The sequence below is a fragment of the Ictalurus punctatus genome, chromosome 2, assembly GCF_001660625.3.
Source record: "Ictalurus punctatus breed USDA103 chromosome 2, Coco_2.0, whole genome shotgun sequence".
Taxonomy (NCBI): domain Eukaryota; kingdom Metazoa; phylum Chordata; class Actinopteri; order Siluriformes; family Ictaluridae; genus Ictalurus; species Ictalurus punctatus.
In genome coordinates this window covers 9407931-9543684 of record NC_030417.2, presented here as the reverse complement: position 1 = coordinate 9543684, position 135754 = coordinate 9407931, and the positions used below count along the sequence as shown (strand labels likewise).

General features: G+C 38.6%; 3 protein-coding genes and 1 long non-coding RNA gene across 11 annotated transcripts; 2 read left to right on the top strand and 2 right to left on the bottom strand.

The window, feature by feature from the left end:
- Window positions 1-17109: 17109 nt before the first annotated feature.
- LOC108256302 (rho-associated protein kinase 2) lies at window positions 17110-74171 on the bottom strand. Of its 6 annotated transcripts, none has more exons than XR_008398260.1 (35): window positions 73657-74170; window positions 67927-68008; window positions 67094-67194; window positions 63682-63819; window positions 60417-60677; window positions 52583-52727; window positions 52351-52489; window positions 50943-51034; window positions 48996-49155; window positions 47716-47806; window positions 44344-44432; window positions 44171-44219; window positions 43004-43139; window positions 42593-42684; window positions 41077-41323; window positions 39470-39576; window positions 38972-39131; window positions 35721-35881; window positions 34752-34936; window positions 34201-34270; window positions 33281-33384; window positions 31918-32104; window positions 30580-30673; window positions 29778-29872; window positions 28423-28611; window positions 28050-28221; window positions 27557-27757; window positions 26207-26274; window positions 26029-26117; window positions 25425-25503; window positions 24564-24825; window positions 22016-22265; window positions 19617-19699; window positions 19012-19130; window positions 17110-18101 (listed from the first exon to the last, which is right to left on the bottom strand). XR_008398260.1 is itself a non-coding variant. In XM_047159462.2 (35 exons), exons 2-34 carry the CDS (start codon window positions 68295-68297, stop codon window positions 19031-19033), a joined length of 4419 nt encoding a protein of 1472 aa, XP_047015418.2. In that variant the 5' UTR covers window positions 68298-68314; window positions 73657-74171; the 3' UTR covers window positions 17110-18101; window positions 19012-19030. The 6 variants fall into 6 exon arrangements, 5 of the variants coding, with proteins under 5 accessions (XP_047015418.2, XP_047015413.2, XP_047015414.2 ...); XM_047159462.2 differs by lacking the exon at window positions 19617-19699 and adding an exon at window positions 68274-68314 and having other exon boundaries at window positions 73657-74171; XM_047159457.2 differs by lacking the exon at window positions 19617-19699 and having other exon boundaries at window positions 73657-74171.
- A 10704-nt stretch (window positions 74172-84875) lies between these two features.
- On the top strand, window positions 84876-104835 carry naprt (nicotinate phosphoribosyltransferase). 2 transcript variants are annotated; one of them, XM_017457893.3, is made up of 13 exons: window positions 84876-85211; window positions 86047-86174; window positions 86263-86345; window positions 86528-86658; window positions 89082-89197; window positions 102062-102255; window positions 102349-102486; window positions 102563-102647; window positions 102740-102820; window positions 102909-103011; window positions 103382-103539; window positions 104298-104405; window positions 104478-104835. In XM_017457893.3, the coding sequence occupies exons 1-13, from the start codon at window positions 84965-84967 to the stop codon at window positions 104535-104537; spliced, it is 1632 nt and encodes a 543-aa protein (XP_017313382.1). In that variant the 5' UTR covers window positions 84876-84964; the 3' UTR covers window positions 104538-104835. The 2 variants fall into 2 exon arrangements, with proteins under 2 accessions (XP_017313382.1, XP_017313374.1); XM_017457885.3 differs by having other exon boundaries at window positions 84878-85211; window positions 102346-102486.
- On the bottom strand, window positions 94973-110255 carry LOC128635317 (uncharacterized). The gene is made up of 3 exons (XR_008398258.1): window positions 109936-110255; window positions 105554-106180; window positions 94973-95167 (listed from the first exon to the last, which is right to left on the bottom strand). It is a non-coding gene; the product is annotated as an uncharacterized LOC128635317 (long non-coding RNA).
- Window positions 110256-124570: 14315 nt separating this feature from the next.
- hlx1 (H2.0-like homeo box 1 (Drosophila)) lies at window positions 124571-127606 on the top strand. 2 transcript variants are annotated; one of them, XM_017483471.3, is made up of 4 exons: window positions 124572-125274; window positions 125622-125777; window positions 126055-126239; window positions 126905-127606. In XM_017483471.3, exons 1-4 carry the CDS (start codon window positions 124839-124841, stop codon window positions 127220-127222), a joined length of 1095 nt encoding a protein of 364 aa, XP_017338960.1. In that variant the 5' UTR covers window positions 124572-124838; the 3' UTR covers window positions 127223-127606. The 2 variants fall into 2 exon arrangements, with proteins under 2 accessions (XP_017338969.1, XP_017338960.1); XM_017483480.3 differs by lacking the exon at window positions 125622-125777 and having other exon boundaries at window positions 124571-125274.
- Window positions 127607-135754: the final 8148 nt, after the last annotated feature.

Genomic DNA, 135754 nt, shown 5'->3' with positions numbered 1-135754 from the left:
ATTCTAGATTCACGAAACACCAGGGCCTTAACCTGTAGCCTAGTGGTCCATCTCAAGTGGTACAATACAGGTTGCTCAACCATTTTTAATTTTCCTAACTTTTTGTTTGAGTGATTAACCATATATTGGCATTTCCATCACCAGCTTGTTTTATTTTATTTTATTTCACTTGGTTTAACCATAATGGCCATCTTTGTGTCATGGCACACTACAAATTTTGGTTATACGGAAAAAATTAAACACTGTTTTACTGTAAACAGTAAAATTTGGCTGAAAGTTATGCATCTTTGACATCAGTGTTTTTGAGTCATTAAGATTCCCCTTCACAATCCTCATGGCTGTCCTTGACTGGCCAGCACTGGCACACTTGGCCAAGACACATTAACGTTTATATATCTGTCTCATTTATCCATTGTCAACTTGCACACCTTTATATGTAAGTCTTAGGCTTATAAATTATAGAGCAATCTATAACAATGTTATTACAGAATGACCTCTGGGCTGTAGTGACTCAACAATATGCTTTTCAATGCATGTTATTAATATCAACAAAATTTATGCAGACTGTTATCTTTTATTTTAAATCCATGAAACAAGGGTGTTAACATGTTAAATTTGTCCTCTGTTGTAGTGTGCTGTAATCTAGGCAAAAGTATTCACCTCTTAAGAGTGATATACAGTGGGGGAAATAAGTATTGAACATGTCAACATTTTTTAAGTAAATATATTTCCAATGAGGCTATTCACATGAAATTTTCACCAGACATCAGTATTAACTCAAGAAATGTACAAATATAAAGAAATCCAATCATTAAAGTCCAGAAATGAAATTATGCTTAATAAAGAGGAATGACATAGGAAAAAAAGTATTGAACATGCTAACTGAAATTTATTTAATACTTAGTGGAGAAGGCTTTGTTTGTAATGACAGCTTCAAGATGATTCCTGTATGAAGAAATTAATTGGCTGCAGTATTCAAGTGTGATTTTGGCCCATGGTATAGTGTTTTTAGGGTGATGTGCCGTGCCATTTCTTCTCCAAACATGGTGTATAATATAACAACCAAAAAGTTAAATTTTGCTCTTGTCTGACCAGACTACACTCTTCCAGTATTTCATAGGGTTGTCTAAATGAATTATAGCAAACTTTAAATGAGCTTTGACATGCCTTTTCTTTAGTAATGGAGTCTTGTGGGGTGAGCGTGAGCAGTGGAGTGCATTGCCTATTGTTTTCTCTGTGACGATGGCGCCTGCTGGATGGAAATCTTTCCGAGTGGTCCTTGGCTCTTGGGCTACTCTTCTGACTATTCTTCTGACTCTCTGGTCAGAAATCTTGTGAGGAGCTCCTGCTGTGCGTAGCTGGTTGATGACGGAGTGATGTTGCTTCCACTTGTGGATAATGGCCCCAATGGTGCTTACTGGAGGATTCAGAAGTTTTGAAATACGTCTGTATCCTATTCCATCAATATGTTTTGCAAGAATAAGGTTGCAAGGGTCTTGAGAGAACTCTTTGCTTTTACCCATCATGAGAGGTTTTTTGTGTGACACCTTGGTAACAAAAAGCCTTTTTATAGATCATCAATTTACTAACCCAGCTAATATTAATTTGCACTGATAGGACATATAAATACTTAAGGATTTCAGCTGGTTCCTTGCCTTACCTTGCTTTGGAGAACTGCTTTATCTTAGCATGTTCAATACTTCTTTCATGTGTCATTCCACTTTATTACACATAACTTTATTTATGGACTTCAATGTTGTGAATTCTTTATATTTGTGGAATTAATCTATAAAGGCCAAAATCACACCTGAATACTGCGGCTGATTAATTCCCCCACTGTACATATACATGGGAGTGAGGATGGCCCTCATTTTTAGAACTGCAGCATTCATAAACTATAGATTTATCTTCTCTTTTTGGTACCATTTCCTCCTGCCTTGCATTGTCACTCCTTGGTAATTTTTTGCACTTGGCCAAGCAGCTTTCAGTCTCTTAATTAATGATAGCATGTTTGGCTGTTCATGTGTGTGTTTGTTCTGTTGATCTTTGGTCATATTATAATGCTCGAATGAGCCATTCTGTTCTAACACAGACATTTATGTTGTAATAATAAAAGCTATTACTGGGGACAGTTAACACAACAAACATCAAGCTTGCTAATTGTTATGCTACTTATTTGCCAACCAGCCAATTAGTAAGCTGTCTGATTAACTGCCTAGCCAGCATGCTTGTTCTGTACATAGGGTGAATTATATAAACCAGACAAATCACCAAGGAAATCAAGGACATTGTTCTTGCTATCTAGTAAAGCTGTGCTGCAGGTGACCTCTGGTTTTCTTAGTCTGGAAGGGAAGGGTTTACTTACTTTAGGGTTTTAAAAAAATGGAGCTATGAGGAGTGAGACTGGCAACCAAGAATGATTTAAGGATGACTAGAAGTGAAGCCATTATTTCAACCAGTGTATTTCAGTTGTGTAGGGAGTAATAAACCATTCCACAAGGTCATTTCGAAGTATGCTCAGAACCATTAAAGTGTGTAAATGATACTCTTTAATCTTGAGATCATTTTGTCTGACACCTGTTTCCAGTGTCCGATGTGCTCTTCATGCAATGCTTCACTCGTGCCTCGGTTTGCGTGTAGTTTATTGTGGCCACATTTTACATTCCTTGCTGCTTAGTAATGCTTCTCCATGCACACCTGATAAATCAGGAAATGTTTAATTAACAAAATTGGCCATGCATGACAGAATACTTGGAGGAGGGGCCATAAGAGGAGCAGGTGCTCGGCTTTGAGTAATAAATTACTGGCCTTTCCCATTTCTTCATCCATGGCTAAGTGTAATTGGGTACTTGCATGCTGTTGTGACATGCCGATAGGTGGAACATGAATTTGTTAGTAATGTGAAGGGATTTTTTAAGGTACATTGTTCACCTCATTCACAGTGTCATTTGTGAAGATCACTGATGTTTAATTCACAAGTATAGTAGTTATTAAGCTTATTTACATTTATGCATTTTTTCCCAGTTTTTTTCAGAAGGAAAATCCCCCCCTTTGGATAACCCTAAAATCATCCATTAAAGCAAGTTTAAACATTTTATACTATTCTACATTATAAATCAACTGGCCAGGTGATTATCCATCTACATTTCCTCAAAGAAGGATAAGTCACACCCATTAACCATGTAACAAAAATGTTAGATTAAACATAAAATCATATTAAATGTAGACATTATCCACTGGAGTTAGGAAAACTGTGGTTTCTGCTACTTATGCCTGGGCCATGCTCTTAGAGACACACAGGAAGCAACAGCGAAACATGACATAAATTAACAGGAGGGTGACAAATAACATCAGGAAACCCAGTAAAATTTCCCGGCCATATCGCCGCCAGGAGCCTAGCCAGGCACCTAAACAATCACTGTTAACTGGATCAATAGCATTAACAAGATCGTGTTACTCACCTAGGTCATTAATGTATCGAGTCAAATTTAGAGTAGGGTCCAACACATCCGTACAGCACTCAGGACCTACCACTGCACAGGTAACTCCTTGTTATTTAAGATATACTTTAAGTATACTACTTTAAGATATAATCTAAAGCGACCCGTTTCTGCAAAATCATCATCCGATGTGATTGCAGTGTGTTGGATATGTTGACTAAGGATTGTGCAGTATCATTAGCCAATTTCTCGACTTCATGAGATAACATACAAATTTGATCAAGGCTAATCATAACACCATAATTAGGAAAAAGAGCACCCAGAACTCTGCTCCAAAAAGTTTGACTACAGGTAAGATACTCAACATAAGGACTTGGATCAGTTAGTGATGACAGCGAGATACTAAGGGGATGTTTCTTGTTGTAATGACGGGTATGGATTTGACAATCCACTGAACACATTACTCCATTAACACTGAAGGTAACACTGTGGCATCAGTATCTGCAAAAAATTTGATGTCTTGAAATCTCTGAGGTGTTATGCTATGATTAAGTCTCTTTGCGGAAGCAATGAAAGATTGATATCCCCTATTAGTGGGTATGAGATCTGTGCCAGTTGGCCTGTAGGTGCTGGGGTGTGAGCTGCAGGTGTTGGCACATCAGCTGTATTGTTGTTAGCCTGGCACAGAACACACCGTCGCATAATGTCAAATGCATGTGCAGGGAACTTAGGGTTCCACCATGTAGAAGAAAATCAGTGAACCATACTCTGGACACCCATGTGTCCTAGACTGTGAATTTGTTGAACTGGGTAGGGCAGCAATGCCACCCTTTTGTTCATACACCAGGCTTCATAAATCTAGGCTTGCACCCTTGTCCATCCATGACCTCTAATGCAGGAGTATTAGCATACATGTCCATTAGGGAGGAGAGTATCTGCTCTGTGACAGGCTTAACCTCATCTGAGTTTGTAAAGTTTGAGGTTGTGGCAGCTGAAATTGAGACAGAGGGAAGACTGCACACTGCAGCATCAGCCATAGCATTACCTCAAGCTAAAATATTGCCGCGAGAACAATGTACATTAACCTTGACCACAGCCAAGCATGTTGGACGTTCACACACTGACAAAAGATCAGACATAAGCAAGGCATGTTTGATGGGCATGCCTGCAGCTGTTAAAAAGGCATGTCGCCACCAGATACTACCAAAATCATGTATAACACCAAAGGCATATTGTGAATCTGTGTAGATGGTAGCAGTACAACCAGCAACTAGAACACAGGCATTAGTCAAGGCCACAAGTTCAGCAACTTACCCTGAGAGTTGATCAGGGAGGCGACCCTGAGCTATCATTCTGTGTGATGAGCAAACAGCAAACAGCATGCCTGCATCCCTGAAGGACTTGAGCTGAACCATCTGTAAAAAAAATCATGTCTGGATTTTCCAGAGGAATTTCAGAAACGCTTGAAGGCGGTGAGTGTGAAAGCATCACACAGTCATCATCGTGATAACCCAATACCCGTTCATCTTGTGTATCAGACATTGTAGTCATCATTAACAATGAGGGATTAGAGCTCTTAGCCCTTTGCAGGGTAATTTTAGGTGCTGTGAAAACATTGAGCCAATTGCCCCATCTCTGGGCAGTCACTGTGATCACACAAGCTAAGGAAAACAAAAAAAGAACGCATGAGGACAACATACAGTCAGAAGATGTGTCAACACTATTGCAGTACAAGCAGTAACAGCTAAATATCTGGCTTGAACAGCACGTAAGGCACTAGCCGTGACGTCCATCTTAGCTGAATAGTAGTGGACCGGATGTAATCGGCCACCTTGATCTTGCATTAGGCATGCTGTCATGAACCCCTCATGCTCTTGCACATACAGGGTGAAAGGCAGCTCTGGTTGCACAAAACATAAAGCAGGAGCAGATGAAAGAGTAGCTTTAAGTTTTTAAATTTTTAAATGCAGTTTTGGCCAATTCAGAAACTGAATACTGTCTGTCTCCTTTAGAGATCCTTTTAACACGTCATATAGCGGCTGAGCTATTCGGGCATAATCTTCAATCCATGGGTGGCAGTAGGTACACTTGCCCAAGAATGAGCGAAGCCCTCTGACTGTTGATAGTGCAGTTAGAGTAATTAATGTTGCCGCACGATCCGGAAGAATGGATCTCTGTCCAGCTGTTATTGATTCTCCTAAAAATTGAAGTGAAGTGGCAGCTAGTTGAGCTTTGGAAATATTAGCTTTTTTGACCATGGGCACTGAGATGTGTAAGCAATGCTAACAACTCTCTTTTATGCACTTCCATATCAGGTGAGGCTAATAGAATATCATCGAAATATTGAAGGACCACTGAATCTTTGACTGGATACTCTGGCTCTGACAAATAGCACCTTAACAGCTGATGATGTACAGCCCTACAATGTAGAGCTGTTGTGGAGGTGCTGTGGAAGTTGTGTCCACTGATACTGATCACCATCAAAAAGAAAGGTAACCATGGCTGGCTATCTGCATATAAAGTCACAGACCAAAAACCATTAGGCATATCAATGACTGAAAACGTTGTGAATGAATTTGGAATGCCATCAAAAACGATGCTTGGGTCAGCTACACGTGGTGGAATACGATCAATACAGGTGTTAGTGACACAATAAACGGTCAATCGCCAGAGGGATTTTGGTGCACTTGCTGCTGTCTCCACCTTAGGATACAGGCCAGAGAGGAAAAGAGGAGGAACTGCATGCTTTGACAAGAATGCCTCGGTTTACCAAATCAGCAATTATAGGCCAAACTCCATCAATAGCTTCCCTTGAAATGGGGTACTGTTTTGTCACGAAAGGAGATGTACCTGTAAGACATATTGGTTCTATGTCTAGTAGCCTGCAGTCTGAATGGGAATCTGTATTATAAGTGTCCCTGCTCATGACAGTGATGGCACAGATCTCGCTGAACAGATTGAACATTCACAGCATTCACATTTTGCATCTTAGCGGTCACATGAGCTTTTACATTTGAATCTATTTCTTTGGCCAAAAGAGTATCAGCAAGATCACTGAGGTGTAAGGTATGCCAGGTCGGTTTCAAAATCAGCAGCACGTTGCGTAAGTCAGATTTCAAACCATCAGCCCACTGACTAAGGGGAGCACGGCTTCCAGGAACATCAGAAATGCAAGTCATCTCATATCCCCCATACAGCATGAATGTCTGCGCATTACAGACTCGGTTTTATCTTGTTGACACTCAACAATTTTACGCCAACACTCGGACTACTGTGGACAGTAGTCCACAAAAACACAAATGCGCTCAAGGATACCCTCCATCCATTTCTGAACCCCTCTGACCAATGCGAGTGACTGTTTTCATTCACAGTCGTTGTAAAAATTGGTCAATTTATCCACTTCAGTAGACAGAAATATTTGATAGCATATAGCAATAACATCAAGAGGATGCAGGTTGTACAACTTGATTTTACATGACATCAAAGTTAGAAATCGACTTATGTCCAGTTCTCTAGGATGTTTAAAATCCCTTGCCATTTTTTCTACTTGCTCAGGACTTAGCAGACATCACTGTCAACTGACATGTACCCTATAAAAAAAATCTCTGGTGGGATTTGGAGAAGGTGGTTGCAGCACACAAACCCAAGTATATTACTGACCTGGAGGCCATTGCTCAAGAGGAATCGGTTAAGATTCCTCAGGCATGCTGCTGGAAGCTGGTGTGTGTCTATGCATCTCATTTGCAGCAGGTCGTAACATCAAAAGGGTGTTCTACTAAGTACTAAATATGCTTGCCATGAAGGGGTTGAATAATTTTGAGACTGGAGAAATCAGTCAGAAAGTTGCATTTTCAGTTGAATTTGGGGAAACTAATTGAAGCATTTGTTGTGTTGAACTATTTCAAATGCTTTTGTTAGATTTGTTCATTGCAAACAGCTGAAAGTCTGATAATAAACCTGATTTACAATGGGGGTTGAATAATTTTGATTGCAACTGTACAAAGTGGTGATGTCAAAGTCTGGCCTTAATCCAATAGAAATATTGTGGAAGGATCTGAAGCAAGCAGTTCATGTGAGGAAACCCACCAACATCCCAGAGACGAAGCTGTTTTGTACTGAGGAATGGGGTAAAATTCCTCCAAGGAATTGACCAGGACTGATCAACAGTTACAGGAAACGTTTAGCTGCAGTTATTGCTGCATAAGGGGGTCACACCAGATACTGAAAACAGAGGTTCAACTACTTTTTCTACTTACAGATATGTAATATTGGATAATTTTTTGCATTAAATAAATGACCAAGTATGATATTTTTGTCTCGTTTGTTTAATTGGGTTCTCTTTATCTACTTTTTGACTTGAAAATCTGATGATGTTTTATGTCATGTTTATGCAGAAATATAGAAATTTCTAGAATTGTAGAAGTAGTAGTAGTTGTGTCACGTAATCCTTGTAATGAAGGTGAGGATGGATGCAAGTGCAGTTAAAGACATTTATTACAGAGAGAGGCAGGCAGACAAATCCAAAACGGTAATCAAAAGCGTGGTCTAATAACAGGCAAACGGCCAGGCGATTGGCAGACGGGCATAAACAGGGCAAGGCAAAACACAAAAGGAGAAACGAGAACAAGGTCAGTGAACATGAATCAAAATGAGAAACAAGGAACAACCGCTTGGTAAGGAGATAAACTCAATACTATGTGATGTGCTAAGAGACACGAGGGGTTTAAATGACAAATGTAATCATGGGTTAAACACAGGACAGCTGAAAAACAATGATGTACACATTTGGGAAACAACCAATGACAAAACAGGGGTGGAGACAGAACATAACCATAACAAAAGCATGTGTCCAAAGTAAACAAAGTCAATGTCATTGAAGACCGAAAAGCGTGCGTTCGCTAAGGGCTCGTGCCCTGGGCTCATGCTTCAAGCTTGCGCAATGAGCTCGCGCATCAAGTTTGTGCTTCAGATTTCCGAGCTCGAGGGGAAATCGTGACATGTCGTGACATGTTGTTATTGTTGTAGTAGAAGTCATTGTCATCTCTGGTCTGATGAGTTGCCTTCAGCTAAATAACTAATATAAATGTATTTGATATGATAAGCCACAACAGAGGATCTGGTACAGGTTCACGATTAGAAAATTAGAGCTGAACTACAGCTAGTATTTTTTCATACATTTATAATTATAATTTAATTACTCCACTGTATTTTTTCAAGTGCTCTGTATGGTCCATTGAAATACTCTGCTGTGACCACATAATCAAAAGCAAGTGAAAGATAGTTTCAAGAAATACAGTCACAACTAAACACAATGGATGGAGTAAGCGCTAGTACATATCAGTGCTACAAATATTAGTCACACTGTGCAACTGAGTTGTGAGGGAATCTGTAGAACAACCAAAGCACACCAAACAAATATGAACACAGGGAGAACAGGAACCTAGAGACGTCAAAGTTTTTAGACAACCTTATCTAATGGGTCATTTACTACTAATGATGTAACTCTACAGAGTAGTAATTGAATTAAAAATGTGACAGTGGAATATAATTGCACAGAGAAAAGAGTGGAGCAATAGGATCTCCTGAAAATATCTTCATTCATTTCTGCAGCATATATATAAAAAAAAAATATCAGAATGTCCTCCTGAATTGTAATTTAATTTAGTTGGAAATGTACTTAATGCACCTCTGTTCATTAATGTAAATGAGCAAATTATGTTTGTGAGCTTGTTTTTCTCTTTCCCTCTGTAGCTCTCTGCCTCCCCTCGTGTGTGTGTGTGTGTGTGTGTGTGTGTAACAGATCATCTCAGATAATAGCTATGAATTCAGTAACTGTCGTGTTCTTTTAGTCATGTTTTAGTGTTAATTGCATTGCAGATCTGGATCACTGCATCATTAACTACACACTATGAACTCCAAATCTTCATTATTGTTTATAACTGAGCAGAATATTCATTCTCCTTCTAGATTTGTGACTATGGATTGACTAAAGGCCTGAGAAATAATTTAGTAAGAATTACCATTTTGTTGTAGTCTGTGGGCATATAATTAAACTTGTGCTGTAATCACTGTTGAGTTATTTTCAATCCAGATATACTTGAAACCTAAAATAAGAAAAATAATGTAAGAGAATGCACAAAAGGTTTTTCTGTGTGGGGCTCTCCTTCAGTCTGTCAATCAATCCAATAATTCAATGCAACGTGATGTTGATTTCTCAGTCCTACTGGCTAGAGTCACTCTGATTTACAGAGATCAGGGCCAGTTTTGCTCTCCTACTGTGTAATCTGTTAATAATCTATTATTTGCTAGAATATAATCATATACAGTACTGTGCTATAGTTTTAGGCACATGAAAAGAAATGCTGTAGAACAAAGATGCCTTCAAAAATAATGAAATTAAATGTTTCTACATTAAAAGAAAACTATAAAGAGCAGTAAACAGTAATAAATGAAACAAAGCCAATATTTGTTACACTGAGCATCCTGCAGAACCAGCTACAGTTCTTCTGGAGACTTTGACTTTCACACGTTCTTATTATTTTTTGCAGCAAACCCCAGCAGTCTTCATTATGTTTTTTGTCTGAAAAGTGTCTCTTACATAATATACTGCTTTCTTTACTGACACAATTTTCTGTAACATTATATTTTTGCTGGAAAACTAATGTTTGGAAATCTAAAATGTTTATTTTTTTAACTGAATTGATAATGTAGAAGTCATAAAATAAAAATTTATAACAAAGTTTGCACACACAAAAAAATAGGGTGCATAAGACTTTTGCACAGTACTGTACGTGTTTGTTTCCCTTAGACTGTATTAATCAATTGAAGAATAAAAATCCATCACAAATGATATGCAGTACATCTTTCTAATTAACATTGTCTTCAGTGGCTTTTATTTCGTAATAAAACTCCAATTTGACTTCTGACAGTGGTGCCAGTGGGATTTAGTCCTCACTGCTAGCTTTTCACAGTAATAATGAACCAACCAACAAATGAAACCAGAATCACCAGAATTGTAAAGTGCATCACCAATATTTAAATTCAAACATATTTAAAGTATTTCATTGTGGAGTTTTCCTTTAACCAGCTAGACTAGCTCCCCATACATTATTATATTATTTTACCAACCACTTTTTAGCCTCTTACGTAACTAAATCCCTGAACCTTGTGGTTGGCAACGGCAATAAACCTCAACATCATGGTGCACTGTGTGTTGTATGGAAGGTGTGAGAGTAGGCATTTACTTTTTCATGAGAAATTCACAAAGTATAAATGTCGACTGACTCCCTACTGGGCATACTGCGTACCAGACAGAGATTGGAAGCCATTATTTCATACCTGCTTCTATAAACAGTGCAAACAGTGCATTTGGGATTCAGTCAAATGTCTGAATCACAGAGTACTTTAGAGAATGAATAGTAAAAACATGATGGCTTATGATGCTGGCTGCATTTGCCCTTATCGATCATTTATTCAGTGGCTGGCTTATGTGGCCTTTATTTGTCACATTTTATAAGGAGGTTTAAGAGACTAGGTTTTGATTTTAATTTAGATTAGATTTAAGAGTGTTTGTCAGTGAAAGATGATGTAATGCGCATTTAAATAAGCAGCCCAAGCAAGTAAGCTACTTTCTAGCCTTCTGTGGAGTAACCAATTAAGATAACTCCTGCACAAATACTTTGAACGGCTCAACATTCACCATACAGTGCACTGTGAATGCCATATATATTGTAGAACATTTACAGTATATAGGACGTCTGTGCACTTAAACAGGGAGTCATTTGTGGCTTAGTCACTCGATTACAAATTCAGTTCAATTCAATTCAGTTTTATTTGTGTAGTGTTTTTAACAATGGACATTGTCTTAAAGCAGCTTTACAAAAATATATAAATACAGGATACAGATTTTAAGTGCGTGAATTTATCCCTCTTGAGCAAGCAAGTGGCAGGGAGGAAAAACTCCCTAAGATGAAATGAGGAAGAAACCTTCAGAGGAACCAGACTCAGAAGGTAACCCATCCTCATCTGGGTAAAAACAGATAGTGTGAAGGTAAAAAAAAGTTAATTATGGTTTTAACATGAAGTTTGTTTGTTGAACTAGTCCACTGTTTACCAAAGGAGACCTGAGTGCAAAACTGCATGTGGTAATTGCAGTCCAAGCGGTACCATCCTAAGCAATCTCTAGGCTGTAGTATTTTATAATCAATGCAAAATTCTACTGGGAGCCAATGCAGTGTGGATAAGATCGGGGTGATGTGGTCATATTTTCTGATTCTAGTAAGGGCAGCTGCATTGCAGCTGCATTCTGGACTAACTGGAGCTTGTTTATCTCCCACTGGAACAACCAGACAGTAAGGCATTACAGTAATCCAGCCTAGAGGTGACGAAAGCATGAACTAATATTTCCACATCTTAGCAATATTTCTGAGATGAAAGAAGGCTATCCTACTAATATTATCTACATGACCATCAAATGAAAGACTGGGGTCAATAATCACACCAAGGTCTTTTACTGTTGCACATGATGAAACAGAAAGACCATCCAGAGTTACTGTGTAATCAGAAAGTTTACTTCTAGCTACATGTGGTTCTGTAAAAGTACTTCTGTCTTGTCAGAATTAAGTAAAAGGAAATTAATAAGTATTCGTTAAACAGTATTCATTAAATACAGTTACATTTAAAAAGGCCAGTGTTGAGGTAGTGCACACACAAAAGAATAATGCTTCAGTGACTTATGCAATGCTCAGGTGAGTTCTTTGAGGCTGTTTGCGCTAGGTAATTATTATACACACAATAAAGTGACAGTGTGTTATTTAAGTGATAAAATATTCATAGTAGCGGTAAGTGGATTGGGGCTGAAAGCTTCAGGAGGCTTAAAAGAGAAGGGAGTCAAAACTAAATACGAAAGGATTAATATGAGTGAAAGTATTACGGAAAGTTTTGGACATCTCTGGGTAATTATGGTCTCATTTTATGCATAAAGTCAGAAAAATAATAGAAAACTAAAGTGACATTTATTATTGGGATGTATATCACAGCATTATTGAATTCTATAAGAAATTTAAAAAAAAAAAAGTGTATTTGCTGATATAGTGACCTCTGTAGTTATTTATTTATTGAAATCTCCAATGTCAGCGCTTTTTAACAGTCAGAGGTAAATCTGTATCTTTAATATCTCTGACTTAAAAAAGTCTTCAAGATGGAGGATTTTGTGGTTTCTCTGTAACGTGACAAGCTGCATTTTTGTCTTACTAACTTCAAAAGTGAGAAAAAAAGCCAGACAACAAAATTGTTGATAATGGTAAGAGCAACCTAGATGTGAAGCGATTAGTATTTGTCTTTATTTAATGTTAATCATGTTTATTGATGTAAACACCAACACATTAAATATTAATCATTGAACTGCACAATGATTTTTGCCTCCACATTGAATTTTTTATTTTCCTGGTATACCAAATAACGCCACTGACCCCATACAGGATTATCACACTAGAAATCAAGTGTCTGTTTAATCACAGGCCATCCTTCTGCTTTAATATTAAATCCACAAGCATGATACAGAAAGCTGTTTTGTTTCATTTAACCCAGATCACAGTTTGTCTGTGAAAAAAATCAGTGCTGCCTCGGCATCACATAAAGGCTATTGATGTGCCCATAAAGCACATAGTTGGACTGGACACAAAGCAGAAGAAGATAAAGAGGTGGTCTGAATGCCACGCAATACAACTACGACTTCTCACGTGATGCAAATACATGCATTATACTTCCATGTCCATAGATTATAAGAATATCCCTTGCTGTCATTTGATGTTCCATCAGATGATTGTTTTGGCACAAGTAAGCGCCAAAGCATGGACATTGGACATTGACACACACACACAAACAGACACACACACACATGCCTCCTCTTCCACACACACCATTCAGTGACTCTGTAATACAATATTCTGTTAACAATAGGGACTGACATTTTCCAAAATCAGTTTGGGAGCCTTGGAATTGTCAAGGTCACAAAGTGTGTGTCCGTGTGTGTGTGTGTGGGGGAGAGAGAAAGAGACAGAAAGAGTGAGGGAGTGAGTGAGTGAGTGAGAGAGAGAGAGTTATTTCCATAGCAAAATGGCCAAGATTTGTGACGTGAATGGCTGTCATTGTTGATCGGGGTTGAGTATAGAGGTTTGACGAAGCTTGTATAGCCGACTATGTGAGTGAGCCTAAAATTCTCATAAAGCATCCAAGAAAGTGGAAGACACTTACACCCTGCAGACACCCAATTTGGACTTTCAACTAAACACTATATTTATTGTATAGTATTTGAATAATATAAGCATATTACAGAAGCATGTAGGTTTGTGAAATCTGAGCTCAGGAGGTGTCGTGCTCGTAGTAATGAAGTCTCATTAGTAAGTGATGGTGTGTGTTTGTAAGCGAAGCACTAAACCATGCTGCCATTACAGCTTTGTTTAACTCCCATCAGTCATCTCTGTGTGTTTGTGTGTGTGTGTGTGTGTGTGTGTGTGTGTGTGTGTGTGTGACAGAGAGAGAGAGAGAGAGAGAGAGAGAGAGAGAGAGAGAGAGAGAGAGAGAGAGATGATGCACACTGCCAAAGTAAAACTGTGCTCAAGTCCAGTACACAATGGCAGGAAAGGTATTAGACTACCAAAGAAGGGAAAACATGATGGAATAAGAGATGAAAGAGTTTGAAGGAGCAGAATTACAGGGCAAATCAGTTAAAGTCATGAGAGTGTTTTCTGCCCATTCCTCTGACAGGACTCAGGGCATGGTTTCATTTTCATAAGTAACCTCCCCACGGGACTGGCTAGCTTTAATAGAGTTGCTGTAAATCTCTCACACACTCATATTCTCTCTCTCTCTCTTTCTCTCTCTCTCTCTCTCTCTCTCTCTCTCTCTCTCTCTCTCACTCATTTTTAAAACACTAAAATATACATATGAACATGTAAAGGTCTTTCTTGACCTTCTGCAGGTTAAAATGCAACCTTAAAATGTTTATAGTGAAATAATTGGTGTGTATTTTGTGGCGATAATTTGTTGGATGGTGCTGTATTTTCATGATGGAAGTATTAGTGGGAAAGTTGAAGCTTTGGAAGCAAATGAGGAGGTGATACAGCTGGACAGAATGAAGCACTAAAGCACCACTGCATCTCTCTGTTTAGGTTAAGAGGTAGCACTAAATCCCTCTGCACCACTATCAGCAATGCGTTGAAATCATTTTGGGTAATGTAGGAAAATAATAACCAAAGTGAAAATGGTCCAACATTTCAATGAATGACGTTTAAAGCAAAAAAAAAAAGTCAACTTAAAATTTCATTACAAAATAAATATGTATAAATGAAGAGTACATAGGAATTATAAATATTGATATGGAAGTCATTCAGGCTGGATTTTTCCTTTATTAACAACTAGTGACATTTTTATGACATTTTTCTGTGCTGTGGGACATGCTGTAGTCTTTGAATGAAAATCTGGCACCACCAACTGGTAAAAACCAGCTTCTGAACTCTCAAATCCATGCAAACCTTCACCTCAGTATGCTGTAGAAATGGTGCACTGTTCAGAACTGTGCAAAAATCCTTGAATTGTTCAACGGCTTGGGGTTGAGCCTGAGGGCTGTCAGGACTAGATGTTGTTTAATTTATACATTAATATATGTCATTTATTATCCATTGTCAATCCATCCATTTTCTGTACTGCTTATCCTACCTACACAGGGTCACGGGCAGCCTGGAGTCCATCCCAGGGAACTCGGGCACAAGGCGGGGGACACCCTGGACGGGGTGCCAAACCATCGCAGGTCATTAATTATGACGATGATGATGTTGATTATTATTATTATAACTTTTAATTAAAATGACTAAAAACCTGGACAGATGTCCCTCAATGTTGCAAGAAAAAGTGCCACTGAAGCTGTAACACGTGAAGTCGGCTAGTTTGATACTGATTTTTCCCTGATTGTGATTTTCCATTGTAAACTATCAAGATAGATGATTTAATCATTCAGAACTTTTAGCCTAAAACAGACAGGAAAACAAACGTTTGATTATTTTGTAACTATTTGAACCTATTTGATCTCAAAAATATGTATAGTAGTTCCTTATAGTATAGACTTTGCATCTTATTAAAACCCACTTTGCTTGTCTTGACTCATAACATATAAAGAGCAGCTACAGTTTCATAATAAGATTACCATTCTTTCTCCGTCTCTCTCTCTGAGCGAGGCAGAAGTAATGTTCCGAAGTCTCAGTATAGAACTGCACCTGTTTGAACTCATAGCATGAAAAGGTCAGGTGGAAATGGTGCTATTTTGGAATTTAGGGAGGGGAGGGGGGGAAGAGATTTGGTGCTTGGGTTTTGTTAATAACTGTAAATGTTTTTTGTTGATGAGTGGGATAAATGGCACTGATACTTGCACATTTTCACACCATGTATTTATTAGTGCTTTTCTCTCTGCAATTTGCATTTGCAGGTTTTGAAACTTTGCAAGGAAAGAATTCAAGTAACTTTGTCCTTCTGTAGCTATGTAGTATTTGTTACATGTGAGAAACCTAAGTCCAAATTTAACTTGGATTTAGCAGTTCTGAAATCTTAAAAATACTCCACTGTGTGGCCCAATCTGATGTGTTGATTGTCCTGAATCATGACTGACTAGGCTAGGCTGTTAAATGCTATTTATACCATGACACTTAATTTCTCGAATGTTGATTCCTATAACAGCACAGCTTATCGTTTCTGTACTAAGAACTCATACACAAGGACTTGTGTGGGTCATGTTCCATATAATCTAAGGCTCATTAAGAAACATAAGAAACAGATGTTTAAAAAAAAAAAACTGTTGTTATTTAGCCAAGAAAACCATATTATTGTTGATATGAATTGTTTTTTTGTGAGGATATATTTATATAACATTTCTGGAAATATTCATGGGTGTCAGTCACAGGATTCATAGTTCCTCTTGTAATGACAAGATGGGTTTTTTTTGTATTATAATACTGTATAAGTGATAACAGGAACTAACTTGGATCACAGATGTTCCACAGTATGAAATGTAACTATAAATGGTTAAAATGATAACATGTCATTTATTTATAAGCTAACTTAATATTGATAATATTAATAAGCTTAATATGCTGTAATTGGTGGAAAATTGCTGTGGTATTATAGGGGAAAAAAATCCTTTTGGGACATAAGAAAATAATCTACTTCAGGGTGGTAACAATAACCCTGCTTTATGTCGGGCCACTTCACACCACTCCAGCATGGCTTGTTTACCTGTTTCAATTCAATTCAATTATAACAGATCTAGAAGCAGTTACAAACAGTGCTTTTTAAAATTCCTCATATTAAACTATTTTTGAGCGGAATTTAATTAATTTAATGGTAGTCACATTTACCATACAGTTGACAATATACAATTTACACCTACAGTTTTAAAATCAGGGTCTGTTTTAAAACTGGCGGACTGTAGTTCGTAAGTCGATCTAGAAAAGTGTTTTAGCAGACCTAAGTGAAAAAATACAGTGTATGTTAAAAAAACAAAAACAAAAACAAAAAAACTTCCGAACAACTCCAGTTTTCTAATCCTGAACCAGTTCGGCTTCTGTAGCAGATCCTCCGTTGCAGTTTATCCAATCACATGTGTCTATTATTGATGATGGAAAGTCAACAGAGTCATCTTTTATTTATCCAATTTAGTCTGATAAGTGAAATGGAAAAAAAAAACAACCCAGATTATTTAAGGACAATTTAAAGACAAAGTCCAAAAGAGATGTGAATGTATTAATGTGATGCACCGGTGCAAAACAAAACACAACCACATTTGTATGGTGAAACTGGATTAACTTAATTCCTGTGATCTATACTAATGTAGTTCTTATGCATTTGTTCTAAACATGCATAGTGTGTGTGTGTGTGTGTGTGTGTGTGTGTGTGTGTGTGTGTGTGTGTGTGTGTGTATGCATGCATGCATGTATGTATGTATGTAATTAATTAATGTCACCCTTTTTTTTCTATTCAATTCTGTCTTCTGATAAAGTATTTAGTCAGTGGCCTCTTCGTTCTACTGCACACATCATGGTTAAAGAAAATCATTTAGACCAGCACTGCATATTCTGCTTTGTACTGTAGGTAGTTCCAGAGTTATGAACTGACAAGGCTTGCAACGCTTGAAGTAAACCTGTGCAGTGGAGTGCATCTTTAAAACAAAACTCAAAATGTTTTGCCTATTTTTTCTTTCTTTCAAATATATACCACAGTCCAGCTCTTTCTGAAGCATTAAATAATCTTTAACAGTAAAAATGTAGTGTTTGCAATGCACTGCATGAGTGTTTCCCTTACAGAAATAGATCATATTTGAATATACAAATCCATTCTGTCATATTTCTAATTATCCATACACAGACATAAGCAGCCATACTGTATAACCAAACATAACATTTTCATACTTTCATGCATTTTCACACTGTAATATTATTGCTGTAAAATGTTTAGTATAAGGCACATCTTCAGGTCTGCTAATTTACAGAGTGTTGATTGGCAGTGTGTCTACAATACGTCATTGTTTTCACGTCCTTTGTTTTCTGTATTGTCTGTTGTGCTGCAGCATCTGCTACATGACGCTGAGTGCAATCCAGTATCCATTAAGGTTAGCTGTGGAAGCAGAAGCAGAAGGAATTTGTTTAGCATGTGGTTTATGAATAGTAATAACCAGAGCATGCTGTATGAAAACAGTGCAGCCTGGAAATTAATGTACCAGAGTCATGCATCAAATGCAGTCACACACACACACACACATACACAAACACACACAAAACGAGGCGTCACATTTGCTCTGCTACAACCAAACTTCCACAAAGGTAACATTAAAACACATTAAAGGAATATTCCAGATCTCTATAAACCATATATATAGCATATACTGTATGTAACAGAATTTCCATATATTTCACTGTACTCAGTTAAGCAGCCCAAAGTCTGTTTAATTGAAATTCAGCTATAATGCAAGTCTAAGGGCAGTTGTGGAAGTAAGTCCATAATGTTTTACATGTCATACACACCTATGTACTGCAAATTGGAAGTACAAATGTAAAGCTGTACGTGTGACATTTTAGCCAACTTTTCATTACTGGCGCAACAAGGTAAAATGTAAGTCTATAATTATTCACATTTTTCTTAACATTTTGTAATATTCATGTCCATTTCTGAAAGAATGAATTATACAAATTTACAACCTTATGCCACACAAATGATCAGTGACACCCCAATGACTGCCCCTGGAGTTCCATTGTGACTTTTGAGTAAAAAGTTTTTCATTCTTCTCATCCTTACTTTTCTCATGGTACATGGCCATCGAGAAATAGATAGACATTATGTTACAATGCACTGGTTTATCCCTTTAATATGTCCTCTATATGAACCATGCCATTAATTAAGACCCATTTAAGTTTTACAGTAAAGTTTTACATGTTTGAATGCACCACAGGAAAACTTTTTGAACAAACACACCAAGCTTTAAGCTACAATATATGGCAACACATTGTTAACAACACACAGTGGTTACCCTGCAGTCTCCCACATCTTCAGAAGTCAAACACATCATCATCATCATCATCATCATCATCATCATCATCATCATCACGAAGAGCCCAACCCCAGGCCTCCAGGTCAAACTCTACCATGCTGGAACAGGAGTGCACTTGGGTTATGGAAAGGCTCCATCATGTATCTTGCATTATATAACTTGCAATGTGCTGCTGAACTGTGTTGCATTAAACAATTTTTTGTAATTTTATTTCCTCATTGACTTCAGCAGTTTTAGCTGAAAGCCTTTTTCAAGATATCTAATACTCTAATGTTTTTGCTGTATTGGTGGGTTTTTCAATGAAGGTCATTTTATTTTAATGAAATGGGAAAAAAAAACCCAACTTTTGTGTAGTCTAGTACCTCTAAATGTGTTTGCAGAAATCAGCGTTGTCCTTGATAGAATAAATTAAGACCTAAGGTTGTTAGGACTGGTGTTTAGTTTGAATAAATACAGATGTGATTAAGACTGGTCAGCCCAGTTCTGGCAGGTGATGTTAGTGAATTAAGTTCTTCCACTGCATCTGTTAAGGCAATGTAGACAAACAAACAGCCAGGTGGCGCTGCAGTGCACGGCATACTTACTGTCCACGCACATACACAGCACCACAGGGTGAAGGTGAAAGGTCAGGGGTCAGTGGAGAATGATTCGGAGCATGGGGCCAGAGCTATAAGGAGGTGTGTGGCACAAACAGTGATTCATTTGGCACTTAAATTTTGCCAAAATTGTTTACAATAGTTTAGATTGTTTGCTGAAATTTGCTGTGTTAGTAGTTTGTATGAATGTGTCCAATTTGAATGTATACACACATTTTGGTGATTGAATATCAAGGCAAAACATCAAAAATAGATTTTTCTGTCTAAATGTAGATAAATAACTAACTCACATCAGATCACAATAACTTATGGATCACTGACATCTGTAAGTCTGAAATGGTCTTGTACATGTAGTTTTTTTTTTTTTTTTTATTTTTTTTTTTTTACAAATGCTCAGTTTAAGTGTAAAAAAAAAAAAAAAACAATTCTACAAAATTGTCTCCAGCTTTAACAATTTAGTTCTAATAACACAAACTTTCATAAAAACAACTTTGTGCCTCCATGATCAGTGCTCTAAATACCAACACCCCATAGTGAGCATTAACTGAATCGATTGTAATTAGTCCTAGTTCTTTCTCTACCTGCAAACCTGCTAGATGTCTCAGATTCCCTTTTGTAGATCTTGTTACTTGACATTTGGAATTTAGAGAAAATATCACTCTATATTAGAAGGTAAATATTGGATGCTAAATTTAATAAGGTGAGCTGAAGAAGATCTGCCACATTTTGTGTGTCTCTCTCTGTGTGTGTGTGTGTGTGTGTGTGTGTGTGTGTGTGTGTGTGTGTGTGTGTGTGTGTGTGTGTGAGAGAGAAAGTGAAGCATCCAGTCAAGCGTTATTAAGCAGATGCATGAAATTAGGAACTAATATTCGGTCATAATGTTACATGACTGCTGTTTGTTACACATCAAATAACACCAAGTGACTGCTGCTAGGCATTATGAACCATGAAGATTATGTGTACAAATAATTATTCCTTTAAAAAAAAAATCTATTTATTCATATACTTATTTATATACAGTTAAAATAAAAAAATGCTTGTGAGCCTTTGGAATTGCCTGGATTTCTGCATTAATTACTTATAAAATGTGGTCTTCATCCAAGCCATAGACACACACAACTCTATGTTTGGAGGAAAAAAAGGCACTGCATATCTTTGGAGCATCAAAGAGCATCAACGATTGGGGCAGATTTTACAGCCTCGGGATCTAGACGATTGGACGATGCAACAAGACGTGCACAACGTAAATACTGACAAAATGGACAAATGGTCTAAAATTCCAGCTCTGGGAAGCATTTCTATGAAATATGATTTTTCCTTCTCTCCATTTACTTCTTTACTTAAATCTGGTAGGTTACCTGAATTCTTTCAGTTTATTGGCTTACTGTCGCATCACCTGCATAAATTAAGGCACGTTTTATGCAAATTAGATGACTATAAGTGTAAACTTGGGCATGTTGTGTGCTTCTGACATAAATCATGGATTAGCGGAAAGATTTTACATCCATGCAACTACAGCTGATTCATATTATTCATTATTCATTATCAAATCAGCAATGGTGTTGGTGTCGCAGGACAGTTTTGTGAATCAAATTCCTTTGTACATCATTCTGTATGCTTTATAAATATGGGCCAACTTGTCTATAATTATGAATGATTATGAAATGAAGATCAGACACAATTTAATGGGTAATTAATGGAAAAATTCAGGTAATTACAAAAGGATTTCTTACTACTATATGCAGGCATGATCACCAAGGACAGTGAACACTGATCCCTATGCTCCTGGGTGTTATGTTGGCCTGTTGCTTGTGGAAAAATTAAAAAATTTCCTAAATTATTATGCTGTTAAGGAAAAAAAAAATACCCTGCAGGATTGTTCATAAACATGAAACTGGTCGTGTGAACATAAAATAATTCAAGAAAACATCACAGCTACAAAAAATGGCAAGAGTACCACACAATTAAGGGAAGAACAAGTGACTTCATAGTTTCAAATTCTTGATCAATTACTATAATTATCATTTAATGTTATTATTTCTATGAGTAAAACCTGCTCTTTGACAATCAACAGAGTGCAACAGAGTGGCTTTGAGCTAATACTTCAACAGCACAAACAATACAGATTTATGGAGGTCCAATAATAATTACAGTAATAAATAAATAACTTAATATAGGCAAACAAATAATAAATGTACACATGTACACAGAAATACAAAAGAAAATATGTGTTTTAAAATCTTTGTAAATATGAACCGTTTATTATTGCTAATAACGTAGATGAAGTTTAGCTATATTGGGTATTTTAATACAGGTTTTACAAGTGTGATGCCACACACAAGACAGACTTGGCACAATGGGACATCTAATGTAGACAGAAGACTCACCTGGGCTTGCTAGAGGGTGGTGGGCCTCTGCTGTGCACTCTGATGGCTCCTTTGGGGGTGAGTTTGGGCGAGTTTCTTGGAGAGAGACGGGGCGAGGGCAGCGGTGACACCACTGGAGGCTCATGAGGGGCTGCCACAGTCTGAGTATAGGGTTTGCGTGGAATTTTCTTCAGAAGACGATTGATCCATTTCTGCTGCTCAGTTGAGGAACTGGCCAGCAGCAGCAGCTCTTTAGCTGTATCATAGTTCACTGCAAATGACAAATAACAGGAGTTACACATCCTTTCAAATCACTGTTTCTTGCCAACGTCAATTCCTTGGGCAATAAATGGATCTACTTAGACGGAGACTAATCTCATAAAAAGAGTTGAAGGACTGTTGCATTCTGACCTTCACAAAAGTCGTGTCTAAATAACGACATGCCCAACTTAGCTCGATGGCATGACAGAAACTCAGTCAGGGAAAACCAAAGGATGTTGACAAACTCTTATTTGTTGAACAGTCACTGTTTTGATCAAACACTTAAGTATAAAAAGACACCCATGTTATTTACACAGAGACATCACTGTGCAATTCATCACTGCTGTTTTCACCTCTCCTCCCCTGGAAGAGATTTCATACATGCTAAATTGCAAGCTACTCTGTCAAAATTGTAACAGCATGTCTCCGTTTCTTTTCCCTAAGAGAAACAAAGACACTGCACTATGTCTACTCAAACAGCTGTGAAACATTCAAGCCACTCCCTGTTCCCACCTCAGACATTATGATAATAATTCAATACTTCATGCTAGGTCCATCATACAGACCTAGTTCCATGCTAGTTCCATCATAAAATGTCTCAACTGGTTAACATGATAGTATGGCCTAGTGAGGCTGTCCCTATGCTCCAGGACCGCTTGCACATGGCTGCTTGTTAGGAAGCTGCCATGCACAGACACCATGTTGACCTGGAGGAGTATATCTTTTACATGCATGTGTGAGCGATGTTGTCTACACTAAACCCATCAACATGTGTGCCAACGAGAAACCCTCATGAATGCAGAAGTGCACTTTCTGATAAAGGCCTGAAGCATTTCATGATATAATAGCCCTCAGAGCAGCCAGATGTGGCCTTATCTATGGGATCAAGTTTGCAAAAGTCACCTATGCACAGAAGAACAGAAGTGAACAGTCACTATCTGTTGACAGCAGGAGATGTAATGAGAACTCTGCAGAGGGTCAAACCATGTAAGGCTGCTGGCCCAGACAACATACCAGGCCACATACTCAGAGAACGTGCATACCAGCTCAGACATCCTGATGGATATCTTTAACCCCTCACTTGCCCAAGCCAAAGTAGCTTCATGTTTCAAATCAACAAACCATCATAATCCCCGTTCCAAAGTCCTCTACAGTTTACAGTAATAATACTTTGAAAAGCTTTTCATGGCACACATAAATAACTCTACATCAGCCAAACTGGATATTCATCACATGCATCCAGACCAAACCATACAACCTCAGATGCCATTGCAGCAGTTATGCAGACAGTCCTCACCCCTGGAAATGTCCCACCTGACCACAGGAGCCTCCCAAGGTTCTAACTGCTTTAACGAGCTGCTGCTGACACATGACTGCATGGCCAAACACCCAAACAACCGGATTTGTCAGCTGTGCTGATGACCCCCAGTGGTGGTTCTAATCACCAAAAGTGAAGAGATGGCGTACAAAGAGGAGGTGAGACAGCCAGAGGACAGGAGCAAAGTAAATGACCTCTTCAGCAACATCAGCGAGATGAAGTGGATGGTGGTAAACTTCAGTAAATCATGCACCACATACTCAATGTCAGCAGCAAAGAAGTTGAAATGATCAGCAGCTTCAAATTCCTGGTGGTACACATTTCACACAACCTTTCTTGGTCCCAGAACATATTCCACATCACTAAAAAGGCCCACCTCTTTTCCCTGAGGCTGAAGAGTATAGAGAAGAGTGGAACAAGCGAAATCCTGACATGCTGCATCATAGTGTGCTGAGTGTGCATTGTCACAGACAGGATAGCTCTTCAACAGATGTGAAAAGTGTCCAGAACGCCAACCTTCCCACCATGGAGGACACTGACAACAAAAGATGTCAGAAGGCCAGGAGCATCATGAAGGACTCCCACCCAACCTACTCATGAACTATTCACCCTGCTCTCTTTGGGAATGAGGCTTGACAGTATCAAAGCTGGACCACCAGATTCAGGAACCCACAAGCCTCACCAGCAACTTACCTGGCCAACATAACACCCACATATGTATGGTCTGTAATGCAACTGGCCAGAAATTTCTGAACACATACATGCACTAACAATGTTTATCAATCTACTCAATCTTTTACTGCTCACGTCACTGTGTAACAAGCTACCTTAATATAATTCTGCATTATGTATTTGTATACTCTCTGCACTTTCTGCACTACCTGATCAAACAATTTGCAGATTTTTTTTCACACTATGTACATCCATGTATGTAGTTTGACTGATTCAATCTTTCTAAATGACAGTGTACAGCCAGCACGACCTCCTGACCTTTGCAGGGTGCAAGCACTTCCTCCTTGAGGTCTAGGTGGTCTTTGTGGCATTTGACATGGCAGCGACGGCACTCCACAGCTGGAGGGGGCTTGAAGACATTCCAGAGGGGTCGAGCACACGCCTCACAGTTGGAGGGGAAGTGGTAGAGTGTGGGCACAAGCTCATGGCCTTTGTGAGGGATGTACGCTGATCTCTCGGTCACTGAAAGCTCCACGGCTGCTTCCTGATTCTTACTCTCACCCTCGTTGGCATAGAGGATCTAAGCAGAAAGGGACAAGAGATGAGAGAGAGAGAGAGACAGACAAGGATGTCAATCAAATATATACATACATACATGCATACAGGCATACATACTGTAGAAACTTTAAATACATGCACTTAACAACCGATTTATCAGGAACACTAGTACTCCTGCTCATTCATGCAATTATTCAGTCAGCCAATCATGTGGCAGCAGAGCGATATATAAAATCATGCAGATACAGGTCAAGAGCTTCAGTTAATGTTCACATCAAACATCAGAATTGAGGGGTGGGGGTTGGGGGGTGTCTGATCTTTGACTTTGCTATGGTTATTGGGTTATTGGGCCAGAATATTTCAGAAACTGATCTCCTGGGATTTTCACACACAACAGTTCTGCGGCCAAAATCTGGTTCGAGCTGACAGTAAAAGCTATGGTTGTTACAATGTATGATTCCCATTGACACACTGAACAAAAAAGGTTGTACCACAAATGCAACAAATCCAGTAAAACCTAAATGGTCATCAGCAAGTAACAGGTCATTGTTCACTTTTAAATCGAAGATGTATTACTGAAAAACAATACAAACAAGTAGAACATAAAATGTCACAAAATACCTGGAAAATGCGAGGGATCTCTCTAATATCTGCACGGTATACATCTGTTTGAGTCACAGGTCGTACATGAAAGAGTTTACTGAAAGAAGACATGGGGGAAAAGATTAAATAAACCAATATTTTGTACTCACATCAATATAAAACAACATGTGAGTCACAGAACGTCAGATTTGGGTCATAGTAAACAAAATCAGTGTGAGTGAGATGCAAGTTCACATTAAACACATTAAGAGGGGTGAAGAAACTACTGGAATTGACAGTTTTGTTAAAAAAAAATTAATTAAAGGGGGAAAAAAAATTGTCTTTAAAAAGTAAACTACCCTAAATGAAAAATCAAAGATGCATAAGAGGTTATCAACATTCAGTCAGACTATTCACATACGTAGCTATTGACCATACCCGAAATACTCACTTTATCGATAAAATCACATTATGATTCATATGATTGTGTTTTTATTTGGTATAGATCTTGTGTACATTACATTTTACTATTACCATAACTCACTGCACTAATAAAGAAATGAATAATATTTATATAAACATATTGATCATGGATATGGTATTTATTTTCAATTTCATGTGAAGCAGATGTGTGTAGACTCACTTGATGTCCAGTATCATAAATGGTTTGGCCTGATCACGGTCTTCCTCTGAGTCATAGAACAGGATCTTCTTGCTGCTCATCACCACGTACTACAGAACACAGATGACATAACACATACTCAGAGACATAGAGAGGATATAAATAAGGGTATAGTTAAGATGTTTATGACTTGTTTTACCTTCTTATCCCATCCAAACCTCTTGGTGTTCTTGCTTGGAAGTGACAGCCAGCCCTCCAGACTAGCATCTGTGATACACAGGAAAAATGATGTGTTTATGAATCATAACAGGAAGCAGTGACAAAGAGTTTGAACTCACACTCAATCACAAATTGAGTTAGAAACACACGTGAAGGTTTTCAGTCAGCTAGGACATTTTGAATCTCCAGTTTATGGGATAAGATTTGTCCCAAATGTCATGATTGCTAGTCATGATATTAGATGAGAGGGTTAAAATCTTATCTATCTCATAGCTCAATAATAAAACTATTAAACAATGCACTATCTCACAAGATTTCAATCATGGCATAAAAAAATGATGTGGAGCGAAGTATTTCAAGATAGTAATGTCCTGCTAGGTTGATGCTCTCCAAATACCTAACATGGTAAACAGAGTCTTCTGGCATATTAAGCATATTGTACAGACACATTGTACTAGAACAATGTGTCTGTATTCTATATACTTTTTGTTTCTCCTCCAAACACATGATTAAAAAAGTATTTTGTCCTCCGGAAGACATGTAAATACCTTATTTAGCTTCTGAAGGGCAGTACTAAATGAAAAAAAATAAGATCTTTAAACAAATTAATAACAATTTACACGGATCATCCTGTTCAAAAGTTTACATATCCCTGGCTCTTAATACATCGTGTTGCCTTCTTGAGCATCAGTGAATGTTTGCACTTTATGTAATACTTGTGTACGAGTGCCTCAGTTGTCCTCAGTGTGAAAAGATGGATCTCAACATCATATAGGCGCTGCTGGAAAGGGCTCATATATGCACAAGATGCTGGAAAAGCAAATAATGTGCAGGACCTGGAGGATTTTTCTTAAGAACAGTGAGCAGTTTAACTGCTCAGGACAAAAGGGACTCATGAACAACTATCACAAAAAATAAAAACAGTAATGGATCACAGTATTAAGAATCAAGGGTATGTACACTGTTGAATGGGGTAATTTTTAAAAATTCTGCTTTTATCTTGTCTTGTGGACTATATGTAAATATCTGTTATGTGAAATAGCTTATTCAGGACAGTACTAAATAAAAAATAACATGGAATTTTTATGATCCCTCTTATTTTGTAAAAAGTATTAAGATTTTGCAGATTCTGCAAGGGGTATGCAAACTTCCGACTGCAACTGTATATATATATATACAATAGTTTGACACATATATACAATAGTTTGACACAAATCTGTTCCCATACTCCCATAGTAGTGGTTGTTAGTCAAGGTGACTGGACTTGCAATGCAATCTTAAAAACATTTGGTGTGTGTAAGCACACGTGCACATCTCCATGCAGGATCACCTGCAGGCTCAACATTTGCTGGCCTCTCACAAACCAAAGCCAGTCGAGGCTGACCCCTCTCTTCCTCATCGTTCTCTTCCTCAGGCTCAGAAGGGAAGAGGGGGCACATGAGGCTTGGCCGGGTGTCAATACACACCCGCTTGGAGCTTCGCTGGTATGTGAACGACATGGACTCTGAGGTTTGTGTTTGTGTGATGCGCACTGCCGTGCGACCATGGAGACAAAGGAAGGGATAGAGAAGGTGTCAGTTTTAAAAAAAGGAAGAAACAGGAAACACATCATAATCAGAGACTCAGTGTGGCAAGGCAGAAAATTTATGATGGAAAGTCACAGAAAAAAGCTAGAGGACCATGGAGGTGAGAGAAAAGGGGGGAGGGAATTGTGAATCATGAGCCTTTAATATGTATGTTTGTGTGTGTGTGTGTGTGTGTGTGTGTGTGTGTGTGTGTGTGTGTGTGTGTGTGTGTGTGTGTGTGTGTTTGTTTGTTGGTACCTGGGTAAGGCTCATCAGTGTCCTGCTCATTGCCCATACTGCTGATGCTAGTTGTGTCTAAGGAATGGATGCTAAGTGAAGTTAGCTGACAGCGCAGACGCTCGATATCACTGTCCTTACTGTCCAAAGCCATCTGCAGCTCCACACGCATCTGCGACTCATCCGTTATCATCTATAACAAGAACAGACACACAAAACCACCAGTATTTAAATGGATTCAAAATTCAACTGGACACACTGTAGCACAGGAAATGGAGCCTTGATTAATATTTAATAATGCTAGTTTATGTTAGTGCAGGTTGTTTCAGTTATTGTGAAGGTTTGCATATACATATACATATATGTATTTGGGTTCAGAGGCATTTTTACTTACAGCCTGCATGTCACTGATCTCTTTCTGGTATTTGATGATGGTACTGTTGAGCTTCTCTCGCTCGGAGCGCAGCTCCAGCTGCAACTTCCTGTTTTCCTTCTCCTTCCTTCTCAGAGTGCCATCATCTGGACGGTGAACGCTGCGCACCGCATCCTTCTTGTTCATTATCTCGGCTAGCTTGTTAACAGCCTAAATATGAGGGGGGATGGTGGAGTATAGCAATAAGCATACCAGCATTACACATCACAATTCTTGAGCAACATTCCACAGGAAAACACAAAAATTCAAGCAAAGTAGGAATGTATCCAGGTGATCCCAAGTGTCACTACTGAGGACACAAGTGGAGTTCTAGCATTTTAAAATCCTATTCCCCTTAAAAGTAAAAAGGGAGAAAACAGCACAGGACAGTAGGTATCTGATTACAAACTGAATTGATTAGATTTACGTCCATTTCACAATGGCACATAACTATCCAAAAACATGATATTCACTCTGTGAGGAAATCACATTTAGCTAGCAAGGTTTTCGGTCATCTACATGCAGACTGACTATTTTTAACATCCCTTTCTAAACATGATCTTTGCAGGAATATAACCTAAGGAAGAGTAAAACATAAATAAAAAACATTCCCACATTGTTCCTGCGAAATATATGTATGTTTCTTAAAACAGAGGTGTCAAAGTACCGTATGTTAACATCTGAAACGTTTTTTTTTTTTTTTTTGCTGAATTTTTCATCTTTTTTTCCTTTTTTCTGGAGAAATCCAGCCTCTGAATCAGTTTTTCAGAACCTGATGTATTTTACGCTTTGAGTGTATTAGGTTTTGCGGAACTTGGCCACAGAAGCACACAGAAATCAGCGCTGCTGTGAGGAAGTCATTATATGATCAGTATAAAGTCTTCAGCTTTGATATTCCAATTATCAAATTATAATCAAACACCTGCTGTGTGTGTTTGAAATACACCTTTGCACTTGTATCACATTTTCACAAACTTGTGTGACAAAGTGATCAAATGTCTGCTACACCATATACAATAAATCAGAGGTTCTCAAGGTGCTTCCAGGGGACTGTGAATTCATCATTTAGTTGCAGTGGTGGAAATCACAATCCACCATTATCAAGGATATTGTTTGGTTGTTTTTTTTTTTTAGATGATTGAGTTGGTGTAGTTATTAGACAGTTTGACTGGTCACTTCAATTGAATGGGTTTAATCCAAACCTCAAGTCTGAGTTACTGTTGATTCAGAAATCAAAAGCTCTATGGCTCCAATAAACAGATACACTTTTAATGTGCACCTTTAAATAAGGTTTATTAAGTAAATCTGTACTGAGGAAGTAAGGGGATCACACCTACCTGGATCTTGAGTGTTCGCTCAGACTGAAGTTGCCTCTCAAATGACAGTTTCATGGCGCTAACCTGCTTCTCTTCCTCTTTGGCTTTTTGCAGTTCTGTGTTTGCCAAAGAAGCACTAACATTAGCCATTAGCATTAATTTAATCATCCTTTAATGCCTTTAATCAACCTTTCTAGAAGGAACCACCAGCTACTACCTTGTTAAAATTGTTATTTTGGGATAGATTATATTATGTAAGGAAAAAAAAAAAACACTTCTGTTGTGTGTATTTTATTCCTGCTATACCACACACTCAGAAAAAAAGGTACTAAACTGTACTTGTCACTGGGGTGGTGCAATAAAGGGTACATCTTTTGTATTTTGTACCTGGGAAGGTACATCTGGTGTACTTTAGAGTAATGCTCTGGTCCTTAAGGTTCAATTATGTTCCTTAAAGTATTTTTTTAAAAAGGCATATATATATATATATATATATATATATATATATATATATATATATATATATATATATATAAAGAACATGATCGCAAACTGTATTTAACTATTTGGAGCACACATCTATAGAAATAAATACAAAAAGTTCCACTCCATTTTCCATACCACTTGTACTACACAGAGTCGTGGGGGAAGATGAAGCCCATATCAGTGGATGCACAATGCAGGGGACACCCTGGACGGGGTGCTAAACCATCGCAGGGCACATGTAAAACTCTGTGCACACAGGGCGGATATGAACCCCAAACCCACACAAAAAGTTGAAAACAAAAATAAGAGAAAATATTGGAAAGACTGATGCACTCACGCTGTTGAAGGTCTTTTAGTTGGTTATTCAGCTCCTCTTTCTCACTGGCCAGGTTGGCTACATCCACAGTCAGAGTGCGGTTAGACTCCTCTAGCTACACACACGCACGCACGCACACACACACACACACACACACACACACACACACACACACACACACACAACTGAGAAAGATGTAAAAGACATGTCCTGATCTCTTCCTCCTCTGGAAGGATCTGGTAATCCTCTACATCTGTACTTTGGTGATGACCTATAGTGCACTAGTGTTTGAGTCTTTCATGGTAAATGGGCCACGAACCTGCTGCGTCATTACTCACTTAACGGCTTATGCTGATGCAAGTTCAATTTAAAGATGTATGGAGATCAGAGTCATGTCATGAATCCCAAAAGCAAACAAAAATTGCACAAAATCAGAGCAACATAGCAGCATATAGATGTTGTGCCATTACAAAATCAAATACTTATAAGGTACACAGTAGGTCCATATGAAATGCTCAAAGGTAATGTACTAAGTTTAATTGCTATTTTTGTGGTTTCCAATACGGTTCGGGAGGAACTCAAGGCTATCCTTGACATGGGAGTAATCGCGGAATTCCACAGTGACTGGAGCGGGCTGGTGGTCTTGGTGCCCAAGGCTGATGGGTCTATCCGTTTTCGTGTGAACTTTAAAAAGTCAACACAGTGTCGCACACACACCCGTACATGTGTGGAGTTTGATCATGAACCTTAAACTTGAATGGGGCAAAAGACGGGAGCTAGTGACAACCCCCTTTTATTGTTGGTTTGTCATTTTTTTGGATTGAGTTTTGGAAAGTGTGCTGAAAAGCGCAGTGAAAATAAATGCGAGTGCCGAGCTTAGCTGACATTCTGCCTGCCTCCTGAGTCTTCCTCTGCATACATCCACACCAGGGTTCTACAGTATTACATATAATCCTTAATGTATTAGAACAAGTGCATTAAGATAAACCTGTGATTTGTCTTGCAGCTAGAACTAATGTCAGAGCTGCAGATATAGAAATTACATGCTCTGTCCAATCAGGTCAAAAAATGTATCATTTATCATTACATTTATCTAGTCTCTCTTTATGAGAATATCACAAAACAAATAAAAGATTAATAAACTTATTTCTTGAGCTTATTTAAATTTTATGCTTGTGATTGTCTTGTTTCATTTACAGATAATTTAGCATATTTAAATCATTTATTTATTTAAATGAATGAATGAATCTTATAATGAGGTTTGATAAATTCATATTTTCACTTGGTAGGATTTCATGCGCAAATGAGAACTGCAAAACCTTGCCACTTTGAGACAGCGTGTATCTGTCTTTGTCTCACCGAGCTGATAGTGTTGTCCTTGTCATTGAGCTCCTGCTGGTGTCTGGCCATCATGTCTTTGACCTCCAGCTCTTTCAAAATCTTCTCTTTCTCCAGGTCTGAATACTGCTCCTCAGCAATGGAGCGTGCCAAGTGCTCTGAGTCGGCCTTTGTCAGGCTCTCCTCCAGCTGTGTGGCCAGAGAGTCCCTGCACAAATACACATGCACATGCACACACTTCATTATGGCTGATTACTACCCAGTGGATTAGATTCATTAGTACGCTGTAAATCTCCCGATTAATGAACAGTGAGTGCCACTAGATGGAGTATAGATGCTAGATGCTACACAACCTCAGTATATGAACAGTGCAACCTAACTAATACCAAAACTAAAGTGGAATTTTACTGGATGAAGCTAATAACACAGTTGGTGACAAGTACAGATAGGATTAAGCCATAGTGCAAGTATTAACATATTTTCATATTATTTCTACTCAGGGGTGGTAAATACATATATTTTTTACTCAAATAAAAGTTCAATTACTCATCTGAATAAATATTCAGATGAGTAATATTTAAAGTTTAAGTCACAATACAAACTACTTTGATAAATACAAAGTGTACATAGCAACAGATTAAATGATGGTAGTTAAACCATTTCATTCATACAGTTATCCAGTCTGTCAATCATGTGGCAGCAGCACAATCTATAAAATCATGTAGATGCAGGTCAAGAGCTTAAGTTAATGGTCACATTAAGCATCAGAATGAGAACAAACTGTGATCTTAGTGACTTGTTGGTGTCAAGAATATCCAGACTGCTTCAAGCTGACATGAAAGCTATGGTAGCTCAAATAATCACTCTTTACAAGTGTGGTGAGCAGAAAAGCATCTCAGGATGCACAACAGATGGTCGAATTTAGAATTCGGAGTCAACAGTATAAATCCATGGGTTCAGGCTGCTGGTGGTGGTGATGTAATGGTGTGGGGAATAATTTCTTGGCACACATTGCGATTGTTAATATCAATTAAGCATCATTTGAATGCCTATCTGAGCCTATCTGAGGATTATCACTGAGTATGTGCTTCTCTTTATGGCCACAATTCACCCATTTTTAATGGCTAGTCCCAACAGGATAAAGGGCCATATCAGAGATTATCAAAGGTATTGGAAGTTAAATGAGTGGATAGACAACAACTGAAGATGATTCTGTAATCTTGAGCTCCAAGTTTATTGAAAATGATCCAACATATTTACCTACAGACATGATACTCCTGATACTTCATGGCCATTTGGAGTAATTTGAGTATTAGAGTCAGATGTAGTGTATCAAATTGTTAGGGCATATTTCAGGAAGTATAATAAATACACATAAACATACCTCTCCTCCTGAAGGTCCTCCAGTCTCCGCTGTGCGTCCTGGTAGAGTTTAGTCTTTTCATCACAGTCTTCCTTCAGCTCTCGAATCTGAGTCTTATATAGTTTCTGCAAGCACAAAAAGAGATTTTATAGACTGCTGTACTGTAACAGTCCAATTATTTGCTATTCTTTTAAATATGCCTCCCTGAATAACAGGTGTATTTGTGTGTTATATGTTATGTCTGGACTGCAGTAGTTGAGTTAACCTGGTTTACCACAGCTTTCTTGAATTCTGGATTCTGACTGGTGACAAGGTGTTGATTCATTCTCTATAATAACATCTCTGACAGTAGTTCTAGCTTTAAATCAAATAGCAGCTTTATATTAATGTGCTCGTTCTAATAAGTTATCATTTCTAGAGTAACAACTCACACAGGGACTTGTATGCAGGACACGCCATATAAGGAGATGTTTATTTAGCATTTATGGAAGGAGTCTCCAGCGTCAGTGTTTTGTAACAGTTGTAAAGCTGTAACTTTAAGCTTTCTGACATGGGGCAGTCTTCAGGACAGAGCACTTAATGGTCTCTCTGTAACATGACAAGGTCCCCAAAACACACAGCATGTTTGGTTCACTTCCTCTATTTGGGTTGATGCAGAATCAAATCGCTTTCTCACTGCAGTCAAACTGCACTAGAGTTTGACTAGTAAAGGATAGAGACCACTTTGCTCAGCTCTTGGTCATTTTGGTCTGCAACTGAGTGTGATTGCTGTGTACCGCATCAAAGAGGAAAACACACCAGAGTTCCATTCAAACAGACTAAACACTGCATATGTAAATGCACCCTTAAAATACTAAAATACTATCAGCACTTTGTCATTCAGGATAATTCTAAATAAAAGCATTAGAACATAGAGAGGACACAAAATATGCCAAACATACTGTGAAATATTGTTCTGCCTCCAGCTGATCCTTTAACTCCTTCAGATGTGTATCGGCAACTTCTCTCTCCCTGATTAGACAAGGACAAAAACTTTAAATTCCTGCTAGGAGCCTAATAAAAGCCTAATAATAAAACACACACATTAAAATTGAAACTATATTATCATTTAATCACTTGAAACAATTCTGCCTTCAGACCTGTCTATTACTGATTGTTGCATGGAGTGATGATGAACGTGGTGCTGAATAAAAAAGTGATTCTGTGTCCAAGATGGCAACTACAATTGGTTTTAGCATTATGGTGTCCTTTTGCCTATTTTTTATAGAATGTCATACAGTGTCAGAAACCACACTGGCAAGTCTACTGGAGATTACTTTTCATTTCTCTGTTTGGTTTGAGGTGATCAAGTGATGGTTTATGATCATAATAGAAGCAAACTCTAGACATGTCGACATGACAAAATCTGAGGTAAGTTAAAAAATTTTTTGGTTTGGCAAAAAATATTATTACACACACACACACACACACACACACACACACACACACACACCTGCGTAGCTCCTGGTTTTGTTTCTGCATGCTGAGTTTGAGCTCCAGCAGGTGGTTGAGTTCTTGTTTGAGTTGTTTCTCAGAAGAGCGCAGCGTGCTGACTTCGTTCCTCTGAGCCTTCAGATCAGCTTGGGACAGATTCCGACGCTGCGTTTCCTGCTCCACTCTCACAGTCAGCAAATCCAGCTGCATTCACACACACACACACACACACACACACACACACACACACACACACACACACACAAACAAACATACATATTAAAGGCTCATGTGCTCTATTTGACAAGATACTATACTGTATATCAACGGACACTGATTCTTCTGTCACCTTGCAAAAACATTACAATACCAACTCTTCTAACCAAGTAATAGCAAACATATAAGTAAGATAAAATGACAATAAAATATAAAGTTTCATTCTTGGTATCCATATCAGATTATTTGCTGTTAACAAATGTCTTAAGAGGGATTATTTGGGATTTTTGTGGAACCAAGCACATCAGGACCACTGATTGTTGTACAAAATATATGCAGAATGGTATGACTGTAGAATCATGTAGCCTATCAGTGACAGTCATGTCAGGTGGTTATACACTGAAATACCTCCTAGATTTGATCTCCATCTGAGCTGATTTTTCAGACTGCTTCACTGAAACTGGCACATACAGTCTCTGGGTGTAATGAATGCGTACAATGTGGGTTATCATAATTTTTTCCCCCACAAAATACAAAGTAATAGACTAAGCACACATCGTCCAAACAAAAAACAAATTACACAAAAGGACTGATGACATAACTGTAAGATTTGTGGGGTTTTTTTTAGTTTTGTAACTTATAATGCATTGTTCAACCCTAATAGTTTAATTGTCAAGCTATTGATAGATATTAGTTTTATCCCTTACATCTGTCATATCTGATTACAGTCAACATATTACAGTCAGTGAGACAGACAGGCAGACAGACAGACCTCCTCTGTGAGCTTGTTCTTGTGTGAGCGAAGCTCTTGGAGCTCATTCTGTGCTTGTTTATAATCACAGTCCAGGACTGAGTTATGTTTCTCCAGCTGCATCAGCTTACTCTCCAGCTGCTGCTTAGCGGAGCGCTCGTCCTGTAGCTTACGCTCCATGTCTGTAACACACACACACACACACACACACACACACACACACACACACACGCACACACACACACACTATTTTACCATTCAAAAGCACCAATAGCCATCACACTGTACACTTACTGCTCTACTGAAGCATTTATTCAAGGATTTCTGTCATGTGGATCCACATATAGTGGTGCTTAAAAGTTTGTGAACCCTTTAGAATTTTCTATCTTTCTGCATAAAATTTTCATACAAGTCGTAAAAGTAGATAAAGAGAACCCAATTATACAAATGAGACAAGAATATTATACATGGTCATTTATTTGTTGCGGAAAATGATCCAATGTTACATATCGGTGATTGGCAAAAGTAGTTGAACCCCTGTTTTCAGTATCTGGTGTGACCCGCTTGTGCAGCAATAACTGCAACTAAACGTTTCCGGTACATGTTGATCAGTCCTGCACTTTGGCTTGGAGGAATTTAATCCATTCCTCAGTACAGAACAGCTTCAACTCTGGGATGTTGGGGGATTTTCTCACATGAACTGCTTGCTTCAGGTCCTTCCACAACATTTCTATTGGACTAAGGTCAGGACTTTGACTTGGCCATTCCAAAACATTAGTTTTATTCTTCTTTAACCACTCTTTGGTAGAATGACTTGGGTGCTTAGGGTTGTTGTCATGATGCATGACTCACTTTCTCTTGAGATTCAGTTCATGAACAGATGTCTTGACATTTTCCTTTAGAATTTGCTGGTATAATTCAGAATTCATTATTCCATCAATGATGGTAAGCCGTCCAGGCCCAGATCCAGCAAAACAGGAACAATCCATGATACTACCCGCACCGTGTTTCACAAATGGGATAAGGTTCTTATGCTGGAATCCAGTGTTTTCCTTTCACCAAACATAACACTTTTCATTTAAACCTAAATTTCTCTTTTGGTCTCATCCATCCACAAAACATTCTTCCAGTAGCCTTCTGGATCTAGCCACATGATCTTTAGCAAACTGCAGACAGGCAGCAGTGTTCTTTTTGGAGAGTAGTGGCTTTCTCCTTGCAACCTTGTCATGCACAACATTGTTGTTCAGTGTTCTCCTGATGGTGGATTCATGAACACTAGCCAATGTGAGAGAGGCCTTTAGTTGCTTAGAAGTTACCCTGGGTTCCTTTGTGACCTCGCAGACTACAAGTCTTGCTCTTGGAGTGATCTTTGTTGGACAACCACTCCTGGGGAGGGTAACAACGGTTTTGATTTTCCTGCATTTGCACACAGTCTATATGACTGTGGATTAGTGGAGTCCAAACACTTTAGAGATGGTTTTGTAACCTTTTCCATCCTGATAAGCTTCAACAACTCTTTTTCTAAGGGCCTCAGAAATCTCCTTTGTTCATGCCATGATACACTTCCACAAAAATGTGTTGTGAAGATCAGACTTTGATAGATCTCTGTTCTTTAAATAAAACAGGATGCTCACTCACACCTGATTGTCATCCCATTGATTGAAAACATCTGACTCTAATTTCACCTTCAAATTATCTGCTAATCCTAGAGGTCCACATACTGATATTTAATGTTCCTCAATAAATAAATGACCGAGTACAGTTTTTGTCTCATTTGTTTAACTGGGTTCTCTTTGTCTACTTTTAGGACTTCTGTGAAAATCTGATGTTTTGGGTTATATTTATTCAAATATATAGAAACATTTAAAGGGTTCAAACTTCCAAGCACCACTTTGCACATGATTTTTAACTAATGAATTTTTAAAATTATTTTTATTTTCTGTTTAACCTTTCTGAGGTAAAATACTTTGAAATGTGACACCAGCTACATCTTCACACCATATATGAAATATGAGCTAGACTGTGTATTATAGAGAGAAATGGTGTTTGTTTTTTTTTAATTCAACTGTATTGTATCTTTGAGGATCCACAGTTGCAACTTCTATTGGAAGTTCATAGAAATGAGCACACCTGTATGTATTGCAATTTGTAAATGCTTTTGTGTTCTGTATTTTCAAAATACAGATAATAGTTTGTGTGATGTCAAACTATAAGCTGATGCTCATGTGATTTATGGATTTTAATGAGTATACTTACCGGTTGTTTAACAAGTTTTTTTTTTCTTCTAGTTTTTAGTTTTAAGTTTTATTATAGTTTGTAGTTTTATTTATTTATTTATTTATTTATTACCAGGGTTGAAATGTAACGAACTACAGTTATATGTGAAAGTTTGGCCAAATCACATATTTTGTTCATTTTTTAAAACAAGTAAACACAACCTCTGCAGCAAACTATCAAAAAAAAGAATATTTCTGCAAATATTAATGCACAGTTACTTTATATTTGATTAAAATTTTTTTTTAAAAAAGTTAATAATTTAAATAGTAATTTTGACATGTGCGAAGTCAGTACCTAGTAACACCCTTTTTGGCAGATATCACAGGTATATCACAGGTTGCAAATACTTTTTGTAGCCAACTGGGAATCTTTCTATTCTTGTTTTAGGAATTTTCACCCACTGTTCCTTGTAGAATGCTTCTAGTTCTGAGATATCCTTGGGCCATCTAGCATGCACAGCATGTTTAAAATTTCCCATATATATTTCATGATGTTCAAGGCCCAATGAAAATAAAGGAATCAGTGTGATAATGATCTGCAAATTATGCAGGCCAAAACCTGTGGAGATATTTGTGATTCACATCTCAGCATCCAAGTCATCGGTTAGCTGACTAAGCTAGACTAGCTAGCCTTTTACAGTTTTAGAGTACGAAAGCGCTGTATTAAACTTAAGATGTCACTTTAGTGTTCAGTAGTGATTGCCTGTTGTGTTATGTAAGTGCTGCTACAGTAATGCTCATGGCATCGTATTTAGATAGCTAATGATGTAGCTTGAAACCTGTAAGCTAGCCAGTTAACGTTATCTTTCTTTATATATACAGTTCATAATTGAGGTGGTATTCACTTCAGCATGAGTTCCTCAGACATGGAACATTTTTAAGGTTTTCACCTTATTTACTCTTACTTGAGGAATTTTTTTGACTGTTACTTTCACACAAGTGAATTATTACAACTGTACATTTATTCAAGTCATGTCAGATTGTTTGGATTTTTACCCCTTAGCACTTCAGACTTGGCCTCCTCAATGGACTGGTTGAGCTTGCTGTGGTCAGCGAGTCGGGTTTTTGCAGCGTTGTGCTCCTCTTCCTCTTGCTCTAATCGTTGCTGAACAGATTTTAGCTTGAAGCTAAAGTCGATCTCTTGCTGACTCCTTAACTGTACACAGAGAACAACACAGGTTACACACACACGCACACACACACGCACACACACACGCACACACACGCACGCACGCGCACGCACGCGCACACACACACGCGCGCACACACACGCGCGCACACACGCGCGCGCACACGCACACACACACGCGCACGCACACGCACGCACACGCACGCACACGCACGCACACACACGCACGCACGCACGCACGCACGCACGCACGCACGCACACACGCACACACACACGCACACTCACACGCACGCACACACGCACGCACACACGCACGCACACACGCACGCACGCACACGCACACACAAAAAAAACACACACACACCTTCTCCAAGTTAGTCAGTTCCTCCTGTAGCTGTCTCTTCTCACCCTCAGCCTTAGAGAGCAAGTTCTTTGTTTGCTTCAGTTCTTCCTCCAGACCTGAGACACACACTAAAAGAGACAGAAAGAGAAAGACATTTAATGAAGAAATACCCTGGCCTTTGAGACGTAACGCCAGCTAACTGCCAGTGGACCCAGCACCCAAAATAGCAGTGTTTACTCTCCACATGATATACTCCACCCAAACACAACAGCACTATACAGCATGAAGAAACAAGGGCCCAGTGTGCGTGTCGCAGAGAGAGGGTGGAAAGAGGGGGAACATATTACACACTCATTTCAACACACCAAACCAAGCACACTTTCACACTTACAGCCGAGTGGGTTATTCTCTTCCAACCTCCTCTGACTTAATACCCACATATCGCTTTATTTTATCATTCTGTCTCACTGACCAACTCATTCCATTCCTCCTTCTCCCAATCTCAATCTTTCTCACATATTCCCTTATTTTATTACTCTATCTTACTCTAACTTGTCCACTTCCTCGCTCTTAAATTTCCTTTCCCATGCTTGTCTGCACATTCATGCATGTCTGCACATTCATTCCCTCACTCACCAACAAACAACCTCACCCTCCCTCCATTACTTCCTCCGTTAGTCGTTCACTTTCCATCACTCCATCAGTCTCAAATCACTCCTCTCTCATTCTTTCTTTCACTCAGATCCTTAGTCACTCCCCGATACTGTCTCCTTCACTCAAGACATCATTCACTTTCTTTCTTCCTCCATTTCTCACTTACTTCCTCAGAGCCTATCTTACTTTATCAATTCCACCCTTTCTCCTCCAATGTCACTGATTTTCTCACTCTGCAACTTCCTCCCCACTACCTACCTCACTTACTTAATCCCTTCCTCACTCACTCATCTTTTCTCCTTTTTCACTTTATCTTAAATGTTTCCTTGCCATACTCAAACATTCTTTACACCCTTTACCCTTACTATTTTGCTTATTCACAGCTTCAGTCCTATTCTTCCTGTAGTACCTATAATCTATACCCCATCCTCACTCACTTAATTAAACTCACTTAATTCCTACCCTCCCTCCCTCACTCCAGCCCAAACTCTGTCACTCACTCAATTCTTTCATCCTTCAACCCTCCCACATTTTTCCTCCCTCAGTCCCTCAGTTCATTTGCTCACCCTCCCTCATTCCAAACTCAATCCTCAATCCTTCAGTTTATCCTTCTTGACTTAAACAAAATTTGTCTTTATCCCTGAGCCTATCCTTATACACTCCCTCACAGTGTCAGCGCATATCCTCCTTATCTACCGCACCTACACCTCATCCTCACTGACTCTTTTACTGAATACTCTAGGTGCTCAACTACTCAGTCACTCCTTAGCCTACTCCCTCCTGTACTCCCTCAATACCTAATTTTTCTCCCGTTCTCACACCCCTTAATCATTTCTTCCTTAATGCACATGAACTTAAGTGTAGAACCTGCAAACAGCCCAGGATTACGCGTTCTTCACTACTTTATTTCCACAATCCCTAAATGTTTCCTCATCCACTCCCTCACTGTCGCCCTAATACTTATTCTCCTTCACCTTGCAGCTCAGTGATGTTCTCAGAGCTGAGACTGCGCTCCCTCTTCTCAGTCTCTAGGGCACTCTGCAGGCTGAGGTTGTCCTGCTCCAGGCCAAGTCGGCTGCTCTCCAGCTGGACCAGTCTCTCCTGCAGCTCCCTTAGTAAAAGCTCCAGCTGCTGTGCCTGTCTCGCTGCCTCGGCCTGAGCTTTCTTCACTCGGCCTGACTCCTCCACCTCTGCCTGCAGCTTAGCACTCACCTCCTCCAGCTACAGAGGGAGAGAAAAAAAGAAAGAAAAAGTGAAGGAGAGAAGGGAGGTGGGCAGAGAATGCATGTAGTTCACCCAGTATTTTATCAGATACCATCATGTACCAAATCGTTTCATGCAAGTCGATAAGTTTATTTGTTAAGTACATTTAAAAACAGCAAATGTTGACTGAAATGCTGAACAAAAGCTCAGATAAAATCACTCAAGCTAATAAAATAAAGATGATAAAAAAAAGAAGTTCATTACATTTTTAAAAAATAAAAATAGTACTGAACTTGGTCAATAACAATAATTAAAAGACAGAAAAAAATTAAATATTAACTAAATAAATAAAAAAGACAATAGAAAATGCACACCATTGCATCACCACACATCTCACAGCTGGGCAAAGGGAAAAGATGGGTATTTAATATCCAGACATTTGGGGACGACCTGATTAAGGGGCCAGACTATTCCATGAAAAAGGACGGTCACCCTTCACCCTTAACTGGGATCGTAGGACATTTAGAAAAGCTTGATTAGTCAATCTAATAGAGCTTGAGGTAGTGCATGGGGCATTCATTCTGAAATGTAATGGAGTACTAATCCATATAATGCCTTAAAAACAAACAAAAAAAACTTTAAATTGGTGATGGTATGGGCATGTGTGTGGGGAGGGTTAGAATGCATATATTATCCAGATGAAGCATCTAATCAAATCAGCTCATTCCCTTTAAAATCCGTGTGTGTACATTTCAGTGCAGTGACATTTTTAAAATAATGACATACAATTACACTTTTAGTAGTTTGATAGAAATAACTGACTGGCTGATATACAACAAATGTGTTTTCTAGCTTATTTGTGGATGTTCAGTTATGTATGAGCCTCTAGGGCATACTGTTTATAGCAATTAATTCCTCATCTCCATCATGACAGATTTGTCAGTTGTTGTATTTAGTTTTGCTAGAAATTATATTGACTATGTTAAATTGCCTATGGGTGCAAAAAAAAAAAAATGCAATGAATATGAATGAATGAACACAGTGGTATCTATGGACCAAAGTTGATTATTAGAGTAAGTGCATTAACACTTAACACCACAATTAACAATTAACACCACAGACAGCTCATTTTGGACCACGAAGACTTTCAGACTTCCAACCAAACAAATGAGCAATGCATTGATGTTATACCAGCAAGTTACACTTGCTCCTACACAATCACAGAGTCCTATGTGTGCTAATAATAGATGATGTTTGTTCCTGTGAAATCCTTCAACACACACTGACCTGTCTCTCTAGATGGATATTTTTCTCAGTGGAGATCTGTGAGTTATGGCTCTTCTTCTTCAGCTCAGTCAGCTGATCTTTCAAGCTGCTCACTGCAAAACACAGAGTGTTAGCTGAACTAATTCTTCATAGGTGTGTCAAAACATGAGGCAAATGGATATGACCGCTAGAAAGTGGACGTCAGCTAATATAATTCTCACCATGACTTGGAGCAAGTAAGAGGTTCAATGGTCAGATCAGTCTGTAAACAGTTGGGTCAGTGTTCAGAGACGGAAATGTTTAGCTTACCAGCAGCCGTGTTTGGTGATTAGTATTTAATCCTCAAGTGATAGTAAAATTTAATTATAGTCAGATGTTGAATAGAGAATGGGCAGTGTTAATGTCCTTAAATGCTTTCTGAAGTGGACTCACCTTCGTTTTCTAAGCTGCGTTTTCTCTCTGTCTCGAGTTCAGCCTTTCTCAGGCTCTCTGTGCTCTGGAGCTGCAGCAGGGCTTTCTCTCGCTCCAGTTTCCTTAGGGAATCCTCTGCTCTGTTCCTTGCACTCATCTATACAAACAGTGAAAAGCAGGAAAAAAGAAAATCACTATTCAGTAGAAATCCAATACATATGACAACGCAGATTTAATTACTTTAGATTGCCAAAAATCTTCCAAAAGTACGGAACCGGTAATTTAGAAGCTTACAGTCAGGATCAGTTGACGCAAACAAAAATCAGCTGTGTCTACCACCGGTGGATAAAACACCTCAGTTGAGAACAAATACAATCCAGTTTCACTTATGCTTGCATTTATAGCATTCAGAATATAGCTATAAACTAAAAGCTTTCCTTGGCTGACACTTCCTGGTCATGAGACAGCACTAAAAGCCAGAACACCAAACACCACGACACAGATTTGGCCTCATTTTATACACGCTGTTATGTGTTAAGGAAGGTATTCCGAAAATATTAAATACACACTTACTGCCTGTCAAACTAACATTTGGGTCCAATTGTGCCTTACATTTAATTATTACAATCCATATGTCAAATAAACATCTCACAGAAAACGTCACCATATGCTTGCTTGTGCTGTATGTTCGTTTAAGAAATGGGAAAATTACAGTTAGATATTTAGATCAATCTCTCACATTACATAAAAGTCAGTCATTCCAAAAGGCAGTACAAATAGGGAGCATGTTTATAACCACTGAACTGAAGAAATAGCTTTAGTTACAGATTTCACATTTGTTTTTGTGATTGTTGTGGTTAAAAATGCTTGAATTTGCTGCGGCTTTTTAAAAATTTGCGATGCAATTTGCAGTTGTTTTTTTTTATGGAAAACTACTTGAACTGGTTAAATCACAATTGCAGTAAATTGTTTTGCACACTCACTTTCATAGTGATGTTTGTTGGCAAATGAGTCCGTTTAGCTGTACTCATTCATGTTTAACGCTCGTAAACAGAAGAGGACAATTTTGAAAAATTGCAAGCTCCTCCATCCTTCATACTGCCAGAACAAATTAAGGGTAGTAGTATGAGTGAGTCATGGTTATGTTTACTCTTCTTTTTCTGAATAATGGTTTGAGCACCTTCTTACCTCCTCTTCAAGCTCCTTGGACAGTTTATCTAGTCGCTCGTTTGCACTTCTGTTGAGGTAAAATTGTAAAAATGAAAAACACATCAGCAGATAATTTTATGATTTCATTCACAGTTTAAATTTGTGTGTGTGTGTGTGTGTGTGTGTGTGTGTGTGTATTTAATGAGCTGTACCTGCATTTGTTTTCCAGTTCATTCTTAGCTTGCATCTCATGTTTAAACTTCTCTTCTATCTTAATCAGCTTCTTTTGCACATCTTCAGTCTAAAGAGCAACAGAAAGTTGGTTGAGACAAACAGATGGGATCGAATGCGTTAAACAAAAGTATTCGTCATACGGCAGACACGCACGCGGATGCAGGTACCCAATAGTGGTGACATGACAGAAATATGGTTAGCTTTTATGATTAACAATCCCTTCATCAAAGACCAGAAACCATCTATCAAATTTTATAATCCGGTTAAAAAAAGAACAGGTCGTACAGTGAGGGAAAGAAGTATTTGATCCCCTGCTGATTTTGTACATTTGCCCACTGACAAAGAAATGATCAGTCTATAATTTTAATGGTAGATTTATTTGAACAGTGAGAGGCAGAATAACAACAAGAAAATCCAGAAAAACGCATGTCAAAAATGTTATAAATTGATTTGCATTTTAATGAGGGAAATAAGTATTTGACCCCCTCTTAATCAGAAAGATTTCTGGCTCCCAGGTGTCTTTTATACAGGTAACGAGCTGAGATTAGGAACACACTGTTAAAGGGAGTGCTCCTAATCTCAGCTTGTTACCTGTATAAAAGACACCTGTCCACAGAAGCAATTAATCAATGAGATTCCAAACGCTCCACCATGGCCAAGACCAAAGAGCTCACCAAGGATGTCAGGGACAAGACTGTAGACCTACACAAGTCTGGAATGGGCTACAAGACCATTGCCATTGACAACAGTTGGTGCGATTATTCGCAAATGGAAGAAACACAAAAGAACTGTCAATGTCCGTCAGCCTGGGGCTCCATGCAAGATCTCACCTCGTGGAGTTGCAATGATCATGGGAACAGTGAGGAATCAGCCCAGAACTACACGGGAGGATCTTGTCAATGATCTCAAGGCAGCTGGGACCATAGTCACCAAGAAAACAATTTGTAACACACTACGCCGTGAAGGACTGAAATCCTGCAGCGCCCGCAAGGTCCGCTGCTCAAGAAAGCACATATACATGCCCGTCTGAAGTTTGCCAATGAACATCTGAATGATTCAGAGGACAACTGGGTGAAAGTGTCGTGGTCAGATGAGACCAAAATGGAGCTCTTTGGCATCAACTCAACTCGCCGTGTTTGGAGGAGGAGGAATGCTGCCGATGACCCCAAGAACACCATCCCCACCGTCAAACATGGAGGTGGAAACATTATGCTTTGGGGGTGTTTTTCTGCTAAGGGGACAGGAAAACTTCACCGCATCAAAGGGACGATGGACGGGGCCATGTACCGTCAAATCTTGGGTGAGAACCTCCTTCCCTCAGCCAGGGCATTGAAAATGGGTTGTGGATGGGTATTCCAGCATGACAATGACCCAAAACACACGGCCAATGCAACAAAGGAGTGGCTCAAGAAGAAGCACATTAAGGTCCTGGAGTGGCCTAGCCAATCTCCAGACCTTAATCCCATAGAAAATCTGTGGAGGGAGCTGAAGGTTCGAGTTGCCAAACATCAGCCTCGAAACCTTTATGACTTGGAGAAGATCTGCAAAGAGGAGTGGGACAAAATCCCTCCTGAGATGTGTGCAAACCTGGTGGCCAACTACAAGAAACGTCTGACCTCTGTGATTGCCAACAAGGGTTTTGCCACCAAGTACTAAGTCATGTTTTGCAGAGGGGTCAAATACTTATTTCCCTATTAAAATGCAAATCAATTTATAACATTTTTGACATGCGTTTTTCTGGATATTTTTGTTGTTATTCTGTCTCTCACTGTTCAAATAAATCTACCATTAAAATTATAGACTGATCATTTCTTTGTCAGTGGGCAAACGTACAAAATCAGCAGGGGATCAAATACTTTTTTCCCTCACTGTACATGTCAGTACACTGTATGGCCAAATGTTTGTGGACCATCACATCCAAATGTGCTTGTTGAACATCCCATTTCAGATTTATTCCCCCTTTGTTAATATAATAAGCTCCCCTCTTCTGGTAAGGCTTTCCACTAGATTTTGGAGTGTAGCTGTGGGGATTTGTGTTCATTCAATTACAAGAGCATTAGTGATGTCGGGATGTTGAGGAGGCTCCAGTTCCAGTTCATCCCAAAGGTATTCAGTGGGGTCTGTGCAGGACACTCTAGTTCTTCCACTCCAACCATAACCATGTCTTCATGGAGCTCGCTTTGAGCACATGGGCATTGTCATGCTGGAACAGGTTTGAGCCTCTTAGTTCCAGTGGAGGCAAATTGTAATGCTACAGTGTACAAAGACATTCAATACAACTGTGTGCTTCCAACTTTGTGGCAACAGTTTGGGGAAGAACCACATATAGGTGTGATGGTCAGGTGTCCACCAACAACTGGCCATATAGTGTATCTGTGCATACACGTAAAGTTACTGTCCGACAAAAAGGTTCACATAGAAAAAAATAGTGGTGAATAAGAGTATACTGTAATTACAAATTTTGAGGTAAAGATTTTATGCATCTGTCATGTTCCTATCCTGGCATAAACATTTGGAACAACTTTGTTTAAAATCACATAATCTAATCCCTTTGAATGATACTAATAATAATAATAATAATAATAATAATAATAAGAAGAAGAAGAAGAAGAAGAAGAAGAAGAAGAAGAAGAAGAAATAGAAGAAGAAGAAGAAGAAGAAGAAGAAGAAGAAGAAGAAGAAAAAAAAATCTTCTTGATGATTGCTTCTATAAGGTGCCCAGACTGGAGTTCAAAGGTTTAAAATTCAGGAGTTGGGGAAACCCTCACAGAAGACTGTAGTGTTTAAAAAATGCCCTTGGCATATTATCTAACGATAAATGCATGCTATCTTTTGGTTCTGGATTTAGTTCACTAGCTGGTTAGGTTACATTACCCAGCATTTCTTGGTTAACCTAGCTACTCCACAAAATGTAAAAGAATGTAAGAACGTATCCACAGGGAAACATGTTAACATCTAAGTCATTGCAAAACTCAAATTAATTAATAAACTATAAATTAAACAAGCACAAGACTAATGTCTCTGTCTGAGACAGGGTTTCTTAATAGTTCCTAGACCACTGCTTTTAAACACAAGCACTTTAAACAAAAAAAAATGAAGGATAAAAAAATGCAGAAATGTCAAATACTCACACATCATATCTATAAACAAAACTTTTAAATAAATGTAAAAATAAATAAAAAATAAAATAATAAAAAGTACAGTCTGCTAGGATTCCAGATGAGTTTGCTGAAGCTGTTGTGTCCCACAGTCAAAGAACCATCAACTTTTTTAAACATCCACACATACAGCATGTAAGTACTATCATTAGTTATATGCAGGTACATATGCACATACACAGAGACACACACCTCAGATCTCTCTGACTGGTCCTCCTTTTCTACTAAACCATCAATACAGAGTTCATACTCATCTTCATATTTTTGTTTTTTGCTCATCAACCTGAGAAAAATCAGAAATAGTGAGTGAGTTACTGTAAGAAAACAGAACAGGAAAGGAGAGTGGGAATTGTATATGAATGAATGCAGTAGTCAGTGTTAGCTAACATAACCACATCCTTTAAAAACAAACAGTGCCCTTCCTGTCTCCTGCCTCTATCACTTTTCTAATACAAGTGCTCAATGGTCCTGCTGTGTGTGTATGTAGATATTTGAGACACAGAAATTTCAGGAGCACATGCTCAATCCAATTTCATGCCAGTCAGAGAAAAGTGGATTTTTATTAAACTAACATTTGTATTTTATGGACTCTGGACATAGTACAGTAGTGCATCTATGTCAGCATCTCAAATCTGAATGGACCATGTTGACAGCCACTGAAAACTGTTTTTTTGTTTGTTTGTTTGTTTGTTTTTTTGTCTGTGTCCACTGTGGTTGCTGTGTGTTGTGCTTGTGCGGCTTCGGCGTCCAAGATGAATTTCCTTGCACAATATATATATATATATATATATATATATATATATATATATATATATATATATATATATATATATAAGTATAAACTAAACTAAACAAAAAAGTAAATACAGCAAGTAGATAATAAAAAAAGCAGACATGATAAAATTGATTAACAAATTAAGTTAAAGGACAAACAACCTTGCTTAACAAATGTCAAGCTGATTAACTATAGCAACTATGTCAACAAGGAAAACATCTGCTTTGCCAAAGCAAAAAGTGCCAAAGTGTTAACGAATCAGGTGAGACCATTGTGTTTGTTTTGCTATTTCCAACTCTTAGCAACAAGAAAGCACATGTTTTAATGTATGTTCAGTTCCGTTCAGCAACAAGTTATTTGGTCATTCCTAAATTTTCATTTACCATAAATGTTTGTTTTTTAAAAAGTAAAATCCACAAAAATCTGTCTGATTTTTCCGAGCATAATGCCCAATATTTTCAAAATATGCTGGGATCATAAAGGTTGCGTAATGCACCCAAGACTTAAGAGAAGAAGAATAACAAATACATGATAATCAGTGATAAAGTGTGTTGAAGTATTCTTTTTGCTTTCACTTTTAGAACATCGTAGTGTAAAATGTAATGTATTTTAGTTTCTACACATATGAATATACATATATACAGAGAGAGAGAGAGAGAGAGAGAGACAGTGAAGACAGTGAGAGAGAGAGACTTACTGGTCCTCCCTGAAGTATGTAAATCCAACAAAAGGTAGCTGGTTGCCTACAAATGCACGAGGAGGTGGGAACGTCTCAACATCCCCTTTCTCATCCTCAATATCATCAAAGTTGCTTGTGTCAATGTCATTTCTCAACTCAGGCACCACAGGAGCCATGGCTAAGAGAGAGAGAGAGAGAGAGAGAGAGAGAGAGAGAGAGAGAGAGAGAGAGAGAGAGAGAGAGAGAGAGAGAGAAATAATGTCAAAATGCAAAGACCTCCTTTTTCGTAGGTGTGTGTGTGTGTGTGTGTGTGTGTGTGTGTGTGTGTGTGTGTGTGTGTGTGTGTGTGTGTGTGTGTGAAAGGCTCAGTGTGTGTACAACACAAAGCAGACACTGTAGTTTGCAGGAAGGAGTGGTGTCTGCTGCTGGCCAAGCCGGTCCCTGCTCCCTGTCCACCTCTCTACAGTAGCAGACAACTTGGCTCACACACTCACACACCTTCTCACTCTTTCTCCTACATACACACAGTGTGCATTTTACAAGAGGGCACACAAACCCAAAACCAAATGCCATAGCTCTAAGCTCACTCTCTTTACACAGCTATATTAAGGAAAATAGCAGCAAAGTGGATTTTAAAAATGTATTCAAAGAAAAGGTTTACCATAAAAAAATCTATTTCCCTTTACCCCAGCCAATTTAGAGTTGGTGTTGACGTTCTTCACTGGAGCTACGAGACTAACATAAAAGGTATGTTAAAGGTAATGGAAATCTATCTCACATGAAATTCTTTTCCATAAACACATGCACTAATCTTCTTATATTCATTTCAAATGACAGCATTACATTACATAATCTCAGTTCTGTCCCGGCTTCAGTACAGTTCTGTAACAGACCTATACAGTGTGTCTGTATTGTAAATTTTAATAACTCGTGTCACCAAGATGGCAGCCTTGATATGGTTACAGTGTGCAGCTACACAGTAAGGTTTTTATCCATTTTTATAGATGATATTAATTCACACACTAGGAAATCTAATTAAAGAAAACATTACTGAGACAGACTTCCATCACTCCATAGCTATATTTTTTAGTCTACATTGCAAAACTAGCAAACTAAACTGAAGTTGTATGCCAAACATTTGGGTTTTTTTGCCAAACCTTTCCTGTAATAAGAAGCCATTGCAGCTTGACTGGCTGAGACTGAAAACAGATGATCCAGAGGGAAATAAGAAACAGAATAAGCTAAGGAGCAGTGTAAAGAGGGTTAAGAGGAAGCACTCTCAATATCCAGCATGTGTTCATACATGTGTTCATGTGAGAGTGAAATGAGGAGAGAGAGAGAGAGAGAGAGAGAGAGAGAGAGAGAGAGAGAGAGTAAAGAAGAGAGAGGCCCCACAGTGGTGGTTTTGCATCACTCCTCTCATTAGAAGCTCCACATTGGCCACAAGTTCCACCCAGAAAACGCATCCAAAAATGAACACAACACAAACCAGCAACACAACAAGCAACGACACACTACACAGGGCATACTACAAGAAAGCGTCAAACAATATAACACAAAAAACCTCCAATATGCAGAAATTATTATTATTAGCCCAAATTATTATGCAAATCAAAGTTACACACATGACCGACATCACCACTTCTGCAAATTATGAATAATAATCCAAATTAATATCCTAGGTTCTATCAACAAAAGGTACACATAGTTAACAAAAAAATTATTAGCCAATGGTCCATGAACACTCGATTACGGTGAACTGAAAGAAAAAATTTCTTACAGCCAACTGACATGTAAATTAAATTAATGAGACTTTTATCAGCATTACTTTAAGTTATTAAAGCAATGTACTTCTTACAAACTACATGATTAACAAGGAAGGATGTGATCTCATTCGAGAAATGAAGTTAAACTAGTTGTACATTTTTATAAAACATACTGTGAGTGAACAAACACATTGCTTACTGTCTCGTATGGTGTCGAAGGTCCATTGGTCATTCTTGAAGAAGGGGTGACGTTTGATTTCCTCCACTCCTGTCCGCCCAAGCCTCACATCCCTGAACATACCAAAGCACAGATTAATACACATGTGCATAGAGCAAAACCAAACAATACAACCCCCACACTCCCACCCCCAATACACACACACACACACACACACACACACACACACTCCTACATCAACTGGTCTGTAGATCTGATTGTGTGTTTGTGACTAATATCCAGCTGCTAGAGAAAGTGATAGTCAAGCAATGCAGTGAGACACAAGCCTGACACAAGCACACACACATACACACACACACCTCCCCTCCCTTGCTCACTAGCACATGCTGAGGGGTACAGTGGACCAAGCTGCCACGTGTGGTTCATTCCAGCTGAAGCCAAAAACCAAAGGGAGGGCTGTGGCACATATGTGTGTATATGTGTGCAAGTGTGCGTATATGCGTGTATACGTGTGTATGTGTGTATATGTGTGTATGTGTGTATATGTGTGTATGTTTAAAAGTGTGACTAGGACATTTTACGAATTGCTAATAATGGCAGTCGCACATCTTGCTCCATGGGTTTAGCCTATGGAATTTATTTACTGGAGTCAATTAATTTATACTAATATTCCATAACTTATAGGTACGTATACAGGATCTAAGCAGGAACTAATGAGTAGTTATTCATTAGTACTTAGGTTACAACTATTACCTACTATAGAATACTAGTTAATTACTCAGTAGGTATGTTTAATAGGGAACTAAGGTGGAGTAATTTAGAATTAAGTTAAGAAGTAATTGCTGACCAATTGACTAACTATTGAGTGATTACTGATCCCAATGACATCAATTCCCAATTGTTAAGACCTACACTCTGTGAAAAAAGGGGTACCCTTCCTTGTTGCACTTCAGGTGGTTAAACTTAGGAATGAAAGTTCACCTGCTTCCTTAAAAAATATGAGTAAACTCAACCTGAAAATAGCCATTGTTTCAACATTGTTTCAACTTGTTACAACCTCATACTTTTGTTGGTTACTGCTATCCATATCTCTCTTTAGACCTTGACTGGAGAAATGTAAGACTCAGTCATTATTACTTAACAGTGAACTCCTCCAAAGTACTCAATTAATTACTGAGTAATTAACTAGCATTCCATTGTAGTTAATAATAGTAACCTACATGTTAATGAAAAAACTCATTTGTTCCTGCAAAGTTGCCTATGAGGTTTGGAACCATATTTTAAAGTGTTATCCTATTTTGCATGAAATTGGACATTTTCAAATGTCAATTATGTCAGTGGAATCATTTACTTTTTGACTTTTGATTTGTAGCTTGCTGATGTAAGTGCAGAATGGGGGGGGGGGGGGGGGATTCTCACTCTCTCCCACCTGTCAGTCAAAAAGGCACAGATAAGGTTTTTGGCCTCTTTAGACATTTCCATATCATCTGGGAAGTTCAGACTCTTTTTGTAATCCATGATCTTGCCATAAGTTCCCACTAGTGACTCAGCATAAAATGGAGTTTCACCTGCAGCAGAACAAAACTACATTTATTAAGAAAAGAGAAGACAAGACAAGAGAAGACAAGACAAGAGAAGACAAGGGATGAGGAGCTTCTCACCAATCAGCAGCTCATAGATAACCACTCCCACAGACCACCAGTCACACTCGCGTCCATAATGACCGGTTCCACCCTGTGACATCAGCACCTCTGGAGAAATGTAATCTGGTGTTCCCACAGCTGTGTCACAGCGAACCATCCCAGACTGGACACAAACACCCACAACCACACACACACAGACACAATTCAGCATAGTACTATTACATACACTATACACATACATGTATACAGTATATTGGATGATTCATATGTTGATTGGCTTATCTCCCAATTTATTGTGGAAAAAAAAGAGAAAAATAACTCATACTAGTGAAAATTTATGTTAAATGATGCTGTTCCTATGCAAAATGCATAAAGGTTGGCTGGTCTGGTTCCATAATATACAGTAATTGGAGTAAACTTCACTGGATATTGTTAGTGGATATTTCAATGTAATGAATGAATCATTATATGACGGTAAGCCGAGCTCAGGATTGAAGAGCTGTGAGGCAGTGATGTTACCTGGTGAGCAAACCAACTACTTCTCACACTTGCTGTCCACTTCAATAGGAACATATGTACACCTGCACGTTTATGCAACTATCAAAACAGCCAATCATGTGGCAGCAGTACAATGCAAAAATCATGCAGATACAGGTCAAGCGCTTAAGGTAATGTTCAAATCAAACATCAGAATGGGGAATAAGTGTGATCTCTGTGACTTTAACCTTGGCATGGTTGTTGGTACCAGATGGGCTGGTTTGGGTATTTCTCCTGGGATTTTACAAACACAACAGTCTCTAGTGTTTACGTAGAATGGTGCAAAAAACAAAAAACACTGAGTGAGTGACAGTTCTGTGGGTGGAAAAGGCTTGTTGATGAGCAAGGTCAGATGGCCTGATTGGTTTGAGCTGCCAGAAGAGATATAATTGGTATCGGCCGATATATCGGTGCATCTGTAGTTACTATATCTCTTCTGGCAGCTCAAACCAATCAGGCCATCTGACCTTGCTCATCAACAAGCCTTTTCCACCCACAGAACTGTCACTATATAGGTGCAAAGGCTATAAAGGATATAAAGGCTATTTTTCCCGCTATCGACCATCGGCCGATAGTTTAAAAACATCTGATGATCAGGGCTGATTATATCCCGTCAATCAAAAGAGGGCAGGAAAACACAATGATTTCATGCTGTGTGTAAAGATCATGTCTCTTGTGTGGAATGATGACAAAACTGCAATTCTACAACTTGATTGGAGTCCACCTGTGGTAAATTCATCTTGATTGAACATGATTTGGAAAGGCACACCCCTATCTATATAAGGTCCCACAGTTAACAATGCATGTCAGAGCACAAACCAAGCCATGAAGTCCAAGGAATTGTCTGTAGACCTTCGAGACAGGATTGTATCCAGGCACAGATCTGGGGAAGGTTACACAGTAAAATCTCTAGTGTTGAATTAACACCCAGAGTGTTCATTTGAGTCCAATGGACTTATATAAACTGTAGGGTGTAAATTCAACACTGAGGGTGTTAAATTAACACTGGCAATTTTGTTGTGTACAGAAACATTTCTGCAGCATTGAAGGTCCCATTGAGCACAGTGGCCACCATCATCCGTAAATGGAAGAAGTTTGGAACCACCAAGACTCTTCCTAGGGAGGTGACCAAAAACCCGATGGTCACTCTGACAGAGCTCCAGTGTGTCTCTGTGGAGTGAGGAGAACCTTACAGAAGAACAACCATCTCTGCAGCACTCCACCAATCAGGCCTGTATGGTAAAGTGGCCAGATGGAAGCCACTCCTCAGTAAAAGGCACATGACAGCCCACTTGGAGTTTGCCAAAAGGCACCTGAAGGACTCTCAGACCAAGAGCAAGACAAAGATTGAACTCTTTGGCCTAAATGGCAAGTGTCATGTCTGGAGGAAACCAGGCACCAGTCATCACCTGGCCAATACCATCCCTACAGTGAAGCATGGTGGTGGCAGCATCATGCTGTGGGGATGTTTTTCAGCTACAGGAACTGGGAGACTAGTCAGGATCGAGGGAAAGATGAATGCAGCAATGTACAGAGACATCCTTGATGAAAACCTGCTCCAGAGTGCTCTGGACCTCAGAATGGGGCGAAGGTTCATCTTCCAACAGGACAACGACCCTAAGCACGCAGACAAGATAACAAAGGAGTGGCTACAGGACAACTCTGTGAATGTCCTTGAGTGGCCCAGCCAGAGCCCAGATTTGAACCCTATTGAACATCTCTGGAGAGATCTGAAAAATGGCTGTGCACCGACACTCCCCATCCAACCTGATGGAGCTTGAGAGGTCCTGCAAAGAAGAATAGAAGAAACTGCCCAAAAATAGGTGTGCCAAGCTTGTAGCATCATACTCAAAAAGACTTGAGGATGTAGTTGGTGCCAAAGGTGCTTCAACAAAGTATTGAGCAAAGGCTGTGAATACTTATGTACATATGCTTTTTTTGTTTTTTATTTTTAATAAATTTGCAAAGATTTCAAACAAATTTCTTTCTCGTTGTCATTATGGGGTATTGTTTTTAGAATTTTGAGGAAAATAATGAATTTAATCCATATTGGAATAAGGCTGTAACATAACAAAATGTGGAAAAAGTGAAGCGCTGTGAATACTTTCCAGATGCACTGTATTACCAGTTTGATGTTCAGTGATGAAGTAGAAATGCTTTTGTTTGTGGAGAGTGAATGTGAAGCCTAACAAAAGGTTTTTTAGAATTCAGTCAATGTTAATATGAATTAATAACATTGAATAAGTTAAGAAATCGTACTTTAAACTTCAGAATTTAGTTAATGTTAATTTGAGTAATGTGTTTTCTGTTTATGAGACCAGTTACTGTGAAACAAATTGTTGAAATTGAGAAAAGTTTTTATTTGCATTTCTTTCAGAATTCTTTTAATTTAATCATTATAATTTAAAAGAAGGCATAAAAGTCAGAACTATCGGTGTCGGTCTATATATATATATATATATATATATATATATATATATATATATATATATATATATATATATATATATATATATATTTACAGACAATAGAAGAAGAAGAAGAATTTAGTGTTTGTAAACAAAAGAGACTTGTGCAACCTGGTTCCAAGAGACCCAATTAGCCTAACAAGTTGCATTTCTCCAGAGGTCTTTTGGAACTAGGTTGCACAACACTAAAGGGGTCTAAACGCCACTGTAAAATTGTGGATATTTCCGAGTGTGCAGCCATTGTGCACTTCAGAGTGTGCACTTCAAACCAGCAGATTATAAAATAGATCTGAAAGCAGAGTTACTGGGTCTTCTTCCAAATAAGATGCTAAAGGAAACAGAGATTCTGTCTATATTTTGTACAAAACAGAGACCCGTGAAGGTGCATGCCCAAAACAAAAGGAGCTGAACTGAATTAGGAGAACTAGTTCAGGTCCTCACCTATATAACTACTAGCAAGAAGGCTAGTAAGATCGCAAACACAAAGGACGATTGCAATACAGTTGCAATCAAAATTATTTAACCCCATTGCAAATCAGGTTTATTGTCAAAATGTACAGACTTTCAGCTGTTTGCAGTGACCAAAAGCCAAAAGCAATTGAAATAGTTCAACACAATGAATGCTTCAAGTGGTTTCCCCAAATTCAACTGAAAATGCAACTTATAATGATTTCTCCAGTCTCAAAATTATTCATCCCCCTGAATAGAATCCCTCACAACAGCACAAATATGCAAAACAGGGGTTGTCTCAAGAACACCTGATGCAACTATACAAGGGCTTCATGAGTTGCACCAGGTGTGCTTGAGCTGAAACACATGAAATACCTGAACTGGCTAGGGGCAGAAAATTCATGAAATACCTGGACAGGGCAGGAAAAGGAAGCTATCAATGGCTACAACCAGATTTCTGAGAAGGTAGGTTGTGGCAATAAACCTGATTTGCAATTGGGGTTCAATAATTTTGATTGCTGTAGCTGATTATTATGGTAGCTACTCATGTCTATTATGGTAGCTACTTCAGTTATTTGGCTAAGTGTAATTTTGAAAGGCCTACCACTTTTCTCTGCTTGCCTCCTGTTGTTCTATATATTCTGTATATTCTGGCTCGACCATGTGTGGTTGGTAACTGTGTGACAGTAACTCAAGAAAAAAAATCATCATCCACTGAGTCATTTCTGTCGCTTGATTAATGCACTCACTACATCGCAATAATTTACTTACAAAGCAATATGATTGTTTACTAACAGATCACAGGTGGCTATCGCACTTCCCTGAACATACCATTACTCAGTGAGCACCAACCCCCTTCTCATCCCATTCCTCCTCTCATCAAAATATTAGTCGTAGTCTTTCAAATTTTGCATCACCTCCAAGATACGTAATCAGTTTGGGGTTTCCCTAGTGTTCAAACTGGGAAATCTCACTACAGAGCCTGCTGAATCATCACTGTAAGGCATGTTTACAACAGTTGTGTCATTGGTCCTTTTTTTTTTGTCCAGACTGACCCTTTAAGACCCTGAAATTAATTTCTAGCTGTTCCACTGTGTTTGTGCACGATGTCCTGTAATGGACTGGAGTCCCATATGGGGTGAATTCTCCAGCCTTGTATCCAGTGTTCATATGAAAATCAACAATTCAGGGTGCATTTAATCTGCTTCCCACAAGATGGCAGAAATGGAAAGCCAAACCATTTAAATTTTATTTTAGTTTTTTCAGTATTCAGAGTTTAACATTATGAAATTCAGATTTTCTGAAAATAAAGTATCTATATTAAAAAAAAATCGTGCATCTGTGCTCACAAATGCAGGTTCAATTATTCACTCTCCAAATTTTCATTTAGCTAATTTCAGTACATAAATTCAGTCAGTCAAATTCAGGTTGACAAATTCAGTATGAAAAGTTTAACATTCGGGCTACTCAGAGGTAGGCAACGACAATCAGGCCTGGAGTGTGTTGAGGCATTTTGCATCTCCTGCCATCAAATACCAAACTACACTGAAAGAATGACTCAGTAGTTCAGTTAATATGACAGTGCTGCACAAGTTAACATCTTTCTATTCCCTTTATATAAGTTTAGCAGCAAAGTTGGGTTCCTGGCTTTTTGTACTCGATTTGCGTATGTGTCATGTCACGGCAAACTAGCAACTCCATTTCCCAGAAAGCATCGCAAACTACAAACATGGCTGATAACTACAACTCCCAATGGAACACACAGACACGTCACCGTCTCCTGAGAATTAATCACACACACCTATTCCTAATCACACTGACAATCTCACCACACTACTTAAGAGAATCTCAAACACAATGCCTTTGTGAAGTATATGCGCAGTTGTATTTTGTCTCTGTTGTTACCAAGCCTTGATACTGTGTTTGTTTATTCTGGTTTTGACTTTGTTTATTCCCTCGACCTTGATTCTCTGCCTTGCCTGTTCTAGATTGTTTGCCTGATCGCATGAACTTTGCCTGTTTATGTACTTTATGTAAACCTGTCAGGCCTTTCACCTACTACTACCAAGCAACCTCATCCCCAGAGCTCCAGCCTGAGACCCACGTGGTGATATCATTTGCAGAGTTCCAGCCAGAGGTCCATGCGGTGACCTCATCTCCAGAGCTACAGCCAGAGACCTACGAGGCGGTCTCACGTGCCGAGCTCCAGTCGGAGATCAACGTGGGGACCTCCTCCCCAGAGTTCCAGCATGAGAACTAAGAGGTGGTCTCACCTGCTGAACTCCCGTCAGAAGTCAACGTGGCAACCTCAGTTCCAGAGCCCCAGTCAGAGGTCAACATAGTGACCGCCTCCCCACGAGGTGGTCTCATCTCGAGAGTTCCAGCATGAGTCAAGTTCCTTCGACGAGACGGCCTCCCTGGCCACATTTCTGTCTGAGCCCGACAAGACGGCTTCCCAAGCCACATTCCTGTCTGAGCCCGACAAGACGGCCTCCCTGGCCACGTTTCTGTCTGAGCCCGACAAGACGGCTTCCCAAGCCACATTCCTGTCTGAGCCTGACAAGACGGCCTCCCTGGCCACGTTTCTGTCTGAGCCCAACGAGATGGCCTCCCAAGCCATGTTCCTGTCTGAGCCCAACGAGACGGCATCCCAAGTCACGTTCCCGTCTGAGCCTGATGAGACAGCCTCCCAAGCCACGTTCCTGTCTGAGCCTGACATCAAGACCAACCGAGTTAGGCTCACGCCTGAGGCCTACGACAAGGCCAACCAAGTTAGGCTCATGCCTGAGGACGACGACAAGGCCAACCAAGTTAGGCTCATGCCTGAGGACGACAACAAGGCCAACCAAGTTAGGCTCAAGCCTGAGGCCGTCGACACGGCCAACCAAGTTAGGCTCACGCCTGAGGCCGTCGACACGGCCAACCAAGTTAGGCTCACGCCTGAGGCCGTCGACACGGCCAACCAAGTTAGGCTCACACCTGAGGCCGTCGACACGGCCAACCAAGTTAGGCTCACGCCTGAGGCCGTCGACACGGCCAACCAAGTTAGGCTCACGCCTGAGGCTGACGACACGACCAACCAAGTTAGGCTCATGCCTGAGGCTGCTGACCTGACCAAACAAGTTCGGCCTGCAGAGTTGACGAAGAATGATGCTCAGCCTCTGACATCGTTCAGCATCCCTTTCTAGCTGAGGATGCCGCTCAGCCTCCCTGTTCAGCTGAGGATGTGTCTCATTGCAGCCAAGAGCAAACTGGCGACTCCATTTCCCAGAAAGCACTGTAAACTACAAACATAGCCGATGACTACAACTCCCAATAGAACACAAAGACAGGTCACCTTCTCCTGAGAACTAATCACACACACCTTAAATTGTACGGGCAAGATATTGAAAAGGTCAAAGTTGTCAGATTTTTAGGAGTGCTCTTTGATGAGAAGATGACCTAGTGTCAGCATACTGATAAAGTTAGGAATACATGTAAAAAGATTAATAATGTGAGACTGGAGAGCAAGCAGGGCATTGCTCATAATCATCTATCAGGCTCTTATAAGAGCTGCCATTGATTATGGTTGCTAGCATATAAGTCAGCGTCAGAATCAAACCTTAAAAAGCTTGTTGTGGAACAGGCTCAAGCAGTCCAGATTTGTACTAAAGCATTTACGTCATCAGATAGGCATCAGTTGTGCCATGTTATAATTGGCTCATTCCCCTACACTACAGGTAAAGAACACAATAGTTTAAAGACAGATTTCTTTTATTAATCTTATTCAATCCATGATTGCCTTTGCAGTGTTTTCTTGATATACAGATATAGGCATGCACTTTAAAGAGACAAAGGGATTTGACAGAAGGAAATGAAAAATGGCTCCAAGCTCAATTGTCTTTACCTGCCCTGAGTGACCTGAATTGTAAAATTTTTCCATACTGAAATCCGCAACCTGATTTAAAAAAAAATACTGAATGTGAATTTGTGAATACTGAAAAAAAAATTTTTTTAACTTATTTATGTAAAAAAAAAAAAAAAAAACTTCCGAAGAGTTAAGCATGAGAGGTGTTCACAAGACTATTTTTAATCACCCTCCCTCCCAGTCTCGAAGGTATTTTGACCAATCCTGCCTGCTCCCACAGTTTAAATTTTTATTTGTACAATGGCACTAACCAGGATAAACCAGTTACTAAGGATGAATGAATGAATGAATGAATGAATGATGTATACACATCACACAGTGTCACATGAGCACTCAATAAGGTCCCATGTTAATGAATGTGGCCATTCACATCTGAATGTCTGGTACTATTAACAAAAAAGTAAAAAACCTCCTGCTCCCGTATCTATTTTATTTCCAATCACGACGCTCTTCATGGACACCCAAAACACAGTTTAATGATCACACTCACCTTGTCCATCTTCATGCATGTGCCGAAGTCGGCGAGTTTGAGGTGGCCACTGCAGTCCAGCAACATGTTTTCAGGTTTGATGTCTCTGTGGATGAAGCCCATGGAGTGGATGGCATCCAGTGCCAGCACCACTTCAGCTGTGTAGAAGCGTGCCCATTCCTCAGGCATGTCGTAATTCATGGTGAGGGTTACCAGATCTCCACCTGCCATGAACTCCATCACCAAGTAGAGATGGCGCTCATCTTGAAATGCACAGCACAGCTACGTAAACACAGGGAAACCAAAGATAATTACTATACAGATACTGTAAATATATAACTAATACATTTATTCATCACTGAAAATCTGTTCAATACTTAGAAATGTGTCTCAATTTAGTAGCAAAGCAGTTGCAAAAAACATTATAAAGTACTGTCCTCTATGTCTCATCTTCATTTCCATTGTTGGCAATATGAAAATTGGCACACAGAAAGGCACCTTCAAAGACATGGAGATTATATTGATAACACATGTACTTCAAAATAATTATTGCTGTTTCCTCTTCTAGTTATATAAATGGGTACCGGCATGGTGTATCACAGTTCCCTCCAATATGATGACATAAAAAACCTATCTATATAAAACCTAGCATGCAGAGGTAAAACTGGATGAGGTGGAAACTGGGGGGTGAGTGATTAAGATCCAGCTGACTTAGACTTAGACGATATCTTTATTACAGCAAATAAAGTGTAACATTTTGGCAAGATATCACTGCGCTCTTAAGTTGAACTGTTTATTCTGCCTTTATAAATAGTTAAACATGTCTGTAATGTTACAAAGTCAGTGGCCACTTTGCCTCTAAAACTAAAGTCTGGCTTCAATAGGATCCTGTGGCATTCTGAACACAGACATTTATTTGAAGCTTTTAAAGCAACACTTTATGTGCCATGATATGACCACGGATGCTTCTGAACTGACAGCATTTCAATTCTAATACTTATGGGCAACAATGGTGCCTTGTCAGAGTAGTTCTATTGAAAACTAATGTAAACAAAGACATTTTACACATAATTCAGTGATTAGTATGTGGCCTTTTGCTTTTTTTCCAATTATAGTCTACATATTGTGAATAAACTTCATAAGTTAACTGTGAACAGTAATTTGTTAGGTAGCTGGCCTTTTGTGAAGATTGAAGTTAACAGCTAGCTTATTTCGAAAGATATGTTGCAAAAACGGAGAGCCAAAAAAATCTCAGAACAGCAAGGTTGCTATGTCTGCTTGACAAATCCAGCCCAATGGACAAAACTATAAACCATGCTAAATAGCAATGAAACCATCCCAATACAAAATTGGACAATTCTAAAGTGTATTAATTTATGGCAACACCACTGTCAAATATATTGTAATATTTTGAAACTTCATATGGCACATTTTAATCAAGTGTTATTAAAACAATGTAGCTATTGTTTCTGATATAATTACTGGAATGTATCCAAAATATCAAACCATTAACCCACTGGGGGAAAAAAAACAACTCATGAGAACAAGTTAAACGAATCACCATATGACCAAAGGTTTGTAGACACCTGACCATTATACCTATATGTGATTTTTCCCCAAACTGTTGCCACAAAGTTGTAAGGACACAATTGTAAAGAATGTCTTTGTATGCTGTGGAATTACAATTTCCCTTCACAGGAACTAAGAGGCCCAAACCGGCTCCACCATGACAATGCCCCTGTGCACAAAGTGAGATCCATAGAGACATAGTGTGCTAAGGTTGGAGTGGAAGAACTCGAGTGGCCTGCACAAAGCCCTGACCTCAACCCACTGAACACCTTTGGGATTAACTGGAACACTGACTACACCTCACGTGTCCTCGCCGAACATCAGGCAAGCCTTCCCAGAAGAGTGGAGCTTATTATAACAGCAAAGATGGATTAAATCTGTAATGGGATGTTCAACAAGCACAAATAGGTGTGATGGGCAGGCATCCACATACTTTTGGCCATAAAGTATAGCTCAATTCTGTGGGGAAATATGTGAACTGGCATCACTGAAGAGCAGAATAAATGTTGGTCTGTTACTGTAGCTCTCGTTGTCCAGCAAAATCTTGTTGTTAAAGCTGGTCTTGCTCGGTTCCTGTTTGACACTAGTATGCATTATGTTAAGCTATTTTTGTCATAACCATTACTGGTCCTGGTTCACCAGTTAATAACTTAAATTATTTCATGTTTAAGTTTTATATACTTCCATCTAATACAAATTAACAGTATTAGAAACAAACACTTTGTGCATTGGATATATCTATAATTTCCAAATGAGGGATGTGTTTGAATAAAGCAGACGTTATTTAGATCTGGTGGTCTACAAATTATATGCAAAAAACGCTTCCAGGAAACACTGAGGTCAATGACTTTGAGCCATTTGATTCAGCAGAGCTCTGCACACAGTGTATCTACAAAATACAGCTTCAGAGTGCAGGGCTTGAAATGAAACTTGTAGCTTATTACACATTGGTTTTCCAAGCATACCAAATTTAGGAGCCAATCAGCATGTTTTACCAAAATAATGCCGCCTCAAATGTAACTTTATACTAGTGAAATAAAATTAATAGATTAATTAATCAATTATTGATGTATTCTGTTTGGATGAAACCTACAACAATTGATTACTGCAAGGACTCAGTTTATGACTTTCGACTGACTGATTTTGTCATTCACTGTAGCAATGACTTTTATCATTTCTTTTTTGTAGCTTTTATTTTAATTATTTCATAGCTAACAATCAAGATTTTTGTGAAGGCATTTTTTCCCATTTTCTCCCAAATTTAGTCTTGGCCAATTCCAACCCAGCAGTTAGGTCTCCCCTATCATACGACAGCTACCAGCCAGGGAGGGTGAAGACTAACACATGCTTCCTCCAAGACACTCAGGCTGCATCACAGGACAGCATCCACCCCCTTCCTCATGCACATGCCATCCCTCCCACCCAGCATTTCATGGCCGTGGACGGCTGTGGCATCTCTGAATAATAAGGAGAACATTTTTCTGTTGCACCACTCTGGAGCCCCCAACCAAAATAAATAATAAATAAAAGGTTTTTTTTTTTAAAAACCATTTATTTCTTAATGGTGGATGGGTGCAAGTACATTTCAAGTGTGTGTGTGTGTGTGTGTGTGTGTGTGTGTGTGTGTGTGTGTGTGTGTGTGTGTGTGTGTGCGTGCTTGCGTGTGTGTGTGTGTGTGTGAAACATAGTGTGTAGATGGTGTATATTTCCATTCTACCTGCACTATCCAGGGACTGTTTGAGAAGGCCATGATGTCCCGCTCCTCAAAGAAGAAGGCAGAGTCTGAGCGCTTGAGCATCTCAAACTTGCTGAGCTTCTTCATAGCGTATACTTTCTTAGAGACCTTATGCCGCACCTAAACGCAGATATACATGCACAGTTAGTTCAATGTACAGGTACAAATTAGTCAATATGCCATCGTTAGGCCAACAGTAATATGAACAGAATGTAGTGCAGATACATTTTTATTTTTTTAAATGTGGTTTTGTATTATAAATCCATCCATCCATCCATTTTCTGTATCGCTTATCCTACACAGGGTCACATGGAGGCTGGAGCCTATCTCAGGGCACAAGGTGGGAGACACCCTGGACAAGGTACCAAGCCATCACAGGGCACAATCACACACACATTGTATTATAAATCAAGAAAGAATATAATTAATTAACTTAAAGTGCTTTTTCCCCATTAAAGGAAATCAATGGCATTTAAAGGTTCAAAGAGCTATAAAACACAGCTATATGGAGCAATCATAGCAAATCAGTGCTGACCTCTGTAGACAGTTTAAACTCTGACTATAATCAATATACATCTGTAACCCGACTATAATCTCATTAATCAGACCATTATGGTGTGCTTCTGTCCTGCAGGGCTCTGATAATCAGTAATCCTGAGATTATGAATGCTTTGATCAATTACAGCAACTGTAGTGGGTTTTAAATCCAGGACTGCCAGAAAGACATGTTTCAAGGCACAATACCCTTATCTATCTTAAATGAACTCTACAGTATTACACCAATATAAGTATTAGACGAGGAAAATTTTAAAAGGACACAAATTATCTTTTATAAGTGTGTGCTGATTTAGACCATGCAGTTTACACAATGCCAAACTGGTAGATATATGCTTCCCTTACTCGTCAGCTTTGTAGTTGCTGTACAACCGGATGAAGATGCAAATTTCTAACATGTCTAGCTACATTTTGGATAAAGGGGAAATTGTGTAAATTTAAATTTTTGGTCAAATTATTAATTTGAACACATTATGATTTATTACAGTTTACCCACTATTGGTAATTAAATTAGGAGCTCAATAATCATCAAATACCTATATCTTTGTGTTTAAGGACAGACTTATTGTCCACTCTCAGATTTTAATGGCACTCTAAATTCCTGTGTAAACCAGTTACTGTAGGACTTTAAGGTATTGTAAGCTTATTTTTTTGTTGTTGTTTTTTTCACTCTCATCGTTCATATTAAACATTATTAGTGTCAACTGTAACACCAACATATGTTGTGAGCTAATGATGATCTAGATCAGCCTTTTCCAGTTACATCTAGATGTTTTTTTCCCAATAAAATAAAAAAAAAGTCACAAATATTTCTCAGTTCCTGTACACCTATTTAACTTTAAGAACACATTTCTTAAAGATTAACCAACAATGGCAATATAAGGTGTTCAAAAACTTTGACCAGCAATGAGTGTGAGAGGTTATGCTCAAAATAAGTATAAGAAAATGTAAAGTTGAAAACATTGATCTGGTTAATAAAAATATTTGATAGTGTTTTGACTGATGACTGATCACAACTGCAAAGCATTTGCATTTATTGTTCATTTTACAAAATATCATCTGGTGCAACCATCAAGAAAAGACTATTCTTAGCATAATGAAATATCTTAATATAAACTTATGCACTAAAATAATGCACTTGGTCTACCAGGCAATAAATTGCATTTGAAATATGTCTTTCATCTGAAATAGTGCCAAGCACTGGTGCAAAAGTGAAATAGATATGGATTAGATAGCAATAGAGTGAGGATTCGCATTGATTCACATCTTATAGATGTCCTTGCACAACAGGGGAAGCCAGAAAATATTAGCAACCCTATTATATCTCTAATATATTCTAGAGAAATTTGGTCTCAGATACATAAAATGATTATACTGTCAACATAATTAGCAATAGCATGCATCACTCTAGTGCAACCATAAATATATATTGATAAAAAGCTAATCTACTGAAGAGAAAGGCTTGAATATGGAATTCATACACTGATGACATATTAAAGTCATGTTTCTGGCATTTGCATATACACTTGAAAAATACAAACTGAAAAATAGCAGTAACTTTTGGAAATATTAACCACTGATACAGTAAGCTTAATACTAGTCTTATGGGTAAGTCTGTAAAGTCATACAAGTCTGTAAAGTATATGAACAGAGAGGGAGTGCAGTCAAGTTCATGACTTACAGAAATTCACACTAAATTTCCACATAAATAATGCATGCACGTTTTTGTACATAAGTTACTTGTGGATTCTGACCAAAAAAAATCTTATCTGTTAAACTGAAAATGCTGACCTCACTGGGATAATTCATCACTGCATTTCCACAAAGAAGTGCAGGACAGCCTGCCTGGAAAAATCAAGCAGCATGTTGTTATCAAAAATGTTGACTTCATGAGCAATAGGCCTGGAGAAGCTCTCGGTCCTCTTGGTGTTATACAATGATTTATGTGCACGAGACTCCCTGGATGGTTAATGGGGGGACTCAGATGTGAGAAAAATGGGCTAACTGATCACATTACATAAGACCAGGGAATTTCCAGAATGATCTAACAGTAGCTAATCAGAATTTTGCGACGTACAGACATCATCTCATTCTCTGAAGTGTAGGAAAGTACTTTCAAATGTGGTCATGAGATTATGAGAGTTAACAGGTATAAAGAAGTGGGATTTTCATTGTAAAGGGAGTGAGACAAGCACGAGGAGCTGAGGAAGAGCAGAATGGTGCTATTGAGCAGGACACACAACACAGGGAGATAGTATACATGGAGAGAGTATAACTAACATCTTTGTAAGATTGTGATAACATCTGAGATTGTGAATATGTTATAAAGCTGTGTGTTGATCATATTTTACTTTTAGTAAATAAATGCTTTAATGCTCCAACTTAGAGCAAGAAACCTTTATACTAAGCACTCTACCCAGGGACTGATACATGACTATGCTTATATTAATTATCATAGCATAATGCTCTGTAAATATGATAGCTGTCGTGAAAATAAACTCATAAAATGTCATTTTAAAAACACATTCTTCCAACATATTCTAATTCATAGTAATGCCAAGAAAACCTAAATTATAACCCAATGTGTATAAGATCTCACACTATTCCAACCCACACACTCCTGAAATCTCTGGACATGTGCAATCTTGTACAGGACAAGGAGCATGAACGTAACCAAACAAAAGTCAATGCTTGAAGGCAAATAGCACATAGTTAGAAGACGCCGTCTCCATATTTATCTCTCTCTCTCTCTCTCTCTTTCTTTCTTTCTCTCTCTCTCTCTCTCTCTCTCTCTCTCTCACACACACACACACACACACAGAGCTTAGCAGTCACTCACCAGTTGCACCGCTCCATAGGCTCCTTTGCCGATTAATTTGATTTGGTCAAAATCATCCAGCCGCACCTGCAGTTCCTTCAGACGGTTTACAGCCTTCTCATCTACACAACAATTCACAAAAACTCTTCTTAATTTCTTACATTTCTGAAACTTATTAAATTAAGTCTTCAGTATTCAGTAATATTCCGTAAAATATGCATATGTGACAGCACAAACACTTCAGGTTTGGAGATTATTTATTTCATAAGAAAAGTGAATGGGGGGAACAGGATTGAATTTAAATGTACAGGCATCTCAAAACATTGGTGAAGATATCTATATAAATAGACAGGTTTCTTTCTGCTGTTCATAAATAATATTGTTTATAAGGGACTATTAATTTTAAAAGGATAGTTTGTACAAAAATTACATTTTTCCAATTTTCCTACTAACATCAAATGTTGTCAGTCAGCCAACACTGATTTGTTGTTTTGCAAACCTAGTTTGATTTGTTAGTTTTGTACTGGAGCTACAAGGCTAATGTTGCTAACAAGCAAGCGACGCTTGCTCAACACACTCTTCTCAAAAGACATTTTTGACTCAGTAATAGAAATTGTACATTAACAGCTTCATAATAATGCAGAATACATTTATTTACTTTTTTTTCTAAATATATAAATTGGAACTATATTGTCATCAAAATCACTTCTCTAACCGACAGTTCGGGTACCAAGCATGTCTTGGCTGATCGACTATTTTGGGTAAAGGGAAATTGTGTAAATTTACTGTGTACCATAGTGCTCTCAAATAACAGTGGGCATTTATTTCTGTGCTGTTTGTTTAAATGTGCTTACATCTGTTTAAGAAGGCATCAATGTTTTTGTTCTTCCGCAGCGCAGGGTGATTCAGATCAAGGGCCAAGGCATTTAAAGAATCCTGCACAGATTGAGAACAAAAATTTGAACGATTAGAACGTTCACTTCAGGTTGGACATGTAATCAGTAAAGCTTGGAATATTGATTTGCAAAGTAATTGTGGTTAAAAATGAATATACTGAGAAAAGCTGAACAAGGAAGTTGAATTCTAAAAGAAATACAGTTTACAGTTTATGAGTGTGACATTAGGCTAATGTAACAATTTACAAACATAAGAAAAAATGATACGGATATAAATATGCTAATCATATAGATAATGAACTCACAATCAGTTTCCATATTGTGGTCATGCATCCATTTTAATGTGCTGCAGAATTTAAAATTGGATTGGATTACTTTGTGAAAAAAAAACAGCTGAAAAGCAAAGAAAAATATGCTCACACAAATATTCACATGAATCTTGTCATAATGTTAGCTTATACCCAAATAGGCTGAGGACATTAATACTGGGTTGAAGGATTATACTGTACATTCTGCATGCTACAAAGTTGCCATTGGTATATAGAGAGAGATAGATAAGCAGAAAGCAACAGTGAGATGATATGAACAAAGTTACACTGGCAAGAATATGTGAAAATGCTATATGGTCAAAAGTTTGTGGACACCTGGTCGTCACACCCATGTGTGTTGGTTGAACATCTCATTCCAGATTTTACGGTTATAATAAGCTCCACTCTTCTGGAAAGACTTTTTACTAGATTTTGGAGCGTGGCTGTGGGGATTTGTGTTAATTTTGCCACAAGAGCATTAGTGAGCGTTCCTGTTCATTCCAAAGGTGTTCAGCAGGGTTGAGAACAGGACAAGACACTCGAGTTCTTCTAGGGGTGATTTCATAACATTTTCTACCATGCAGGGTCAGCCTAGAGGGCATTTCATTACATTTTTCTATTTGAAGGGCAGCCATTAGGGCACTTCATCATGTTTTCTCCGCTGTAAGGACTATGACTCCGTCAGTGTCTGAGTTCCATCCTGATTTCCTCCCTCCTCACAAAAACATGCCATTAAATGGACTGTCTACTCTAAATTCCCCCTAGGTGTGAATGAGTGTGTGAATGTATGTGGACTGGCATCCCATACAGGATGTGTTCCTTCCTCATGCCTGTGTTTCTGCGATATGCTCTGGATCCACCGTGACCCTGACCAAGATGAAGTGCTTACTGAAAAGAATGCAGGAATGAATAATTGACTGATTATTTGAACTGAGTGAACTCAATAACATAACATTTATGAATAATGGAATAATGTCAACTTGAACCTAAGTACAATTTGAATAAAATTATTATTTTTTTTTTTTTTCATCCTGTTGAGGGGACATTAGGGAATAAAAATCTTTTGAAAGTTTTCTTTTTTCAAAAGTTGGAAATAAAAATGCTTTCAATGAATAAACATTATGCTGGTACATACATGCACAATTTGCCTGGTATCTGATTATTCAGATAATGTTTGCAAAATATGTTCATGCAATTAAACTTTCACTTCAAGAGAGAACTAAAAAGATTGCAAAGATGGTAAAATCTATAAACCATAACAAAATTATTTTATCAACAATAGTCTATAGAAAAGTTCTATAGGCTGTTGTCTCCATCGCTCCTGTCAGGTCAGTGGCATTTCCCAGGACTGCTAATACAGAGCTAAAAATATGTTCAAATGAGACCTTCAAACTCTTTATACCCCACTAACCCACTCCTTCACCGTTTGTTTGTCTCTCAAACAACTGATCATCATTCAGCATAAAAACAGGAGCTGGTACAACAACTACATTCAGCTCTGCATTTTAGCTTCAATTACTGCCTCTCTGTCTCAGTTTCCCTTCTACCTTTCCCAAAAACACACACCCACACCATTAAGTTTGGCTCTACAAATGAGTCGTAGCACAATGTACATGTCCACAAACACACACGCACAAGCAGGAAGTGGTAGCCACTCAGCATGCTGGAATCTGTTATCTCTCTTCTGAATTCGAGGATGTGACCTCAGCTTCCTGAAAGTTGTTTTCCCCTGTAACAACTGAAGTGGGGGCTAGGAGGAATACTGGAGTTGAATTAAGTCTGATTACGTCTGATCTTGGCTTTAAAATGACAAGTATTAAGGATCTTCCGTTTGGAATATATATGTGACATAAAACAATGATATTTCAAAATATGTTTCAAGAAATTCTAGTGAACACAAATGCAAAACAGTCAGCATTTCCAAAATACTTTTCACTGATCAATCACACATCACGTGAGCTTGAGTCTGATATGTTCTGTACTATATATTACTGTAGGTATCATTGCATACATTCATTAAGTTGGATTCACCATACATTCCTTTTTTCATTCATTCATTTTCCTTTTGCTTTTCCTGGTATGAGTTATAGTGGCAACAGGCTGAGGTCAACCCAGACTTCACAAACCACAGCAACAGATTCCAGCACCTCTTGATGGAACCCCAGTCAATCCTAAACCAACCGTGAGATATAATCTCTCTCAGCTGGCTCCTCTCAATTCAGAGGAGCAGAGGCTCTACTCAAAGGTTCTCCTAGACTGTTGCTCTCCACACGCTATCCAGCAAATCTGGGAAGGAAACTCATTTCTGCTGCTTATACTATATTCACAATCTTATCCTTTTTGGGTCACTAATCACAGCTCATGACTATAGGTGACGATTTGAATGTAGTTTTCATGTAGATAATATCAAAGATGAGTTACGGTAGAGCATATCTAAAAGGAGACCAATAATGCAGTAAGTGCAGAAGAACCAGTTTTAGCAGATGCATCAGAGACAGGTATTTGCTGTAAGGAATGTTCAGGTAGTATATAAAGTCCTACCTATATGTTTAATTAAAACATAACTCATATTTCAATCAGAGGGAGGGATTGATTTTGAAAGAAATTAAGCACACACTAATTAAATACTCCAGATGCAATGTGTACCACTGCTTCATCTCTGACAAAACAGAATGAAATGTTCAATAGGCCCATTTCCACAGTATTTCAGTACAGTGTTTCCATATGGCAAAGTATCCCAAAATACAATCTAAAATGTAAAAAAAAAAATGGAAATTTGTTTTAAATTATTTAAAGCGATAAAATGCAATATAGAGTATCATAAAGTATGCAGTAAAGGATTACAAACCTCTATTCGCATGTGTGTTACATAAATTTCAAAATGTATGCTCATGCAGAAATTAGTGTTAATGTTACCTTAAGAACAACCTTGGGAGTCTGGTCAGTGTTGTTAACACGTCCTGAATTATACCAACCTCAGCAAAACTGAATACTTACTGACCAGAACGTGAGAACAAAAATGTCTCTATTAATTCTGCTTTGCCATTTGACCTCACACTTATTTTCATTTTTTAAATTTTTTTTTTTTTAATCAAATGTTGGTCAACATCTGCCAAATATTTTGATGGAAAAAATAAAGAGCCACAGAAATTTATATGGTGAATAAAATGAAGTATGCTCTTAAATAGAAATTTAATTCAAATCGACCTCTATTTTACTTTGGGTGTAGATGCGAAGGTTTTTATATCCTGACTGAGCCATCATTATGATTTTTATCACAGCATAAATGTTTTCCTAATACTGCTGCACACTGTATCACTGGACAGTGCAGAGAGTAATATTTAAACATTGTTAGTAAGCGTTTGCTAAATACTAATTAAGTGTTTTGGGACACCTGACATTTATATATATATATATATATATATATATATATATATATATATATATATATATATATATATATATATATATATATATATGTAAACCTGAGCTGGTATGAGGTATCAGGAAGACAAGTAGCTAAATCCCTGCTGTCATATTTTGGTGACACACACCCAAATTATATCACAAAATAACCCCATTGCAAGCTTATGGGTATCTATTATTTTTCATAAACAGCATAATTATGCAATGAGAACAGTATCAGAAAGTGAGGTAAATATACATTTCTCTGCATAGTCCATTTTATAGCTTTAAACATTCACTAAGAAAACTTTTTGTTGTTTCATTTGATGTCAACACTTTTTCCCTACACAGCAAAACTCCTGTGTTGAATTAACACCTAGAGTGTTGAATTAACTCTTTCAGTGTTCATTCATGTCCAATCAGACATGAATAAACACTGTGGTGTTAATTCAACACTGGGGATTTTACTGTGTACTTACATACTAGTATGAGTTTTGTGGCATAGTTCTTTGGCATAGTTCTTTGGAAATTATGGATAATCTGACTGATTTACTGGAGGCGCTGACCAAAAACCATTTTGTTTATTCCAAAAAAGGCTTGTTCTGCAAGTCACCCACTTCCTATGTTGCATCAAAGGCACAGGTCTGACGTAAAATACCCAGAGGGATACTTATGGTGGAACAACGCTTTTTGATCATCTAATAAAGTTGTATGGTGTATCACTGACTTGCACATTTCAGTGTTTATCCTACTTTAACTCACCCACATAAGTTTAGGAAGGGCTTGTCAATCAGCTAATTTTGTGGAAGTAAGGAAAACAACTAAATGTGTGGGACAGGAGTACTCCAGGACCTCAGAGCTGCTTAAAAAACCACACAAACAGACACTGATTGTAAATAGAGCACTCCAAGACAGGCACATTCTTGAGGAGAAGGGTGTGTTCCTTCACACACAGAGATCATATCGCACAAAAGCAGATAAGACCTGAAAACACCAGCTTGACCCTTTAACCTGGCATTTCTGCTTAATTGTTTACAGTACTAATATGTTATTTACAACAGTCTGATTTTTTGGCTTCTGGCTTCTGCTTTCACAAATTAACCATGCTGTTTTTCAGAGATTCAGTTTCAGGTTTTTAATGATGGTGTAATATAAGATGAGGACTGGAGCAGGGATATTTCACAGGGGTGGTGGCAGAGGCTGCCCTGTTAGACTGGTTTGAGGATTTTGCTCTCTTTCTTTTTCTGAGCCTAGCTCTAGGCTCCAGAAAGTTATGTTCCATCATTCATTACAGAGCAACACATTAAAAAACGAGGAGGTCTGGGCCTAATGGTTATTACAGTCTGAATCAAAAAAAGTATATATATATATATATATATATATATATATATATATATATATATATATATATATATATATATATATGTATGTATGTATGTATGTATGTATGTGTGTGTATGTATATATATATATATATATATATATATATATATATATATATATATATATATATATATATATATATATATTTGTAAAATACATACATACATATATTGATCTATAACACTTTCTTCTCAGGGACCCCTAGACGTGCACATTAGTGATCACCTACTGATTGCTCTTTTGTGTGTGTGTGTGTGTGTGTGTGTGTGTGTCTGCTGGAAGCATCTAGTTCACAGCTCTTGGTAAATAAGTAATTAAATGAAGGGGATTAAGTTAAAAGTTCCTTGGATGAGGACCAGCTGCCTTGACTTCAATCACCTGGATTACTGATAATCTTCAGATATTTTACAAGCGTTTTCGGAAGAAAACCACAATAAATGAAAGCATTTACTACATTTACCTTCAAAGGAGGGACCGATAATAGACATGTTTGGCCATACAGGGTAGCCTTCAAATACTTAACTGCAAACAGCACGAGATCGTAAGATAAACGGTTAAATCTGTGGCCCACCAATATCCAAATTCTTCTTACCAACAGACTCTCCAAATTGATTACTGATCGTTGGTCCTTGATCAAGGTCTCCAGCAGTCTGATCTGAGACGCGAGTCTTTTCTCCGCTCCGGGCGACATGGTGCCAGTGAAGAGAGGACACAATCAGCCCAGACATGAGACACACACACAGAGAAACAGCAATCCGCGGGGATCTCAGGGCTTCAAAAGTCCCAAAGGAAGCCAGAATCCAAAGGTCTAACTACAGATCACCTCAACCAGTCAAGCAAAACTCCCCTGCTGGTGTTCTTCTGATTTAAACACGCGATCTGTATAGTAAAGGCACGTTGTCCTACCAGTCCTATTCTGGGACGGAAACTACAGCGCCGTGAGCGCGAGATCCTTTACATTCATTTTTTTTTTTTTCGGAGACTGGAGAGTAAAATGTGGATCAAGTCGCCAAGAAACGAAAGTCGCGTGCGCGCGTGCGTGCGTGTGTGTGTGTGCGCGTGTGTGTGTCGCGCTGTATTGTGGCTCCTTGCAGAGCTAAAGGCGGAATTCCTGCTCTCTGATCTCACATGACGCTTTTAGCGCTCAGGATCGGAGTGCGCTACAAATAAGCGCTTACTGGGACTGGCTTAAAAAAAGACAATTACATATGTAGCCTACGTTTCGACACTTTTGTAATGTATTTTGAAGAGGCACACCTTGATCTACCCACGTTTACCCCTCTGTTATTACTGCTGAAATTATCGTGGAAAATAAATCGTGACCTTAGTATCTATCTGTGTTAAGGATGAAGGAGGGACAGAACTTTATAATAGTAAGGTCATGAGATGCAGTGTGAATTCAAGACATCCATCCATTCATTTTCTGTACCGCTTATCCTACACAGGGTCACAGGTATCCCAGGGAACTAGGGGCACAAGGAGGGGTGGACACCCTGGACATGGTGCAAACTCATCATAGGGTACAATCACACACACGTCCACACACTACGGATAATTTGGGTTGTGTCAGCCTACAGCACATGTCTTTGGACTGGAGGAGGAAACCGGAGTACCCAGAGGAAACCCCCGAAGCATGGGGTGAACATGCAAACTCCACTCACACAGGGCGGAGGTGAGATTCAAACCCCCAACCCCGGAGGTGCGAGGCAACAGTGCTAACCACGAAGCCACTGTGTCCAACACGGCTACATGTGACAGTAAAATGTTTAGACTGTATTCTGAAGAAGCATGTCTTACCCTTTTGACAAAATTGTTAAATTTTGTAAAATTGTAAAAAGCATTTTAATGACATGTTTGGTAAATCGGGACACATGCTGTACCAGCATTGATTTAGGCCTTTAAAAAAATTAAGAGTATTCGTCCACAGTGACATGTTTCAAACATTATTTATTTGCAGAATATTTATTCATGCTATCAATTAATCAAATTTAAATAGGACTTCAAATTCATCAACATCAATATCTAATATCAAACTCTATCTAATATCAAGGTCTAATATCAAACTATATAGCCAAAAGTATGTGGACACAGGCTCATCTCACCTATATGTGGTTCTTCCCTGTTGACACAAATTTGGAAGCGCACAATTATATAGAATATCTCTGTATGCTGCAGCATTACAATTTCCCTTCACTGGAGCTAAGAGGCCCAAACTTGTTACAGCATGACCATGTGCACAAAGCGAGCTCCATGAAGACGTGTGTTAGGTAGGAGTGGAAGAACTCGAGTGTCCTGGACAGAGCCCTGACCTCAACCTGACTGAACACTGAACTTTGGGATTAATTGGAATGCCAACTCCACCCCAGGCCTCCTCACCTAACATCAGTGACAGACCTCACTAATGCTCTTGTGGCTGAATGGACAAATTCCCACGCAGTGAAATTTGCTTTGCTTTGCTTTTACAATTTTTTAACCCATGTTTTATTGAGTATGGTTTATCCTAAATTAGTAGGTAATGTCTGGAGTGCACATATGGTAAATCCTATCTGAATTATTTAGTTCATCAATACATTTGACCCATTTACTTATTGCAAAGGTACTTTTAAAATATAAGTAATATAAAATCCAAATTGTCAGTATTCTACCTGGTTATTTCAGTTTTTATTATATTATTGACCTGATTTAAAATCTAATTCTATTAATGATATTTTAATCAATCACATGGTTTAATGTTAATCATGTCAATATTTTGTTGGCCACATTCTCAAACTGCTACACAGCAGACTACACATCTTCCAAGCAATTATCTTAAATGCTGTTTGGAATTGTACATTAAATGGGCTACAGCACAAGTCTCTGTTGGTGCAGAATTCTTGTTTGTGCAGAATTCTTGTTGGTGCAGAATTCAGTGTTGCAGAAAACTGTAGAGGAAATAGAGTCACACCTCTTAAGTACTCACAAATTGTTAATCATAATAACGTAACATTGGTGTAGAAATACGACTGGGTTTGGAAATGCTTCATAATGTTTCCTAGAGGTCTCTGTGTTTCTGTTGAACTGGAATTGAAAACATGTTGTAAAACTGAACACGTGTTCTGAAATCAGTTTGACTTATGCTTATTAAGCTCATAACGGTTTAATATTAACGTCATTCTAAATGAAGCTCAACCAAACTTAATTCAAAATGGCGGGTGGAATAAATGGATTAACTTACTAAACACACACAGCACTGCCACAGCTAAAACCCTTAGAAGATAATGTTGCACTTATATTTGCAGTGGTCTGACGAGCAGATAATATAAAGAACTAGACTAGAAAGGTTCCTACATTGACTACACCACCCGGGGCCTCAAATCCCAGGAACTCACTATAAGCCATAGGTTTCTACCCAATCCAAAACACACAGGTTTGTTCTCGGATATAGAGATGGTCAGAAGTGTGGTTCCCATAAAAACAATAGACTTTTATTGACAATTAAAAACACTTTAATTTCATTCGATCATATGAAAAGACACAACCCAAAAGAAAGCATGGGAACTGAAACAAAATAACTTGCACAAGAAAGAATGTACACAATGAACAAAAACAACAAAAAAGAAAATCACTAAATCAGAATCTACACTAGCCACAAAGATTCAAGAAGAAAGAAGTTATTAATAAACATGCCGATGAAAAGAAAATAACATTCAAGAAAAACACAAATGAAAACTAAAATAATTCACTTGAGACTGAAGAGTTCATTCACAGGACTCTGTTTGGGCCTTAAACAGAACCCTTTCAAAACAAACGAACACAATCAAATGAAAACTCATTCACGCCAACAAATACACAGGAATGGTAAACAGTAAATCAAAATAAACCCTCTAATACAAACACAACAGGCCTGAGGGGCATGTACAAGAGGCCCTCTGTCGGGAGGTGGCCAAGAAAACACACGCTCAGTCACAACCTCACTACACACCACTCACCACACCAGGTAAGGACATACCACTCAGTGAATTGGCACCCCACCACCACAGCACCAGGACACCCACCTTAGCATACCCTCAGCTCCTGTATATAAAACAATGTATTAGTAATACACACTAATACACTTGCAAAACAAAACATACACAATCAAGTCAACAAAATGTGAAATAATCAAAGGCCTAGCCTTTGTTGCACTGTTAAAAAAAATATAACAGTAAATAAACAAAACTAATCCCACTCTAATACATTACCACACCACTAAGAGGTCGGCCACATTAACAGAGATTATCCAAACCCCTCAAACCAATGAAGGAAGCAAACACCCAGAGTTAGATATGCAGCAGAGCACCAAATGGTTGGAAAGACAGAAGGAAACAACTCACATCCCTCCCTTCTCCATGATGCGGTGGGGATTAATAGCAAACAAAATACACCGGCCAGGAAAAGCAAAAGAAAAAAAAATAAATCTCACAGCACAAAAGTTTCAGTTCAAAAAAGAGCAACCATAAACGCCATTCCACTTCCACACCACAAACAAACACAAAGCAAATGACCAAAATAACAAAAAGTAAAAAAATAAAAATAAAAAAAAAGAAGAAAGAAAGAAAAGAACAGAGCTGCTGTAGAGATTTCTATATGTAGGTTTGTTTGTTTTGTTTTTTTAAAAAAAGTAAACCAACATTCAGAAACCAGGTGGAAAAAATAAGTACACCCTATAATTCAGTAACACGTAGAAAAGCCCTTAGCAGCAATAACTATGATATAAACATTTTCTGTAGGAGTTTAATCAGTCTTTCACATCGTTTTGGCCCACAATTCTTTACAACATTGATTCAGTTCATTGATGTTTGAGGGCATTCGTTTATGCACAGCTCTCTTACGATCCCTCCACAGCATCTCCATGGGGTTGAGGTCTGGACTTTCACTTGGCCATTCCAACACCTTGATTTTTTTTCTTGTTTAGCCATTCAGATGTCGATTTGCTGGTGTGTTTGGGATCATTGTCCTGTAGCATGACCCAATTTCAGCCCAGCTTAAGATGCTGGACAGGTGGCTTCACGTTTGTCTCAAGAATATTCTGGTATAAAATGGAGTTCATGGTTGTCTCAATGACTGCAAGTTTCCCAGGTCTTGTGGCTGCAAAGCAAGCCCAAAACATTTTGAAATCTGTGGGGGTTTTTTTTGTCACTTGAGGTTATTTGTTGTTTAGAAAAGTTGCTGAGGATTACACAATTTAGGGTCTCATAAATTAAAAAATAGAATTGAAAGAGGGTGGACTTTCTTTTTCCCATGAATGTATGTGGCTAACGTAGCTAACAAGTAATAGAGGTCTTTTCCATAAACACTTGCTATGTAAAATATAAACAATATAGTGAAATAGTAGGGAGGTCTGTATTTAGAAATTTAAATAAAAAAAAAAATCAATTTAAAATAATTATAATTACAATTATATCTAAAATTACAATGTCTAGATTTCTGATACATTTCTGCCTTCAGACTGTGGGAAGCTAATGCTTAGGGGTCTAATGAGAGTTTTTAATTTTAAAAAGACAAATAAACATTTGTTTGCTGTATATTTTCAGGAATCAGTGTAAAACAAGTTGCTGACTCATTATAGCTGACTCGTTTAGGTGAACGTTTGATTATGCAGCATTTTTCAATTACATTTTTTTTTTGTATAGCGCTTTTAACAATGAACGTTGTCAGAAAGCAGCTTTACAGAAATACAAATTTACTATAATGATACAATTGAATATGCACAGCCCCAGTGAAGCAAAGCTTGAAACACATTTTACACTGTATTTTAGTCCTAAGGCAATAATGCTCAGCAAATAAAACCTCAGTGTGTATAAGGAAGTGTAATTACATAAGCATGCCACAGGCTTTTAGTGAAGCATGCCAAGTGACCTTGTGCTGGCATAGGCATACATGAACAGTGATGTCATCAGTGAGCGTCATAGCAGCTGTTGACACAGTCATCCTCTCATTTGTGGATTTATACCTTAGGTTAAGAATAAATGCAGTCTAAGCTCTGCTGCTGGGAGCTTTCTATTTATGCACTGGAATACTTTTAAAGGTGCTCATGTGTTAAAATGAGTGCATACATACGGTATGATGGGGGAGAAAATTAAAGGCAGGTCACTGCAGACTCCTGGGCCAACACCCAATACAGGTATGTACAAAGTGATATAAACTATTGCAGCTGTTTATTGTGAAACAGGATCAGACAAATTAAACCCAGTCTGGGACTGACAGAAACAAAAACAATCAATATTTTCTCATTAATGTAATAATGTAATTATTATTATGGAAAAATATTTTATTCACATATGTAAATATAATAATCAGGCCTGTAATGACATTCTTTGAGACTCAAGCTTAACAATATATAGATTCTATTCAAGTACCTACAAATAAAAAAACAAAAAAAGACTGAAATTATATATATATATATTGAATATAAAAATTGTCTATATATATATATATATATATATATATATATATATATATATATATATATATATATATATATATATATATGTATATATATATATGTATGTATATATTGAATATAAAAATTGTCTATAAGTTTGTCAAAAATGTCTAAAAGGTAGCGTTCTCAGTGCAGAATATGGCTGCAAGAAAAATGAATGGAGATGTATACCAATCTCAAAATACACCAAAAAGATTGACACTTTTATAGAGCTAGTTCACACACATGCTGTGTTACTCTGAGAAATATTGCCTTCCTCTTCCATCAAGGAATCAACAGGAAGCTCATTTCAGACTCTACAGTGCCTTCTAGTGATGAAAACATTAAAATTAATGTTAAAAAATTAATATTAAAATAACTATTTTTTAAGCCTGTTAACTCCCTTCTCCTTCCCCACTGCTTCTTTATTCTATTTAAAAGATTGTATACGTAAACATAATTCCTTACACACACACACACTTCTATAACCCTTCTATTTCTGTGAAACCTGTTCATAATATGCATAGATAATGTCCAGCTACCTCTGTAAGCACAATATCCGAGTGTACTCTGTTACTTTTCTCTAGTATCTTTCTTATCAGTGTTCTGAGTGCCTTGTGAAATCCTGCGTGGCTCACCTGTCCAGGTGATGATTAGTTTTGTCAACTGGTGTGAATTAAATCACCTCTACCTCAACGCCAGCAAGACAAAGGAGATGGTAGTCGACCTCCGCAGGAGGCCAACTCGGTCTACACAGGTGTGCATACAGGGTAGAGGGTGTAGACATATAAATTCCTGGGTGTTCACCTCAACAACAAACTGGACTGGTCCACAAACTCAGATGTCCTGTACAAAAAGGGTCAAAGTCGCCTCCACCTGCTGAGGAGACTGAGGTCTTTTGGTGTGTGTAGTACCCTGCGTAAAACTTTATGACACTGTGGAAGCATCTGCTATGTTCTATATAGTAGTTTGCTGGGGAGTTTGGTGCACAGAGAGGGACAGGAAACGCCTCAACAAACTGGTCAAGAGGGCTAGCTCTGTCCTGGTCTACCCTCTGGACAGCTTAGAGGTGGTGGGGGAGAGGAGGATGTTAGCTAAGATGGTGTCTATCAGGAGCAATTCCTCTCACCCCCTGTATGAGGTTCTGGGGTCCCTGAGCAGCTCCTTCAGCAGCAGACTGCTGCACCCTCAGTGCAAGAAAGAGCGCTACTACAGGTCCTTCACCCCTACAGCAGTCAGACTCTTTAATGCAACAACAACATAATGTAGCACTGCTAACAGTTTTTTTTGCATCAGCAACCCACACATTATTATTATTTGTTGTTCAGCCCTCTATTAATAATCCATTTATCTACTCATGTATATAAACAAGGTGTTACACATCTATATCTAAATATATAAGTATAAGTATCTAAGTATATATATATATATATATATATATATATATATATATATATATATATATATATATATATATATATATATATAGATACTTTATTTCAATTCTATTCCTATTTAATGTGTATTCTTTCCTATCTGTTTTGTGTGTGTGTGTGTGTGTGTGTGTGTGTGTGTGTGTGTGTAATTGAGCTGCTGTAACGAGGGAATTTCCCGAGTGTGGGATCAATAAAGGTTATCTTAACTTATCTTATCTTATCTTCCCCTGCATATTATTGAACCAATTGTACTGACAATGTGTCTTTTGAAGTGGTTATATGCAATGGAAATGTATTGAATAACAACAAAAAAAATACTGTCAAAATACTTATTTCCTCTCACTGTGTACCTGTTTAGATATATAATTGTAACATCGTATTTTAACTCAGCTCCATTATTAGCTAGGGTTAGTGAATGGTAATATTGAACCTACATGCATACTTACAGTGGGGTCCAAAATACTCAGAGCACATTGAAAATCCGGGATTTTTAAAATTTATTTAAAATTGGAAATAAATAAATTAGAATTTTAAATATTTAAAACAAAGAAAGTAAATGTCCAATATCCTGAATATTTCATTTTCACTGAAGATTTTGCACTATTTCTAGGTCTCTATTTAAATGTAAACAAATTTGTGATATTGACCATGTTAACTGCTTTGCACAAAAGGTCAGATTTTCATGTGTAATCTCTTCTATTGAAGCATGTGTTCAGACAACACTCTGATAGTGTCATGATATGGAGGCGCAGACAGAAGCAAATGCAGTTATGGCAGTTTAATAAAACAACAAGAAGTCCAAAGGATAAGGCAGAACTCAATAATCATGAACAGTCAGAGGTCAGGCGATCAGGCAAATGTTACAAACAGGGCAGGGCAAAGAGACGAGGTCGTAAAACGTAAGCAAAGTAAAAAAAAAATCAGCATAAACAGACACGGTACAAAGGCTTGGGGGTCCAAGATGTCCTGACCGGGAACCCAGCACTGATCCTCCGGCCCATATCCCTCCCATTCTACTAAGGATTCAAGCTTACCCCTCCTGCAGTGAGAGTTGAGAATGTCCTTCACAATGTATTATTGTTGACCTTTGATGTCCAACGGAGAAGGAGGGGTGTTTCAGGTAGCAAGTCTGTGGGTAAGGGACATGAGGTGACTGGTTTAAGATGGGAAATGTGGAAAGAGGGTGCGATGCGGCAATGACGTGGTAGGTTGAACATGATGAGACCCCTCGATGAACATCCCTCAGCATGTTGGGCCACCAGTACTTCTCATGTATTAGATGGTAGGTGCGCTGTGTATCTGGGTGGCCTGTGGCAACCGCTGTGTGGGCCCAAGTGATGAGTTCCAGCTGATGCTGTTTGGCACATACTGTTTACTGGGGGACATGCAGCTGGGATCTGAGAGCTTGGGATTCGTGCTAGGGTCTGATCTAACTCCCACTCAATGGAGCTGAGAGTACGTGGGAGAATAAACTCGTCTAAGCTTACTTGTACCTCTGGGCCATGTACCCAGGACAGTGCATCAGCTTTGGTATTCTATGATCCGGGTCGATAGGACAGTGTGAACTGGAAACGTGAGAAGAACAAACTTCACAACTTGATGACTGAATGAGAATCTCTTAAATGGAGTAGTGTGAGTGTGTGTATGATTGGAAACAGGTGTCTCTGATTAGAACTCCGGGGATGGAGCATCTTCGTGTGTGTGTGTGTGTGTGTGTGTGTGTGTGTGTGTGTGTGTGTGTGTGTGTGTTTGCGTGTTTGTGGGTAGTCGCCGGCCATGTATATGGCTTGTGAGGCATTCTGGGAAATGGAATTGCTGGTTTGCAGCGGTATGACAGATAGATTTGATCTAAAATGGATCATAAGTTTTTTCACAAACATGTGGAGTCTGTGTCAGCAAAAAGGGGCACATGCCAAATACTAAGAAACGTTGAAATCAGTGTAAATTTTTCATAGAAGCTACTTTTAACTCAAGTAGTTGTCAGTAATATCATTTGTAACGAAAGCTGTATAAATTTAAAAAAGAATGCAAAATAAAAGCATTTTCACTGCTCTCAGACTTTTGGACCACACTGTATTCATTCCATCTCCCACCATGCACCTCAGTTTTTTTTTTGTGTGTGTGTGTTTTTTGTTGTTGTTTTTTTGTGTTTTTTGTTTTGTCCTTTTTTAAAGTTTCAAACAAGTGGATTTATTTAATTTGTTCAGGTTGAAACATCTGGTTGGGAGGTGTTCCACATTCGAAATAACACTCATCACAGGAATAACTGTCTTAAATAAAAGTACTAATCAGAGCTGAGTTTCCTAAAAGCACAAAGATCACTGTTAAATGGTAAAGCAAGCATTACAGTGGAAAACCTTCCCTCCATTAAAATGATCTTTGCTATGCTTTTGGGAAACTCAGCCCAGAACACTTGCGCACTATACTGGTGATTAGTAAAATAGAGGCTATATACCTATTCAGTAAGACTAGTAATGGGCATAAAATAAATTAAGAATGTATAAACAAATTTTATTTGATGTAGTTACCTCCTTCCTACCTTCCTAACTTCACTTGATACCAGTTGTTATGAGCTAAAATCATTAAGCTATTTCTCTAAATTAATTTCCTGTTTTGTTTATGGTGGAGGAGGGCAAGGAGTATCAATAGAAAAATATCAATAGAATAAAAGACCTCTAGCTGGCACAGAATGTTCACATGTGAGAAGTCCAGTAAAAGCAGTGTTAGGATTTTATTTTTTACCTGTATGTTTTCACATATAAATAACTGTTATGGATGCGTTTACATGGGTAGGACGTTGGTGTGTGGAGCTAACTCAATTTACTTCATTTTAATGCGTACTTCGGTTCCACGTGGTTGAATTAACACAACAACACAATTTGTTTTAGTAACTCTAACATGATTTAATCATGCAATTTCAAAGCCCAGAATGAAATCAAACCATAGCGTAATTGGATCACGTTAGTAGGCTACGTCAGTGGTTTTCAAAGTGCCGCCAGAGGGCACCCGGGGGCCTGAACAATTTGGTGTGAAAAATAAATAAATACATGATATATCATGTATTTATTATATATAGATAGGGTATTATTATATATATATTAGGTATAGCAAATGTGATTTTAATATGTATTGTTACAAATAACAGATTATAGTACTATAATAATATATATATATATATATATATATATATATATATATATATATATATATATATATATATATATATATATATATATATATGCATTATTATAATACTATAACATGTTATTTGTAACAATACATATTAAAATCACATTTGCTATACCTAACTTTCTAATTGCTAAACAGACAAAACATCAACGTAAAATACTGGGATATATTCAGAAGTGTGTATTTTTAATGTGTTCTAATGACATCTTGCAAAAGGGGGGCCTCGGTCAAATGTTAATGCCATTTGGGGGGCCTCGCCCTGGAAAAGTTTGGGAACCCCTGGGCTACGTGAATGTTTTGTCGTTGCTGTTGGGTTTGTGTGTGTGTGTGTGTGTGTGTGTGTGTGTGTGTGTGTGTGGTTGGGGACGGGACGACTAACCTTTTATTATGGCATTTCTGAATGTAAAACTTAAAGTAGACTGAAATATATATATATATATATATATATATATATATATATATATATATATATATATATATATATATATAATTATTAAAATATCATTCATAAAAATGTGGTGTGCTGTAAACACACAAACGACTTCAAAATAGTCAATCTTAAACATATTAACTGTATAACGTTGTCCAGGAATAAGAAACGGAAACTACGTGCCTGTGTCATGACTATGAAAGTTTTTATTTTGTGTTAGACGATCTCTTTACATGTGAGAATATACACGGAAGGGAAACACGCTGTGCCGCATTGTCCGATGCTGTAGGAATGAAGTTACGCAACATTATCCGTAGCGCAAAGCGTTCCCGTGCTCGCGTGGAGTGCGCTTCCGGCCGTAGGCGTGGAATAAGTCACTGCCCTGAGACTTCATCAAGAGAACATGGCGACAGTGGCGGGTGATACATGTGCCACCCTGAATCCCTCTGTGTGCCAGGGAGTGCCGCCACTGCTCACGGATTTGTATCAGTTCACTATGGCATATGCCTACTGGCGAGCGGGCAGGCACAATCAACACGCCGTGTTCGAGCTCTTTTTCCGGGATAATCCATTCAACGGCGGGTTCTCACTTTTTGCAGGACTGAACGACTGTTTGCAGTTTCTGCGCGACTTTCGTTTCACAGATGAAGGTTAGTGGTGTAGTAGTGTATTTGTGTTTGGACTAAAGGTGATTTAAAGAGAGTTTCACAGTGAGATCGTCTGCGCATGGCTGCTGAGAAGTTGCGCAATAGACGGGTTACACTACACTAACATACAGGCAACAAGAGAACTTATTTGAATGTCAACCCCCCCCCCCCCCCCCCCCCCCCCGAAGAACTTTTCTAATATCCCAGAGTTTTCCCAAAAACCACGCACTTTCACGTACTACTTAAGTGGGCCAACTCAAAGCCCAGTATGTCCATTCTAACTTCTGAATGAATCTGTGACCTTTAGTCTCCGTCATGAAACGAAGTTCACTTCATGGGTTTGTTAATACCAGAGCACAGCCAGCTGGTTAACGTTAACAAAAAAACAAACAAACATTGTATTCATTCATGGGTTATCATTCAACTTTGTGGTGTTCTCACAAAGAAAGAAGAACAGCAGGAATGGGGGAGAACATTCTGAAGTTTTCTCACCAGACTCAGACAGAGATCCTATGGTGCACCATAGCTGTTCAAGATAGCAGAGAATGCTGTTGGGGAAAAACAATGGCATAAAATTTTCATCCCAGGGCAAATATTCTACTATCTTTCCCAATAAATATATTTTTGCACTAAGTAGTGTCTTAGTACCCGTTAAATTCATAGATGTGCAATTAAAATCAATATTCCATTTGTGAATATTTAGTAATTCCAGATTTGTAGTTTATACAATCACTAGTTTATTCAGAAGCAGGCCAACAAACTGGCATATTATGTAAAGATATTTGTTAAGCAGAAATCAACCATTACATGTGTGTTAAAAATTTGTTGTGTTATACAGATGTGGAGTACTTGCGCACTGTGCTACCCTCAAACACACACCCTGATTTCTTCGCCTACCTGAAAGGGTTAGACTCCTCCGCTGTGTCTGTCAGCGCAGTAGCTGAGGGCACCGTTGTTTTTGCCAGGGTACATGCAGAAACCACACCCATTCTATTTAACTTCTGATGGTAAAACAGTTAGACAGTTTGGTGAACTATTATATGTTATTATGTAGGTTCCTATTTTGGAGGTGTCTGGCCCACTGGCTGTTGTTCAGCTACTGGAAACCAGCCTTCTCTGTCTGGTCAACTATGCCAGGTGTTGTTGTTATTATTATTATTATTATTATTATTATTATTATTAAATATTTTTAACTGTATTTTTAACTCAAGAACAAAGCGCCTCAGTTAAATGCATTGTATATGTTTGGCTGTCATAAAAGCAATTTTTATTGTTCACATCAATGCTCACTGTCTCTCTACACATTTGCATACTCTCAGTCTGGTGTGCACAAATGCTGCACGGTTTCGTCTAGCTGCAGGCCCCAGGCGGCGACTTATGGAGATGGGTCTGAGGAGAGCTCAGGGGCCCAATGGAGGTCTGACTGCTTCTCGAGCTACATATATTGGAGGTATATACATACAGATGCATACACTAGTTAGATAGTACACTCATTGCACATTTTATTTTTTACACTAATTCACAATAGTTACTAAATAATATACTTTAAGATGAATAACTAAATAATGAGCTATAGCAGTTATAGATTTTGTGAATTTGAAATTAAAGACATGTATTTACTGTCCAATATATACTCACTGGCCACTTTATTAGGAAAGCCTGTGCACATGCACATCCACAGAGTTATCTAATCAGCTGGTCATGTGACAGCAGCACAATGCAAAAAATACGAAAATAGTTTGAATATTTCAAAAACTGCTAATTATGACTGGGTAATAAAACGTTATCTGTATTAATCGACGGTACACCTTTATCGATAACGATAGAAAAAATCTTCTATATAATGCTTGATAAAATGTTAAGAGACATGAAGTTTGGTTGCAGGAACAACCCTCAAGCGTTCGCCGTCCCTGGATCATAAACAACCTATCATATGCTTTGATAAAGGAGTGTGCCACGAGTGACAAGCAAACAGTCAATAACACGTTAGGTATCTGTGGGATTCAGTTGCGCCATCACCATGTGATATCAGAACACACAAACACATGCGAAAATGAGTGCTGTGCCTGACAAGGAGATTGTGAATAAAAAAAGACATGTCAGCTCACCAGTGTTGCAGTTTCTTTTGGTTTCTTTTTGACTGACAAACATCAGAAGACCGACGTGTGTAAGCTTTGCAAAAAAAAGCGTCCCGAACAAGTACGGGAAAAACAAGCTGTGAGAGACTTGTAGAGCACAGGCACAGTGCTCCGCCCATGTGAAGTGCGTGTGACTCTGAACCGCGGACAAGGCAGAAAGGTTACATTTTGCTGCTTTTTGTATTTTCTGTTAAAATGTTGGCTCTTGGGAGGACAGTGAATGTCCTCAGAGCAGGAGCTCGACTCGTCAGACCTCAGCACAGTGTTCTCCGGAAGTAAGTGTTAAAGTTTTATATGAGGCTAGACTACAGTAACTATGCTAACAGGCTGAGCACAAAACAGAGCACCATGAGTCACATTCTACGCTACAATGCGATGTTGACCGACCTTAAAATTTGCCGTGATTGTGCTACATTTACACTTTCAGATTGCACACATTTTGTAATATTTCATTTATTAAGTTCAAGAGTTTCTTTAACACTTATTTATTTAATCTACATATAAGAGAGGATATTTGTTAAAATTCTTTTTTTTTTTACTGTTAAAACTAAAATTATTTGTTGTTTGCCTTAATAAATCTCACACACAACAGTCTCTAGAGTTTACACAGAATGGTGCGCCAAACAAAAAAATATTGTGAGCTATAATTATGTGGGTGGAAATGCCTTGCTGAAAAGAGAGGTCAGAGGAAAATGGCCAGATTGGTTTGAGCTCAAATAGGAACTCAAATAGTAACTCAAATAGTAACTCTTTACAACTGTGTTGAGCAGAAAAGCATCTCAGCATGCCCAAAACATTGAACCTTAGGATGGCTACAACATCAGAAGACCATTACTGAGTTCCATTCCTGTCAGTCAAGAACAAGAATCTGAAGCTATCATGGGCACAGACTCAAACTGGATAGTTGAACATAAAAAAACACTTGGTCTTTTGTCAACTCTTCAACTGTCCAGTTTGGATGAGTCTGTGCCCATGATATCCTCAGATTCTTGTGCTTGACTGACAGGAGTGGGACTTGATGTGGTCTTCTACTGTTGTAGCACATCCACTCCAAGGTTTGATGTGTTGTGCGTTCTGATATGCTTTTCTGCTCACCATGGTTATGAAGAGTGCTTTTTGAGTTATTATAGACTTCCTGGTCATTCTCCTCTTATCTCTCTCATCAACAAGGTGTTTCAGTCTGCAGAGCCTCTGCAAAAGGATGTTTTTTTTTTTTTTGCTTTTGTTTTTTGCACCATTCTGTGTAAACTCTAGAGACTATTGAGTGTGAAAATCCCAGGAGATCAGCAGTTTCTGAAATATTCAAACCAGCCAACTGTACCAACAACTATGCCACAGTTAAAGTCACAGAGATCACATTTACTCTTCATTCTGATATTTGATGTGAAAATTATTTGAAGCTCTTGACCTGTAGCTGCATGATTTTATGCATTGTGCTGTGCTGCCACATGATTGGCTGATTGGATAACTGCATAAATGTGCAGGTGTATAGATGTTCCTGTTCAAGTGATCGTTGAGTGTATTTTGATTTGCACTCATTAACTGCTATAAAGCAATACCTGTAAAATAAGGCATCACTATCACTGTGTCCTTTTATTGTCACATTTGGACACATTTGGATGTCATGGTCAGGTTTCCACAAAATTTTGGTGATATAGTGTACCATTTAATAAAATCCATTGTTGTATGGGATTGATGAAGAAAATGCACTTTCCATTTTTCTTTCTGGTCTTAGGTTTTGACTTAACAAGTAATGCTCTGGCTGGGCGTCTCTTTGGAATTCCAGTGGCAGGCACCATTGCACATTCTTACGTCACATCCTTCTCCTCTCTTGAGGAGGTGTGTCCAAAGGTGCGTCATAACATTGAAGAATATTAATGTGAAAGAGGTTGCTTTTCAGATTAAGTCAACAACAACAACAGTTTGAGTAAATTGCTTTAAAGGAGTCATTTCATTATTTTGAAAAGTTTTTAAACATTAATTATTTTTTTATTGGGTATAATAAAATAGGTTAACATGCTTTAATGTTCAAAAAAGGCATTATTTGTCATAGAATGTACCTTATTGCAGTGCCTTTATTCCCAGGCTGCCTGAAATGCTCTGATTTCTTCAAAGCCCCTCCTTACGAACAGCCTAGAGTGCTCTGATTGGCCAGCTGACCCGTTGCATTGTGATTGGCCGAAAGTCTCACGAGTGTGTTGGAAAAGTAACGCCCCTTAGGTTAGCTTTAGCCTCCAAGGCTTCTAAAATAATTCTAAGCTCCTAAGCAACATGTCGTCAGTTTTACCATATCAGTTTGAGCCCGAGTCCGATTCAGAAAACAAGGATTATCAAGCAGAATCAAGTTTGCAAACACGACCTGAGCAGAACATTTCACAGTGGTACATTTTTTTATTTTGTATCTCTCTTATCTTTCAGATACGATGTTAATTCCAACCCCGTCGGTGGTACTAACTGTGCTGCACACAGCTGCTGTGTGTGCAACCAAAGTCTCTGTCAGACCACCAACATACAAACAAACATTTTAAAAAACTGAGACAACTTAGCCAACACGTTTGCAGAGGTCTAAAACTGAGCCACAACGCAAAACTCTGCATTTGAAGAGTCAATAGCAGATACTTCATAAATATTCAAACACACTTACAAGTTCTGATTCAGAAGCACAAGGTTGTCCAAGCAAAGTGGGAATCACCCCACTTTTCGGGAATAGCCTTCATGTATAGCCTGCCTTGTATTCGGCCAAGTTCATGAAGCTGTCCTCCGTAAAAAGCGATGTGCACAGGCAAACGTTTGGGTTGTACTGCTCAGGAACAGCATTATAAATAAACAGTAACCACTAATTTAATCCGTTTCCGGAAGGCTAAACAAAGAGGTTTTGCTTTCACACGGAAGCAAACAGCGTCTCCACTACATGGCACCTGAATTCACTGAAGCCTCGCCTTCTTTCTTCGTGGCTGCCTTTGGGTGGGATTATGGTGCTACTGCACTCCGTGGTGTAGAGAAATTGCGGAAGTAAATCGAACAACGTGTTTTGGGCAGGTCTGGAGCAATGCGCTCTGTTAGATAGAATAAATCCCTTTGTGGGAAAATATGAGTTTTGGGACTTTGCAAAGCTTATACATGCACAAACAGATGCATTAAACTCCCAAACAGAAGTAAAACATTAAAAATCACATTATGACTCCTTTAAAGCCGTGTTTCCCAAACTTTTTCCGTCAAACACCCCCTTGGAAAAAAATACCATACTGTGCAAAAGTCTTAGGCACCCATTTATTAGTTGAAATTTTGTAATAGGTGTATGACCTTCCCATGTGGTCAACAGGAAATGAGGAGATGGGAGGCTTGGGACAACTAAAAAAAAGGTGTTCTTTATTTTATTTTTTATTTTATTTTGCTTTTCAGTGACTTTAACACAACACTCGGAGGCTTACACCAACATAAATACATATAGCTATACACACACAATAATAACAACAATAATAATAATACAAGCACTTTATCTTCTTGTGAAAACTCATGTAGCCGAGCACCCCTGTTATTCAGCTGGGACTGACATACCTGCACTTGTAGGAAATTCTCCTGTGTTAATTGCATGATTCCCAATGTGTGGAGTTTTGCTTTCAAGTCACGAATGTACTGAATTTTAACTTTTGCTCTCCGACGATGCTTGCACTGATATACCAATTCAAATGGGAAGAACCACATGGAGGGTGGGTTCTCGTGCTGTGACTAATAAGGGTTCAAGTCATTTATCTCAATTTCGAACATCATTATCAGGGCTTGAAGTACTTGAATTTAGCTTTTCAAAATTTAAGTACTGGAAATTGAAGAAGATTTAATTTAAGAAGATCACTGTTAAAAGCATGGACAATTTTCAAGTTTTCTCGGGAATCCATCAATGCCAAAAGTTTGTGGCAGAAGGAAGAACCATTGCTTTTCAACTCTGCACTGAATCGGGACATTTTTAAAGACTCATCACTCAGGAAAAGTCTGTGGGTTGCAAAAATCACAAAAGTTGGACACTTAATATCTGAAGGTGAATGGATATTAGCTGAGATTTTTGCTGAAAAACTGAGCATAAAATCAATTCAAGTGGCAAAGAAAATTTTGACTCAGATTGCTGAGTGTTTGCCAAAGAGTTATAGACTTTCCGTAGAAATGTATAATGGAGAGATGGACATATTTGACTTTCCAGAATTGGAAATTGCAGTAGAGACTGAAAGCTGGGAAGAAACTGAGGGTGGAAACCTTTTAAGACACCTAAGTTGTGAGTTTTCAGCAATACAGAAAAACAAAATCACTGTATACACTGTGTATAAAGATATTGCATCTCCATACTCTTGCAAACGAAAAGGTGTCTAAATGGCAAGAGGTGTTTAGTGTCGTGGAAATTAGACAACGCTTGCAGACTCTTCCTCTGTGGTGAAAAAGCTTTATTACAGAAAGATGGTTAATACAGGATAGAAGAAGCAGGATAGAATAATGAGAGAGCTCTGAGGCGCTTGTGCTGAACAACTACTATATATATGAAACGCAGAGCATGATACACTTCTGTGTACCGATAAGGAGCAGTTTGATGCAGTTCAAACAGGCTTTGTTTTCGGATCTTGAAGGATGTAAAGACGAACCTTGAACAGAAGAACATGTTTGTGTCTTTGCATGCAGATAAACATTCTGTAATGATCTAAGTGATATGACATGGCCTTCTTATGCGTTATCCTCAGATGAGAATGAACAGAACAAGAACAAAACTATTACAAAGTAAAGATTAATAATTTCTCTCACATTTCCCCCTTTTATCATTACAAAATATGATAACTAAAATTAACAGAGAAATTACTATGTTGTGAATACATCAGAACTTCAGAATCCTTTCACGGTTCAACTGAATTCATCATAAAACAAACATAATGAAGGCACTAAGGCTGTTTTTTTGTGGATATAAAGTATCCTGTCATCAAGCAATCTAATTTAGGGTGAAATGAGAGTCATCCTGTCAAAGGAATTTTTACAGTAGGTGTGAAATGGATGTCAATGAGTTGTCATCGTCAGTGTCGCTGGAAGGATTTAGTGCCCAGTCAGGTTTAGGATACAAGTGTCACGACTCGAGGCGTAACGAAGATAGGGATGGATGCAAATGCAGTTTAACAGTTATTTAATGTGAGACACAGGCAGGTAAATCCAAATACGTAATCCAGAAACATAATCCACAAACATGCAAAGGTCAGGCGATCGGCAAACAGGCATACACGGGACAAAGCATGAATCAAGGTCACAGTCACGGAATACAGGGTCGATATACAAAACAAGAAACCTAAACTATAATGAGGAACTGGGAGCGGAGAAACCAACGTGGACTTAATGCACTATTCTAAACATGGAACATGACAAGGACAATAACTAAGACTATGACTGTGGTTAACTATCCAATGGAATCTAAATTAATCTAATCTACTATATCTAAAGTAAGTATCTTATCTAATCTAATCTACTATATCTATCTAATCTAATATTCCACCCCGTGTGCTGGGAGGCATGCGGTATGTATACACACATGATCAGCATCAATTGCTGACGGCTGACACCAATCTAGACACACGTGAAATAACAGCCAATGACAGAACAGGGAGGAGACATAACAGAAACATAACAAAAAGCACGTGTCCAATGTACACAATGTCATGATTGTCAACAAACGAAAAGCAGGTGCTCGCGCACCTTACTCGTGCACGCGCGCCCACATGCTCTCCTGCGCGCTGCTTAAAGGGGAAACCGTGCAACAAGACAGCTTGGTTATCATAGGGATCGTAATCAGTCTTTGTCAACATCAGCGTTTGGTCATTAGTGATTTCAATGAGTGTGAGAGACTGTTCTGAACGAGAGAAAAAGCAAGGCTTTTTATAAGCTTTTTATCAGGCAAAATGAGCAAGACAAGAAGAATTATTGCACCTATTGGTAGACAGATGGTTAATATCCACGAGCCCCATCCCCCAAGTACTGAGTTCAGCCAATCAAACCCCGTCTCGCTAGTCTGCGGAGAGTTGCGTATCACAGACCACGTGTTCAATGATAGAATAAGCATTATATATCTGCGTGATGAGGGGGACATGTTACATTGTGTGGGTAACACTGTTGGTAATGATTCTTATGACCAAAGGCGATACAGAACTGTTTGCAGAGGCGATACAGAGGCAGCCAGTATCTTGGCATACAGGCATTTAACTGCTAATTGTCGTCTAGTCTGCAATAATCTACTAAAGAATTTTGTGGGTTTATGTAGGACCTATAGAAATCACGTCACCTTAGACACTTAGTATTGTCACCACGATCAGCTAAATACCAAAATTTGGGTAAAAGTGTATGTGTCATGCACTCTTTCTGCTGAAACGATGTGATTGATCAATAAGTCTTCCACCAAATAAACTCCAATATCGTGCTTTGGTTTATCTTTCCAGATTAAGGGTCTACCCAAGGACACCCAGTGTTGTCGGGAACGGTCCCAGTGATTTGTGAGTTTATTTATGTGACAGGGCTTACTAACAGATACCACCTATATCAGGAGAAGGGTGCACGATTAGGAATAGGTTTGTATGTATGAGTGGATGTGCAGGTTGGCATCTAATGATTTGTGTCTAGTTTGTAACAGTAGTCTGTGGTCAGGGAGCTTTGGGGCATAAGAGGTGAGGTAGCCAAGTCACGTCGAATAACCTCTGTCCTGGTCATGTGGCTATATAGTACGCACTAATGAAGTTCAGTCCTCCTAAGAGTACAGTTTCCATGTCATCAACATTTTCTCCAAAAACCATTATTTTACAGGCTACTAGATACCACTTGGTGTCTTGTGTTGTGTAACCACAAGAAACTGGTGTGAGAATGTGTGTTTGAGTGCAGTGTGTCATGTGTGTGGGCGTGTATATGCAGGTTGTCGCTCGTGAGTGTCAGTCCTCCTAGAGGCCTCTTTATAGAGAATCACTTCCTAGTTCTCCTGTCGAAGTCCCGTATTTTCCAGCTCAGTGCTCGGCTCTGGCACTCTCCTAGAGTGGCTGGCGTGCATCCATGTGGCTCTCTGGCTGACCTTTTCCACGGAGCGAGTGATGAAAAGGATCTAGAATGGCCCCGACCACTATGGCTTGTTCCACCTGGTCCTGCGGAAGTCCTGGAAGCTGAAAGCGCTGCCTTTACCTGCTTGTGGATAGAGTGCAGAGCAGAGGACAATGTTGCACAGTAATTTTACATTGCATCATCACATGCTACAGCGTCGGGAAGAGGAGCTGTAACATGTTCTGTGTGTGGAAGTCTCCCAAACAGTATCCTAAAGGGGCTAAGCCCATCCTAAGCCTGTTTCAGAACAGCATTTGCTCAATCTGTTTTTTAGTGTCCCATTTTCTCTCTCTGCCACCCCACCACTAGCTGGATGATATACACAGTGCTGCTTTAAGTCAATACCCAAATATTCACCCACTTACTTAAGGGCATGGCTCACAAAAGATGTGTCATTATCATTGGAGATTATCATTATCAGTACCACGTCTGAGTCCTGTTTGGATGTAGAGACGTGGCCTTCTCTACCTTCAAATGCACGTTATGAGTTGTGCAAACATCGTGAACAAAATTTTACTATTATTATTTTTTTTTAGAGTAATTAGAGAAACCAGTGCTTTATCGCAGCTATCAATCCCGCTTTTGATGCATGGTCCCTGCCATGCATCAACTTTGAAGACAAGGACAGCCCTGGGGGCACCGCCAAAGTCCGTCAACAACCATGTCACCTGCTTTGCGCCACTTTTCCTTCACTGTAGCTCGTGCTTGGAGGTCTGAAAGCTGTAAAGGTAAAAGTGATTATTTTCTTTTGAGTTTTGATAATGAGTCTTTATTGATCACATATACATTACAGCACAGTGAAATTCTTTTCTTCGCATACCCCAGCGTGTTAGGAAGTTGGGGTCAGAGCACAGGGTCAGCCATGATACAGCGCCCCTGGAGCAGAGAGGTTGCTCAAGGTCCCAACAGTGGCAGCTTGTCAGTGCTGGGGTTGAACCCCCGACCTGTAAGCCAGAGCCTTAACCACCAAGCCACCACTGCCCCATATTGGGACCATAGATGCAGCTGCTTGCTTTGCTGCACTGTCCACTTGAGTGTTTCCTAGGAAAACAGGGTCTAATTTATTAGTGTGTGCATCACATTTGCATACCGCAATACTTTTGGGGAGTAGGACTGCATCCATTAGCTCAGAGACTAGTTTGTGGTGGGCTATGTGTGTTCCTGAACTTGTCAGGAAGTTCCTGTGTTTCCAAATTGTTCCAAAATCACGTACTACCACAAAGGCATATTTACTGTCTTTGTAGATACTTGCTGACTGTCCCTCAGCATGTTTACATGCCTTTATGAGGGCATACAGTTCAGCTGCTTGTGCTGAAAAGATTGAGGGGAGACTTCCTAACATGACCGTCTCGTATGCGGTCAGTACTGCATAGCCCACTCTATTTTTACCTGTTAGTTGCTCCCCCCAAGGGCAGCTGGTGGACCTTGTACAAATTTCCTTTTGAAAAAAGAACTGGAGATCTTCAGTGGAGGTTAGTACATGGTATAATAGCTACTAACAGACACAGAGCACGTCTTGATCCGCAGGTGAGGAAGGGATTACAGCTGTTGTTTTCAGCAATAGATGGGTGTTGTCAGACCCTTCACCTATGCGTTTCATATATGGACCTAAATATAAAAAAATTAAAAAGGAGTCTCATGTTTTACTGAATTTTATATTTGGACAAATTAAAATGGCCAATTAGTTGTCAAGTACAGAAGAACTGTACGGTAATGATTCTTGTAAAGTTGTCTCTCACTCACTCTCACTCATCTCACTCACTCTCACTCACTCTCTCTCACTCTCTCTCTCTCACTCTCTCTCACTCTCTCTCACTCTCTCTCACTCTCTCTCACTATCACCACCTTTTATCCTCGCCAGTGCTCACGAGACACAGCACAATCATTAGCAATAAACCTCCACAGGTGCAGGTCCTTAAAACTCACTCTTCTAACTCCACCCTCCATTAACAAACCATCACATTACACAACATACTACTTTTCAGATTAAAAAACAAAACAATGTGTGACTGTCAAAATCTCCAGAAGAACTGTGGCATATTCTCCAAGATGCTCAGTAAAAGTTAGCAGCCAGTTTCCTTATAAAACTGCACAATTGTACTTGAGAGTACTGAAGGTTCCCTTTTAAAAGGAACTTCACGTTGCGTTTAGCATAACACTATGGGTGCGCCCCTTGCTTGCGACTGGCATCTGAAGCTCGTGTAAAATCATTCCTATTTATAGGCCTGCCATTATCAGGTGACGTGGCAATTATGCGCGTCACGTGATATGGCACCTGTGAACCGTGCCGTCAGCCTTATTATCTTCAGCGAGACTGCATGTCAGTTGTTTGGTTAAAGAAACAAAAAGACGCTTCATTTCCTCTCTATCTTTTCTCAAAATCTCAGAAGTTTTCTAACCCTTTACAAAAAGAGAAGAAGAAAAAAGGAATGAGCGAGAGAGAAAAATATGAGTGAGAGAATTCAGGAAGTGTGTTACGTGCTCCCGTTTCATCACGGGGAGTAGTGCACACTTTCTGTGTGAAGTGTGTAGGGATGGAGCATGGGATAGCAGCCTAAAGAGGCTGCGCATTGTAACGCCTACATCAGGCAACTCCGCTCGCGACTCTCGGAAACCGAAGCGAGTTGGGTTTCAGAGCCTCGTGGTTTCAGAGCCGGCCACTGCTGAGGCATCTAGCCGTCTCAGGTCCGGGGAATCTCTTATGGATTCCGAAGGGGAGCCGGAGATGAGCGCTGCTCTATCTCTTGCTCTGTCTTCTAGGTCCAGCTATCCGCTGGATTTTTAGAGCTCCTTCCGCTATGGAAAGCCAAAAAGTGGAAAAAAACACGCACACAAAAATAATTGTAATAATTTCTCTCTGACGCCAAGGAGCCAGAATGGTGTACTAAAAACTGAGAGCAGAATATAAAGAGCTGCTTGAAGTGATTACTAAGGCTGGAAGAGCATTTTGCTCCCCAGTGAAAGTAAATCCCTCACACTGCAGAAAACTCCCTTTTCTTCCAGAAGTGCATGACAAAATATTAAGCTTCTGGGGGAAAACCATGCATAAGTCGTATTTATAACCCAACAATGTTGGATTATTAGGCCATTGTGGGGGATAAACGGCATGGCTATTTAGCTATGCTGAAGGTGGAGGAGGCACTTGCGAGCTACCTCTCTCTATCGATGGCAGGTAATTTAGGGGGGCTGGCTTCGCCATCCAAGCCACCGTGTAAGGCCGCCATGGCATTGGTGGGCAAGGCCTATGCAGTAGTAGCATTGCTTGTGGGTCACTGCAGACAATGACAGTGTTACAGGCCTACCAAGCAGACCTGCTGAGTGAGCTCGACATATGGCGGCATTCAGCCAGTTCCTTCCCTGTTGTGTCGAGTGCACGAGTATGAGGGAGACACAGAAGGTGAGTATGGCAGCCCGCCAACCCCCACAAACAGCCAGGGGAACCGGGCGGCCACAGTCGCGGCCTGCTACTAGGCCTGATCTGAGAATGTCATAAAGGATAAGCAGACAAAGAAGAGCAGTCCTGAGGGGCCATGGAGGGATGTATCAGGGGACATGAGGTTGTTAGGGCAGTTAGCCCCAGTACTACTGTATGGCCTCCCCTAGCCAAGGCGGTCCCAAGTTTTCAGTATTCTCTGGTCAGCGAGCTGTCACAGGGCAACGAAAATCCGATGCTTTCCCTCCAACAGAATGTGGAATAGTTACCGTTACTAAAAGACTATCTGGCAGCGTGGAAACTACTGCCAAATGTGTCTCCATGGGTTCTGTCTACTGTAGAAAAGGGTTACCATGTCCAGTTTAGAGCTCGCCCCCCCAGTTCAGAGGTATGCTCACCACAGTAGTCAGCACAGACCAGAGCCAGACGATAGCGCAGGAAGTAAGATCCCTCTTGGACAAATGGGCCATAGAACATGTACCCCATTCCTTGAGGGAGGGAGGTTTTACAGCCGTTATTTCCTGGTCCACAAAAAATAGAGGAGTATGCGGCCAATTTTTGATCTGCGTCATCTGAACTGTACTCTTCGGACATACAGGTTCAAGATGCTGACGCCCAAACTCATCGTTCCACAGATTCAGTTTGAGGACTGGTTTGTGATGATAGATCTAAAAGGTGCATATTTCCACATAGAAATATCACTAGCTTTATCCCCTCGCATCTTCACAAACTGCATGGATGTCATTCTGGCTCTATTGTTACTCCAAGGCATCCGTGTACTAAACTACCTGAATGACTGGTTAATTCTAGCACGATCCAGGGAACTGGTGGTTCAACATGGAGATGTTGTTCTCACTCACATGAGGAGCTTGGGGTTCAGGTTGAACCTCAGAAAGGTATGCTTTCTCCAGTGCAGTGGACAACTTTTCTAGGGGTTATAAGGATTCCACTATGATGAGGGCGTTTCTATCCCCAACATGCGTAGGGTCAATCCTGTCAACATTGAGCAAGATAAAGCTGGATTTTGGCATCCCCTCGAGTCTCTATTGGAGACTATTGGAGCTTGTGGGCAGCCAACGTCATACCATTGAGCCTATTGCACAGGAGACCATTTCAGTGGTGGCTGAGAAGTTGGGGGTTGAATCCAAGGACAAAACCTCTGAGAGTAATCAGTGTCACACGGCGATGCCTATGTGCTCTGAAAATTTGAGCGTCCCCAGTTTCTAGCCTTGGCTCACACTCTAGGGGTGTCTCTTTAGCGCAAGGCAGTAATGACAGACACCTCCCTCACGGGCTGGAGCGCAGATTTAGTCAGCTGTCCAGCTCACGGTCTCTGGAGTGGCCCTCATCTGGAGCGGCATATAAATTGCCTAGAAATGTGGGCCATATTTCTAGCACTGAAATTCCTTCTTCCTCAATTGAGAGGTCACCATGTGTTTACAGACAACACAGTGGTGGTCTCATATATTGACACCAGGGAGGATTATGTCCATGCCCTCCGTTCAGGCAGGCGCAACTAATTCTTCTGTGGGCAGAGGGAAAGTTTTGTCAGTGAGTGCAATGTACATTCTGGGCAACTGGAATGTGGGGGCAGACATCCTGTTGAGGCAGGGGCTGAGGCCCAGGGATTGGTGGCTCCATCCACAAGTGGTGGAGTTCATATGGTGGAGGTTTGGCCAAGCGGGACTGCATGTGTTCACCTCCGAGGAGAGAGCACACTGTGGTTTGCCCTCACTCCTCCCACACAATTAGGGCTGGACGCCATGGTGCACTTGTGGCCGAGGTCACATCTGCACACTTTTTCCCCGTTCGCTCTGCTCCCACAAGTTCTAGCGAGAGTTTGCCAAGACAGTCTACGTCTGCTGCTAGTAGCACCTTATTGGCCAGCTCAAATATGGTTCTCAGAGATAATATCCCTGCTAGATGGCACTCCTTGGAAGATTCCCATCCGCAGGGATCTATTGTCTCAAGCTGAAGGGCTGATTTATCACCCTCGGCCGGAACTATGGAAACTGTGGGTCTGGCCCCTGAGGGGCACCAGCTCATAGATTCTGGTCTCACAACTGAGGTTGTAGATCCATCCACAAGGAAATTGTATGCGCTCAAGTGGCGGCTTTTTGTCTTTTGGTGTGAGGAACGCCAGCTAGACCCAGTGAACTGCACAATAGCTACAGTCCTGGAGTTCTTACAAGGACGTTTCTCAGCGGGGTGGGCTCCTTCTACAATCTCAGTTTACGTGGCCACCATTTCGGCCAGCCAGGCCCCTTTTGATGGAGCCTCTGTGGGGCAATATCCTCTAACTTCAAGGTTTATGCGTGGCGTCAGGCGGCTGAGGCCCATCTGCAGGCCATCCATCCTGGAAGGTCTGTCAGGTGCCCCATTTGAGCCCTTAGTGGTAGCCTCTGAGAAGCTTCTGACACTAAAGGTAGCTCTTCTGCTGGCCCTGACATCTCTCAAGCGAGTAGGAGATCTACAAGCTCTCTCTGTTGTCCCCTCTTGTCTTGACTTTACCCCTGGATTAGCCAAGGCCTTCCTGTATCCTAGGCTGGATTATATTTCTAGGGTGCCTACATCTGCTGCCCAGCCTGTGGTGTTGCAGGATTTCTGCCCTCCTCTGTTCCTCACACCGGAACAAGAGAGAATGCACCTGCTGTGTCCAGTAAAGGCTCTCTGTACTTACGTCCACCGCACCAGCCAGTGGCCTAAATCGGAGCAGCTGCTGGTCTGCTTGGCGGCGACAGTAGAGGTGATGCTGTGTCAAAGCAGCACATCTCTAATTGGATTGTGGAGGCAGTCTCTATTGCTTATGAGGCGCATGGTTTCGCTACACTTCTGGGCATAAGGGCTCATTCCACTAGGGGGGTCACCTCCTCGAAGGCTTTGTCCAACGGGGTATCCTTACAGGATGTGTGTGCTGCTGAAGGGTGGTTTACGCCGCACACATTCATTAGATATTACAGCCTGGATATTCATTCCGCCCCGGTCTTGAGTGTCTTGCAGTGACCCTTAGGCTTGGGTTTTTTTTGAAGAGGCCGTACCCTCGGTATGACGGAGTGGGTATTCTCATTCCCATAGTGTTATGCTAAACGCAACGTGAAGTTCCCTTTGAAAGGGAATGTAACGCTGTTACCTGAGAAGAGAATGAGACGTTGCGTAGCTTTTTCATACTGGGGTAGGCCTGTGAATTACGTCTTCACTTCAGATAATAGAGGCTGACGGCGCGGTTCACAGGTGCCATATACATATCACGCTACTCGCTTAATTGCCATGTTGCCTGATCATGACAGATTTTACACAAGCTTCAGATGCTGGTCACGCGCGAGGGGTGCTCCCATAGTGTTATGCTAAACGCAACGTCTCGTTCCCTTCTCAGGGAACAGGGTTACCCAGACGTTTCTTTTATTTATTTGCTTTGTGTATTTTATTACTGTTTACTGCTCTTTATATTGTTTTTATCTAGAAACATTTAATATCATTATTTTTGAAGGAATCTTTGCTTTAGAGCATTTCTGTGCACGTGCCTAAGACTTTTTGCACTGTACTATATGTGGTCTTCTCCAAAAGTATTAGAACAGCAAGGCCAATAGTTTTGCTATACAATGAATACTTTTGGGTTTGAGATCAAAAGATGAATGAGACAATAGATAAGAATTTCAGCTTTCATTTCCTGATACTTACATCTAGATGTGTTAACCAACTTCGAACATGGCACCATTGAAATGGCGCTCTGACATAGCGTTTTTATCCAAAGCGTTTTGCACTGTGTCTCATTCACCCATTCACACACACACTCACACACCAATGGTAGCAGAGCTGCCATGCAAGGCGCTAACTTGCCATCAGGAGCAACTTATAAAAAGTTGTTAATAAACTACCGTGTAAACAGCAAATTTTTATTACCTTAATCCGATTAAAGTCATACTCAAAGTAAACACAAATTAAATTGAGACATGTGGAGGATTCCTGTGTAATCGCATTATTGACGTGTATTACAGACATGTAAACACCTTAATCACACTATTGACGTCGTGTGGGAGTAAACAGTCTTAATCGGGGTAATATTGGATTATTGTTGTCCATGTAAACGTACTGACTATGTCTAAATAAATCACCTAAAAATGCTAACATTTCACATACTTTTGCAAATATTAAATGTATTTTGATTTTTAATCTCACTGCAGACTCTGATGCCCTTGAGAGGTGGTGACCCTGTTGAGCTTGTCCCTCTGGTAAAGGACTGGTTAGCACGTGTATGTCAGTTACTAGGAGCTAAGCCACAGCAAGTGCGTGAGGGAGAGCTTGCTGCTTTCCTGTCCTATGCCATTGCTTATCCTTTCAACTTTCTCCCTGTGATTGACAGCTACAGTGTCAGCAGGTAACACAATGTCCTGTTTCTAAGAGTAAAATGAGTTTTTAAATTTTTTTATGTCATGGAGTGTGGTGGAACGTGTGCTTTTTATTGCAGTAGTGGCTTGCCCTGTTTCTGTGCTGTTGCCCTGGCGCTCTGTGAGCTGCAGTATCAGCCTCTGGGAGTAAGGCTGGATAGTGGAGATCTCTGTAGGCAATCTCTGCTAGTGTATAATGTTTTCAGACAATGCAGCAAGCAGTAAGTTTAGCCTTTTACAAATATTATAGTTGTTTAAAGACCTCTGATACTCAGTAGTTTATCTGTTTCCCACTAGATTTTCAGTTCCTGCATTTGAGTCGTTCATCATTGTTGGTACAAATGGTGTGTCTGAAAAAAGTCTTTCTGAACTCAACAAAAGGGTAAGATATTCCCTTATAATAGAAATATTCCACTGTAGCCCAGAATTACATCATGCTACCTTTTAGTAAATGGTTTCCTCCCACACTTTCAGGATAATGAGATCGATGTAGTGGGAGTTGGAACTCACCTTGTTACATGCACAAGTCAACCCTCACTTGGTTGTGTATATAAGGTAACACTGAAGATTTCTAGAGCCTACTAGTAAATGCATCCAGATATAGTCTGAGGAATCATGGATAGATGCAATTTTCACTTATTAGTTAGTAGAGGTTGGAGGTCGGCCTAGGATGAAGCTGAGTGAGGACCCAGAGAAAAGCACACTGCCAGGCAGAAAGGCAATCTACAGACTGCTGGACACTGATGGTCAGGACCCTTTCCAGCCTCCTTACTGCTGCAATCTTTCCTATTTAACCCAATGAACAAAATTTGTGGGCATTTGCGCCCCATTTTATTTTATCCATTTATGCCTTAAAATATTTTATACTTAAAAAGACACAAAGCTGATTTTTGATTCAGAAAAAATTAAACGTCTAAATGTTTTGACCATTTATTATGATTATTATTAAGCCAGTTCTTAAAAGTTCTTAAAATAGAATGGTGTCTAAGATCTAGTCTTCTACTGTCAACTGAGATATTGCCTCAACAGTACAACAATAGTATTGTTGTTTATGTCCCCTAGTTACTCTCTCACCTTTTCTTTATCCTCTTCACATCTTGATTTCACCACTCACAGGTCATCCTCAAATGGATCTCATATGCCTATCAGAGGAGCCTGCCCCAAAAGTGGAAGAGCCCATAAAATGTCACCCTTTAGGGCTGGATAAGGCTGTCCAATCAGTCACACCTGCCCATGTGACAAGGCTACGATTAGATGTCTTCTCACATGGAGAGGTAATCTCCACCCATTCCACTCTTAGAATTTGTTCAGTTTCATCAATTTGTCCCTTATACTATACCATCTTTTTGTGTGAACCCTCCCATTTTTGGTCTCTCCTATTTTTAGCATTAATTAAAATCCTTAACAATGAGTTGATAGGGTGAAAGGAAGGGAAGATATTTACAGCTGGTGAAGGCAGAAAGCATGAAGGCATGCACAGAGGGGCCAGTGTCAAGCTAGAGAGCATGCACAGAGGGGCACGTGTCAAGCTAGAGAGCATGCTTCCTTGTGAGATAATCTAATAATGCCACAGTGCATCTCCTCCTATTTGGTGTTCAGCTGTCTTCTATTTCCCCAAATTGATATACCAGTTGCTAGCAGTTAGGACCAACTCTACCTCTGGGGCATATGCTGTTTTTACTGTTTGGGGTGCCTGACATGTTGGTTGTTAGCTGTGAGATATCATTATTATGAGTTGCTATAAGGAGACAGCAATTTTGGACAGTTGTCAATGTAGATATTAAAGAGACTAGAACTACTGCAGCATAAGTGACTAATGAAGACCGGCAGCATAGACACTGAATTTGCAGATACTTTTGTTGAACCCCTTTTCCATTTGTTTATCAAATCCTAAAAACATCTAGATTTTGTAAAGCAAGACATTTTCACTGAATTTGAACACTTTCCAAAATACCCCAATGACATAATGTCTGAAACAAAAATGTCTGACTACAACGTCTGACCTTAATATTCTTCTATGCTGTATTTCCAGATTTTGCTTCCTTTGAGCAGTGCATATGAGAGTCGAGTACATGCACAGACCTCCATTCAGGCCTTGTACCCCCATCACAGAAAACTGGAGGAGCCAGTGTCTTACACGGTTAGTGTTTAATTTGTCTAAAATTAATACCAAAAGTATTCTTTCTTAAATCTGTGTATTTGTCTTTCACAGGTGGCTGTGTCAGAGAGAATTCATTCTCTTGTATCTGACATCAGAAGAGGAAACAGCTAACACGGCGATTTTCTGAGCCACCAAGCTTCAACTTCAGCAGAGACTGTTTTGTATTGCACATCTTTGCACAGTTGTACTCTACTACCATCATGGGTCTGTGCAGATGAATGTTTTATGAATATGTTGAATGTCCTTATATTTTACTAACAATACCATTATGAGAAACAATCTGACCTCTCTTTTTTGTATTTGACTAAATTAGACTACAAACTGAGTTCATTAGTACTTAGTAATGGCTGGAAGTTACACTGCATTTGATATGCTTTAAATGTCCTCAATAAATTCTGTCTGATTTGTATGACTAGATTACATTAATCTGAGACAATTGAAATATTAAAAACATTTTTAATTACACAGCCACCCACATAGCAATTGTTTTCTGGCACAGCTCCGGTCCACACAACCAATTCTCCCTCGGCCCACATACTGCAATGAATGATGGCCCATGAATGGCCCAGATTCGGTTTACAAACAAGGGCCACACATAGGCCATAACTGGACCAAATGTCAGCCAATACCAGTTTCACTTTTCAATACCAGAATCCCAGTCTTAACCATATCAACACCAGCCTGTATCCAGAGACCCAAAAATTGAGCCACAGCCCAGATTATTCTTGCCCAAATAATGTGAAAAATAAGTCACACGAAAACTGAATGTAACTGTTTTTTTTTATTATAACTTAATTTAATTTTTTTAATTTTTTATAATAAAAATTATAACATAATTATTTTAACTACCTAAGCTGAAATTATACACTAAAATGTAAAAGTTTCAGATAAGGTTTAAAAACAGTGCAGAGGACGGTGGTGGCTTGGTGGTTAAGGCTCTGGGTTACTGATTGGAAGGTTGGGGGTTCAAGCATTTCACTGTACATATGTATATGTTATAAATAAAGACTCATTATCATTAAAATAAAGTCAGTCCCTCCAGGATTTTGCGATCAAAGAAATTAATGCAACATCAAAGCAACTCCACAATATTTGGTGGAGCTTGCAAAAAAAAGTTTCACAATTACCGCAGATTTTCCGCAGATTTGGGTCAAGACGTGTCATGTGACGTCATCACCTTCAGCCAAAGCTGCATCGCACATGAGTACAGTTAAAAGATCTCATTTACCAACAAACATCACTGCAAAAGACAGCACAAAACAATTTCTTGCAATTGCAATTTCACCAAATTCAAGTAGTTTTCCACAAAAAAAGCCCAGAAAAACTCATCAAATTGCATGGCAAATTTTGAAATAAAAAATTTAAAAAATTGTGAAATCAAGCTATTTTGGCTGCAACAATCACAAAAAAAACCTTCAAAATGGACTGAGTAGTAATAATCTAACAGGCAAAGTTAAAACTAAATTATATGAAGTAATATTAGCCTTAGTAAATAAAAGCCTGTAATGAAATGTACATGAAATGTCTAAACAAGGTAACACTTTTAACACTTGTGTGTGCGTGAGGAAGAAAGAGTGAGATTCAATTCAGAATTTTTCTCAACATGTGATGCCTTCTCCAGCCTCTCTTTTCTCCTCAACCGCTCTCTCCTTCCTCCATCTCTGTCAGGAGCAAGCTGAAGCCACCTTTGTACATTGACTTCTATCTCCTGTTCGGTGGAATTTCGTGTCAGCTGGGTTTTTTTCTCACAGCAGCTAAAAACACATACAAAATTATTAAATACTTATATACAAACATTCATCATAAAATTATAACATGGCTGTATAACACTGTAATAATGCTTGATCACATTGGTTGAAATATATTACCTTCATAATGTCATGTAATGGAGACTGAGATGGAAGTGCACGTGTGGCAGTTTAATAAAAAGACAAGAAGTCCAAAGGATCAGGCAGAAATCAATGTACATAGGCAGGCAAGGGTCAAATGATCAGGCAAACAGGCTAAACTAGGTAAGGCAGAGAATCGAGGTCAACAGAATAAACAAAGTCAAGAACCAGAAAAGCAAACATGATATAAGGCTTGGAATAACGACAGAGACTAAGCAACTGAGCGTAATACTTCGCAAAGACTAAGTGTTTGAACAGTCTCTTATATGTGTGGTGTGAATTGAATGCAGGAGTGCGTGATTAGAATGAAGGTGTGTTCTGGGAATTGCAGTCCATGACAGTCATGTTTGTAGGCCACAGTGCAGGATGGGAATTGTAGTCACTGGTCTGATGTGATATGACAATTAGTTTTCAATAACTAGTATTATAGCTATTCAGAAGTTGTAGGCCTGACTGCATTAGAGTTCCATATCATTTTGCCAATTATTTCAGTTATTAGCCGTACAGCCTTGTTACTCCTGTAATTACACAGAAAAAGCCTAAGCCTCTGTTATTAGTTCTACAGTGACACCATTGAATTAGTAACAGAGGGTTGGGTGAATTTTTTTGAAGCAGCAATGAGCAATGAACAGCAATTAGGCTGTTTCTAATCTAGATGCTGAATCTGTGGCGTAAGGAAGTCTGACACAAGCATTTTAGGGAAAATAAAACCTGAAAAATGTTTTGAGGAGTGGAAACCATGGTATAAGCTGATGAGTGCCCATTGAAGTAGTAAAAACCAAATGCACACTTGAGGTATTTCAGCAATCTGTCCTAAAATATTTGGCAGATAAACCTGCCCTGCCGTTCACCAACTATTATATGCAGGCAAAGAGGGTGGCCTCCACACCAGAACTCCAACCTGACACCCACGAGGTAGTCTCACCTGCCGAGCTCCAGCCGGAGGTCAACGTAGCGGCCTCTGCTCCGGAGCTCCAGCTCAAGATCCATGAGGTGGTCTCACCTGCTGAGCTCTAGCCGGAGGTTGACATGGTGACCTCATCTCCAGAGCTCCAACCTGAGACCCATGAGGTGGTCTCACCTGCCGAGCTCCAGCCGGAGGTCAATGTGACGACCTCAACTCTAGAGCTCCAGCATGAGATGCACGAGGTGGTCTCATCCCCAGGGCTCCAACCTGAGACGCACGTATTGGTCTCATCCCCAGAGCTCCAGCATGAGATCCATGAGGTGGTCTCCGACACAGCGCTCCAGCCGGAGGTCAACGAGGCGACCTCATCTTGAGGGCTCCTACCTGAGACCCACGAAGCGGTTTCATCCCCAGAGCTCCAACAGGAGACCCACAAGGTTGTCTCATCTCCAAAGCTCCAGCATAAAGTCAAGTTCCTGCTAGAGGTCATTAAGGTGACCTCCCAAGCCAAGTTCATGTCCGAGGTCGAAGAGGCGACCTCTCAAGCCCAGTTCCTGTCCGAGGTCGAAGAGGCGACCTCTCAAGCCCAGTTCCTGTCTGAGGTCGATGAGGTGACCTCCCACTCCACGTTGCAGGCTGTGATCAACGATGTGATCTTCCATGCCAAGTTCCAGTCTGAAACCAACGTCACAACCAACCAGGCTCTGCTCACGCCTGAAATTGACGCCACGATCAACCAAGTTATGCTCACGCCAGAGTCTTTTGATACAACTAACCAAGCTATGCTCATGCCAGAGTCTGCTGACAAGGACAACCAAGTTCTGCTCACACCCAAGTCTGCTGACAAGGACAACCAAGTTCTGCTCATGCCCGAGTCTGCTGACAAGGACAGCCAAGTACTACTCATGTCTGAACAGACATCATGACTAACCAAGTTCTCCTCATGCCTGAGACGGACGACACAATCAACTGAGTGCTCCTCATGCCTGAGACTGATGACACGATCAACCGAGTTCTCCTCATGCCTGAGACTGACGACACAGCCAACCCAGCGCTGCATACACCTGAGTCTGCTGACACAGCCAACCAAGTTCAGCCTGCAAAGTTGATGGAGAATGATACTCAGACTCTCTGTGTGACTGAGGATGCCGCTCAGCATTCCTATAAAGCTGAGGATGCCACTCAGCCACCCTGTTCTACTGAGGAAGTTTCGCTGCCTCCCGTTGCAGCCAAGAGCTCCGTTTTGCTTCCCTACTCTGCCGTAGATGTCACTACGCCAAGGTTCTATGAGGACGTCGCTCCGCCTTCCTGATCCGCTGAGGACATCGCTCCGCCTTCCTGCTCCGGTGAGGATGCCGCCCAGTCTCCCGGTTCAGCTAAAGACATTTTGTCCAAAGGGCCAGGACCGCCAGGAGGGGGAGTGTCTTTTGGCACTCTGGGAGGAGCGCCCTTGGTGGGGGGGGGGGGGGGGGGGGGGGGGGGTATTCTGTCACGATTTCTCCTTGAGTGAGCGCTGGTCAGAAAACTGAAGTGTAAATATTACGTTTGTTATATAAACCCCTCATGTTTTTGTGCACATTGCACAGTATTGCATTTGAAGAGAATGACTTACTAACCAACGGCAAAGTGCTCACATAGGTGTCAGCTGTTATGCACACCTTTTAGATTTTTGATATTTAACACTACAACGCATGAACCAAAAAACCTACATGAATGTATGGGGGGGGGGGGGGGCATATGACCCAACAACAAAAAATGTCCTATTAATGATATAATTAGCGATAATACACAAATGTTTTAATATTTCAAAGATGTTTATTTGTTTTCTGCATCTTATGTCTATCAGGTAGTCACCAGATAACTGCCTTGTTGACTCAACTGCCATTTTTGAAAACTGTATAGGGAACTGTGTGTAGAGAGAAAGAGAATGAGTGAGTGAGTGAGTGAGAAACTAATTGATTACTGAGCAATTTGATATTATTATCTTTTCTCAGATTGAATTTTACCACTGCAGGTGGTTCCATGTGGCATGCCTTTGTATATCAGAGAAGCAGTTCAACAGGGCTCAAAAGGTTGACTGGAAATGCTGCCTGTTAATAATTTTGAATTCCTTTGACTCCCATCCTCAATCTGTTTAAACATGTACATGTAAACATGTATAAATTAAACTGTACACATTTCTTGTATACACCTGTCTTCATGGACTAGTGGTTCCTATCCTAGATCAGGTGTCAGGTACTGTGAGCTAAGTGTGTAATTTACACACTTAGCTTACAGTACCTAACAGATAAACAGATCTGACAGATAAAGAGTTGTAAAATGTTGTTCAGATGGGTGCTGGCTGAAAAGTTTACTAACTGCTCTGACCTGATAAGGACAAATGTATTTAACTCTTCTATACTAACAAACACCTTAATTTTATCTCACTTCAACATTATTACTGTGAATTAAAAAGTGAGGTCCTAAAGCTGAATAAAGCAGGAGTGTGTTTCTAATCTTATCCCCAAAGGGCTCGTTTGTGTCTGCAGGTTTTCTTTCAAACCAATCAGGAGCCAGAACTCATAAAACTCATCAGCTGTTTAAAGATGGAAGAAAATAATCAAAAGACTGAATTGAGGTGTGGTTCATGCTTGGAGGGAAACCCTTCAGCCACTTTAGATTATAATTTGTAAGAAATGACTATATATGAATAAAATAGACTTGCATTTCTTACCTGTTTTTCAGTTCTGTATGCTTTAACTGAGATGGTGTTATGACTTTTGTGTTCATCCATCATACACAGATAACTGATGAAGCTTTGGTCAATACGATAGTAGATCTCCAACACTTCATTATGCTCAGAGTAGATCTTGGATACTTCAGTAGATCCAGACAGACTGGACAGTGGAACTTATCAACTGAAAGCTGTTCTAATGAAATACTCGCCTCTGCCATTTTCCTGCACTCACACACTGACAGAGAGTGAGCTAGAGAAACAGGGAGAGAGAGAGAGTGGTGCTCTGAGTTTCATTTTCACTGAAATGAATTGCCTGGTTTTCTGTATGACTGTATGTGTGTGTGTGTGTGTGTGTGTGTGTGTGTGTGTGTGTGTGTGTGTGTGTGTGTGTGTGTGTGTGTGTGTGAGTGTGTGTGTGTGAGAGAGAGAGAGAGAGAGAGAGAGAGAGAGAGAGGAGGAGGAGGAGCAGAAAGACAGAAAGGTTATAAACACTCCTCTGTTAATCATTTCTTTTCCCTCTAACCCTCCTTCAGATTCAGATCATCAATATAAGAAAAGACTAAACACTCTCAGACTGATAGCAAGCATCTAACAAGACAAGGAACATTTGACCCCAAAAATGTCCAGCATAATCTATGTGAAATCTCTGACATGGCTTACTTGACCTCTCTCATGGGTGAAGTGGAGCAGATGCTGGTGTGTTACGATGTTCTTGGCATGTGGCACAGCCTTTGACTACAACTTCTCTTGCGTATTCTATGACCTGTCTAGCTATTGATCTCCACTGCTGACATCAGGGTGATAAACTCCATCCTGTCCTCCCGCTCAGCCTTCATGGCGTGTTCAGGCAGTGGAAGCCAACTCATGGCTTGTCTGGCTTGTTGCTCATTTCCTACTCATAGGCACATAACCATTTGAGGTACTGAATCCTGTTTGTTAAAGAGACAAAGCAATGGCTCATGGTTTGTTCAGTTTTGACCATACATGTACTTGTGGAAATGCTGTATTCTGAAGATGACAGCTAAGCCTTTTTGTCTAGTTGTGAATAGTTGTACTCAGAAAGCATCAGTGCTTTTGAGACCAAGCTATTGGCCTCTCTTGCCTATAAGTCATTAGGTGAGACAAAACCACTCCTGTACCATATGGCGGCGCATCCATGGACAAGACCAGATCTTTCTTTCATTTGTAATGCACAAGTACATTCGATGACTGCATGATCTTCTTAGACTTCTGGAACCCTACTACCTGTTCCTTTTCCCATGTTCACATTGTATCCTTTCTTAAAAGTAATGTAATGGTGTTACATTACATGTAATGTTGAAATTTGGCAGAAATTTTGTAATTAAGTAACTGTAAGTAATTAAGTAAGAGTAAAATACAGAGTTCTGTGTCATTTATGGGTGCAGAGTGGAAAAATGGCCAGACTGGAGAAGACACTGAAAATAGGTGATTTTACCCTAAGCAATCCCTTATGGGTATTTGTTGGCAAATATTGCTTTGATGTCTCTTTTAGGGTTGCTTGTTGATGCGCATGGCTAACATCCAATTTGCTATATTTTTCTCTGCCCAATAGTTTCTCAAACAAATCCTGCACTTTGGGTACTGGATATTGCTCAAGCTCCAACACCAAATATACAGTAAGTTTTAAAACATAGTATATGTGCACTGATGCCCTCTTATTTGTATTACATATTAATCATAGAACCTAGCTAAATTTGGGTGTCCATGGTTTTCCTGTAATAAAGTTAATTAACACTTAGGCCTCTTTAACATATTTTGACAAAGAAAAGACACAAGCTTTTATGCAGGATGACTTTTAGAAGGCTCTCATTTGTAAGTTGCTTTGGATAAAAGCGTCTGCTAAGTGAATAAATGTAAATGTATTTGGTGGGTGGGATTGTAGAAGGCTGGAGTTCTATTACATGCAACCCAAGATCAGGAATTTCTAAACAAGCTATATCATAAGATTTTTTTTCACAGAAGCTCTGAGCTGCCATGCAGAAAACAAAATCACCATTATAATGAGAAGAAAAAAAAATTTATTACAAGAAAAAGAGGAAAATGTCCTGTTGTTACGATGTGGCGCCTGTAGATGGCGTATGAAGCGTGCTAATATAATGAGTCTTTATTGGTCACAGCACAGTAAAATTATTTTCTTTGCATACCCCAGCATGCCAGGAAGTTGGGGTCAGAGCGCAGGGTCAGCCATAATGAGGCGCCCCTGGAGCAGAGAGGGTTAAGGGCCTTGCTCAAGGGCCCAACAGTGGCAGCTTGGCAGCGCCGGGGCTTAAACCCCCAACCTTCCGATCAGTAACCCAGAGCCAGGCAGTGCTAGGGCTTGAAACCCTGACCTTAATGATCAGACATAATACCACCAACACAGTTCCAATGGTTTATTAGACTATTATCTTCTCATTCTCAAATGTTCTAAAATTATCTTCCTGTCTCAAAAAATAAATAAATAAATATGAAACTAAGCACATTATCAAAATTTTACTCTAGGATTTTTTTTTTTAAATAATGACCTTCAAACTTGGTATGTGACATGGATGTAGGCAAAGTGCACTTGGTCCTTATTTCCTATACTATTATTTACAAATGATCAAAATATAAAAAAACACAACTGAATATGTAACTATAAGTGGAGAATTTATACTGCTGGTAACTGTCCTGCACCTACTGCCCTAAAATGCAGCCAAACAAACTACCATCACACCCGCACATGTATTTATGTTTTTATTTTCAGGTTACATACAGACATGTGAATATGCATTATTTATTTAATTAATTTACATACACCACATAAAGGGGACCTGCACACAGCTGCAGACCTGCACACCAGTCCCAGAAGCCCCATGCTGGGGGAAAAGAGGTTCTCATTAGGTGGAAGTTTTTGCCATATTCTGGAAATTGCAGTTGGTGAAGAAAAATGGTAGGTAGCTATAGAAACAATTAAATGATGATTGGCATTTATGTTACCGTTATAGTTTAACATAACTTTTAATAGTTCTTCTCTCAAAGCTATATATACCAGGTGTAATTGTTTATGGATTTTTTTTTCAGATCTACATTCCCCTCCAAAACTATTGGAACAGAAATTCTACTTCATTTGATTGTGCTGTACACCAAAGACATTTGGGTTTGATCCATCAAAAGATGGATGAGGTTTTATTTACTGGTATTTACCTCTAGATTTCTTAAACAACATAAAACATAGAACTGTTTGTATCAGACCACCCAATTTTTAGGTGAGCAAAAGTATAGGAACAGATGTGTTTTGAAGCAAATTAAAGTAAATAAAATTTAATATTTAGTTGCATATTCCTTGCCTCTGAATAACTACATCAAGCCTGTAACTCACTGACCGCACCAAACTGTTGGTTTCTTCTGTTATGATGCTTTTCCAGGCTTTTACCGCAGCCCGTTGCGGTAAAATCTACCAAAAATCTTTCCTTCAATCTACTCTTCAGGAGGTGAAATGATTCTCAACTGGGTTAAGGTCTGGTGATTAACTTGGCCAGTCAAAAACCTTCCACTTTTTCCCCCTGATGAAGTCCTTTGTTGAATTGGCAGTGCGTTTTGGGTCATCCTCCTCATTAATTTGAATGTATTTCTTTATAAACTGACAGACAAAATGTTCCTGTAGACTTGTGAATTCATTCTGTTTCTACCATCATGAGTTACATCATCAATAAAGATTAATGAGTATGTTCCAGTCATGGAAGCCCAAACCATGACACTACCTCCACCATGTTTCACAGATGAGCTTGTATGTTTTGGATCATGAGCAGATCCATTCTTTCTCCACACTTTGGGCTTTCCATAACTTTGGTAGAGGTTAATCTTGGTTCCAGAACTTTTGTGGTTCATCTCTGTATTTCTTTGCTAATTCGAATCCAGCTTTCTGATTCTTACTGCTGATGATGATCTTGTGGTATGGCCTCCATACTTCTGCTCTCGAAGTCTTTTTCAAACAATGGATGGTGATACCTTCACCCCTGTCCAGTGGAGGTTGTTGGTGATGTCACTGACTATTGTTTTTGGGTTTTTCTTCACAGCTCTCACAATGTTTCTGTCATCAGCTATTGTTGTTTTCATTGGCCAACCCATTTGGTGTTGGTTCCTCAGTACACCAGTGGTTTCTTTCTTTTACAGTACATTCCAAATTGTAGTACTGTTTGTGGCAATGCTTGTGCAATGTCTCTTGATTGATTGTCCCCCTTTTCTCAGCTTCAAAATGGCTTGCTTTTTGCTCATAGACAGTTCTCTGATATTCATTTTGGCTTATCCTTTTTTAACAAATTCAGTCTTCACAGGTGAAACTGAAGGCTAAAACCAAGAGTAGACATCCAGAGCTATTCACTGTTTAAACAATCAAACTAATAGGACACACCTGGGCAACAAGAAACACCTGTCAGTCACATGTTCCAATATTTTTGCTCACCTACAAATTGGGTAGTCTAATACAAAATGTGATATGTTCTATGTTGTTTAACACATCTACATATAAATACCAGGAAATAAAAGCTGAAATTCTAAAGTCTCTTCTCTTATTCATCTTTTGATCTCAAATGCAAACGTCTTCAGTTTACCGAAAAAAAATATTGGTCTTGCCGTTCCAATAGTTTCAGAAGGGACTGTATGTAAAGTTACCAGCTGTTGCTCTCAGTGATTCATCTTACAAAACTACAACGCAAAGCACCAATTACTGTAATTGTTATATATATATATATATATATATATATATATATATATATATATATATATATATATATATATATATATATATAAAACATGTCATTTGTACAACTGACAATTCAAGGCTTTACTTTCAAATGCTGAAGATGTCTCATGTCTTGTCTATATAGCTTAACCCTTCCACCTTCAACTAGGGATACAAAACCATAAGAACTGTTTCCACGCAAGCAATGTTTAATCCAATTAATTTTTAGAGATTTGGCCAAGTTTATCCTAAACATCTTCACCACTGACTCCACCGTATGACTAACTTTCATATCTTTCTCCCTTTCAACATTCACTGGTTTCTTGCTCCATATCTAGTTAAACAAAAAATATGTTCATGACAGAATATGCCCTTTTGTCAACGTAGAGAGTTGAAGTTTTTTTTACTTGCGTTTTAAAACACAACAATTTCCTATTTAGCTTGATATTTTTTCAAAAGAACACTATGGGGGCTTGGAATTTGTCATTTAAACACAATTTCTCCCTTCACATACATTCATGTGAAAAAATAGGTACACCTCATGGAAATTGTTGGCTTTTTTGACATATTTGGACAAGTAAACATTTGATCATCTTTGAAACAGTGCCTATTAATGAAGTTGATATACTTGAACAAAACCACAAGGAAAATTTGATTTTTCAATGATTTATTCAACAGAATGTTGATATGTCAATGTCAATAGATGTGATATTCTTCTCTTGAAAAAGTAATCACAACCTTGGCCTCAGAAACTAGTATTACCCCCTTTAGCAGAAATAACTTCTTGTAGGTGTTTTACATAATTGTTCACCAGGCTTGCCAGAATTTTTGGTCACTCTTCCATGCAATATTCTTTCAGTTGCAAGATGTTTGATGGTTTTCTTGCATGGACTGCCCGTTTCAAATTCCCCCACAACATTTCAATGGGATTCAAATACGGGCTTTAACTAGGCCATTCCATAACCATCCATTTCTTCTTTTTGAGCTATTAATTGGTGGATTTGCTAGTGTGCTTAGAATCATTATCCTGTTGAAAGGTCAAATTTTGGATAGATGTCCTCACATTATCTTCAAGCACGCTTTGATATGATGTAGAATTCATAGTTGAATCAATGAATGCAAGCTGTCCAGTCCCTGCGGCAGTGAAACAAATCCAAACCATAACATTTCCACCACCATGCTTCACAGTTGGTATGAGGTGCTTCTCCTGAAAAGTATTTGGTTTGCGCCAAATACGTATACTGTTACTGTGGCAAAAAAGAAAAACTCTATCTTTGATTTGTCTGTCCAGAGAACATTATCCTAAAAGGCCTGATCTTTGCCTATGTGCCCATTGGCAAACTGTAGTCTTGCAAAAGCTTTATCCTGGCACACCTCCCATGAAAGTCAAATTTGTGCAATTTCTTCCTGATTTTGATATTTTTTCACAAGCACACTTTGGGGGCTTGGAATTTGTAACTTAAGCACAATTCCTCTCCACAATTTGATGTGTCCTACACTTGCTGTAGATCATCTGTAAACTATATATTGTTTTGTTTCTAAACAAGGTAAATGACATTTAGTTGTAATTTTTTTAAACAAATTTTCTAGCTTTGTAATTACTGTCCTGAGAAATTTAAGCCAGCTGTTTCACCATAGTGTACCTTGTGTTATTGACCCAAAACCCTTTATTACTTAAAAAAAAAAGGTTTCTTTGCTTATAAGTTTTAAATATTAATAAGTTTTTTTCCCATTTAGATGTCTCAAATAAATGGTTTTGTTTGTGTTGTGATGCAGTCTTGTCTGTAAAGTAGTGCTGTACAGTTATTTTGTATTGATATAAATTTCCTCTATGAATCTACCAATGATATATACAATGAATAAAACAGCTGATATCGAATTTTGTGGCACATTGTAAATTTGTATGTTTTACAAATGGTTTTACAAAGTAAAGGATACATTTAAGTAAGCTCTTTTAATTATTAACTTTCATTATTACTAAATACGCAAAACAAACAACAAAAAAGATTATATTGGAGATTCCTCTGTAATGTTTTAAAAACTGGGGCTTTTATTGTGAAGAATGACATACTTCTACCCAGGTACCGTCCAGCGAGGGCTTTTTCTCCCCAGCACAGGGCTTCAGATCTCTTTCGAGATCTGCGGGGCAACAGCTGGATGGTTGTTCAAGCCAATGATGTTACTTAGTTAATCTCATATTGGCCACTAGAGAGCAGCATCGTGTTTCATTAATGCCCAGATCACGAGGCAATCTGTAGCTTCTGTGGCCGATTCAGTGATCATTCTTCATGTTTAGGCTACACTGTAAAACATTTCTCTGTTATTAAAATAAATAAGTAAAGAACTGGCAGCAGGATTGACGGGAAGTTAGCATATTTAAAATCTGCTATTAGAATTACAGCCACTGTGTTAACAGTGACAGAAAACGTGTAGTGATCATCTACTACCAGTTGATATAAAAACAATTGATGTGACTCAAAAACAGCGCACCTTATAGAACATTTCTCAGTTTATTGTTTTGTGTGCACAAATAAACCATATGCATATCTGCAATATGAGAAAACAATGCTTTTGCCAACTAGCACAAAATGACATTCCAGTTATTTTTAATAAAATAATTCAACAATCATTAAAAGCTTGTTTTCCATAGTTGACTGGCAGCTAATTATGTGTATTTTATTATTATATTTATGATTTCCTTAAATAATTAAATTAGTTCAATCATAACAAACAGTACTCAGAGGAGCTGTGAGAATCCATGTGCAGGAGGTTTATTAGCAAAACAGTCCACAATCCAAAACAGAATAAAGGGCAAATCCAAGCAGTAGTCATGTAAACAAGGCAAGGATCCAACAAGATATAACAAACACAGAACCAGAGGGGCTCAAGACAACAGATTTTGGCCAGGCAGGCCGACATTAATAATAACATAGCCTCAAACAAAATATAAAATGAATTTGAACTTAATTTATATACCTTTTAAATACCTTTGTTCAGCTGAGTTCGAGGTAATTTCATTAACCAGGGTTGCCAGGATTCAGCAAAATTTCCAGCCCAACTTCATCTCAAAATCCACAAAAAAGACTTAAACTACATCAACAAAATGGGAATTGGAAAAGAAGGACATGCTTCTTCTCCATAAACCCCTCTATATTTACAAATCTTTACATGTATCTTACAACAGAAATTGTATATCATAGACATGTCACTGTCTCACACTTTGCAATTTTGGAGAAGGTTTAGATTGGAACGCTGAAGGTTGGAGATTTAGTTCAGATTATTTGTTATAAAACATCTTGACAGCCGTGGAGTGTTTGTAAGGCCAATTTGGCAACCCTGTCATTAACTGTCCTCTCTGGTCCTCCTCCTCCACCAAAGAGCAAGCATGGGGAAGGAAAAATCCTTCTCCAATGGACCTCTATTTCTGCTTGCAGCAGTTCCCAGTCTCAACCACTTGGTGTAATAATAACTCTATGGAAGAGTTAAGTGGGGAAGTGAGCTCGCTGCCCCACGACTGTGCACCAACATCTAGGAACGTAAGAAAATAAATGGAAAATCAGCTTATATCTGTCAAATATCTTTTTCATTGTTGGCTACTCAAAAGAGGTAGATAGATAGATAGATAGATAGATAGATTGATTGATTGATTGATTGATTGATAGATAGATCTGCACTGAACAGGCTCAAAACTTACACAAGTATGGACAATCATTAGGCAAAAAAGTATACAGTAGACAAAAAGGCAGTACGCCAAGGAGTAGTTTGTCAGAATTCTCAGTATTCATAAAACAGTAGGCAAGAAATACCCAAATGACAAACTGCTTCCATGAGATTCTGCAGTTTGGAAGCAATGGACACTGTGCTATCCCATAAGGCAACAAGACTAGTGCGGAAGAGCTGTCAGAATCAAAATGGCAGAAGGCAGCGCATCGGCTATTTTCAAGTTGTATGTCACAAGAGAATGCCAACATGGCAGATGTAGCATGTGCGGATTGTATTCATACTACATACATATACTGATCAGTACGTACTATATCAACCGCTGACCAGTAGGTACTGAATCGAATGCAGTATGTACTGTTACAGTATGTTACAGTATTTTAGATGCAGCCAATGACACTGAGGAACTGTGTGCTTTATGTAGTACATGAACAGGAAATGAGTTTAATGAAGTACAGTCTCTAGAATTGGGGGGCTGGGGTCCTCTGGTGGCATGGCAGTGAAATGTCCTTAAGGGATGTGATTGAAATTGAAGAAAACCACAAATATTCAGCTATGTGGCACCACTTTCACCGAATTCTCTCCTGAAAAGAAGGTTAACCCAATTAAAATCAGCAAAAGCCAGCAGTAAATAAAAAGCGTATAAATTAAAACAAGCTGACAGAAAGATAGAAATTAGCACACTGCTGATGATATTCATTCTATCCGACATTCACCAGATAATTTATAAATGATTAAAATTGCACTCACTAATTTGTAGAATGAATAAAATTGGAAAAATTCAATAAAAATTTTTTCAGGAAAACTTGATCCATCAAAGCATTCAGATTAACAGTAAAAAGCTGAAGAATTAAAAAATAATGGTATAATACTGTAGGAAGTTAACTCTTAATTTACAGCAGTTTTTTTTAAATACTGTTGATAAATTGGTTTCCGTAAGAAGGCCTTAATTTTCTATAGATAATAAAAAATTTCTATAGATAATCTATAGATAATTTTCTATAGAGCTACTAGTCTGTCTGAAAATAAATATTTCACCTCACAAAAGTTCACCACATTATATATGTTCAGTAATATATATATATAATATACATGTAACTGAGGAATGTCAAGCCCAGACTCTCAGGAAAAATTTTTGTATTTTAGTTGTGAGAGTTGTAAATTAATTTTTCACAAAGATTTTTTTCTTATTTTTGAATATTATTTTTACATTATATTTTGTCCTTTTGAGCAAAATGAAACAAGGTGAATTCAGATATAATGGGGCGTTTTTTTTTTTTGTTTTTTTTTTAATTTCCAGGCTGTAAACGCTTTCCTGACATTAATATAACAAAGTACCCTACACATTATACATTTCTGAAATCATCAAGGTGTTGACTATATGTATACAGGTGACAGAAAAAGCTTATATAATTATCCAAAGAAGCATTGCTTTTTAATGACAGTGTCTGGTGAATTGGGACAGTGCGTTTGGTAATTTTTCACTTTTTCTAATGTTTGGAAACATTTTCACTGGTGTAGGTCTTTACTTTCATTGTCAATTACATGTTTAAAACGTTATTTATATAGGCCTATAGAATACTTATTTATGGAATCAATAATTAATTATTTTAATAACAAGATTTAAAAAGTCCTCCTCTAGAATGATAATCAACCTATTTTCATATAAACACAAAATTAAATTGGCTACAGGCTAAATTTATTGGCATAATAGGCCTATGATGTTGGCCTAAATAATTCTAGAATTAATTTCTTACAGCAATCACAACAATAACTAAATCTAACCCTAACCCTATGAATTTTCCAAATTCTTAAGCAAGCATTTCAAATATTTTGAATGAACATTAAGTACAAATCACAGTAACAAACCATCACTACACAATAGGTAACAGTAGCAGCATAACACATGATATTATTTTAAATAACCGTCATCAATGGTTATTTAAAGGTCTCTGTAGACCTAAGTAGCGGTCTATATTTCACAGTCTTGAGTGTCTTAAGTTTAAAAAAACAAAACAAAAAACAAATAGAACATTTAATGTGCATAAAACCCAGTCAGTGCATCATTTAACCATGCTTTCATTTCACACATCCATGTAGGTGTAGGATGGAATTTAAACAGCTCTAGGAAAATGTTGTGGTGTCATAACTTACTATCTTTTTTAATTTGTCTACGTTGCTTACTTCCATTTTAACAATTAATAAGGCCTATGCGCACTAAACGCTAATCCTCCAAAGCTCTAGAGACTCTGGTTTGCCTCAGCAGTGATTGCCTTCGGTAAACAAGTGCACAATCAATCATTGTGCAGTCACAGAAAAGAGCACGGCCTAATCAGGACAGCTAGAACTCGTTTTTGCGCATGGGCAAAGCTCACTGGGGTGCACTTGCGGAGAGTACTTAAGATTTACGCATTAACGGGACCACTGCCAGGATACACTGGGAGCAGAAACAGTAATGGTTTGTTATCATGACCTTTTCGCGTTTCCATTAGTCCTGGTCTTATTTAGCAGTGAGAGCTGCAACCTTCACTGAATTTGATTTAGCCATGTGTACATTGACCAAAAGAGAAATTAGCCAGCCTGGGTTCCTTTACACAAATGGCACGACTTCAACCTTTGCCGCCGCTTTTGTGTAAATACAGAGGTTTTAATGGGCAGCATTGAAGCTTCCATTAAAGGAAGCCCTTTTGTTGTTTAACGAGCAGGTCGACTGAGGCGAGTGTGAGTTAGTCCGAATCTCAGATGTCCATCAACTGTTTGGCGAAAGACAGTGCGCAGTTCAAATACACCTCATCACATGAAGTAAGTGATAGTGCCAGTTATATGTGTTTCCAATTAGAGTACATTCTTCATAATTTTATATGACATTCTGCAACGCACATGAAAAAGACTGCATTTTTAATTTTCGTTTAAATTGTCGAAATGCACCCATTTTCCTTAGACCAATCCTCTAGAAGCTGAATATATATATATATATATATATATATATATATATATATATATATATATATATATATATATATATATATATATATATTATTGTATCCCTGAACGATGAGCTCATCCACTGCAGGCAAGCTGTTTACCCACTGCTAATAACAGCATACTTATCAGCTTTATGAAACATAAAGTAAGAGCAATGGACTCGGAATTATCTAGGACTATTTGGATACTTGTACTACAGTATATTTACTACACCACTCTCGTTCACAACCCGTTCACTTCAAATTACGCACTTGAAAAACTTTTTTTGAAATGGAGTTTTACGAATTCGATGTCAGAAATCAATATTGACAGAGTTGTTAGAAAAAAAGGAAAAATAAAAGGAAATAAAGGAAGAGTCAAACATGAATCAGTGATACAGTAAGCTATCGATGAATCAGAATTAACAGATAGAATAAGGACGAACAAACATAACTAAATAATACGAGAGAATCAGAGAGAGCAGAACGTGGACAAAATAGAGATGGATAGAATGACAAGACAAAACCCAAGGAAAATTAAGCAGAAGCAACCATTCAGTCTATACATATAACATAGCATATCCTACACAAGTTGCATTGTGTGTGTGTGTGTGTGTGTGTGTGTGTTTCTCTCTCTCTCTCTCTCTGTATACACACACCCACACACACACACACACACACACACACACATATATATATATATATATATATATATATATATATATATATATATATATATATATATATATATATATATATATATATATTTGGGTTAAACTTTATAGCCTATATTATTATTATCATAGCCTATAGGCATCAGATTATACAATTATCATAAGAAATATGTTCGTAGCTTAAAAAGCACTAGGCCTATATTCATATAAAGGCAACGAAATTGCGTGAAATTTGGTTAAACGGTTCGCCATTCCATTTGCGTTTTTGTACAAACCTATATTTAAGATGGCATTTGTAGGGGTTGATGTATGTTATATAATCGGGATATTATGTTGTTCTTATGATGTTTTGTCTATAACCGTATTGTGGAGGAAAAAAAAGCTTGCTCTCACACACAAGTGCAGCATGATGTACTGTTGAAAACATGTTAGTAGTGATACGCATGGCTACAGATGTCTGGTGCAGAAATATAAATTGCTAGTGCCAGAAATATAAACTGACTTTATCATCACTTTCGACAGAAGCGGGAGTCACACCACAACTTATTAGTGCGTTTACATGTTAGTTATTTGTATGATTCTTCCTGGGGAAAAAAATCCCCAAAACTGAATATACAAAGAAAAGATAGTAAAAATATGCTCATTGCTGTGTGAATGTATTTTGTGTCTAAAGAACTGTGGGATAGTTATATGAAATTAATAAACAACAGTTTTAAACGTAGTAAATCCAATTGTCCAATATTATAAACATAGCTACAGAACAAGAAATACAAACTTAGTATAAATGGACTCAGGTGCTAGGAGAGGATGTGACAAACTCAAAAACTCATTCATCCTTGTTGTCTAAGTTTTATTTCTAAAAGCACAGTTTGTTACGTTGTTTGTTTGTTTGGTTGGTTGGTTGGTTGGTTAAGCCTACAATTTATATATATATATATATATATATATATATATATATATATATATATATATATATATATATATATATATATATATAAACCATTATTTCCCAGGGCTACAAGCTTTCTGTAATACACCAATGTGCTCTACACGCCTGAATTAACGTGCGTGTTTCGGCATACTAATGGCACATCTTCTACATCCTTTTCCATGGATTGTTTTGACTGTAAGATCCAGGGTAAACATTACATTTCATCTCTAAATTTAAACCGGAAAAGTGTCACTCTAAAGCGTCGTGGTAAGAGCTAGTCAGGGTCATAGACCTTTCCGGCATAATAAATCAGCCGTAATGAACGCCTCAAAAGGAAGATAGAAACAGAGTGACGCATTTGTTAAAACATCTCAGGAATAACTGTTACTCTTATTTTAAATCTGACGGACACGTACAGTATGTTAACAGACATTTATGATATGAACGAATAATTTAATTTATGCTAATGCTAAACGAAATGCACAGTACAATCATAATTTCAGAGGATATTTAATATTACTTTGAAACAAAATAGTGCTTTGTATTCGTAAATGATGTATCTGCAACGACAGCAATAATAAAAACAACAACAACAACAACAAAAACAACAACAACAACAACAACAACAACAACAACAACAACAATAATAATAATAATAATAATAATAATAATAATAATAATAATAATAATTCTACAGTTCTCTTTGTAGCACAGCCATAATAAGAGAGTGAGGGGTTGCACTTGGGTTGTAGCATACATATGGATGAAGTATCGCTTCTGAAGTTAATTGTGTTTTCGTTTTAGAGGAGAATAGATTTCCTTTGTTTATTATAAGCATAGAGACGGATTTGCGTCACCATGCAACTTGCAGGTTGAGATAAAGTTGCACAAATATTGAAAAAAGGAAGTGCTAACAGTCATTATAAAGTCCCCCCTCCTCGCTCCGGAGGAAATATGGACCTCCGCTGTACCCTAAAATACTGACATCTTCTATTTTGGGATAAATCTAGCAGGAATATCCGCTCATTTAGGCTTGAATCAGAGCCCTTAAAAACAGGATGGCCTGCATCGAGAAACTCCTGTTTCCTAATCTCACTGGGCCAACAAGGAACCGAGACCTTTTTTTTTTCTTTTAGCCAGTAATAAAGCATATTTATTTATTTGATAGTTATGATTGTACAATTTTGCACTATTAGGTTTAGTTATCAATTCATCTCAGTATTAGGTAATGTTCATTATTGACCAGATGATAAACTATATATATATATATATATATATATATATATATATATATATATATATATATATATATATATATATAATTTTTTTAAATACAAAAAAAAAAAACATTAAATAAAAATAAATAAATAAATACATTAATACGGTGCTGTGGTTACTTTAGCATTTAAACCAATTTGTTCTGAACTAAATACTTTGCCACTGATAATGACAATGTCACTGATAAAAAAAGAAACAAGTAACATAAGAAGTAATATAGTGCAATAGCAGGGGGTTGAATTGCATTAGCAGTGTAGTGCTCTATATATAATTAGATCGCAACGATGAAATCCGATGGTAATTCTGATAGCTACACTTACTGTCTTCAGTACTTGTATTTCTTTCCCAGGGCTTCACTAATGCATCAAGGGGAAGTGGGAACGGCTTCTGAATCTCCATTGGCTATGACTGAGCCAATCAGCATCTCAGTAGAAACTTCTGCGTAGAACTTCTTGGACTACAGATTGGGATTTCATACTTGAGAACATTTCTGGCGTGTAGAGAAAGCGATGCACGTCATTAAATAAAGCGCTTATTCTTGTTACATAGTATATACTTAATGACGTGATTCTCTTTTAAACACAAAGATATAGACGACCTAAAAGAGGAGGATGTATACAGCCGGGCTGAATCCCCTTTATGCGTCAAATTTTAGTCTCTGGTCCGCCTATTGTTCGGGGGGTTTTGCAATGGACACTGTTAAGAAGCCTTCGTTTTGCATTGCTGACATACTACATTTTGGAGACAACGAAAACGTCGCTGGGTCTTCAGCGCTCGTGACCCATATGGGAGCCAGGGCTCAAGTTCATTCCACGGCATCTCCGCTTCGCCCATCTCCCCTAGCGCCGGACGCATCCGTATTCGGTGGGAGAGTGAATGCAGCGTCTGCCTACCACAGGCATGGAATACACTTGACCTCTGTGGCGAGAACAACATTCTTTTCTCAATCAGTACCTCCACTTTCTAGCAAAGATCTCAAGTTCGGCATTGATCGGATATTGTCTACAGACTTCGAACCAAAATCAAAAGAATCGTCATCACTAAGAGGTAAATACCAAGTAAAACACAGATTTTTCTTCTCAAGAATCAAGAAATTATCTGATAAGACTATCAAACGCCGAATTTTACATAGGCGCATGCATTTAAAAGGCGGTGTTAAATAGAGGGGTGTTTACAGTGGCCTGTTCCGGTTGGGCTAAAGTATAATCCGTCTTAAAAAGTCACCAAAATGCAGCACGTTATTGGAGAGCTTTTCTTGACCACTTTTGTTGTCTGCAGAATAGTCCCAAAATGAATCCTAGTAGATTTTATTTTATTTATTTATTTATTTTAAGATTTCTACATTTTACCTTGTTTATAAAATATACATACATTACTGTGTTTTCTGCATACAGATCACACGTCTGTTGTTAGTTCGCATCGCCATTCAGTCTCCGTGCAGCCGAGCGCAAGTCAGTACTTCGCCTCCATAGAGCCGGGGATGAGCGACGCATCCTCCATTATAAGTTCCTCCAGACAATCAGGGCATCAGTATCAGGACACTTTCCCAGGTAGTGTGGCACTCCCCTGTCAATTCTCAGTACAAACGATTTTACTTTAATTCTGCTTTGCACTGTTAAAGCAAGAGATATTATTTAGGACATTTATGTAGCTGTGGCATAGCCTATACGATGCTGTCGTGTCCGTCATTGCCATCCAAATAATACAGTTAATTAAAATGTATTAAAACTTAAAATGATATCTCTCGAAATGACATTATGTAGCCTATAAATACTCCAGTGCCGGAAAACTGGTGTAAGCAACCATATGCTGTTTGACTTTATACAGGACCCTATGCAGTTCTCACCAAAGACACAATGCCACAGACGTACAAAAGAAAAAGGTCCTGGTCCAGAGCTGTGTTCTCCAATCTACAAAGGAAGGGTCTTGAGAAACGATTTGAAATTCAGAAGTACGTCACGAAACCGGACAGAAAACAGCTTGCTGCGATGCTGGGACTTACGGATGCTCAGGTAGGCTGTGTAATAATAATAATAATAATAATAATAATAATAATAATAATAATAATAATAAAAAGGTGTGTGTGTGTGTGTGTGTGTGTGTGTGTGTGTGTGTGTGTGAGACAGGAGACACAGGAAGCATACGCCGTGCAGATAATATAAAAATACTGAAAAGCTTTTGCTTCTCTGAGTTGCGAAACAAGTATTCATGGGGAAATGAAAGTCAATTATAACGACTTTTGTAAATGATGAACAGTCATAGCAGATGTGTAGTGTAAAGCTAAGTAGGCCAATTATGATAAATAATTTTAACAGCATATAGCGGGGGGTGTGTGTGTGTGTGTGTGTGTGTATATATATATATATATATATATATATATATATATATATATATATATATATATATATATATATACACACACACACACACACACACACACACACACACACACATATATATATATATATATATATATATATATATATATATATATATATATATATATATATAAGTCAATATGTTCATTAATAATTATTTTTAGACAATGAATAGCATCTTGGAGCCATGTAGCGCGGAATATAGTGTATTGCTAAATAGCAAACATTTATAATTGTGCTTGTTATTTCATTTTAAAATACCTTTGGAGCAGTTTATTAAACAATTTCCTTATCTTCAGGTCAAAGTGTGGTTTCAAAACCGCCGAATGAAATGGAGACATTCCAAGGAGGCCCAAGCGCAAAAGGACAAAGAGAAGGAGCAGTCAGATAAAACCGAGGCCGAGTCGGAACAGAAAGCCCGTGACGAGTCCGAGTGCGATACCGAGCAAAGCGATTCCGACTTCGACGAAGAAGCAGAACAGAAAAGAGATACGAACATTACTGAATCCAGCAAACACAGCGTTATCATCGCCGGGCCTCTTCCTGTAGACCCTGATATCATGGCGTCAACAAACACCGTGACAGAGACAACAGCATCCTCACAAATAGCGTTTTGAACTTTGTTGGAAAATCAGCATTTGTGAAGCGTAAAGACCACTAAGATCCATGTCAAAGCCCATGAAGCGTTTTAAAGGAGAGAACGCAGTTCAGCCAGTAATACGGGCCTGGTTAGTTCGTGCCTGGGACACTTCGTTGTGAAAAGTAAATATATCCAGTGATGTCACTGACTTGTTCCTATATAAGGGGAAATTTCAATCTTGTGAATATCTTGTGAATTTGATCATTGTGAATATTCATCTGAACCACTTCTTGTTCACCTTATGACCTCTGGGATTTTACTCAATGTAAATGTTATCTTAAAGTTCATGAATCTGACTGTATTATATTTTAGGTATTTGCACTGAAGATGTAAATAAAAGTTTAGCTTTTTTCTTATTTGATACCTGTTTTGGAAATAGTTGATGTGCCTCCAATACCAATACTATTATATGATCAATATAAAACTTCATTATTATTATTATTATTATTATTATTATTATTATTATTATTATTATTATTATTATAATATCATTTTCAAACATATGTTAAAATATCAATGTCACAGAGAAATTTTGGTATGTTCTTAAAGAAAGTAGGATATTCAGTATTACATAATTCAGATTAAATCTCACTGAGGCTGTTTGGTTTTACCTGCAGAAAAAGAAGCAAACGAGACAGGCAATATCACCAAAAGACCTGTAGCAAGTTCTCTGAGACGCTTTGAACTATCAACCAGCTGATTTGCTTATAAAAGTGCTTGGCGGTGTACCTTAGAGAATATTTTAGAATGCAGGTTTAAAAGGAAAAGGAAAAGGGTGGTCACAGCAAATATGGATTTGATTTTGGTTTTATTTTATATGTAAACATTTACATTCTGTTTTTCTGAAAGCATCTTCGCTTCACAGATATTCTGTACATATGACCTTATATATACATATATAAGGTCATAAGTGCATGATAAGATAAAAAGCTGCAATTGTATTTTTGGCCCCGAAGACCCTTTTGCTCTGAGAAATGTTAGTTGGGAAAATTTGGCATCTAACAATAAACAGAGAGTGACGAGCTAAGATTTATAGTTTGTGTACATTTACTGGCTCCAGATATCAGCAACAGAAATGAATCCCGGCTCAGATCTGCAAATAAAAATAGAGTCCATAAATGGACTCCAGTTGACTCTGTGACAATCACCAAAGACAGGTCATAATGTTGTAGTTGTGCATATAATTCCATAGTTGTTATAGGTCCATAGTTGTTTAATGTCAGTTTACATAAAACAGTTTGATTGTGAATTATAACACTGGTACTCGGTCATATTCTATTTAAACAACAACAAATTGCAAATAGAGCAAATGAAAACTGATAAGGGATGGGATATATGTGCACATGAATGCATGCACACACGTGTGTGTGTGTGTGTGTGTGTGTGTGTGTGTGTGTGTGTGTGTGTGTACATGTATGTGCGCGCATGTGTGTCTGGCTGTGTATCATGGATGTAGGTTAGTCTTATAAGTTGGTAGGGACCCATTACACAGAGATTACACTGATTTTATATAAATAATCCTTCAGCCCTGAAAACAATCTATCTAACCATTAAGTTTAATAAGTGATTTAAACATGAACAGGTAGCAGATTTTCTCATGGCCACTAGGCACATAAAAATTTGTGTGCAACAACACATGGGCACATAGTGTACCAGCTGACCCACAGACATACATATTCAAACAGCTGCCTGAGTAAATGAATCTACACAACTGAATAAAAACATTCTCAATGTTGTACCATATTTGACTCAATAAAGTATAATAACAGACAGGTAGTTTAAGGGAGAAAATTTTGCAAGTACATACATAAGGAGGAATGGGCAGAAATGGATGGGATTGGTCATATAATTACTTCTGGAGTGGGTGGCAGAGTGACTATAACCTAAGAGACTGAGGCAAATCTATGTCTGTTTTACCCTCCACGATGGTAATGATGGTAGGGAAATTTCAGCTCGTGTGAATGTTGGTAGGAACATGTACGTACCAACCCTAGTCAAATCTAATCTAAGATGTGTATAATGAAAGTATTTAAGCATAACAATGAAGTGATACTAAGTGAACCTTCTAAAACTAAAAACTGCATTATATTACTTAAGATATACTATACACTATGTTTCCACTAAAGTCAGAATGAAATTGGCTAACCATGTGTGTAAAACCAAGTAACAACATCTTGCACATTTGGGCCATGCATGAGCGTTTTTCCATTCACCTCACTAAATTGCTATGAGCATCTTAGGAATAGCACAAAGGATAAAGAGTGATGGAGAACATCTCTATAAAGGAGAGCTCTGTTGGGGAAACGGTTTCTTTCGTGAATGACTTCACCAAAGATCACCAGAAGCACACTCTACCATAGGGTCTACTTTTTTCTCCTCCGGAAAGAGGGATGACCTCTTGAGATCACCAGTTTTTCCGCTTAAGGCCACATATTGAATTCCACTTCAGCGTTTACATTTCCCACCCCCACTCCCTACCTGCTCCCTTTCCATTCAGTGTACTGACACTTTTTGCATAAAAAGCCACTGTATTCTTCTGGCTTAATGCAACAAGTATGTAATAGCACATAATTATTTGATGACTACCAAAACACATTCGTTCAGTCATATATGACGATATCAACTTATGTTTTAGCATGCTGTAATTAACACTGAAACATTTTCCAGAGAAAATTTATTCCAAGGGCACTTTATCAGCATATGTAGTGAACTATTTCCTGTCTTTCTAGCACTCACATAACTGATAGTCAGCAGGTGAATCTTACATTATCCCTTACAAGGCTATGAACTGCAAACATAAAATGACAATACAACACAAATGCTTAAAATTATATTGCAGATTTTGATCACTGAAGTGCCTTAAAACTTTTTTTAATTGCCAGAATAGGAGAAAGTGTAACTGTTTATATTTAGTGCCATTTTCCACCATTAAAGTAGCTTTTAAAGTGGCGCTGTAACCCAAGTAGGACAATGTAGGAGCTGAACAGCTTAACAGATTTCCTGTCTAAACTTAAACATTTTGAAAAAGCAGCTGCTTCAAATAAATTACTACACATAAGGTCATGCATTAGCTTGTACTAGAGAGTTATATATATATATATATATATATATATATATATATATATATATATATATATATATATATATATATATATATATATATATATATATATATGTAAAACAGTCATGTGTAAAAAGAAGTACACCATTTTTGACATATTTGGACAAGCAAACATTTGATCATCTTTGAAACAGTGGTGTTAATAAAGTTGATATACTTGAACAAAACCATAAGGAAAATTCGATTTTTCAATCATTTATTCAACAGAAATATCAATAGTTGTGATATTCTTCTGTGGAAAAAGTAAGTACACCCTCAGAAGCTAGTATTGCCCCCTTTAGCAGAAATAACTTCTAGTAGTCATTTTGCATAATTGTCCGACAGGCTTGCTGGAATTTTTGACCACTCTTACGTGCAATACTCTTTCAGTTGCATGTTTGAGTGTTATTGTTTTTTTTGCATGTACTGCCCGTTTCAAATCCCCCACATCAATTCAATGGATTCAAATCTGGGCTTTGACTAGGCCATTCCATAACCCTCAATTTCTCCTTTTTCAGTCATTCCTTGGTGGATTTGCTAGTGTGCTTAGGATCATTATCCGGTTGAAAGGTCCACTTTCAGTTCAACTTCAACTTTCAGACAGATGACCTCACATTATCTTCAAGCACTCTTTGATATGATGCAGAATACATAGTTGAATCAATGAATGCAAGCTCTCCAGTCCCTGAGGCAGAGAAGCAACTCCAAACCATAACATTTCCCCCACTGTGCTTCACAGGTGATATGAGGTGCTTCTCTTGAAAAGCTGTCTTTGGTCTGCGCCAAACATGTAGCCTTTACTGTGGCCAAACAACTCTATCTTTGATCTGTCTGTCCAGAGCACAATATTCCAAAAGGCCTGGTCTTTGCCTGCTCATTAGCAAACTGTAGTATTGCAAAGGCTTTTTCCTGGCATGCCTCCCATGCAGGTCAAATTTGTGCAATCTCTTTTTGATTGTAGAAGCATGCACTTGCACACCAGCAGTTACAAGACTTACTAGCAGATGTAGGAATGATATAGTTAAAAAAAAAATTGGAGATCTTTGTAAATCCCTTGTCAGACTTATAGGCATCCACAGCCTTTTTTTCTGTAGGCCTTACAAAACTCTTTAGATCTTGGCATGATAACATCACACACCTCAATAACAAAGGGAACACCAGACATGAGATATGAGACGAGTAAAAAATAGTGAGTGCAGGTTGTACCTAACCTAGTCACTGATCACTGGCACCCAATCTTGAACACCTGATTCTAATTTTATAAATTGGAAGAAATGTAAGGGTAAATAAATGTAGGGGTGTGCTTACTTTTTCCATGTGACTGGTCTGTTTTTTTTTTTTTTTTAATTGTTAAAATAAAATGTCAATTTTATGTGTCATTTGATATAATATATCACCTTTATTAATAGGCACTGTTTCAAAGAGGATTCAATGTTTGCTTGTCCAAAAACCCCAACAACTTCTATGGGGGGTACTTATTATTTCAACTGACTGTATGCATCCATCCATCCATCCATTTTCTATACCGCTTATCCCTCAGGCGAACGTGCTAAGATTGATATATTTTGCTAGATTTTTAAAACATTTTAATATGCACCAAAACTGCCTGCATACTGCATGCCCCCCTTTATAGTACAAACAGGTTATTAAGTTTAAAGTCAATTTTTGACTAGTCACTGTGCTGTTAGTCTGATTTAAGGGATAAAGGAAATGTGTTTGCACACAAATCAGGCTCCTCTGAAATATAATTCGCTTCCAGGACTGTTCTTGCTTTTATTTTAATAACCTGCCAAAAATAATTAAAATATTTGCATTAAATAATGGTATATGTCCTGCATTTGCTTAATGAAAGGTTATTCATTTCATATCTAAAATACAATTACAAACACTAGTATTCAGTATAATATTTAGATTTAGGAAAATTGCAGTTAGCTGTTTCAATCGGGTCAAGTTTTCTCATCACTGCATTTGACAAGACCATGTTTAGAAAGTATATACGGTCCTAAATTTAAAAAAAGTGTGAACCATTAAAAATATATTACAGATCCTCTTGTTTTCAATGTGATTATTTAGTTTGTATTTAAACTGATCATGTTTTTAACACTGAGTTATGATAACAGATAGTCACTTTAGAATATATTGTAGCTATATATGAAACTAGCCTCTAACTAACTCGATCTACACATGTTCATGTTTGAAAACTGAGCTGAACATACTGGAACCAGATTCTGAAAAAAGTAGATTATTGAGTGCTTTTGTAACAAAGTTTCCAAGCAACTTAACTTTGCTTTCTGAAAACCAAGCCCTTGCCAGCTAGTTGGGAGAGAGGCAAAGAAAAAAAAGGGAAAAAAAGAGGCTGAGAGGCATCTATGGTTAAATTTAAGGATGTGTTTCTCTTGGACGACTGTCTGTGCAGCCATAAACCAAGGGAGACATTTTCATACTCTACATTTTTCATGGTTTCGCTCCTAGTTTCCTCCCTTCCTTTCTCACCCCACCTTGGATCCAGTTACCTTCTGCTGCACTGCCTGGTAGACCACAGACGATGGGGCATCAGCTTCATGTGAAACTCCATTTGTGAGACCCCCCACCACATGCTGTGGCCTCCATCTTTGGATGGAGCTTCGTTGTCCTTGGACCACTCTCTGACTCAGTGAATCCAATGAGACTTTACCACCTGGGTGCTGACTACTGAAGAATCCTTTCATCGCCCACCCCATTTTAAAGTAATACCTCGTGTGCACACTTAGCTATCATTACGGTTTGTTGTAGATACTAATCTAAAGCCTCCCAAGGCCTTTCACCCTCATTTTTATGTGGCAATAAACAGGCCATATTTGACATCCTGAATTTTTTGGAAAACCAGGCAGTGGTTTTTCTGCCAGTTTTGTGGCATATCATCATTTGTGTGAACTGTTTGTAGTTTGTTATTAATTTGAGCTTAGTGCTCCTCCATATGAGATTTATCATACGCCCTGTCTGGCTCCATAGCAAATGTATTTGCAGACGTTTACATCAATGATTTCAACCACATTTGGACAGCCCACTGTGATGAAAAAAAAACAAAAATGGAAAACAAAATTACTGTCATTAAAGGTGGAACAAAATTACATTTAGTTTTCTTTCTATGTATAATTAACTTGCATATGACTTTTGAATTTATTGCTGTGTTCAAGTGAACCGCTGTGATCTTGCTGTCAAGCCACAGGGTATGCATGAATTATATCACCTTAGAAATAATTTTATCTTGTGAATGTCAGTCAGATGACTTGACCTCTGCAGGCCAACTTCCCACAATCATGGAAGTATGTCTAGCTGTTTTTTTTTTTGTTGTTTTTTTGTTTTTTATGACAACCATAAATAAATTAAGAAAATGAATAGTTTTACCATTTCTTTCACTAAACATACTTTTGCACAAGCAAACTTCATTCATTAAATAGTAGTGTTTACAAAAAAAAAAAAAAAAAATAGAACCCAGGAATATACACTGTGTTCTGGTAAGTGCTCAACTGTATCATGAAGTCTATAGTCATAGAAGAAACTTTACTTCCTTGTGTAACATTAGAGTTTTTTCATATCCTCATTTTCACTTTATCCTGTCCTACAGACCTATAATTTACATTTAAGAAAGGGTTGAAGAGGGATGAAATAAAACTGTGCAAATAAAGTTTCCATAATTCCATAAACACAAAATTTGAAAATTCAAAAAGCCAAGTAATTACTATTTATAACGATGTCATTCCCTACCACCTAACATAATAAATTACATCTAAGATTTTGGCTGTTTGATATTGAAGCACAAATTACTGCTTTCTGAATGATTTATATTCTTTGGATGACTTAAATTTATATAAAAGAATAAAACCACATAGCATATCTGATGATATTTAGAGAGCCCTCTGTTTAAAACTGGTTTCTAAGTATTGGGACCACCCTCTAGTTCCATCACCACAGCATGCACATTATCAGAATCTCAGCCATATTTACTGATCCTTGGACTGGTCATTTTCTATTGAGTGTGTGTGTGTGTGTGTGTGTGTGTGTGTGTGTGTGTGTGTGTGTGTGTGTGTGTGTGTGTGTGTGTGTATTTGTAAGGGTACACATGAGAGGTTGTGTGTGTGCGTATGATAGTAAAATTTGTTTAAGGGAAAAAGATGACAAATGTAATCTAATTTTTGACTTGCATAATCTCTACTTAATAAGTACCAAACCAATCATTGTGTCAGTTCTGTGAGGAGATCTTTAAGGAGTCAGATGATCCAGAATGCAGGACTGCTGCAACTGAAACAAATTTATTATATGTGTAAATGGTCTCTAAAAGCAAGCTGAACTGGCCACAATGGTTGTCCGTTACCACAGAAACTGCCATCCACATGCAGAGGAAAAGAAGGTGAGTGATTTTTAGAAAGCAGTTTGGTTTCACATCTCCTCACAAATTCCTCATTTGAGAGAGTGAAACATGATGCACGCAAGGATTAGGCTGTGCTGCTGGCCATTAACACTGTCTGTCTGCTCAAGTTTTTACCAATTCCAGTTCTGTCCCTGTAGTATATTAGAGTATTAATGTTTATTGTACCAAAAAGTTTCAACTTTAATGTATTTACAAACACCCCTAGGCCAGTCTTAGTGCCTCATACCCTATGGCTGTGTGAGGTCAGAGTTCACTTCCTCCAGGGTATGTTTAGAAATCTTTGACTCTGTGCAGCTGCACCGATCATCTGTGTGTAGATGACTATAAAACCTACAAAGCATGGCTTTGGCCAGCTGCTTCTATCTGCTTAAGGGACTATTCATGGAACTATTCCTTCAGCCAGGTAACAAGTTTTATGTATGCTTGTGCATGGGCTTCCACGTGCAATGAGGTGTATTGCCTGTTTTACTGAACCTTTAAATGCATTTTATATAAATTCACTTATATACATGCAGAACAGGGTAAAAAAAACACTTTGCTGTTGGCATTGTGTGAATTCTTTTCTTTCACTCCCTCTGTTCACTCCTCCTCCACACCCTCTGCCCTCCATTATCTCTTATTGTTTCTGTCCTCTGACATATGTTTGAGCTCTTACACGCAACATTCATCATCTAATCATTACAACCTCAAGGTCTTGACCTATAACATTCTGACCATGAACTGTCTCTCTCTCTTAATTGTGTTCTATCTTTAATCAGCTCCCTTCTCACTTTAACTTACTACAGATTCCCTGTTTGAGAAATAAAAGAACATGAATGCAGGAAACATGGATAGTGGCTGCACACCGTATTGCTTTGACACTTCAGGTGTTTATTTGACCACGGAAATATTTTAGTGGAATTCCCCCATTCCCACAGACACAGAGAAGCATGTCTGTGGTGTCATATGGGCTGCTTAGGTTGCAGGGAGGGTTTACTTCCCTGAACCTCTTCTGACCT

Coding starts and splice junctions, on each gene's coding strand:
- LOC108256302 (XM_047159457.2), bottom strand. CDS start 73,755: ATGTCGCCCGGAGCGGAGAAAAGACTCGCGTCTCAGATCAGACTGCTG. Junction 52,490..52,582: donor TATCTATGAGCTGCTGATTG/GTGAGAAGCTCC, acceptor GTTCTGCTGCAG/GTGAAACTCCATTTTATGCT. Junction 34,271..34,751: donor CAAAACCAGGAGCTACGCAG/GTGTGTGTGTGT, acceptor TTGTCTAATCAG/GGAGAGAGAAGTTGCCGATA.
- naprt (XM_017457885.3), top strand. CDS start 84,965: ATGGCGACAGTGGCGGGTGATACATGTGCCACCCTGAATCCCTCTGTG. Junction 85,212..86,046: donor CTTTCGTTTCACAGATGAAG/GTTAGTGGTGTA, acceptor TGTGTTATACAG/ATGTGGAGTACTTGCGCACT. Junction 102,648..102,739: donor TTTCTGAACTCAACAAAAGG/GTAAGATATTCC, acceptor CCACACTTTCAG/GATAATGAGATCGATGTAGT.
- hlx1 (XM_017483471.3), top strand. CDS start 124,839: ATGTATACAGCCGGGCTGAATCCCCTTTATGCGTCAAATTTTAGTCTC. Junction 125,778..126,054: donor GTATCAGGACACTTTCCCAG/GTAGTGTGGCAC, acceptor GACTTTATACAG/GACCCTATGCAGTTCTCACC. Junction 126,240..126,904: donor TGGGACTTACGGATGCTCAG/GTAGGCTGTGTA, acceptor CCTTATCTTCAG/GTCAAAGTGTGGTTTCAAAA.